We start from the raw sequence: 144,179 nt of genomic DNA on the forward strand, positions 1-144,179 counted from the left end.
TCCGTGTCGACAATAAAGGGTCCAGGCCAATTGGCAAAGGAGGTATTGTAGCCCTAGAATTAGCTGGTATATGGGCCTAGCTCGAGGCTAGCTCAAGACTAGCTGGTGCTTGCTTTGGGACAGAGGTGTTAGCTAACAGTAGCAGCTTGTTTGTAATTAGCTAGCTGTGATGATCTGATGTAATGATCCAGAGGGGCAGGAATCCAGTGATATGGTATAGAGAAGCAGTCCGATATGCTGTGGGTTGATATCGCGCTGCGCAGACTGTGTGTTGTCCGAGCTAAGGCTGGCTGGTGACTGAGAAAAAGGTGAAGACCGCTAGCCGTGGCTAACAAAGACTAGTAGCTAGTTAGCTGGCTAGCTAGCTAGCTCCTGATGGAAGTTCCAGTGATAAGGAATAAAATTGCAGATCCGTACCACATTGGGTAAGGCGTGTTGCAGGAAAGTATATTTAGTTCGTAAATAGAAAATGCAATTAAGATATATACGAAAAAGGCCGGCTATTTACACGGGATAAGACAAAGACAAAATATACATGTCCCACTACTACGCCATCTTGGAGGAACCATGATGCTTCCTCCACCGTACTTTACAGTTGGGTTGAGGTTTTGATGTTGGTGTGCTGTGCCTTTTTTTCTCCACACATAGTGTTGTGTGTTCCTTACTAACAACCCCACTGTAGGTTCATCTGTCCACAGAATATTTTGCCCGTAGCACTGTGGAACATCCAGGTGCTCTTTTGCAAACTTCAGATGTGCAGCAATGGTTTTTTTGGACAGCAGTGGCTTCTTCCGTTGTATCCTCCCGTGAACACCATTCTTGTTTAGTGTTTTACATTTTGTAGACTCGTCAACAGAGATGTTAGCATGTTCCAGAGATTTCTGTAAGTCTTTAGCTGACACTAGGATTCTTCTTAACCTCATTGAGCATTCTGCACTGAGCTCTATAATCACCTTTGCAGGACGGCAACTCCTATTGAGAGTAGCAACAGTGCTGAACTTTCTCCATTTATAGACAATTTGTCTTACTGTGGACTGATGAACATCAACGCTTTTATAGATACTTTTGTAACCCTTTCCAGCTTTACGCAAGTCAACAATTCTTAATCTTAGGTCTTCTGAGATATTTTTTGTCCGAGGCATGGATCACATCAGGCAGTGATTATTGTGAATAGCAAACATTTTTTTTATAGGGCAGGACAGCTCTAACCAACATCTCCAATATTGTCTCATTGATTGGACTCTAGGTTAGCTGACTCCTGACTCCAATTTGGAGAAGTGATTAGCCTAGGGGTTTCCATACTTTTTCCAACCTACACTGTGAATGTTTAAATGCGGAATTAAATATAAACAATAAAAATACAATAATTTGTGTGTTATTAGTTTAAGCACACTGTGCTTGTCTATTGTTGTGACTTTATGCAGAAATACAGGTAATTCACACAATTTTTCTTGCCACGGTATATACAGTGGGGAGAACAAGTATTTGATACACTGACGATTTTGCAGATTTTCCTACTTACAAAGCATGTAGAGGTCTGTAATTTGTATCATAGGTACACTTCAACTGTGGGAGACAGAATCTAAAACAAAAATCCAGAAAGTCACGTTGTATGATTTTTAAGTAATTAATTTGCATTTTATTGCATGACATAAGTATTTGATCACCTACCAACCAGTAAGAATTCCGGCTCTCACAGACCTGTTAGTTTTTTTTAAGAAGACCTCCTGTTCTCCACTCATTACATGTATTAACTGCACCTGTTTGAACTCGTTACCTGTATAAAAGACTAATGAATTTATCCTCTGCAACAGAGTCTTCCTTTCCTGTGGCGGTCCTCATGAGAGCCAGTTCCATCATAGCGCTTGATGGTTTTTGTGACTGCACTTGTAGAAACTTTCAAAGTTCTTGACATTTTCCGAATTGACAGACCTTCATATCTTAAAATAATGATGGACTGTCATTCCTCTTTACTTATTTGATCTGTTCTTGCCATAATATGGACTTGGTCTTTTACCAAATGGGGGCTATCTTCTGTATACCAACCCTAGCTTGTCACAACACAGATAGGCTCTAATGCATTAAGAATGAAAGAAATGAAAGAAATGACACAAATTCACTTTTAATAAGGCACACCTGTTAATTGAAATGCATTCCAGGTGACTACCTGAAGTTGGTTGAGAGAATGCCAAGCGTGTGCAAAGCTGTCATCAAGGCAAAGGGAGGCTACTTTAAAGAGTCTCAAGTATAAAATACATTTTCTTTGTTTAACACTTTTTTTGGTTACTGCATAACTCCATATTTGTTATTTCATAGTTTTTGTCTTCTCTATTATTCTACAATGTAGAAAATAGTAAAAATAAAGAAAAACCCTGGAATGAGTAGGCGTGTCCAAACTTTTGACTGGTACTGTATTTATACATATACATATATATATATATACACACACACACACACACACACACACACACACACACACACACACACACACACACACACACACACACACACACACACACACACACAAAGACACACACACACACATATATATAAATACTTACATACATACATACATACACACATATATATACATATACATGTATACATTAAAGCTTATTTGGGGGAAGTAGATAAGTAGATAATGGGCTTTGTTGCCAAAATCCCAAACTATCCTTTTAATGTAAACAACATGTCAATTCAAACTTTCCAATACAGAAATATGAAATACTGGGGTAACATATTTCACATGAAAGACAAATCTTTCTCTGTCCTCTTCAAATTCTTATTTTCAATGACAGTGGGTTAACTGCCTGTTCATGGGCAGAACGACCTTGTCAGCTCAGGGATTTGAACTTGCAACCTTCCGGTTACGAGTCCAACGCTCTAACCACTAGGCTACCCTGCCGCCCCTCTGCTAGTTGCCATTACACAACCTCGGTCAGATGTTTTACAGAATGAGTAATTGAGGAGGGCAGTGTTGTGTAAACGCTACCAAACAGATAGCTGTGTAGCGTGTGTATGTATGTGCGTGTGTTAAATGCTACCAACAGGACATTGCTATATCAGGAATAGCTCCTAAATGTCAAGTTCCAAGTATTCTAAAGAAGTTACGTAAACCACAGGGTTGATATTTTCTTGTTGAGCCCAACCGTAAATCAGCGTTTTAAAATAGGCCCAGCCTCCTTGTCTCTCTCTCCCTTAGTATAAGGGCGGAAGTCAGAGATGGGAGTGTTGGCGGGATGGTATAGCCCCAGTGAGGTACGTGTGATACAAGTGAGCTGGATTTGTGAGGTAACTTGCCCTCACTTCACTTTGGGACTACCTGAGTGAGTCCTTAATTCACTTCCTGATAAATCAGGAACCATCTGACCTCAGATACAGGGTTTTGATGGACTTGTTTATTTTATAGAATGTAGTAGTCCTATATCACTGTACCTAAAACGATTCATGTCTTTCCTAAAGGAGACATCTCCATGGGATTGTCTTTTAGTCAATCATCATTGTAATGATGTGTTTTTATACATTAGGGATTCTTCTATTCTTCCCCCATGAATTACATGTTTTCTACTACTAATTTGTAAATTCACTTTCTTCCTTATACTGCATACAGTATCTATGTATGGCTTATGTAATATACATTAAAGTCCATTCTGGGTTCAGTTCAGTGCTCAGTAGATTAGGGTCATGTTCATTAGGGCATGCAACAGAAAATGTTTTAAAACATTTTGCAATGGAAACTAAAATGTTGTGTTTCTTATTGGACAAATCCAATAAGAAGACCGACAGTCCCTGGCTGTTTCAGTAAATTTCCTCAAGGTGTCCAAGTTCATTTTTCTGCTTGTTGTTGGGAAGCTGTACATTTATTTGACCAACTCATTTGGGGTGGGGGGGGTTAGGTAGCGACAGAATTAGCCACCTGGAATATTCCGCCCCCGGGTGCTTTGTTGATAAAGGATATTTCAGTATAAATGCAAACCTCAAGGTCTCTATTTTGAGAAGGACAGGGTATATTCATAGACTTAATATTCCCATGTCACGCGAGAGGAGTGGTGCAGGGGGACAGAACCATCCATGATTACCATAAATTCACAGATAAACTCAGATGCCATGGCTCTGCATATTTCTAACTTATTATGAAAACAGCTATGTTTTCATACACGGTAAATCTATTTTTATGCAGTTTTGGTTGTGTATATGACCAAGATGAAAGCTGGCAGTGGTTAGTATATGCGTGGAGGATGGATGGATGGTGTGTGTGTCACAGATGAGAGCTCATATTGGTTAGTAAGTGTGGTTGAGGATAGATACAGTAGGGAGAATGTGTAACTACTAACCAGGGGGAGAAGGATTGATGTAGATTACTGTACTATTGGATGCATGTAAAAAAAAAATCAACTACATGCTCTAATTATAATAACGTTTAAACTAAGGGGCAAGAACTGGATCATGCCGACTACGGTAGAGTGTGTGTGTGTGTCTGTGACTGTGTGAATCCAGAACCAGCAATCTAGTTGTTTGTGTGCTAGCCAGGCAGGCTGGGACAGGGTGTGTGTGACTGGGTGCTAGAATGGCGGTGTAGGCACAGCCCTAATTTATGTGCGCTGTCACCTCCAGCCACATGGAAAATGGATGGCAAATGGATCAAGGACAATGCCCAAAGAGCAGTCGCACTTCCCCTCTGAGTGGCCAAAATGTATATTTCTCTTTCTACAGCAGGGCTGCCCAACCCTCTTCCTGGAGATCTACTGCCCTGTAGGTTTTTAGTCCAACCCTAATTTAGCGGTTCTGATACAGCTAGTTAAGGTCTTGTTGAGCAGCTAATTAGTAGAATCTGGTTATGTTAAATTAGGGTTGGACTGAAAAACCACAGGACAGTAGATCTCCAGGAAGAGGGTTGGGCAGCCCTGCTCTGGAGTATGTTATAAATGAAATGGTCTGTTGTTCTCTCTCGCTGATCCTGTATCCTGTCCATTGGATAACTGTTTCCTAGTAATTTCCTAGTAAGTCTAGCAAAAATAAAACATGTCATGTTCTGTAATGTACATTAACCTTTGAATCTAAATGCCTTGAACTATGCTTTGTTAATGGCAGTATTGCCTTGTAACATCAGATTCATGCCTTGTATGTGAGTCCACTCATTTTGCAAAGTTATTAAATAATACTTGCTTTGACATTCGCTTCTCTTTGATCTTAGTCAGCTAAAGACATAATACTTGATTGCACATGGTTTTACTATAGAATCACGTAAACTCAAATCACGCATATCAAATAAAATTTTATTTGTCAAATGCACCGAATACAACCGGATACAATCTTACAGTGAAATGCTTACTTACGAGCCCCTGACCGACAGTGCAGTTTTAAAAATCTGGATAAGAATAAGAGATAAAGTAACAAGTAATGAAAGAGGAGAGTTAAAAAATAACAATATATACAGGGGGGTGCCTGTACAGTCAATGTGCGTGGACACACTTGGAGGTAGTATGTACATGTACATACTTATTTTCCACCATAATTTGCAAATAAATTAATTAAAAACACTACAATGTGATTTTCTGGATTTTCTTTTCTCATTTTGTCTGTCATAGTTGAAGTGTACCTATGATGAAAATTACAGGCCTCTCACATATTTTTAAGTGGGGGAACTTGCACAATTGGTGGCTGACTAAGTACTTTTTTGCCCCATTGTAGGTAGGGTTAATTAAAGTGACTATGCATAGATAACAACCGAGAGTGGCAGTGGTGCGGATGGTGGGGGGGGGCAATGTGAATAGTCTGGGTAGCCATTTGACTAGATGTTCAGGAGTCTTATGGCTTGGGGGTAGAAGCTGTTTAGAAGCATCCTGGACCTAGACTTGGCGCTCCGGTACCGCTTGCCGTGTGGTAGCAGAGAGAACAGTCTATGACTAGGGTGGCTGGAGTCTCTGACAACTTTTATGGCCTTCCTCTAACACCGCCTGGTACTCCCTGCCTGGCTGGTAAACTAACAGAGGAAGAACAGGCCCCTATTAGAGAGGTTTATCAGAGAAAAAGCTGCTTCCTGTGCTTGGCCCTCCTATGTTGAATATAATAAACGGCTCCCTATCCACCGGATGTGAACCAAACTCACCAAAAGCGGCAATAATAAAGCCTCACTTGGAAAAGCCAAACGTTGAACCAGAAAATATTTAAAAAACTAGCAGACTATATTGAATCTCCCATTCCTCTCAAAAATGTTTGAAAAAGCTGTTGCGCAGCAACTCACTGCCTTCCTGAAGACAATGTATACTTAATGCTTCAGTCTGGTTTTAGTCCCCATCATAGCACTGAGACTGCACTCGTGAAGGTGGTAAATTACCTTTTAATGGCATCAGACCAAATCTCTTCATCTGTCCCCATGCTCCTAGACCTTAGTGCTGCTTTTGATACCATCGATCACCACAATGTTTTGGAGCGATTGGAAACCCAAATTCGTCTACACGGACAAGTTCTGGCCTCGTTTAGATCTTATCTGTCGGAAAGATAGTTTCTTTCTGTGGATGGTTTGTCTTCTGACAAATCAACTGTAAATTTCAGTGTTCCTCAAGGTTCCGTTTTAGAACCAGTATTGTTTTCACTATATATTCTACCTCTGGTGACATCATTCGGAAACATAACATGTTTACTTTCACTGCTATGAGGACGATACACAGCTGTACATTTCGATAAAACATGGCGAAGCCCCAAAATTGCCCTCTCTGGAAGCCTGTGTTTCAGACATAAAGAAGTGGATGGCTCCAAATGTTTTACTTTTAAACTCGGAAAAAAACAGAGATGCAAGTTCTAGGTACCAACACACAAAGAGATCTTCTGTTGAATCTGACAATTAATCTTAATGGTTGTACAGTCATCTTAAATAAAACTGTGAAGGACCTCGGTGTTACTCTGGACCCTGATCTCTCTTTTGATGAACATATCAAGAATATTTCAAGGACTTTCTGTCCAAAAATGATGCAGAAAAATGTATCCATGCTTTTGTCACTTCTACATTAGACTACTGAATGCTCTACTTTCCGGCTACCCAGATAAAGAACTAAATAAACTTTTGTAAGTACTAAGCACGGCTTCTAGAATCTTGACTAGAACCAAAAAATCATTTTACTCCTGTTAGCCTCTCTACACTGGCTTCCTGTTAAAGCTAGGGCTGATATCAAGGTTTTACTGCAAACCTACAAAGCATTACATGGCCTTGCTCCTACCTATCTCTCTGATTTGGTCCTGCCGTACATACCTACACGTATGTTTTATGGAATGGTCTGCCTACCTATGTGAGAGACGCAGACTCAGTTTCAACCTTTTAAGTCTTTATTGAAAACTAATTTCTTCAGTAGGTCCTATGATTGTGTGTAGTCTGGCCCAGGGTTGTGAAGGTGAACGGAAAGGCACTGGAGCGACGAACCACCCTTGATGTCTCTGCCTGTCTGGTTCCCTTCTCTCCACTGGGATTCTCTGCCTCTAACCCCATTACGGATGCTGAGTCACTGGTGCTCTTCCATGCCGTCCCTAGGAGGGGTGCATCACTTAAGTGGGTTGAGTCACTGACGTGATCTTCCTGTCCGGGTTGCCCCCCCCCTCGGGTTCGTGCCGTGTGGGAGGTCTTCTTGGGCTATACTCGGCTTTGTCTCAGGGTAGTAGGTGGGTGGTTGAAGATATCCACCTAGGGGTGTGGGGGCTGTACCTTGGCAAAGTGGTTGTGGTTTGGCCCCGTATGGGGGTATCATCGGACAGGGCCACAGTGTCTCCCATCCCCTCCTGTCTCAAGCCTTCAGTATCTATGCTGCAATAATTTGTGTCGGGGGTCTGTCAGTTGGTTATATCTGGAGTATTTCTCATGTCTTATCCGGTGTCCTGTGTGAATTTAAGTGTGTGTATTTTCTCTCACTCTGTGAGCCCTAGGACCATGCCTCGTTGTCCCCAGTCCACCTGGTCATGCGGCTGCTCCAGTTTCAACCGTTTCTGCCTGTGGCTATTGACCCTGACCGGTTCACTTTAAGTGCTACCTCGTCCCGGTCCTGCTGTTTTGGACTCTCTCTTCAGCACCTGCTGTCTAAATCTGAATGATTGGCTATGAAAAGCCAACTGACATTTACTCCTGAGGTGGTGACCTGTTGCACCCTCTAAAACCACTGTGATTATCTGACCCTGCTGGTCATCTTGGACATGTTCTGTTATAATCTCCATCCGGCACAGCCAGAAGAGGACTGGTCACCCCTTAGAGCCTGATTCCTTTTAAGGTTCTGGCCTTTAAGGAGTTTTTCCTAGCCACCGTGCTTCTCCATTGCTTGCTGTTTGGGGTGTTAGGCTGGGTTTCTGTACAGCACTTAGTGACAGCGGCTGATGTAAAAAGGGCTTTATAAATACATTTGATTGAGATCCTACTTGATGGATGACACAAAAGAGAGAGAGAAATGAGGTACGGGCAGGAATGCTGGTGTGTGAAGACAAAGAACTGACTGTTTGAGAATAGTGCGTGCATGCGTGTTCGCACATGCATGTATTTGCACCGAACATCTGACCTAACGATTCGCGAGGAAGCGGAGGACAGTGTGTGTGTAAGAATGAGAAAAAGAGACATACACACACTAACAGTATAGCTAGTTGCTGTGGCGGAGCACTCACTCTCTCCCCACTTCTCGAATGATACAGCCTGGCCCTGCTCTGCCCTCAGCCACACTCTGCAAAGGCAAATCAAATAAAATGTGTCACATTTCATAAACAAAATGTGTAGACTAACAGTGAAATTCTTACTTATGGGTCCTTTTCAAACAATGCAGAGTTTAAGATTTAGTTCTCTCACGTCACCCCGCTCCTCCGCTCTCTCCACTGGCTTCCAGTTGAAGCTCGCATCCGCTACAAGACCATGGTGCTTGCCTACGGAGCTGTGAGGGGAACGGCACCTCAGTACCTCCAGGCTCTGATCAGTCCCTACACCCAAACAAGGGCACTGCGTTCATCCACCTCTGGCCTGCTCGCCTCCCTACCACTGAGGAAGTACAGTTCCCGCTCAGCCCAGTCAAAACTGTTCGCTGCTCTGGCTCCCCAATGGTGGAACACACTCCCTCACGACGCCAGGACAGCGGAGTCAATCACCACCTTCCGGAGACACCTGAAACCCCACCTCTTTAAGGAATACCTAGGATAGGATAAAGTAATCCCCCCCCCCTTAAAAGATTTAGATGCACTATTGTAAAGTGGCTGTTCCACTGGATGTCATAAGGTGAATGCACCAATTTGTAAGTCGCTCTGGATAAGAGCGTCTGCTAAATGACTTAAATGTAAATGTAAATGTAAGATAAAAAAAATTAAAAAGTGACAAGATCAATAAATACTTGGGTGGCTGGAGGCTGGAGGCTGAATTTTTTGGGGGCCTTACTCTGACGACGCCTGGTATAGAGGTCCTGGATGGCAGGGAGCTCGACGTGGTGTCCTGGGCCCTACTCACCCCCCTCGGTAGGGACTTGGTCAGTCGGGTGCCTTGCAGTTGCCATAAAAAGTGGCGATGCAGCCAGTCAATGTGTTCTCAATGGTGCAGCTGTTGATCTGAGGGCCCATGCCAAATATTTTCAGCCTCCTGTTGCAGAGCATACATAGATGCTCTACACAGGCAGGGGATAAATACTGTCTATCCAAATGACACCACCTCCTAACTCACACCTCCTTCCCAGAGCGTTCGTAAGAGTTTTGTAACACACACTGTATGGAGGGTCAGACGGGTGCTTTAAACATCTTTAGAAATAGGGTATGCAGTTGAATTTTCCCACGCATCCAATAGTACAGTAGTCTACGTCTATCATTCTCCCATTGGTTAGAGTGGTTCTCCCTACTTCATCGATCATCCACCAAAACAAGATTTTATCTGTGACACACGCCATCCATCGATCCTCCATGCAAATACTAACCACAGTCAGCTTCCAACTCGCTCACATACAAGTAAGTGACTGACACACGTCAGCGTCATTGCGTGTGATGATCAAGCTCTGCAGTTACTGCTAGTTAAAGGAGCAAACTAAAATCTCAATACCTATTTGGAAAATAACATTTACAATCCAGCTACAAATGCCACTCTCCTTTCTATTTGGATTGAGTTTAGTTTTAATAGATGCCATTATGCCACCTGGTGTTAAGCAAGCTAAACTACACACCACTTAAATGTATTTATAAAGCCCTTTTTACATCACCAGATGTCAAAGTGCTATACAGAAACCCAGCCTAAAACACCAAACAGTAAGCAATGTAGATGAAGCACGATGGCCAGGTAAAACTCCCTAGAAAGGCAGGAACCTAGGAAGAAACCTAGAGGAACCAGGATCACTGTGCCCGTATACTTCTGACCCGCTATCAGTCATCTGTGTGTGTTTAACCATGAGCTGCAGTTGAAGATATCGTCGACAGCCTCCGTCTCGATTCAGCTTCAGAAGCTGTTCCAATTGTTACTCTGCATCACTGTACCTCTATATACACACACAGGTCTGCCTAACCATATTTTATAAAAATTGATAAATAACCACTAAAGTGCAGAATATGTAATAGAATAGGACAGTTGTTCCATGAAAACAGTGAATAGAATAGGGTGTGTGCGTGATGACACCACTGGTTTACATAAACCATAACGGCAGGACGAAAACAGAAAAATAAAGACAAGAGGCTGAAATTATTCAAATAAATGTATGACTTACAAAGGACTCTTTGGCAGTGCAGAATAGTTTAACACAATATTTGGTAGATTTAGCATAAACCGAGATTACAGTGCCTGAGTTAAACAGTTTGGTGCGTATACAGATTTTGTGGGGTAGATCATAAAAATAAAATTAAAATAGGGGCTTGAGAAATGGACTCCTTTACTAAAATCACACCAAATAAAGAAAGTGGGCACCACACAGAAATACTTAATTGTTCATTTCTATCAAAATTATTAAACATGCATCGGCCAAAATGAGCGAATACTGTGTACTTGGTCATGAAGCGAACAAAAAAAATACACTTCTGCGAGTCGTTTAAAAGGTAATATTCTCGTGGTTTCTCATGTGACTTTTTCCCCAATATGAAGTTCTGTTTGCTTTGACCAATCTAAGAGGCTGGAACCAAGGCAACCACAGAAAAGCAGAACCTCCCCTTCTGAATAATAATGTAAAGAAGGTATTGGTTTCCAAAAAAAATCTAAAAACTTGTTTTCACTTTGTCATTATGATGTATTGTGTGTAGATTGTTTCTTTTCCCTCAATCAATCAATTTTAGAAGAAGGCTGTAATGTAACAAAATATCAAAAAAGTCAAGGGGTCTGAATACCCTCCGAATACAGTGTAAATTCAGCGATTCTGTCCCTTCATAGGACAAAGAGGGTGCTTGTTCTAGAGAATAGATGGTAGATGGAAACCGCAAGAGAAATCAATTTGGTTCATTCAAGAAGCAAGAGGCTTATTTCCCAGATGTTTTAAAAACTAGCTTACTAAATAACTACAATTACTCAAACCTTGACAAACACAGAAAAGTAGGTGTCAATTCTCAGTGTCAAAAATCACCCAACAGATTCAGTGTGCATTTAAGTGGTTGGCCATCGGGTACAGTAGTAAAATGAAAAATAGAAACACATTAATACACTGAAGAACAAGTTACCTTTATGGAATTTGGTGGTACTGATCTCTTCCCCAACCTCTCTTTAGATGTTCATTATGGGGTTTGTGCACATTGCAATGGACCACATAGCTAAGGCCAATAGCACAGATCCATAGCCCAGTGTAGATCAAGCACTGGGTCATGTTCATTAGGGCATGCCAAGGAAAATGTTTGGAAATGGAACATTTATTTTTGGAGAAATCCAGGTAGTCCTTCCCTGTGTCTGTTTTCTCAAATTTGGTGCCTAATGAACATTATACCATTATAAGGTTACTAAGCACCAAGTCAGAGTGGAAGGGAGGCACCATCCGTTTAGGGAGGAACTGAAACATCAGGGTGAATCTGCTGCATGGCTTCTGGGTCTCCTTTGGTGTGGAGGGCCTATTCCATTCTGACGGTATTGGCAAGAGAGACGTGGTTGGGAAATGAGAGAAGGAGGACAAGGACAGCACAGGCCACAAAACCCAGACAGTAGTGGCTGTAGATTAGCATAGCATAGCCTGAAGGGACCGAGACTGCAGCTTGCCCTTACTAGAGAAACAGCACCCATTTTCACTTTCCCAGGATCAAGACTCAAATCAGAAAAATGATTAAATGAGTCTAGTTCAAGGCTTAGAGGAAGAAAGGTCATACATTGTCAAGATTCCTAGGAGGAGCTCTCCTTTCTCTGCTTTGGTGAAGGTAACCAACTGAACAATTTTCTTTGGAGAGGCCATGGCTGGTTAGGCTAACAAATGCTAGCTGTAAGGCTAACTGATGAAGGTTTTAAGGCTGAAAGCTTTTGAGGTTGGTTCCCATGAGCCTAAACACCGAGCTGTGGTCAAGGGGAACGGCTGTTAATTGGTCCATTATTAGTCAAAATACGCTCTTATTAATTATGGTGTCCACCATTTTATTAGTCTTAACATTGTCCTCCATAACAAGTTCTCCTGCTGTCCTTGGGGGGGAGAACATGGCCCAATTTAATAGTCCTTCGGCTCAGTCAGTGTTTGTAATGGGGTTCCAGTTTCTATAAAAGCCCAGAGGTGGGGAGGAAACTGCTCAGGGCTGCCAGGGCTTCCTGTCTTTGCCCCTCTGTTCAGAAATGTGTTTGTAGCGACACTTGTCCCCAAAATGGCAGCCAGTGGTCCTCCAGAAGTAACACTCATCTCCGTTCACTGGGCCACGACGTCTGGGACTGGAAAAGGGGCAAAAAGGTTGGAATGTTATGTAGAGGTGATTTTGGGATGAAATTATACCCATTTTCAAGTAGGCTCATCCACAACTGATTTCATTTTGGTTTATAGAGTTTAAAAATGATAACTATTCCACCTTTACAAAGTCTTTAGCTTATTCTTGATTTACCTACGGTGTTGAAATAGGCAAAAACTTGGAATTATGAATGATCCTTTAAGGTTGCAGTGAAACAGCCACATCTGTTTGCGGTATTACAACAATGAAAGGGAAAGGGAGATACCTAGTCAGTTGTACAACAATGCATTCAACTGAGAATCTGTCTCCCACATTTTATTTTTATTACGTTGCTGGATGCTCATCTCCTTTTCAAAAACAAAACAATAAATGCACCTGGGGGCAACCAGTGGCACCGTTTTACCTTTTACATATCTCAGCCTTAAGGGTGTGGTTCCTTACCAAGTAGCAGCAGCTGCCTGTTGCGATGCGGGGAGGCTACTCTTGAGGGGGATTGGCAGAACCCTCTGGGTGTTACGGTCTGGGTAGCGAACCACCAACCTTGTGTTCTCTATACTGTAGCCCTGTGAGGGAATACACATACACCCATAAAATACAAATACATTAAGATCAATAGAAAATACTTAATTGTGCATTTTTGTAAGAATCCGAAAGATAAAATGTCAAGAAAAAAATTAACAAGAACTACAATATACAAAACAGAAGAGAGGCCACAGCATCTTATGTCACAGAAGGCCACTCACGTTGAGTTTCTCCATGGCCCGCGATGCCATGTTGGCATTCTTAAAGTTGACAAATGCACAGAACCGCTCGTGGATAACTCGTATACTGTCTATCTCCCCATAGGTTTGAAAGAGGTCCAATAGGTGTTTCTCAGCAATCTCAGTGGTCACGTTCCCCACCCAGAGAGACGCACACAAGGACCTGAAGGAAAGAAAGTGAGACCGATTAGGGAAAAGAGACATCATTACGTCCACACAGTCGTCATGTTACACACACAGAAATCCAAAAGGTAGACACACACACACACACACACACACACACACATACCAATCCATCCATCCATATATAGCAGCAAGAAAAGTATGTGAACCCTTTGGAATTACTTGGATTTCTACATAAATTGGTCAAATTTGATCTGATCTTCATCTAAGTCACAACAACAGACAAACCGTGTGCTTAAACTAATGACACACAAATGGTATTTTTCTTGTATATATTGAATACATTATTTCAACATTCACAGTGTAGGTTGGAAAATGTATAAACCTCTAGGCTAATGACTACACCAAAAGCTAATTGGTCAGCTAAACTAGAGTCCAAACAATGAGATGAGATTGGAGATGTTGGTTAGAGCTGCCTTGCCCCATAAAAAAAAAAAACTCACAAAATTTGAGTTTGCTATTCACAGGAAGCATTGACTGATGTGAACCATGACTCAGACAAATATCTTAGAATTGTTGACTTGCAGAGCTGGAAAGGGTTACAAAAGTATCTCTAAAAGCCTCGATGTTAATCAGTCGGTAAGACAAATGGTCTATAAAAATTGAGAAAGTTCAGCACTGTTGCAACTCTCCCTAGGAGTGGTCGTCCTGCAAAGATGACTGCAAGAGCACTGCGCAGAATGCTCAATGAGGATAAGAAGAAACCTAGTGTCAGAAATCTCTGGAACATGCTAACATCTCTGTTGACGAGTCTACGATACCCAAAACACTTAAGAATGGTGTTTATGGGAGGACACAACGGAAGAAGCACCTGCTGTCCAAATAAAAAAAAACATTGCTGCACGTCTGAAGTTTGAAAAAGTGCACCTGGATGTTCCACAGTGCTACGGGCAAAATATTCTGTGGACAGATGAACCTACAGTGGAGTTGTTAGTAAGGAACACACAACACTGTGTGGAGAAAAAAAAGGCACAGAACACCAACATCAAAACCTCAACCCAACTGTAAAGTAAGGTGAAGGGAGCATCATGGGTTTGGGCTGCTTTGCTGCCTCAGGGTCTGGACAGCTTGCGATCATTGATGAAAAAATGAATTCAAGTTTATCAAGACATTTTGCAGGAGAATGTTAGTGTATCTGTCCACCAATTGAAGCCCAACAGAAGTTGGGTGATGCAACAGGACAACGACCCAAAACACAGAAGTAAATCAACAGAATGGCTTCAACAGAAGAAAATACGCCTTCTGAAGTGGCCCAGTCAGAGTCTTGACCTCAATGCGATTGAGATGCTGTGGTATGAACATACTTTTCCCACCCTGAACTGAGAATGTTTACAGTGTGCTCAATAAAGACATGAACATGTATAATTGTTTGTGTTTTATTAGTTTAAGCAGATTGTCCATTGTTGTGACCTAGATGAAGATCAGATGAAATTTCATGACAAAGTTATGCAGAACTCAAGGTATTTCCAAAGGGTTCACATACTTTCTTGCCACTGTAAGCACACACACACACACACACGTTTGGACACACTAACTCATTCAAGGGTTTTTATTTGTACTATTTTCAACATTGTAGAATAATAGTGAAAGCATCAAAAATATGAAATAACACATATGGACTCATGTAGTAACCAAAAAAGTTTAACGAATCAAAATAAATGTTATATTATTCAAAGTAGCCACCCTTTCCCTTGATGACAGCTTTGCACACTCCTGGCATTCTCTCAACCAGCTTCACGATGAATGCTTTTCCAACAGTCTTGAAGGAGCTCTCACATATGCTGAGCACTTATTGGCTGCTTTTTATTCACTCTGCGGTCCAACTCATCCCAAACCATCTCAATTGGGTTGAAGTTGGGTGATTGTGGAGGCCAGGTCATCTGATGCAGCACTCCATCACATTCCTTCTTGGTCAAGTATCCCTTACACAGCCTGGAGGTGTGTTGGGTCATTGTCCTGTTGAAAAACAAATGGATAGTCCTACTAAACGCAAACCAGATGGGATGGCATATTGCTGCAGAATGCTGTGGTAGCCATGCTTGTTATGTGTGCCTTGAATTCTAAATAAATCACTGACAGTGTCACCAGCAAAGCACCCCGCCCGACACCACTACCTTCATGCTTAACAGTGGGAACCACATATGCAGAGATCATCCGTTCACCCAATCTTTGCATCTTGCGATAGAAAAATTAAATTTACCTGAATTGTTTGATATTAATAGTTAGCAATTAATGCTTAATAAACAGAAGGATATTTATGTCCTGTTAGTGTCTCTGTTTTTATGATCTCCACTAGTTCCCTGCAGCTAATCTGGGCGTATGGTCACCAGAGATGGCTTGAGCTGACAAATGAGCTAAAGACTGAATTACAAAGACAAGATGTGGTGGGTTTATCCGAGGTAGCCAGGAGGAGTTTAGAACAATTCCTCATAGTCTCTAAATCATCCTTGCATCTGGGAAACTAAGCCAGGGTGGGGTTAAGACAACAACCCAAGTGTAGATAATGACAGGATGAAGCTACTATGTGGTAGTAAACTATGTGGTAGAGCAGGGTGACGAGGTATTATATGGTAAAGTGCAACCGCCCATACAAGAGAACATATTTGGGAGATTCAAGAACAATGCAACTCATTGTTTATGATTAGTATAGTGAAATACAGCAGTTTTATAAAAAGGTATCTGGAGGCAATAAGGCCTGACCATTTTTGTTTGTTTTTACCATAGTTTCAAGAACCCACACATTTGTTGGTGTTTTTTAAAATGCTATGTTTGATTTATTGTGAGTGTTCAATTTCATTTGGTTTTAGTAGGGTTTACACGTGTCAGTGCCGAGGAAGCTTAAAAGGGGCACAAGTTTTTAGTTTCATAGTTTTACTTGAACACGCAAATTATTTTGATAAAAGAATGTAGTGGAGAAACTTAGTGTAAACCTGGGATATGAAATGTTTTTAGATAAATTGGTATAATTAGAGAAAGTAACACTTATTTGAAGAGTTTGAATAAACTCCGACCTCTGTCCTTTCTAGTGTGGTTTAATCGCCCTCCCTAGAATGCCGAGAGATATTGGATAAAGATTTTTAAAGTGTAATTTATAATACTGATAATTACAGAGAAGTTATATAACTAATAGAACCACGAGAAGGATAGACCTGTCTCTAGTCAATTTTTACTATGAAGTTATGGGTAGAAATGTTTTTGGGGAGTTATTAAGGGTAGTAATTTGAATTTGTAGTATTGTTTTTAACACAGTCACTATGTGAATGGTGTCAAAGTGGGGGAATTACCAGTCTTTTGAGGGTTTTGGATTGAAGTTTACACACCAAGTGATATATAGAAATGTATTGAGTGATGTATGAAGGTGTTTCTCCTGTTTGGTTTTGATAAATCTCACCAGATTGTGATAATTTCCTGGTCGGGATAATCTGGGAAACTAAGCCAGGGTGGGGTTAAGACAACAACCGACATGCAGATAACGACAGGAGTGGCTTATGATGCTCCTTGGTCTGCATGAGGGGGGGTTGAACCAACCATGACTGAGCATTGTTAACATCAACTATATATAGTACTCTGCATGTGTAAAGGGTAGGTTACTTGGTCCAACACTCAAGAGTGGGGTGGGTCGACCAGCCTCATTATTGCAATAATTCATCGATATTAAATGATGATTGTTTGAAGAAATGACCAAATATCGCTCAGTACTACATTTTCACGATAGTCTAACAAAGACACGGCAGTTGGAACCAAAAATCTCAAATTTGGACTCCGACCAAAAGGACAGATTGCCACCAGTCTACTGTCCATTGCTTGTGTTTCTTGGCCCAAGCAAGTCTCTTCTTATTGGTGTCCTTTAATAGTAGTTTGCAGCAATTCAACCATGAAGGCCTGATTAAACACAGTCTCCTCTAAACAGTTGATGTTGAGATGGGTCTGTTACTTGAACTCTGAAGCATTTATTTAGGTTGCAATCTGAGGTGGAGTTAACGCTAATGAACTTTTCCTCTGCAGCAGAGGTAACTCTGTCTTCCTTTCTTGTGGCGGTCCTCATGAGAGCCAGTTTCATCATAGCGCTTGGTGGTTTTTGAGACTGCACTTGAAGAAACATTCAAAGCTCTTTACATTTTACGAATTTACTTAGCTTCACGTCTTAAAGTAATGCTGGACTGTCATTTCTCTTTGCTTATTTGAGCAGTTCTTGCCATATTATGGATTTGGTCTTTTACCAAAATAGGGCTATCTTCTGTATAATACCCTACCTTGTCACAACACAACTGATTGGCTCAAACGCATTAAGGGGAAAATAAATTCCACAAATTAAGTTAAGGCACACCTGTTAATTGAAATGCATTCCAGGTGACTACCTGCAGAACGTTCTCCACGGCATCTCCAGACTGTCACGTCTGTCACATTAAGTGTGAACCTGCTTTCATCCTGCTCAACCTGCTTCATCTGTGAAGAGCACAGGGCGCCAGTGGCGAATTTGCCAATCTTGGTGTTCTCTGGCAAATGCCAAACATCCTGCACGGTGTTGGAGTGTAAGCACAGCCCCCACCTGTGGACGTCAGGCCCTCATACCACCCTCATGGAGTCTGAGAGAGTCTGTTTCTGACCTTTTGAGCAGACACATTCACATTTGTGACCTGCTGGAGGTCATTTTGCAGGGCTCTGGCAGTGCTTCTCCTGCTCCTCCTTGCACAAAGGCGGAGGTAGCGGTCCCGCTGCTGGGTTGCCCACCTACGGCCTCCTCCACGTCTCCTGATGTACTGGCCTGTCTCCTGGTAGTGCCTCCATGCTCTGGACACTACGCTGACAGACACAGCAAACCTTGCCACATCTCGCATTGATGTGCCATCCTGGATGAGCTGCACTACCTGAGCCACTTGTGTGGGTTGTAGACTCAGTCTCATGCTACCACTAGAGTGAAAGCACCGCCAGCATTCAAAAGTGACCAAAATATCAGCCAGGAAGCATAGGAACTGAGAAGTGGTCTGTGGTACCCACCTGCAGAACCACTCCTTTATTGGGGGTGTCTTGCTAAATGCCTATAAATTTCCACTTGGACTTGGAGTTGTTTAAGTGTTCCCTTTATTTTTTTGAGCAGTGTATTTAGATTTGTTTAACAATTGTTTGGTTACAACATGATCCATGTGTTATTTCATTGTTTTGATGTCTTCACTAATATTCTACAATGCAGAATTTTTTTTTTTTTTTCTTTTAAACAACCCTGGATTGAGTAGGTGTCCAAACCTTTGACTGGTGCTAGCTAGCTAGCTAGATATATATATATATATAACCGTTCAAAAGTTTGGGGTTACTTAGAAATGTCCTTGTTTTTGAAAGAAAGCACTTTTTTGTCCATTAAAATAACATCAAATTGATCAGAAATACAGTGTAGACAGAAATACAGACATGACTATTATAGCTGGAAACGGCAGATTTTTTAAATGGAATATCTTCATAGGCGTAGAGGCCCATTATCAGCAACCATCACTCCTGTGTTCCAATGGCATGTTGTGTTAGCTAATCCAAGCATTTCATTTTAAAAAGGCTAACTGATTAGAAAACCCTTTTGCAATTATGTTAGCACAGCTAAAAACTGTTCTGATTAAAGAAGTAATAACTAGTCTAAAGAAGGCCAGTTTTGAGTATCAGCATTTGTGGGGTTGGTTACAGGCTCAAAATGGCCAGAAACAAAAAAAAAATATTCTGAAACTCAGTCTTCTTGTTCTTGTTCTGAGAAATTAAGGCTATTCCATGCAGGAAATTGCCAAGAAACTGAAGATCTTGTACAACGCTGTGTACTACTCCCTTCACAGAACAGCGCAAACTGGTTCTAACCAGAATAGAAAAAAGGAGTGGGAGGCCCTGGTGCACAACTGAGCAAAAGGACAAGTACATTAGTGTCAAGTTTGAGAAACAGATGTCTCACAAGTCCTCAACTTCATTAAATAGTACCCGCAAAACACCAGTCTCAACTTCAACAGTGAAGAGGCGACTCCGGGATGCTGGCCTTCTAGGCAGAGTTGCAAAGAAAAAGCCATATCTCAGACTGGCCTATAAAAAGAAAAGATTAAGATAGGCAAAATAACACAGACACACAGACACTGGACAGAGCAAGATTGGAAAAAAGTGTTATGGACAGACGAATCAAAGTTTGAGGTGTTCAGATCAAAGAACATTCGTGAGACGCAGAAAAAATTAAAAGATGCTAGAGGAGTGCTTGATGCCATCTGCCAAGCATAGTGGAGGCAACGTGATGGTCTGGGGGTACTTCGGTTGTGGTAAAGTGGGAGATTTGTACAGGTTAAAAAGGATCTTGAAGGAGGAAGGCTATCACTCCAATGTTCAACACTATGCCAAACCCGGTGTACAGCGCTTAAATTGGAGCCAATTTCCTCCTACAACAGGACAATGACCCAAAGCACAGCTCCAACCTACGCAATAACTATTTAGGGAAGTAGCAGTCAGCTGGTATTCTGTCTCTAATGGAGTGGCCAGCACAGTCACCGGATCTCAACCCTATTGAGGTAGTGGTGGAAGCAGCTTGACCGTATGGTACGTAAGAAATGCCCAACAAGCCAATCCAACTTCAGATTACCTCAACAAATTGACAACTAGAAAGCCAAAGGTCTGCAAGGCTGTGATTCATCAAAGAATCCTCCATTTGCAGCAAAGCAGAGTTAGGACAATTTTTATTTCAATTAAAAATAATTCTTTATAACTTTGTCAACATCTTGACTATATTTCCTATTAATTTTGCAACTTATATGTTATCATGGAAAACAAGGTATTTTCTAAGTGACCCCAAAATTTGAACGATAGTGTACATGTTTAAAATCAGGGGACATGACCCCTTTAGGGTAAACATGATTGGCTAATATCCACCTACCCTGGCAGGCTCAATGAGGAGTCCTGGCTCACCACTGAGGAGAGGGAAGACAAATGAATTATTACATTAAAAAAAAACATTTATGTGCACCCTTCTTTGAAATGTTTGAATCCTTCTCAAATGTAAAGTAATTTGTGGATTCAAATAAAGTATTTAAAATGTGTGTGTGAGAGCGTCGTAACTAGGGCTTTTGCAGTGACCGTATTACTGCCACACCGGCAGTCATGACCGCAGTAAAATTCCACATGACCGTTGAGTCATGGTAGTCTCCTCTTATGCACTCTGGACATGCGTTGGTCTGGGATTCAAACCAGCGACCTTTCGGTTACTGGCTCTTAACTGCTAGGCTACCTGCCGCCCCAGGCTACTGGCCTGGTACTCAGGGCTCTATTGTCCCTTTAACCGCTCTGACATCAATGCAAATTGAGTCGAAAATGACAAACTCATCAAAACAGTATGTGCTTTTAAAACTCACCTCACTGTGATTGATCAATTTGAAGACAGAAGTTCAACAACCGTTTGAAACAGTGTAAAATATGGTCATTGTGGATGTTGTTTCAAAGGCTAACAACAAAATGAACAGTGCTTTCTAAGGTGATGATTCATTCAAAACACTCATACGCATAGAGCTTATGCATACACACACACCTATTAGCCGAAGCCAACCACCAAAACATAAAAAATTAAAAAACGATTGTGTTATACAACACAGCCTACCGCATTTCACACAAGTCAGAAAAAAAAGACACGATTTAAGATGTCTTTGGTACATATATGGTCTTGCCTATACTTCAAAATTAAACAAATTCTAGTAATTGCCTTTGAGCGTGGACCGTATTATTATGCACACTGGATGGACCTTATGCTACGCTCCAAACTTTTTATCCATGAGTCTGGGCCTAGGCGATGCTTGTATTTTCAGAATTAATAGGCTGACACATTCCTTTTAGCTACAGAATCTCACCACTGTGTTTCCATCTCCATTCCTTTCTCTTTTGTTGTAAAAACATGTTACTATCGATGGTCCAGAACAGATTTCCCTTGGTTTCCCAAATGAACTGGGTAGCTGCAGGAAAAAGGTTGGAGAGCCCATGGCATACAGGGTTTGGATGGAGTATTACCTGTCGCGCAGCGAGAGGCTGCTTGCTCCTCCAACGGTGTTTAAGGCGTGGAGTGAAATAACCGACATGATTGAAAAACGAACCAGCTATTCGAGTGCATATGGATGACATCGTTATTCCCCTGACCATTTGATAATGGGCCATTCTAAATTTAAAAAAATAATTTTAAATATTAGTAAAGACAAGAATAAATTGAGAATAGCAAAAATAAGATCATTTTATGAGAGACCATCGTGTGCAGGCTGAGACAAGGAACAGAGGAAGCTTTTTTTTTATCTCAAACCATCAATAGCCTATAGTCGCATCATGCAGCCCATATAAGTTGATTTCTAAGACAGTCTAAAGTTTGTATCATTTACAACTATAGTTGACAAATCTAAAATATAGGACCTGTTTCAAATTATAGGCTATATTTTGCATTCAAATGCAAGTGCCTTTCTATTTTATTCAGCTAAGTTCAATTATATTATTTTAACTATAAAATCCTATATAATAATGCTTCTTTAGACCTACCTAAAATAAATATTTGTGATGTGTATATTAAAGTGATTGAAATGTAAATGTTCGAAAGGCACGCGGAGGCCAGGAAATGCTAACCGTGTTTATCCTAATTAACGACAATTACCGTGAGACCAGCAGTCTTTTGCATGACAATAACCAGCTGACAAAATGTCATGACCGCCACAGCCCCAGTCCTCACCCCTAGAAGCCTCAGGTGAAGCCAGTACCGCCTGTACACTGGTGAATCTCTCCAACAGCAACACACTCTGCATCTCCTCAAAACCCAGCTCCTAGAAAGAGCGAGAAAAGAAGGGACAGCGAGAGAGCGAGAGAGTTAAGAGGCAAGACTACAGATCCATCCCTTCAGTCTAGTGGCTTCCTCTCCTTGTCTGCTTTGAGAGTGATTGGAGAGTTAAATGCAAACTTATGAATGCAGCACAATGCTTTCCCCTGTCCTGTGTTTTTCAGATCAGTGCAGATGTAGGAGACCACTTTAGATTATTGAGATGCACCCTAAAACTCATAAGTGCATGAACAGTAACACCCCTAGATGTTACACAAATGTGTTGCAGCCCTGAACTAACTCACCTGATCACCTATTCAATGGCTTGATTATTAGTTAACAAGTTGAATCAAATGTGATGTAGTTAAAATACATGGAACGGCTGGGGGTCCCAGGGGAGAGTTGAAAACCTCCAGTCTTCCTGTCCTTAGCTGCTTGTCATGGAGGAAAGGAAATTATCCAATTTAGTAGATCTGGAACATAACCATACGCTGCCATTTCACATACGTACTGTGTGACCATGGACAGCACATCAGCACGTGTGTACGCAGGCTTGAATTGTGTGTGTATTAATATTTGATGTAGTACTCTGAAGTTGAAGAGGCTGTGTGTGTGTGTGCGCGTGCGAGCGGCTGAATCCAAAATCATTCCCTTCTCCTTCACCTCGCCCCTCCGCTTAAGCGTTCAAGTGCACCTCCGCCATATGCACAAGTGTCCAAAGCGGAGGGAGGGAAAATGATCAAGGGTGGAGGTGTGCCTAATTATATGTCCCATGCATTTGTTTGTTTGATTTCCAGAGTTGACACATAACAGATTAAATGCCTCTAAAATTACATGTTTAACGACCCTGTGCAGTAAAAAAATGTATGTTCCTGTGTTTCACATATTTCCACACGATGAGGTTGGGATAATATGTGAAATTGTGAAAATTACGATGTCCTTTGAGTGCAAGAGCTGTTTGAAAAGACCGCCTGAGATTTCAGTGTGTAGTGGTAGGATAGAGTTTTGCCCTGCCTGGTGCAATCATCAGGAGGTGAATCAGTTAGACCGTTCCAAACCTGTCTGCTAATAACAGCTAGTTTTCAGTTTCCTCCTCCCCACTCAGACCACTCCCAGATAGTTTTAGCAAAATTCTTGCTTGAGAAATTGCTCTTTGCTAAGAAGCTTCTTTTTAACCATTTTGATAGAAATTAATTATTAATTGATAAAAGTCCAATGCAGGCGTTTTTAACAGTTACTGAGGTTAACATCTTGTAAAACAACAGGGGTGATTTGTTCATTTGAATTTCATGCTTGTTTTATTATTTAAAAGTGGAACATGAATTGTATCATTCAAGCCACGAGTGAGTCCCGAAGTTGATGGGTTAACTGATCCCCTCACCACTCTCTGGAATACACCCTCTGAGTTTCGTCAGCAACACTCCAAGAGTGTTGGTAGGGGCAAGGTGGTGGCTTGGGATTCAACAAGAGTATGTGAGTGAGTGAGTGTGTACCATAAGCTGTAAGACTTTGCAGTTGAAGAGATCGATGACGGCCTCCTCACAGTCTTCATCCAGCATCAGGACCTGTTCCATGGCTTTCTCCGCCTCACTGTACCTCTACACACACACACCCACACACGTTCAGAGGTAAAGACACAAAAGGCCGGCATAAAAATGATAGAACTGATGAAAAACCAGTAAATGCAGTATATACGTCCTACAGAATAGATTACAATACATGACAATAGAATAGGACAGGTCAGAACATGAAAGTGATGTAGTCTGTGGCCCACCTTCATGCCAATGAGTGCGCTGCCCTTGCGGAAGTGTCCTTTAGGCCAGACAGCTGCCAGCTGGATGGACCTCTCAGCATCAGACAGGGCCTGGGGGTACTGCTCCAAACAGCTATAACAGTACGACCGGTTCCCAAAGAACCTGGAGATATAGACAAACAGACATGCATAGAGATAGAGGAGAAAGTTATTTATCAATGTCATATACACTTCTGCCAATGTATTGATGTTGGATATATAATAAGCGTATTGGCATTAGAGGTCAGGTTGCAAAGGGAGAATATATTACTTTCAAAGTTTACCAGTAAACTACCAGAATTTGGGTAAGTTTACATTTTATCAGTTGACATCTAGTGGCCTTTTTGGGTAGTTCAGATTCTCTGGCTGTCTGTGACCTTATCACGTAAAACATACAAAATAATAAAATAAGATGAGTGAACACCATTGGTGTTTAATATGAGGGTTTCAGCATGAAATACCCTTAATATTTGTATTTCAAACTTATTGGTTTTACTATGTCAAATAGGTCTTTGTTGTTAATGTTTTGGCGTATAAAGTTGTAGCAGTTGTGAAAAATTAAATAGTTTGAAGCGTTGCAGAGTGAATTGAAAACGCCACTGTTTAGACACTTTTTCCATGAATTAGACTATTATCACTTGAACCATATGGTCTATCCACTAAACTCACACCACACACACAGGGCAAAAAAGTATTTAGTCAGCCACCAATTGTGCAAGTTCTCCCACTTAAAAAGATGAGGCCTGTAATTTATCATCATAGGTACACTTCAACTATAACAGACAAAATGAGATTTTTTTTTCTCCAGAATATGACATTGTTGGATTTTTAATGAATTTATTTGCAAATTATTGTGGAAAAGAAGTATTTGGTCAATAACAAGTTTCTCAATACTTTGTTATATACCCTTTGTTGGCAATGACAGAGGTGAAACGTTTTCTGTAAGTCTTCAAGGTTTTCACACACGGTTGCTGGTATTTTGGCCCAATCCTCCATGCAGATCTCCACTAGAGCAGTGATGTTTTGGGGCTGTTGCTGGGCAACATGGACTCCAACTCCCTCCAAAGATTTTCTATGGGGTTGAGATCTGGAGACTCAAATCAAAATCTCACGATACATGGCCCCATTCATTCTTTCCTTTACACGGATCAGTCGTCCCGGTCCCTTTGCAGAAAAACAGCCCCAAAGCATGTTTTCACCCCCATGCTTCACAGTAGGTATGGTGTTCTTTGGATGCAACTCAGAATTCTTTGTCCTCCAAACACAACGAGTTGAGTTTTTACCAAAAAGTATATATATTATATTTTGGTTTCATCTGACCATATGACATTCTCCCAATCTTCTTCTGGATCATCCAAATGCTCTCTAGCAAACTCCAGACAGGCCTGGACATGTACTGGCTTAAGCAGGGGGACACGTCTGGCACTGCAGGATTTGAGTCTCTGGCGGCATAGTGTGTTACTGATGGTAGGCTTTGTTACTTTGGTCCCAGCTCTCTGCAGGTCATTCACTAAGTCTCCCCGTGTGGTTCTGGGATTTTTGCTCACCATTCTTGTGATCATTTTGACCCCACAGGGTGAGTGAGATCTTGTGTGGAGCCCCAGATCGAGGGAGATTATTAGTGCTCTTGTATGTCTTCCATTTCCTAATAATTGTTCCCACAGTCGATTTCTTCAAACCAAGCTGCTTACCTATTGCAGATTCAGTCTTCCCAGCCTGGTGCAGGTCTACAATTTTGTTTCTGGTGTCCTTTGACAGCTCTTTGGTCTTGGCCATAGTAGAGTTTGGAGTGTGACTGTTTGAGGTTGTGGACAGGTGTCTTTTATCCTGATAACAAGTTCAAACAGGTGCCATTAATACAGGTAACGAGTGGAGGACAGAGGAGCCTCTTAAAGAAGAAGTTATAAGTCTGTGAGAGCCAGAAATCTTGCTTGTTTGTAGGTGACCAAATACTTATTTTCCACCATAATTTGCAAATAAATTCATAAAAATCCTACAATGTGATTTTCTGGATTTTTTCCCCCCTCCTTTTGTCTATAGTTGAAGTGTACCTATGATGAAAATTACAGGCCTCATCTTTTTCAGTGGGAGAACTTGCACAATTGGTGGCTGACAATTTTTTTGCCCCACTGTATATTTTTTTAAAATGCACTATGCATTGTGGGTTGAATGCTGTAACAGTATAAAACAATTAATAAAAGTCCCATGATGGTAGTGACTGCTTATCATGGGCAGCCATGATTATTTCACATTACTTTAATAAAATATTTCAGTTGTGTTTTTCAAATGTTTTGACTACTATTATTTAATTTAAAGTCATCAACTTAACTGAGCTGCTGTCTATGCGGTCTGCCAAAATGACTATTTTAGTAGTTCTTAAAATAAGGCATACTTTTAAGACTGCTGAATACCAATAGCTTGAAGCAAGTACTCTCCAATCACGTCTCGTACACAGCAGCCGTAAAAGAAACTTGACAAGTAGACGCACAATGGATTATGGTCATTGAAGTTAATTATCACGTTTTCCGCAATAAACTATGTAGAACATTGGCCTGTTGGAAGCTACAACACCATACTATGTCGCAGAGCTTGGCCACGATCGGATTTCTCTCTAGAGAAACTACAGCGCAATGTACACATTGAGCTAACAGAAAAAGAAAATAAATTCAGTGATGGCAGTGATGAACGGCATTTCAGTTAATCGCTCAGCACTAACAGTGAGTGATATAATGTACAACATGTAATGGTGTGATATTACCTGTAATCCTTTGGGTTGTATCTGATGGCTTCTGTAAACATACTGACTGCCTGAGAATACTGGCCCTCCTGGACCAGCTTGATCCCTTTTTCTACAGGACAAACACAGTCAGAGACTCAAGTATGCAAACAAAATCTGAGCATGTTTGCATAGCAAGTTGTGTGTGCGAGTGTAACCTGGATGGACATATAGACACTCACCTGTCAACAAGGCACTTCTCTTAGTCACAGCATCCGTTTCATTCACCTAGACCAAAACCAGAGAAATAGCTTATAAATCGATCAAATTGTTGATCACTTCCGACTCAGCGACACAAGTGACCGTGCTCTAGCCTGCACACTTAGGCAGCCGTGTGTGTGTGCGTGAGAGAGACTATACGAGGTAAAACTCAAACATTCCAAAGAAGTGTTTATCATGCCTTCCATGTTCAGAATTCACCTCTCCTTAGGGAGAACATTGAACCTGCACAGCCAACAACTAGCCATCAACACTAGTGGAGGCCGATGATAAATGTAACACTTTTTGTCTTTTGCTTACTTAAGAAAATATTTTTGTATAAGAATATTAATAATCTTACATTACCTGCTGTAACAACATTTCTAGGACATACCAGTCGTTTAAAGTAAACAGAGTGGCTGAAGTGAAATTGTACAAGTCACCCATAGTCAGGGTGAAATCTAACAGGCTGCAGGGTAGTGTTCATTTCATCAACAATAACATAAAAATTAAGATTAGAAATGACTAAAACGTAACGAGAAGAGAATTCCACGTGAGACTAATGGACATTCAATTTGGCATGAGGCTCCTTTCAATGATTAGCATGCATGGCTTTGCAGACTAACGCAGTCCTCTTATTGGCGGATAATGTATTTCAGTTGCTCGGGCTGATTGAGCAGACCCGTCTCTCTCTCACACACACACACACAGCTCCAAGGCCGTCACTTAAATCACTCTTCTCTCTTTTGAACTGATGTGCAGCAATGACACTTAAAATTGTAACTTACCACAATTAGAAATAATAATTGTGTTTGATAATCTTTGCTTTCATATTGGCCATTTTTTCTCTGATCACATCATAAGCTCGATTTTGCTGTGTGCTTTTATTCCTATTTGTTGCCACTCACACAGTCCAAATGGGAGTTGTGGTTGCTTTTAATATTGGAAAGGCTAATGCTATTATTAGGCATACATTAATACTTCTGGCATTGTTGGAAAGCTCAGATTATCCTCTTCTCATGCCAATTTTTATGGGAATAAATTCAGAGCTGTACATTTTTTAACCTGTAGCCAAGGCTTATAGCCATATAGTTATGGCTGGCATTGGTTACAATCTGCAACAATAGCAATATTTCTGGGGGGGATAGTAGGCCGAGTTGGACAAGGTTATCTGAATGTACACGGTGGAAGCTAGAGGTAAATATTAATAATTTAATGGGGGGTGCACCGGCTATTGTGACTAAAACTAGTCAACAATTTTGCAGAGTTGAAGTCAACTGATAATGACTCAAATGTGACTAAGAGAAAAAGGTATGAGGATTACAACGAAGACTAAAATTATCTAAAATAGCTGCGGCAGGGTTAAATGTAAAAGCATAAAAACGTTTTATATTACGTCCCTTTTTCTACACTCCAAAAACAAACATTCATATAAACAACAACTTAAACATCTCATCTGCCCAGACCCGCATGCTCGCAACCCAATCCCTAGTGCCTGCATTATTGTTTGCCACTTGGCAATAAATTGTAACAATTTATTTCTTAGTCACCCATGCCTTTTCAAATCAAAAATGTATTAGTCACATGCGCTGAATAAAAACAGGTTTCACCTTAGTGAAATTCTTACTTACGAGCCCCTAACACTGCAATAAATAAAAAAATATGGATAAGAATAAGAGATAAAAGTAACAAGTAATAAAGAGCAGCAGTAAAAAATAAAAATATATACAGGGGGGTGCCGGTACAGAGTGAATGTAAGGGGGCACCGGGTAGTATGTACATGTAGACAGATTTAATTAAAGTGACTATGCATAGATGACAAGAGTGGCAGTGGTGTGGGTAGGGGCAATGCAAATAGTCTGGGTAGCCATTTGATTAGATGTTCAGGGGTCTTATGGTTTGGGGGTAGAAGCTGTTTAGAAGCCTCCTGGACCTAGACTTGGTGCTCAGGTACCGCTTGCCATGCGGTAGCAGAGAGAACAGTCTATGACTAGGGATTCTGACCATTGTTAGGGCCTTCCTCTGACACCGACTGGTATAGAGGTCCCGGATGGCAGGAAGCTTTGCCCCAGAGATGTACGGGGCTGTACGCACTACCCTCTGTAATGCCTTATGGTCACAGGCCGAGCAGATGCCATACCAGGCAGTGATGCAACCAGTCAGGATGCTCTCGATGGTGCAGCTGTAGAACCTTGTGAGGATCTGAGGACCCACACCAAATCTTTTCAGTCTCCTGAGGGGGAATAGGTTTTGTTGTGCCCTCTTCACAGTTGTCTTGATGTGCTCGGACCATGATAGTTTGTTGGTGATGTGGACACCAAGGAACTTGAATCTCTAAACCTGCTCCACTGCAGCCCCGTAGATGAGAATGCGGGAGTGCTCAATCCTCTTTTTCCTGTAGTCCACAATCATCTCCTTAGACTTGATCACGTTGAGGGAGATGTTGTCCTGGCACCACACAGACAGGTCTCTGACCTCTTGTTGTTGTCGGCGATCAGGCCTACCACTGTTGTGTCATCGGCAAACTTAATAATGGTGTTGAATGCCGAGCTGTAGTCAATGAATAGCATTCCCACATAGGTGTTCCTTTTGTCCAGGTGGGAAAGGGACGTGTGGAGTGCAATAGAGATTGCATCATCTGTGGATCTGTTACACAAATTGGAGTGGGTCTAGGGTTTCTGGGATAATGGTGATGTGAGCCATGACCAGCCCTTCAAAGCACTTCATGGCTACAGATGTGAGTGCTACTGATCGGTAGTCATTTAGGCAGGTTACCTTAGTGTTCTTGTGCACATGCACTATGGTGGTCTGCTTAAAACATGCTGGCATTACAGACTCGGACAGGGAGAGGTTGAAAATGTCAGTGAAGACAATTGCCAGTTGGTCAGCGCATGCTCGCAGTAAAAGTCCTGGTAATCTTTGTACTACGAGAATGTGGTTTTGTTTAAAGATCTGCGGAGAGCGTGATCACAGTCATCCGGAAGACCTGGTGCTCTCATGCATGTTTAAGTGTTATTTGCCTCGAAGCGAGCATAGAAGTAGTTTAGCTTGTCTTTTAGGCTTGCGTCACTGGGCAGCTCTCGGCTGTGCTTCTAATTGTAGTCTGGAATGGTTTGCAAGCCCTGCCACATCCGACGTGCGTCGGAGCCGGTGTAGTACAATTCGTTCTAAGTCCTGTATTGAAACGTCCTGTTTGATGGTTCAACAGGAAGACATAGCGGAATTCTTATACACTTCCGGGTTAGAGTCCCGCTCCTTTAAAGTGGCAGCTATAGCCTTTAGCTCAGTGCGGATGTTTGCCTGTAATCCATGGCTTCTGGTTGGGGTATGTATGTATGGTCACTATGGGGACGATCAATGCACTAATTGATGAAGCCAGTGACAAAAATACATAGTCCGCTGCCCCTTGTCTTACCAGACGCAGCTGTTCTAAACTGCCGGTACAGTGTATAACTAGCCAGCTGTATGTTCAGCCACAACTCCATGGAGCAAAAGATATAAAACTCTATGTCCAGTTAGTAGTTTAATCTTCCGCGTAGGTCATAGATTTTATTCTCCAGACTGCACATTTGCTAGCAGAATGGAAGGAAGTAGGGGTTTATTCGATCTCCTGTGAATTCGCTGAAGGCAGCCCGCTCTCTGGCCCCCTTTTCTCTGCCTCCTCTCCACGCAAATCACAGGGATCTGGGCCTGTTCCCGAGAAAGCAGTATATCATTCACGTCGGGCTCGTTAAAGGGAAAAAAAGGATTCTGCCTGTCCATGGTGAGTAATCGCAGTCCTGATGTCTAGAAGTTATTTTCGGTCAAAAGAGACGGTAGCGGCAACATTACGTACAAAATAAGTAAACTAAGTTACAAACAATGCAAATAAACACATAAAACGTCAGCCTTCTTCTCCGGCGCCATTGCACTATCAACACATCTACCACAGAACGTAACTAGCCAGTCATCCTTAGCCAACAACACTCCTACCATAGCAACTTAAAGCTACCAAAGTAGCTAGAGATCCTTGGCCCCAACACCTCAGACTGACAAACCATCCACCACAGCAAATCTCTAGTTAGCTAGCTATAGTGGCTATCACCACTCTTACGGTAGCAACTAGTCAGCAATGTAGATATCTCAGAACTCAGGGTCCACTTACCTCTCTGGTTCTGCCCTCATTCTCCTTATTCTCTTTGGACTTGGCGCCAGGTTTGGTCATAACTTTTGGCCGGATGTGGCTAGCAGCGTTAGCAAAGAACGCACTGCTCACATCCCACTCCAGTTCCTACAGCAGAGAGGGAGAAGGAGAGAGAATGGTTTACTAAGGAGCCCCATCAGCTTGTATATGAAAACTCCTCAAATACACACAGCTCCCCTAAAAACTAGCCTGGGGAAGACTGATCCTAATAATGGATGGAATGGAGTAATTGGAATGGTACCAAACACATGGAATCCATGTGTTCAATACCATTCCATTCAAGCCATTACTATGATCCCATCCACCCCAAATTAAGGTGCCACAACTCAAATAGATCTAGGACCAGGCACCTACGCCATTGCTTTGCCCAAATGAACGAGTCAATCTGTCCCTACCTCTTCAGATGTTCGTGCAGCGGTATTCTGGGGTCCTTTAGTTCCCGAGGGGGCTGGCGATGGGGAAGAGGGTTCATTAGAGCAGGCGATGGCTGTTTTATCTTCTTTCTCTACCTCTTCTACCTCCACCTCAGACTCACTCTCATCTTTATCTTCTTCCTCCTCAGATCTACCATCATCCTCCACATCCTGGAAAACAGAGATCATATCATAAATTAGCTGAAATGCAAACAATCCATTCCTTTTTATACAGACATTTTTTCTGATCATTGTAAATGAGGCTGTTAAGCATAGCATAATTTAGATTAATTCAGAATACATGTAATATTGGTTTGTCGTTAACCTGATCAGTGCCCTCAGGCTTCTTCACCTGCTCCAGCTTCTTGCGTTCCCGTCGACGCTGAGAGGAACATAGTAACAGCATCAGGATACACAGATTGGGTGCTAAATATGTGGTTCACTATGGACAGAGCAGGTCCCTCACGGTTTTTAACCAAACACTATGGCTCAGAAAGATTTGGTGTGTGTGTATATAGGAGTAAGTGTGTGCGTATGTACAGTATGTATGAATTAATGTGAGAGTGTGTTGCTCACCTTCCTCTTGGCTCTGCGTCGCGCCGCTCTGTGTTTGGCCTTCTCCTCCTCGCTCAGACAGTCCTCTCCACTGATGTCCTGTTCCTAACACACACATTCATTATTAAGTGCATTGATAATGTTGTACCCACAGTGATCGTCAGTACATTTCCCAAACAGAAGCAATGGATTAAAGGCAACATCCTAATGGTTATAAGAAATCCCGCTACGCCTTCCGACGAACCAACAAACAGGCCAAGCATCAATACAGGAAAAAAAATAGAATCCTAATACGCCAGCTCTGACACTCATCGGATGTGGCAAGGCTTGCAATCTTTTACGGATTACAGAGGGGAAACCAGCCGCAAGCTACCAGACGAACTAAATACCTCCCGTTTGCTTCCAAGCTAGAAGCACGGAGCCATGCAGTAGAGCACCAGCTATTCCCGATGACTGAACACGTACTCCGTAGCTGATGGGAGTAACATTTACAAGGACGCAAGGCCAGAATTACCAGGATGCATACTCTGAGCATGAGTTGACCAGCTGGAAAGAGTCTTCACTGACATTCAATATCTACTTGACTGAGTCTAATACCTGCATGTTTCAAGCAGACCACCATAGTCAATGTGCCCAAGAACAACAAAGTAACCCGTCTAAATGAATTTAAACCCGTAGCACTCACATCTGTAGCCATGAAATTACTCATATCAAAACAACCATACCAGACACCTTGAACCCACTACAACTCGCATACCGCCCCAACAGATCCAAAAATTACAATCTCTATTGCACTTTTCCATCTGGAAAAAAAAGGACTGATTCCCCCTCAGGAGACTGAAAAGATTTGGCATGGGTCCTCAGATCCTCAAAAGGTTCTACAGCTGCACCATCGAGAGCATGGTTGCATCACTGCTTGGTATGGCAACTGCTCAGCCTCCAACCGCAAGGCACTACAGAGGGTATTGCGTACGGCCCAGTACACCACTGGGGCAAAGCTTCCTGCCATCCAGGACCTCTATACCAGGCGGTGTCAGAGGAAGGAACAAAAGAAATTGTCAGACTCCAGCCACCCTAGTCATAGACTGTTCTCTACAAGTCTACAGCCCGAGCATCCTGGCGGGATGTATCACCGTCTGGTATGGCAACTGCACCACCATCATCAACCCCAAGGCTTTCCAGAGGGTAGTGCGGTCTGCACAACGCATCACCGGGGGCAAACTACCTGCCCTCCAAGACACCTACAGCACCCAATGTCACAAGAAGGCCATAAAGATCATTCAAGTACAACAACCACCCGAGCCACTGCCTGTTTACCCCGCTATCATCCAGAAGGTAAGGTCAGTACAGGTGCATCAAAGCTGGGACCGAGACACTGAAAAGTAGCTTCTATCTCAAGGCCATCAGACTGTTAAACAGCCATCACTAACAGAAGCAGCTGTCAACATACAGACTCAAATCTCTGGCTACTTTAATAAATGGACTTAAAAGGTATCACTAGTCACCTTAAATAACGCCACTTTAATCATGTTTACATATCCTACATTATTCATCTCATATGTATATACTGCTCTATACCATCTACTGCATCTTGCCTATACCGCACAGCCTCCGCTCATCCATATATTTATATGTACATATTCTTACCCAGCCCTTTACACTTGTGTGTATAAGGTGGTAGTTGTGAATTTGTTAGATATTACTGCATTGTTGGAACTAGAAGCACAAGTATTTCGCTACACTCACATTAACATCTGCTAACAATGTGTATGTGACCAATCAAATTTAATTTGAGGTCCAAAGGGCTTCTCACCCCCCAAGACTGCTGAACACCTAATCAAATGGCCGACCAGACTATTTGCATTGCCCCCCTCCCCCTTACGCTGCTGCTATCCTCTGTTAATTATCTATGCAGTCACTTTAACGCTACCGACATGTACATAGTACCTCGACTAACCGGTGCCCCCAACAAATACACTCTGTACCATGACCCCGGTATAGCCTCGCTTTGTTATTTTACTGCTGCGCTTTAATTATTTGTTACTTTTATTTCTTATTGTTTTACTTAAAACATATTTTTCTTAACTGTGTGTTGTTGGTAAGGGCTTGTAAGTAAGAATTTTACTGTAAGGTCTGTTGTATTCAGTGCATGTGACGAATACAATTTTATTTGAGTTGACTGGGGTAACACTAGCAGGGAAGAAATTTGACGAACAGACTTGTTGGAAAGGTGGCATCCTATGACGTTGCCACATTGAAAGGCACGGAGCTCTTCAGAAAGCCCATTCTACTGCCCTTGTCTACGGAGATTGCATAGTGGTGTGCTCGATTTTATACACCTGTCAGCAACAGTTGTAGCTGAAATAGCCGAATCCACTAATTTGAAGGGTTGTCCACATACTTTTAGCCAAATTTCAAGACCACAATGCACCGACCACTGTCAAACATACAGCCTCTTGTCCTTCAGTGTAACATGTCCTTACCTTGGACAGTGTGACATCATTACCTTACCTGTGTGATGTCGGTGGGCTCAGAGGTCACTGCTCCACATTCCATCTCCTCCTGGTGTTGAGCACTGGAGGTTTCTGGGTAAAAAGCACAACCTACATTAAGTAGTACATCAGGGTTCTATTTGTACATTACATGCTCAAAGATAACCCATTCTCTACACCAGACATCGATTAGGTTAGAAACCAGGCTAACTTCAACATCTGAACTGTGAAAGGTCAGTCAGCTAAAGGTTTGTACGAGGTCACGGCTTCACTGAGGTCTGATTCATGTCAGTCAGTCACACAGAGAGAGGTCTTATGACTGAACACTTCCTTATGCAGAAGAACCGTTTTTGTTTTTACTGTCGATGCGTGCCTTAAGCAAACCAGAGTCAATCTTTTCTATTTTTACATTTCAAACAAGCTCAATTCTGATGGAGAACAATAGACGACCAAAACAAGGGCATTCAAAAGAAGTGAAATGGCAGTCAAGAGGTATGTGTATGCTATATGACTGGTTTAGAAACATGTCCTTGATAAGATAACCTGACACAGGGATACACTTTGCAGGGCTTGCAGTTAGCTTTTCAGTGATAGCCTGGCTGTGACACCACGCCCCATGTTGATCTCAGTGGACTAATGAGCCGTGTGTGAAAACGACTGATATGGACTTTTTTAGGGCCGATGACGATTTTTTGGGGTCAAGGAGGCCGATGGTCGATATTTTAGGCAGATATTCAATATTAACTTAGAAAATGTTGATGACAAAATTTGCCAGAGACAGACAATTATTTTTTAAATCAAACAAATTTGACTTCGTTTTTAACCAACCTAATGGTAATAATTTAATTTGAACAATAAATCTCTTGATAAACTGGGTAAATTAAGATGGCATACGAACAACACAGGTGAATGGATATTCAGTAGGAGAGTGTGCACGCATTGCGTTATTGAGCTTCTTTTGGCTAATCTGGTGCTACAGATGACAATCGGTTTGCCTTTCATTTGGGACATATTAACATCATTTAGGGACTGCTGTTAGTTTGAAAATATTAAATCTATTCAATGCAAATGGTTCAACGTAACATCACAATGTGATCACGGATGCTTATGAAACAAGTAACAATGTTTTAAGCTGTCAGGACACCTCTAAAAAGAAAAAAAAAACAGCTGCCAGGACAATTTATTATTATTATTTTTTATACGACTCAATTGTCTAGTTCAGCTATTTGTCAAGAAATGGGCGGGTTGTAACTTTATCCTACTGCTATGATTGGATAGAGCGAGGCTGTAATACCGCTCCCTTTCACATATCTCTTCATCAATCATATCACTTGCTGGCTGCAGTTTACTGCTACTATGATAACTAGCTCAATGGCGATGACATTTGCTACCAAGCCATAAATGTGCACAATATCTAATATTTGTCTGAATGACTCAAATCTGCACATAGTTTGAGAAGTGAGAAGGAACAGGCACTGATCTTAAGCTTTCTTGGTCCATAAACATGCAGGCAGATTCTTAGGTAGCTAAACCTATTGCCAACCTTTATGTTAGGCATTTTAAACACACTTAATTCTTTCCTATTATGACAATCTAATCCGACTATAAACTGTCAATTTACAGATACGATTGTGCCGTGTTAGATGAGCACACCAGTAAATATGTTACACCAAAAATATTTAGAAACTCTGATTACACAAGTCAGATGGCTCGTTGCCAAAAATGGTGCATTTTCAAAATGATAATCAGTTAATGCTAGCTATATTTGCAATTATCTCCCATCTGATAACTTAGCACCATGTTATCCTAGCCAGCTAGATAGCATACGTTAGTAGCTAATAAAGCTAGCTAGTTAATACCACAGATGAAAAAGTTAATTATTGTAATCTTTGCTAACAGGGCACATAGCCATCTGCTTATTGCATGCATGTCGGGAACGTCGACACAAGCCTCATTATTAGTGACTTAAACTCAGACTTGCAACAGAAGTTTGATTTGGGTCACTGTCATTTCATCCGTTTCTCTACACTGCACCTTTCTGTTGGAGAATGAGCTAGCTTGCTGCTGCTAATTTTCCCAGCTAAACATTCCTCTGCATTGTGCAGTGCTCTTGGTTCAGGCGGTGAGTAGCAGCTGCCATAGCAGCAGTTTTGCTATGTAGAGTGACTATCGGCAAAGTCGACCGATAGCAGATAGACGAGAAAAAGGGCCAATGTCGGCCCACTATATCAGCTCGGCCGACCATTGGTCGTTCTCTAGTGAAAACAGCATATCTGAGGAGCTTTCAGAGACACTCCTCCGTTCCCACTGGTCAGCAAAGCAGAGAAGGGGAAAAAAAGGATATGTTCAGCAGGCAAATGTTGTGAAATGTTTTATATAGAATTGCAATGAATAGCGCTGACAATCCCTTATTCTAAAGGTCAAATAAGCATGTTTGTGGGCCTCACGAATGGCGCAGTGAAGAACACCCTCTGTTCTGTTAGACAGGTAACTCTTTTGTAACTGGTCAAAAAATGTTTTCCAAAAGTTTACTACTAAGGGTTGGTAACAGGCTGATCGGTTGGCTATTTGAACCAGTAAAGGGGGCTTTATTATTCTTAAGTAGCGGAATGAGATTTGCTTCCCTCCAGGCCTGAGGGTACACTTTCTAGTAGGCTTAAACTGAAAATGGCAAATATCATCTGCTATTATCCTCAGTAATTTTCCATTCAAGTTGCTAGACCCTGTGGCTTGTCATTGTTAAGACAATTTTTTCACCTCTTCCAGTCCTTTTACGGAATTCAAAATTACAATGCTCGTCTTTCATTATTTGGTCAAATATACCTGGATGTGTAGTGTCAGCATTTGTTACTGGCATGTCATGCCAAAATAAATCATTAAAATAGTTGGTAAAATCAGTCGGTTTTGTGATGAATGAGCCATCTGATTCAATGAAATCAGTTTAGTTACATGATTTCTCAATTTGCAATATGTTCGCCCATCGGTTGTACAACCAGTCTTGCCATTCCTTTTGCCTCATCCCTCAACCATACAATTTCTCAGTCCATGGAGATTTAACCCCTTTTAGAGTAATTTTCTTAAAGGGTACATGCTTATTAGTAACTGGAATAAGCAATTTCATAAATGTGTGAAGTGTCTGTTTGCTTCTTATTACACACCACAGACCAACAAATATTATTTACATCAACATAGGATTCACTCAAAAACGTATTGTATGACCTCTTATACACAATATTAGTACCAGCCTTTGGAACTGTGGTTTTCCTTGATACGGCTACTACAGTGTTATCACTACATCCGATCTGGATACTGCGGTGAAGCAAATTTCTGCAGCATTAGTAAAGATGTGATCAATACATGTGGATTTGGTTGGTTTCTCAAATGATTGCCTCGCCTGGTTCACCAACTACTTCTCTGATAAGAGTTCAGTGTGTCAAATCAGAGGGTCTGTTGTCCGCACCTCTTGCAGTCTCTATGGGGGTGCCACAGGGTTCAATTCTTGGACCAACTCTTCTCTGTACACATCAATGATGTCACTCTTGCTGCTGGTGAGTCTCTGATCCACCTCTACGCAGACGACACCATTCTGTATATTTCTGGCCCTTCTTTGGACACTTAACAAACCTCCAGACGAGCTTCAATGCCATACAACTCTCCTTCCGTGGCCTCCAATTGCTTTTAAATACAAGTAAAACTAAATGCATACTCTTCCAACGATCGCTGCCCGCCTGTTCAACATCACTACTCTGGACGGCTCTGACTTAGAATACGTGGACAACTACAAATACCTAGGTGTCTGGTTAGACTGTAAACTCTCCTTCCAGACCCAACATCAAACATCTCCAATCCAAAGTTAAATCTAGAATTGCCTTCCTATTTCACTCATGCTGCCAAACATACCCTTGTAAAAACTGACCATCATACCAATCCTCAACTTTGGTGATGTCATTTACAAAATATCCTCCAATACCCTACTCAACAAATTGGATGCAGTCTATCACAGTGCCATCCGTTTTGTCACCAAAGCCCCATATACCACCCACCATTGCGACCTGTACGCTCTCGTTGGCTGGCCCTTGCTTCATACTCGTCGCCAAACCCACTGGCTCCATGTAATCTACAAAACCCTGCTAGGTAAAGTCCCCCCTTATCTCAGCTCGCTGGTCACCATAGCATCACCCACCTGTAGCACGCGCTCCAGCAGGTATAGCTCTCTGGTCACCCCCAAAACCAATGATTTATTTGGCTGCCTCTCCTTCCAGTTCTCTGCTGCCAATGACTGGAACGAACTACAAAAATCTCTGAAACTGGAAACACTTATCTCCCTCACTAGCTTTAAGCACCAGCTGTCAGAGCAGCTCACATATTACTACACCTGTACATAGCCCTATAATTTAGCCCAAACAACTACCGCTTTCCCTACTGTATTTATTTTGCACATTCTTCCACTGCAAATCTGCCATTCGAGTGTTGTACTTGCTATATTGTATTTACTTTGTCACCATCGCCTTTTTTGCCTTTACCTCCCTTATCTCACCTCATTTGCTCACATCATATATAGACTTGTTTCTACTGTATGTTTGTTTTACTCCATGTGTAACTCTGTCGTTGTGTGTCGAACTGCTTTGCTTTATCTTGGCCAGGTCGCAATTGTAAACGACAACTTGTTCTCAACTTGCCTACCTGGTTAAATAAAGGTGAAATAAAAAAATTAAAAAACAATTTAATTCCTGTGCCGTTTGTAACTACCCGGGTAGGTTGACTGATAACCTGAACCAGGTTGCAGGAACTGGTTACAGTTTGAAGCTTTTTCTTGGGTGGAGAGCTTGATTAAAGCCAGTCAATATTTAAAATTACCCAGAGGATACACCTCTCTGTTGAGATCATACATTTTCAAGCAAGTAACACATTAAATCCTGACACTGACAGTTATCACTTGGTGGTCTATAGCAGCTTCCCACAAGAATGGGATGCAGGTGAACCTGTAGTCATTACTTCAACAGTATTTAACATGACATCCTCTCAAAGCTTTACAGGAGTGGTTCTGAATATAACAGCAACACCTCCATTGGCATTTCTGTAAATGTTATAAGCTTGTATTGCTACCACTGTATCAAAGGCAATATCTGAGTGAGTTTCAGACAGTCAGAATATGAATGCCATCTGTTACTAGCAAATTATTGATTTAATGAACCTTTTTACTTAATGTACATATGTTAACATGGGCTATTTTGAGCACTTTTCTTCTGGGATGCTTACTTGTTTCCATTGATTTACTGGGAAGCTTAGCAGAAGTGGATATGCTGATGTTATTTATTTGCTGAAGCATTATGACAACTCAGCGTCAATATGGTAGGGATTAACTCAGCTGGGCTTGGGTCATTGATAAGTCATTGTCTCAATTTTAACTTATAATGCTGTGAAAGGATGCAGGAAACCAAATTATTTGAGTGGATCACATCCTTATAAAATGTGTTTTGTTTCCAAAAGGCATAGACATTGTCAATATAAAGATACGCCCACTGCAATAATCAAGTAGCCAGTTGTGAAGAGAAAGAATCCTGCTAAAGCGTTCAATGCCACGATTCAGAGAGGGCACAGGGCCAGATAGGATGGATCTTTTAATTGACATCTTCCCTTTTTAACTAACTGGGCAACAACAGACAGTGAAGCTCTTGACACAGAACTGAAACGTTCACAGTAAGTTTAGCAGTGAAATGGTTTTTATTTTATTTAACACACAACCGTTTAAAAGTTTGGGGTCACTTAGAAACTCTTGTTTTTGAAAGAAAAGCTAAATGCTTTTGCCCATTAAAATGACATCAAATTGTTCAGAAACACAGTGTAGACATTGTTAATGTTGCAAATGACTATTGTAATTGGAAATTTTCCATAGAATATCAACATAGGCATAGAGGCCCATTATCAGCAAACATCACTCCTGTGTTCCAATGGCACGTTGTGTTAGCTAATCCAAGTTGATACTTTTAAAAAGGCTAATTGATCATTAGAAATGACTTTAACATAATTGCAAACCTCTTGAAGCTAGGGGGCACTATTTTTATGTTTGGAAAAATAACATTCCCAGAGCTCATAGTATGGCAACTTGGTATAAACTTTACTCTTATTCACTAAAGTGATACATCCTAGACGTCGAGTTGTCATCAGCATCAGCTGTAAATGTGGGCTAGGAAAGGACAGACAATCTCTTAAGACAGGGTACTACCACAAGACATATTCTTCAAAAGGACAAGGGCAACCCAGCCTTCCATCTAAAAACCAAACTATCGAAGCACAGCTCAGAGTAAATATTTCTTGCATTTTCCTTCTCCAAATGGCCGGTTATTTAGAATGCATAACAGTCTATGTACAAAAGCATTGCTTCATGAGGTCTGATAGAGACCCAATCCTTTTGTTCATCAGTCTTCACACGCTTTCATTCAAACCAATTTGTAAGTCGCTCTGGATAAGAGCGTCTGCTAAATGACTTAAATGTAAATGTAAATGTAAACCCAACCCCCTTTCTTTGTGTAACCAGCCGTCATATCTGTTTCGTTTTCTTGTATGACAATTAGTAATCAATGTATGATCCATCTTGTGTATATGTCATTCTGTGTGATTATTGAGGTATTTAGTAAAGAAATAATTAAACCAAACGTTGTATTGCTGATTCAACTTGTTAGCCAGTGTTCGTGAAGATAAGACAGACTGAATAAGGTGATGATTAATAATTGACTGCTATTGATATAAAAAAATTACCAGGTCTTTAAGAGTTTATTCGGAAGACAACAGCTCCATAAACATTCTTCCGTGTTGCCCTGACTTCCTAGTTAATTACATTTACAAAATGTGTTTAATCAGGTAATATTAGAAAATGTATTTTATGAAATAGCATATCATGTAATTTAATCCATAGTAAAGACTTTTCTCTGTCCTGTTAAATTGTTGACAGAGCGTGCACCTGAGCACGCATAGAAGTACCTGGTCTGCTTCATGCAAAATGTAGAAAAATGCCCACACTGCGATTTTAAAAAATCTTACCTGGATACCACTTACCATTAGAATGCATTGACGTCTTACCAAGACAAATTATTTTAGTGCACTGGCAGAACATTTTGCTTACTTTAACATAAAACAGGCTTGAAACAAGTCAGAAGTATCTTAAAACAATAGAAATGATCTTGATTTAGCTTACCCAGAAAATGCATCAACTCAAAACAAGTCAACTTAATTAGGTCAATACAAAAAAAGGTCTGCAGTGCATTTGGGGGTGTCTGTGGATAGACTTAAGATGAGAACAGAGGGGGGTCAACTCACCACCACTAATAAGCTAGACTTGCCATTAACTTCTCTTCACCTCACACAATAAGTCAATGAAGTCTGTTTTTCTTAACATCCATTCAAATAATAGTTCACTGATTCTCTCTATAGGCCTATTCGTCCATTCAGAAAGTTTCCTAAAGTAGCCTGTCTGGAATCCATTTCTTAATAAGAATCACAGGACCCTGTCTTTCAAAGATAATTAGTAAAAATCAAAATAATTTCAGATCTTCATTGTAAAGGGTTTAAACACTGTTTCCCATGCTTGTTCAATGAACCATAAACAATTCATGAACATGCACCTGTGGAACGGTCGTTAAGACATTAACAGCTAACAGACGGTAGGCAATTAAGGTCACATTTATGAAAACTTAGGACGGCAAAATTCGTGGCATAATACGGCTAATATAGTACAGTCCGTTTTGGCCCCTTGCAGACATTTAAAGGGATAGTTCTATGAAAAATGTACAACTCGTCTTCTTACCTTGAAAGAAGCCGTCCGACAACCCGCCCGCTCAAACCCGTCCCCTCCTCCCATTCCTCACTTCCCTCAACTAACCACTGTCTGCATCCCCACTGACTTAAACGTCCAGAGTTACTCCCCTCCTCAAAAAAACATTTGACCACTCCGACATCCAAATTTAAGCCAGTATACTTTCACAACACACTTGAGCGTCCTGTCTGACCAACTCTCTCGCCATCACTCTCAGAACAATTGTCTTGACACTAACCAGTCAAGCATCAAGAGGGGTCACTCAATCAAGACTGCTCTCCTCTGTGTCACAGAGGCTCTCCTCACTACCAAAGCAGACACTCATCATCCTAAATCTATCCACTGCCTTCAACACAGTGAAACATCAGAGCCTCCTCTCCACCCGCTCAGGGACTGGGCGTCTCAGGCTCTGCACAGTCTTGGATTGCATCCTAACCTGCAGTGCGCTCCTACCAGGTGACGTGGAAAAAAAATCTGTCACTGCACCACACTCACTACTGTTGTCCCCCAGGGCTCGGTTCTAGGCCCTCACCAAATCACTCAGCTCCATCATACCCTCAAAATGGTCTCTCCTATCATTGCTATGCAAATGACACTCAAATACTTCTCTTTCCCACCCTTCTGACACCTACACTACCGTTTAAAAGTTTGGGGTCACTTAGAAAAGTACTTGTTTTCCATGAAAGGCTCTGCACGAGTTGCAAAATGAATAGGAAAGTCAAGACATTGACAAGGTTATATATAATGATTTTTAATTGAAAGTGTCCTTCAAACTTTGCTTTAGTCAAAGAATCCTCCATTTACAACAATCACAGCCTTGCAGACCTTTGGCACTCTAGTTGTCAATTTGTTGAGGTAATCTGAAGCGATTTCACCCCATGCTTCCTGAACCACCTCCCACAAGTTGGATTGGCTTGATGGGCACTTCTTACGGTACATACGGTCAAGCTGCTCCCACAACAGCTCAATAGAGTTGAGATCTGGTGACTGTGCTGACCACTCCATTATAGACAGAATACCAGCTGACTGCTACTTCCCTAAATAGTTATTGCATAGTTTGGAGCTGTACTTTGGGTCATTGTCCTGTTGGAGGAAATTGGCTCCTATTAATGGCATTGCAAAATTGAGTGATGGATCTTGAAGGAGGAAGGCCCTTTAACCTTGTACAAATCTCCACCTTTACCACCACCTAAGCACCCCCAGACCATCACATTGCCTCTACCATGCTTGACAGATGGCATCAAACACTCCAACATATTTTCTGCATCTCAATGTTCTTCTTTGTGATCCGAACACCGCAAACTTAGATTAGTCTGTCCATAACACTTTTTTTCCCAATCTTTCTCTGCCCAGTGTGTGCTCTTTTGCCAATTTTTTTTTTTTTTTTTTAAACATTTGATTGGCCAGTCTTAGGTTTTTCTTTGCAACTCTGCCTAGAAGGCCAGCATCTTGGAGTCGCCACTTCACTGGTGAGGTTGAGACTGGTGTTTTGCAGGTACTATTTAATGAAGCTGCCAGTTGAGAACTTGTGAGGCATCAGTTTCTCAAACTAGACACGAATGTACTTGTCCTCTTGTTCAGTTGAACACCAGGGCCTTCCACTCTTTCTATTCTGGTTAGAGACAGTTTGCGATGTTCTGTGACGGGATTAGTACACAGCGTTGTACCAGCTCTTCAGTTTATTGGTAATTTCTCGCATAGAATAGCCTTAATTTCTCAGAACAAGAACAGACTGATGAGTTTCAGAAGAAAGTTTTGTTTCTGGCCATTTTGAGCCTGTAATCGAATCCACAAATGCTGATGCTCCAGATACTCAACTCGTCTAAAGAAGGACAGTTTTATTGCGTCTTAAATCAAAACAGTTTTCAACTGTGCTAATATAATTGCATAAAGGGTTTTCTAATGATCAATTAGCCTTTTCAAATGATAAACTTGGATTAGCTAACAATGTGCCATTGGAACACAGGAGTGATGGTTTCTGATAATGGGCCTCTGTACACCTATGTAGATATTCCATTTTTTTTTATTTTTATGATTTGTTTTAAAAACAGCTCCCAGCTCAATAGTAATTTACAACATTAACAATGTCTACACTGTATCTGATCAATTTGATGTTAATTTAATTGACTTTTTTTTTCTTTTCAAAAACAACAATTCATAAGAAGTGACCCAAACATTTGAACAGTAGTGTAGGTGGTGACACACATCTCTGCGTGCCTGGTAGATATTTTAGCTTGGATGTCGGTCCACCACTTCAAGTCCAACAAGACGGAACTGCTCTTCCTCCCGGGTAAGACCCTGCCAAGACCTCTCCACAGTGTCAAGTTCCCAAATAACCTTGTTGTGACCCTGGACAACACACTGTCGTTCTCTGAAAACATCAAAGCAGTGACCCGCTCCTGCAGGTTCATGCTCTACAACATCCATAGAGTATGACCGTGCCTCACACAGGAAGCGATGCAGGTCCAAATCCAGGCACTTGTCATCTCCCGTCTGGACTACCGCAACTCGATGTGGACCGGGCTCCCCGCTTGTACCATCAACCCCATGCAACTGATACAGAACACTGCTGCCTGCCTGGTATTCAACCTCCCCAAGTTCTCCAATGTCACTCTGCTCCTTCTGCACACTGCACTGGCTTCCAGTCAAAGCTTGCATTAACTTCCAAGACCATGGTACATGGAGCAGCAAGAGGAACAGACCCTTCCAACATTTAGGCTATACTCAAACCCTACACCCCAACCCAAGTACTAAATTCTGCCACCTCTGGTGTCTTGGTCCTCCCAGCACTACGGGAGGCAGGTCTCAGTCATCCCAAGTCAAAGCTCTTCTCTGTCCTGGCACCCCTATGGGGAACCAGTTTCCCCTGAAGCTAGGACAGCAGAGTTCCTACCCATCTTCCGAAAACATTAAAACCCTACCTCTTTAAAAAAAAGCATTTTAGATAATCCCACAGCACCCCTTTCGTAAACGAACACGTGCATTTGCTTTCACCACCACCACTGACTTTGTTGATAGCTACTATATTTAGGAAAATGTTCCTTACTATGATTGAGATGTGGTTGTCCCACCTAGCCATCTTAAGATGAATGCACTAACTAAGTCGCTTTGGATAAGAGTGACAGCTAAATGGCAACACTTTAAAATAAACAAATGTTAAACTGGAAACCTGACTCAATCATCTCCCCCTCTGTCCTAACTTATACCTCAAGTCTGTAGCTGCCAGCATTAGTACCCATTTCTTTCATCCTTCAATATGTGTTTGGATAAATCAGGATGTTCATTATCATCAAATAAAAGTGATTTGAATCACTAGAAAGAAGAAAGATGCATCTATTCCCAACGGTGGAATCATAGGACACATTTATCAACACAACATTAAACTTCAGGAGTGTATGGAGTCAGAGTAATAGAAGAGATTAACCACAATGCCTTTCATTATCAAACTACGGAAGGACTTGAAAGAGCAATAAATCACTAAAAATTGGATTTAAATATTCAATTCAACAAAACATTTGACAAACTGACAAATTACATAATTCCTGCAACATCCTTAACGGCAAATGAGAGTGAATTATATTGTCTACTTCTGTTTGTCCCTATAGGTGAACCACATTTGGTGCTAGGTAAAAACTGTGCTCTACCAAGAAAGAGAAATGTACAACAACATCAATCAATGTGTGTAAGGAGAAACAGATGGGCATGCTCACTTCGATTGTCATCTAAGATTACACAGTACACAAGAGGAACAGACTGACCCTAGCCCACCGGCACACAGGCTATTGCATAATAGATACTGGGGATTGGGCAACACTATGGCGCCGTTAAAAATGACTTCCGAAAAAGGGCCAATCAGGCAGGTTAAACACCACACCACTTTGCCAAAGCACAGCCCCCATACCACTCAAGGGAAATCAGCAGATCACTAACTTACTACCATGAGACAAGATCGAGTATAGCCCAGGAAATTCTCCCCCACGCACTAGCCTTAAGGTGCGCAAAACCAGATAGGAAGATTATGTTAGTGACTCAACCCACATAAGGAAGTGTAGTATAGTGAACAAAGCCTGGTATGCAGTGATGCGCCCTTATAGGGGCGACATGGGAGTGTGTGAGCAGGCCAGTGACTCGGTCACCGTAATAGGGGCAGGGGCAGAGAATCCCAGGAGAGAGTGGAGAGCTGGCCAGGCAGACCGCAAGGGTGGTTCCTCTTGCCAGTGCCTTGACGTTCACCTTAGCACCCCTGAGCAACTCGATCATAGGACCTACTTAAGAGATGAGTCTTCAGTAAATACTCAAAGGTTGAGGTTCGAGTTTGCGTCTCTCACATGGATCAGCAGACCATTCCATAAAAGAGGCAGCCTACAGGAGAAAGTCCAGCCTCCAGCTGTTTCCTTTGAAATTTGGGACAATAAGAAGGCCTGCTTTTTGTGAGCGTAGTGTACATGTAGGTACATTATGTAGGGCAAGACTAAAATCAGAGATAAGTAGGAATAAGTTCATTTAACAGTAAAACCTTGAAAATCATCTCTAGCAGGAAGCCACTGTACAGAGACTAGCAGAGGAGAAATATATATATGTTGGGGTCTTGCAAGGAATGGGAGACTGGGTGGAGGGTAACATACAGTGCCTTCGGAAAGTATTCAGACCCCTTGACTTTTACCAAATTACAGCCTTGTTCCAAAATGGATTACCTTTTTATCCTCAGCAATCTACACACAATACCCAATAATGTCAGTGAAAACAGCTTTAAAGCATTTTTAAAAAATGTATTAAAACAGAAATAACTTATGTACATAAGTATTCAGACCCTTTGCTTTGAGACTTGAAATTGAGCTCAGGTACATCCTGTTTCCATGGATCATACTTGAGATGTTTCTACAACTTTATTTGAGTCCACCTTTGATAAATTCAATTGCTTGGAAATGCACACACCTGTCTATATAAGGTCCCACTGTTGACAGTGCATTAAAAGACCAAAAACCAAGCCATGATGTCGAAGGAATTCTCCGTAGAGCTCCGAGACAGGATTGTGTGAGGAAGGGGACCCCAAAAGAATTCTGCAGCATTGAAGGTCCCCAAGAACACAGTGGCCTCCATCATTCTTATATGGAAGAAGTTTGAAACTACCAAGACTCTTCCTAGAGCTGGCCGCCTGGCCAAACTGAGCCAGGGAGGTGACCAAGAACCCAATGGTCACTCTGACAGAATTCCTCCAGAGTTCCTATGTGGCGATGGGAGAACCTTATATTTACATTTACATTTAAGTAATTTAGCAGACGCTCTTATCCAGAGCGACCTTCCAGAAAGACAACCATCTCTGCAGCGCTCCACCAATCAGGCCTGTATGGTAGAGCGGTAAAGACGGAAGCCGCCACTCATTAAAAGGCACATGAGAGCCCACATGGAGTTTGCCAAAAGGCACCTAAAACTCCCAGAACATGAAAAAAAACAAGATTCTCTGGTCTGATGAAACCAAGATTAAACTCTTTGGCCTGAATGCCAGGTGTCACTTCTGGAAGAACCCTGGCACCCTCCCTACGGTGAAGCATGGGTGGCAGCATCATGCTGTGGGGATGTTCTTCAGCAGCAGGGACTGGGAGACTAGTCAGGATTGAGGCAAAGAAACAGAGCAACGTATAGAGAGCTCGTTGATGAAAACCTGCTTCTCAGACTGGGGCGAAGGTTCACCTTCCAACAGGTCAACGACCCTAAGCACACAGCAAAGACAACACAGAAGTGTCTGCAGGACAAGTCTCTGAATGTCCTTGAGTGTGGCCCAACCAGAGCCCAGACGTCAACCCGATCTAACATCTCTGGAAATACCTGAAAATAGCTGTGCTACGACACTCCCCATACAACCTGACAGAGCTTAAGAGGATCTGCAGAGAAGAATATGAGAAACTCCCCAAATACAAGTGTACAACCCAAGACTCAAGGCTGTAATCGCAGCCAAAGGTATTTCAATGAGGTACTCAATAAATGGTCTGAATACTTATGTAAATGTGATATTTCAGTTTGTCATTATGGGGTACTGTGAGTAGATTGATTAAATTGAGGTAAAAATATATATTTTAGAATAAGTCTGTAACCTAACAAACTGTGGAAAAAGTAAAGAGGTCTGAATACTTTCCAAAGGCACTGTTTTGTGAGTCTGGATTTAAATATGCAAATAGAGTGATGAATGGTCCAGGAGTTTCAGAGGAGTGAAGCAGAACTCAAGGCACCATTGGCCAGGAGTCTGGTGTTGGGGGTGATAAGCCAGAGTCAGATGAGTAGACTGAGTGACAGGGGATTTAGGTGTGAAGCAGGTCAGAGGTAAGAAAGAGCCAGGAAATTGAGAGATTTGTAGGTGAGCATAGGAGTTGGAGTGGATGTGATATTTTCCCAGGTTTTGATGTGGTTGTAGGGAAGTTTCCATTGGTGTAAAATTAAGGATTCAAGGATAGAGAAACCAACAATGAGTGTGAATGCTATTAAACCTTTGAGACAATGTTCACAATAGTGAAAGGTAGCATAAAGTCCAATGGTCAACAGTCTTACTTTATACCATAACATTAGATAAGGACCCAGAGGAGAGAGAACACCATATTTTGCCCTTCCCCTGCCAACCCATCAGAATGCCTGCAAAAAGATTGAGCCTTAACGGCAACACCAAAATGATGTACCTTTCAGGGTGAGCACTGAACACATTGAAGAGGGTTGACAGAGAGGCTATAGAGAGGAGTGTTGCAGTAGTCCAGGTAAGAGGTGACAATCTGACAAACTGTTCAACACAACACTTTGAGAATGCACAAAACATGGCGGTTCAACTTTGCAGAGCACAAAGTCTTATTGGTGTGTGGAACTGATGGAGTCAGAGTTGGGAGCTTTATGGGAAATCCATGGCTGTGCGATGTGTGCCCTTATCCTGTAAACAATACAAAGTTGTTTTAAGGTGCCTATGTCATGTAATCAAGTAGCTATTGCATTTTAAGTGCTGTATTTATAATATTTTTTTTTTTATGTAGGAATCATTTTATGAGGAAACTAAAGGGTGTGCAACATGCCTTTCTATATAACAAATAATGGACAGTTGACATTAGGATGCTAAGTCACATGCTTGAAGAGCTATTGAAATGTTGCATTTTCAAATATTGACATAAGCACTTAAATGGGAAAACCAAAGGGAATGCAATGTGTCCCTACCCTGTGAACATTCCAAAGTTGGTTTGTGTCGTCTAGGTCACATGGTCAAAGAGCTATTGAATTTTAAGTGATTTTGTATAAATATAAATTTAGGAATATTTGAGAACTAAAAAGTTGTGCAACTTGCCTCTATGTAAGGCTATGTAAGGAATAAGGGAATAAGGGAATGTTTAAAATTAGGTTGCAAAGTCACATGGTGAAACAGCTATTGAAAATGTAATATTGTGATAATGCACTTTATTGACGGTCCCTAACTAGTTGCATTGACAGTGCTCGGGGCTGCCTACAACGTTGCTGTGTGAGATTATTTAACTCGGGTCAAAATCGGGAAAATAAGTCCTGTGCAATTTTGTACACCTGTATTCCTTCATAAAGAGCCAGCCCGGAGGTATGTAGCTCAGACCGTTCGCCAGCTATTGACGTTTGAAGGTCCGAATATCGAATCAAACCAACATTTACCACTGTGAGAGTTGCCCCTTCGCTCGGTCGACCACCACATTAGACCAATGTAGCAAAAAAGGCTAGGTGGACAGGCATGCATGTGTAAGACCTACTTTTTTAATGCATTTCAACTTCTAATCATCAACAAGCAGCAAAAGAGCCGAACTTTGTTACAAAGTAGCTATTCTACCCGTGTAACTTGGCACGTTACAAACACTCCCTGACATTTTTTATATCCTAGTTCCAAGGCGAAATATTATTTTTAATTGAACCTTTATTGAACTACGCAAGTCGGTTAAGAACAAATTCTTACTTTACAATAACGTCCTACCCCGGCCAAACCCTTCCCTAACCCAAACGACGCGGGCCAATTGTACGCCGCCCTGTGACTCCCGATCACGGCCGGTTGTGATACAGGCCGGGTTCGAACCAGGGAGTGAAGTGTTTGCCGACTATGGAGGAAAGTTCGAAGAGTTGGGAAAAAGTGGATATTTCTTACCGCTCCCAAGCCCCAGCAGCCTGCAAATGTCCCGTGTGAACCGCATGACTGCGACCACCATCCAGCATTATCGTCTCAAATACCCGTTAATAAAACCAAACACATTGTTACAAAGTAAACACGATTAGAACATGGGAACAATCGCTGTCTGCGGGAATGTGGGAGGTTTTGTCAGGGCTTCCTTCTTCTACAAATATGAATTGGCGGATCGCAACCAAATGTACGGTGCCGCCACCTACTGTACTGGAGTGTGAGGCCAGTATTTATCTTATCTTGCCCTGTGTTTCTGCCTACTGTTCTGGAATTCCTTACACTTTGTGACAAAAAGAGGACAGAATTGTTTTTAAATAAAAGCCCTAACAACTAAATGCGTCAGCCTGCTGGCACCTAGCTGAACTCGGGCTAACATTAACTGAACCGAAGGAGTATGCTCCCATACTCCCTTAAAAGACCTTTGCTTAAAAAAAGAGATGCTATAGCCAGTATACACTTCCTCAAAATTGACAGAATTAATCTAACACAAGAAATCGGTCATTCATTTTGATGTTTTTGCTTAAAAGAGCTTAGTCACACAATTTTACATCTAACTAAGACGTTTGGTGCAGTATTTTTCAATCAAAAAAATGAGCATGAAAACTTTCTCGTTGAATGACAACAAAGACTTTATTGAAGAATCCCTAGTGTTGACTAAATTGCCTCAAGAAAAAATGTTGTCTAGCTGAACAGCCGAAAAAAAACATCACCGAAGTCCAAAACTTAAAAAAAGTCAGAAAATGTCATAATATAAGCACAAACTCTACCGAACTGTTTCAGCTGGGAAACATGCAGACGCCTTAACTCTACACCCATTAAAACCTCACCACTATTGCACTACTTGGCCCTATCTGATCCTACACCAGGCCGGCAGCCTGGGAAGACGGGACGCTATCATTCAACACACCTTGTAACTCCTCTGCAATAAAATCTTGTACACCGAAGTACTTCTCTGCAGCTGTCACCGCAACATCTATTTTCTGTTATTTATGTTCAATTTCTGAGATACAGTTGATAACCATGTCTTTGAACGCTAAGAAGCCAACCTTACTGCAACATGTTATTTCTATCACTCTCTATTGGCCTCTGCCTACTCACATGGAGCCTCTTAGGATCCCTTGCCCTGTACCTCTTTTCCGCTACTATTCTTCATTGCTCAACCTGCCTTTCTCTCACCGGACACTTCTGATTTCAAGCACCATGGGTACCCCTACAGTTAACACACATCGCTTTTTCCACCAACAATATACATTCCTTTGTCTCATGCCCTCCTGCACACTTCTCACATCTAGGAATCTCCCTTCTACACACTGATACGACATGACCAAATGCTTGGCACCTAAAACACCTTAATTGGTTCTGAACGAAAGCTCTCATGAGATAACTGACCCATCCTAACTTGACTTTGCCGGGTAAAGACTGCATCAAAACTCAGCAGGGCTCTCCACCCGGTCTGCGTCATACCAAATGGCAGGCGTCACAGACACCAGGAATCCTTCATTTCTGTTGGTCCTCCTCAGAACTTCACGCCACTCCAGTTATTACTACTTCCAATGATGTTGTGCTCCAGATAACAAGCAGGTCTTGTCCCGAAGCGCGTGGTGCTTTGAGCACGAGTCCACTTTGAGGTACTTTCACCAATTCAACAGTCTCTAACCTCTTCTCCACCCATCCGGACTAGAGTTCGACCGATTAATCGGAAACGCCGATTAATTAGGGCCGATTTCAAGTTTTCATAACAATCAGAAATCTGTATTTTTGGGAGCAGATTTGCAGATTTTTTAAACTTAGTTTTTTAACCTTTATTTAACTAGGCAAGTCAGTTAAGAACGCATTCTTATTTTCAATGACGGCCTAGGAACGGTGGGTTAACTGCCTCGTTCAGGGGCAGAGCGACAGATTTTCACCTTGTCAGCTCGGGGGATCCAATCTTGCAACCTTACAGTTAACTAGTCCAACGCAATAATGACCTGCCTCTCTCTCGTTGCACTCCACAAGGAGACTGCCTGTTATGCGAATGCAGTAAGCCAACGTAAGTTGCTAGCTAGCATTAAACTTATCATATAAAAAACAATCAATCATAATCACTAGTTAACTACACATGGTTGATGATATTACTAGATATTATCTAGCGTGTCCTGCGTTGCATATAATCTGACTGAGCGGTGGTAGGCAGAAGCAGGCACGTAAACATTCATTCAAACAGCACTTTTTTTGCGTTTTGCTAGCAGCTCTTCGTTGTGCGTCAAGCATTGCGCTGTTTATGACTTCAAGCCTATCAACTCCCGAGATGAGGCTGATGTAACCGATGTGAAATGGCTAGCTAGTTAGCGCGCGCTACTAGCGTTTCAAACGCTGTTAGCGCGCGCTAATAGCGTTTCAAACGTTACTCGCTCTGAGCCTTCTAGTAGTTGTTCACCTTGCTTTGCATGGGTAATGCTGCTTCGATGGTGGCTGTTGTCGTTGTGTTGCTGGTTCAAGCCCAGGGAGGAGCGAGGAGAGGGACGGAAGCTATACTGTTACACTGGCAATACTAAAGTGCCTATAAGAACATCCAATAGTCAAAGGTTAATGAAATACAAATGGTATAGAGGAAAATAGTCCTATAATTCCTATAATAACTACAACCTAAAACTTCTTACCTGGGAATATTGAAGACTCATGTTAAAAGGAACCACCAGCTTTCATATGTTCTCATGTTCTGAGCAAGGAACTGAAACGTTAGCTTTCTTACATAGCACATATTGCACTTTTACTTTCTTCTCCAACACTTTATTTTTGCATTATTTAAACCAAATTGAACATGTTTCATTATTTACTTGAGGCTGAATTGATTTTATTGATGTATTATATTAAGTTAAAATAAGTGTTCATTCAGTATTGTTGTAATTGTCATTATTACAAATACATTAAAAAAAAAAATCGGCCTATTAATCGGTATCTGCTTTTTTTGGTCCTCCAATAATCGGTATCCGTATCGGCATTGAAAAATCATAATCGGCCGACCTCTAATCCGGACACCACTTATGGATCAACCTGAAGGCAACGATCCATTCTCTCCAAAAATCTCACTCCAACTGGGCCAAAATCATCTTTGTCTTCATCGGGACTAGGCCCGAACTCGGCATTCTACACCGCACCTGCCACTGCAGGTAATTCATCCTCACTCTTGTCAGGTTAAATTTCTGAGATACTGGAGTATCGGGGCTTCCTGGGCATCGACATATTGTTGTTGGTGGTACCACACAATGCCAACTTGTGATGGGTAGTTCGCAAATTAACAGCTCTTTTTGAATTGATCTTTTTGGTGAACATCGGGAACAGAATCGCATTGGAGAAAAGAGACGTTCATTTCGCTCACTGATTTGTATACTGGTACTACTGCGTTTGAGGTGCGGATAAGTTACAAAATAATTCTCTAAAGAGGGTGAATCCTCACAAAAAATAAATAGTGGGGAGAGTGAGTCAATCTGGTCCATGTGATTTTTTTCTGTGTGTTTTTACAGGCCATGTGTTTACAGACAGGTAGAAATGTATTTGAATGTGCATTTCACAATCTGACATAATGGTAGCCTACCTTTTGGGCTTTGAGATTTGCAATATTCTTCATGATTCTAGGTCGATTTTTAAGCATGTTTAATGTTTACAGAAGTTTTTCACATATAAATAGAATCTAGAAGCAGGAAGAGTACCTTCAAAAAGTGATTTTTCTTTAGTCTAACTCAACTGAGATTAGGCTAGCCTGGGTACCAGTAGCCTGGATACCAAACACCAGTCTCAACGTCAACAGTGAAGAGGCAACTCCGGGATGCTGGCCTTCTAGGCAGAGTTGCAAAGAAAAAGCCACATCTCAGACTGGCCAATACAAAGAAATGATTAAGATTGGAAACAGGGGGATCACATGACCCTTGAACGAGATGGCCGCATGAACTAAGAGCTCCGCACACGTAGTTTCCAATTCTTAATCTTACCTCCACTTTAAGTTAAAATAATAATAATAATAATAATATATGACATTTAGCAGACGCTTTTATCCAAAGCGACTTTAGTCAAAAAGTCATGGCGCTACAAAAGGCAACATTTTTACCTGGACTCGAGCATTAGGGGTGGAAAAAGCCTCCAAGAAGCAGCTAGCTTCATAAAAAGCTAGCGCTATTAGCCAGGAGCAAGAGGCCCAACAAATGCCAACCTCGCACTCAATACATCCTTTCTGAGCTGAGATCCCAACGTATAGAACACAACATCAAATTAGATGGCATTAATTCTCAGCTCAGTGCGATAGGGGGCAAGGTGACAACACTGGAAAATACTTTGCCTGACATCAACAACAAGATAACCATCAACGCGGGGCACCTGGATGAGGCAGAGGGGCGAATCCTATCCATGGAAAACTCACTGACAGACGTAATGGAAACAATAGCATATGCTAAAAAGAAAATAGAGCATCTGGAAGAGACAGAGGACCTGGAAAACAGGGGATGAAGGAATAATTGTGTTCTATTAAATCTGGGCGAAAAAGAAAAAAGGGAAACATGCCACTGATCCGCTACCTACAAGACAAACTTCCCGAGTGGCTCCACATGTCCACCAACAGGCCCATAGAACTCGAGAAAGCTCACCGAGCACTGAGGCCCCCACCAGCAGCCAGACAACCGCCTCGCACAATCACCATACGTTTCCTGAGATTCACCGTCAAGGAACGAGTCCTACAGGCAGCGAAAATCAACACCATTATAGTGGGAAACGCCCACTATTTTTAATAAAAATAAACAACTTATCCTATAGATCCCTCTTAAGGATTTGCTTCAACATTTCTGTTTTATTTGGTCCAAACGATTAGCCTTATGTCCTTGGGGGGAGGTATATGTAGGCTGGGATATTGATTAGATTTTCTCCCTATTTTTAATGTGGTCTGGACAGGGGGCTATGTTATCACTTACTCAATGCGGGGCGGAGAGGATGAGGCATTTCTTTGGTGGGGGGGAGACGTTGTGCATTGCTAACTGTTCACGTTTTTTTTTTTCGGAACACAGAATTGAGACTAAGCGGGGGAGTAATAGATCCAACGGGATATGTCAAGTTGTTTGGGAACTCGGCTGGGGTGTTCAGAGATTGTTATTTTATGTACACCGTTTATTAACTATTATCCACCTGTACCCAGAGATGACTTGCACTAGAGTTCGATTACTGTTCGATGACGTTGACCAGTACCTTAAATCTATTGACATGGAACTGCTATGGTCTAGGCATGCAATAAAATGAAAAAAAGATACTATGCGCTCTAAAAAAGGAAAGGAAAACAATCCCCACATTGTGCAATTACAAGAGACACCTCTGTGAGCCCAACATGCCAAACTCCACAGAGCTTCGGTGGGACAGGTGTATTTCTCATCTTTCAAATCAAACAGTAGAGGTACAGCCATACTTATCCATAAGAATGTTCCATTCATAAATGACAAAAACATATCTGATCCAGAGGGGAGATTATTTTGATAACTGGGTCACTGTATGGGCAACCAATTACTATCTTAAACATATATACGCCCCTAACACTGATACTTCTGCTTTCATGTCAAAAATGTTAACCCTGTTCAATGAGGATTGTGTTTCATTTGGAGTGCTGGCTGGAGATTTTAATTGTACCCTCAACACAACCCTAGACAAATCATCTCAAGTCCCCTCCACAAATCCTAGATATGCAAAGATGTTGAACTCTCTTACTAATGAGAAGGGACTGATATATATCTGGAGAGAGACTAATAGTGTCACGCCTTGGTCATAGTATTTTTGTGTTTTCGTTATATATTTGTTCAGGCCAGGGTGTGACATGGGTTTATTGTGTTGTCGTATTGGGATTTTTGTAGGCATTGGGATTGTGGTTGATTAGGCGTGTGTCTAGTTTAGGCTTGGCTGCCTGAGGCGGTTCTCAATCAGAGTCAGGTGATTCTCGTTGTCTCTGATAGGGAACCGTATTTAGGTAGCCGGGGTTTCACTGTGTATTTCGTGGGTGATTGTTCCTGTCTCTGTGTGTGTTCACCAGATAGGCTGTAATTAGATTTCTCGTTCCGTTTGTTGTTTTTGTATTTATTAAGTTATTTCATGTATCGTCATTTGTTTCATTAAAGACATGAGTAACCACCACGCTGCATTTCGGTCCGACTCTCTTTCGACAAACGAAGAACGCCGTTACAAATAGCTCATCTATGGACTTTACATACTACTCTAATGTCCATAACACCTACTCCCATATAGATTACATTTTTATCCCAAAGATTTTCAGAAATTCAGCCACGTGTACAATCGGACCCATAGCTCTTTCAGATCACGCCTTTGTCCACCTCCGCTTTGACCTCTGTGAAAACATTCCGAGGTCAAAGAGCTGGAAATTCAACACCTCCATGTTATCAAACGAAGCGTTCCAGACATTGGTAACTACATGGATAGACAAATACACACAAGACAACAAAGACTCTGTCACGTTCTGACCTTTATTTCCTTTGTTTTGTATTTATTTAGTATGGTCAGGGCGTGAGTTGGGTGGGCAGTCTATGTTTGTTTTTCTAGGTTTTGGGTATTTCTATGTTTCGGCCTAGTATGGTTCTCAATCAGAGGCAGGTGTCATTAGTTGTTTCTGATTGAGAATCATACTTAGGTAGCCTGGGTTTCACTGTGTGTTTGTGGGTGATTGTTCCTGTCTCTGTGTTTGCACCAGATAGGACTGTTTAGGTTTTCGTACATTTATTGTTTTGTTAGTTATTTCATGTCTAGTTCCTTTATTAAAGAACATGAATAACCACCATGCTGCATTTTGGTCCGCTTCACAGGAAAACCCTTACAGACTCTCCTGTTTCTCTGGCCACAATGTGGGACGCTGCTAAAGCCACACTAAGAGGTCATCTAATTGCATATGCTTCCTCTAAGAAAAAAGCAATGGAAGCACACAGGCTAGATCTTGAGAAGGAGCAGGAACGCTGTGAAAAAGTACATAAACAATCCCCAGACAGCACCTCCTGGAGTCAACTTAAAGCAGCCAAAGCCAAACTGAACTTGGACTATACCCGGGAGATTAAAAAAAAGTTTTCTTTACTAAACAGAAATACCATGAGTATAGAAATAAGCCTAGTAGATTGCTTGCTTACCAATTTAAAAAGGAGCAGTCAGAGCGTACAATCATGGCTATCCGAACAGCAGAGGACGAGGTCACATATGACCCAAAAAATATACATTTAACTTTTCATGATTTTTACTGCAAACTATATACCTCTGAGAGAAAACACACAGAGGCAGAACTCCATTCCTTCCTAGAGGGAATCTCGCTACCTATACTATCAGAGACCGACCAAGAAGATCTCAACTCCCCCTTCACTCCTGAGGAGGTCCTGGAGGCAATTACCTCTATGCCACCTAATAAGTCCCCAGGCCCAGATGGATTCCCCAGAGAGTTCTACAAAGCTTTTTGGCTCCAGCTTAGCCCTATTTTCATGCCAATGCTGGATGAGTTTTGCAAAAACAAGAGTTCTCCCAGACTCTATACACACAGCTTGCATTACAGTGTTGCTCAAAAAAGACAAGAACCCTCTATCCTGCTCGTCCTTCCAGCCCATAAGCTTGATTTCGACTACAAAATAATGACCAAATTGCTCGCCAAAAGACTAGACACTCTTCTTCCCAAAATAATAAAAGCGGACCAAACTGGATTTATTAGAGACAAGTACTCTTCTGATAACATTTGCCGTCCTTTTGATATTATTGATCAAGTAAACGCACAGAAGACCCCTGTCCTGCTGGCTTCACTGGATGCTGAGAAGGCATTCGACAGGATGAAGTGGAGCTTACTGTTCTCAGTCTTAGACAAGTTCTATATGGGCCCGAACTTTATTAAGTTAATTAAGTCCCAATACTCTCATCCAAATGCCATGGTGACTACTAACGGACTGAACTCTGACAGATTCCCTTTGGGACGGGGCACAAGACCAGGGTGCTCGCTGTCCCCCCTGCTCTACTTGTTGGGGGCGGAGCCTCTGGCAGAGTTGATAAGGAGCAATCAAAGTATTATGGGTGTTTCTGCAGGCGGCCTGCAGCACAAGAGTTCACTCTATCAGAGTTCAGAGTTCACTCTATCTTCGTAACACCAGATCTGAATAGACTTTTCAAGGAAAATTATCTTCCACTCATGGATCGAATCAAGAACGATCTCCAAACCTGGATCTCCCTCCCAATTAGCTTAGTCGGAAGAATTTATGTCATCCGTATGAACATCCTCCCTAGATTGAACTATTTATTTCAGATGCTCCCATGCTATCTCCCAGTTTCCTTTTTCAAAACAACTAACCAAAGCATCACCAAATTTATATGGGGCAATACAAAACCTAGGATCAAGTTCTCCACTCTATCGAAACCTGAATCTAAGGGTGGTCTTGCCCTTCCCTCCCTTCAAATGTATTACTGGTCTGCCCAAATCCGCAACATGCTAACATGGATCACAAACAGACAAGACTCAACGTGAATTCAGATAGAAGCCCAATCCTGTGGTTCATTGCCCCTAAGCTCAATTATATTCATGAATAACTTTAGTGAAGTGGGCAACATAGCCAAAACCTTTGTGATTTACAGCACCCTACTAGCGTGGAAGGGCTGTAAGAAATAGCTGGGCATTTTCTCCCAAATATGTTCTCACTCGCCTATAGTATGCAACCCAGACTTGCCAAAAGCCCTGAGTGATGCCAACTTTAATCTTTGGCATACTCTAGGGATCAGGACCTTTTCATAACTATTTCATCAGAAAACCACTACACTGAAATCCTTTCAAGAGCTCTGCAGTGAATTCAATGTGCCAAGATCCATTAAAAAAAAAATCTTCATATTAGACATGTCATTTCCTCATTCATTTCTAAGAGGAGGCGGAGGTTTGCCACAGGGTATACTGCTCCTCTACTAATGTAAAAAAAAACTATTTGTACACATTTTATTATACTCCAATGAGACTCCATAGAGTGAAAACAGATATTTCTCCTAACTGTAAAATATGTACCTCTGTAAGTGGAACCTATATGCATGTATTTTGGAGCTGTAGAGATTGGCAGATTTTGGCAATCTATACATACTGCGGCACAGAAAATACTAGATGTACAGTTTGATATGACCCCGTGTATCTATCTTCTTAATGCCCATCAGTACTTTGTTCTTGATCCTGACAGAGAAAATTTGTTTATGACTAACACATACTTTTCTAAGAAATGTATTCTTCTATTGTGGGCTTCTAATACTTCTCCTACATTTAAAATGTGGATTGACTGGATTGTTGACTTTCTCCCTATTGAAAAGCTCACATATGACCTCCGCAAGAGACAGCCCAAGTTTGATAGACTCTGGTCTCCACTAATCAACTATATTTCAAATAGGCCAGAGTGAATGGGGTGATTAGGGAAATGAGCAGATACATGTTGTGTAAGGTGATGTAAAAACAAATTATTTGCTTGTCGTCTCAGCTGAGGCTGGAAATAGCTAATAAGAAACTTGATAGTGCTGCTGCAAGTTTTTTTTAAAGTTTCTGTGAATGTGGAATGTGTTTTGTTGGTTGATTGAAAAACAAGAAAACCTACTAAAACTATAAAGAGAAAAAAAAGATGGGGAACAGAACACAGACACTGGACAGAGGATCTCTGCCTAGAAGTCAGAGAGTCGCCTCTTCACTGTTGACGTTGAGACTGGTGTTTTGCGGGGACTATTTAATGAAGCTGCCAGTTGAGGACTTGTGAGGCGTCTGTTTCTCAAACTCGACACTAATGTAGTTGTCCTCTTGCTCAGTTGTGCACCGGGACCTCCCACTCTTTCTATTCTGGTTAGGGCCAGTTTGCGCTGTTCTGTGAAGGGAGTAGTACACAGCATTGTACAAGATCTTCAGTTTCTTGGCAATTTCTTGCATGGAATAGCCTTCATTTCTCAGAACAAGAATAGATTGACAAGTTTCAGAAGAAAGGTCTTTGTTTCTGGCCATTTTGAGCCTGTAATCGAACCCACAAATGCTGATGCTCCAGATACTCAACTAGTCTAAAGAAGGAAAACAGTTTTCAGCTGTTTGCAAATGGGTTTTCTAATGATCAATTAGCCTTTTAAAATGATAAACTTGGATTAGCTAACACAACATGCCATTGGAACACAGAAGTGATGGTTGCTGATAATGGGCCTCTGTACGCCTATGTACTGTAGATATTCCATTTAAAAAATCAGCCATTTCCAGGTACAAGAGTCATTTACAACATTAACAATGTCTACACTGTATTTCTGATCAATTTGATGTTATTTTAATGGACAAAAAAAATGTGCTTTTCTTTCAAAAACAATTATATTTCTAAGTGACCCCAACTTTTGAATGGTGGTGAATGTACATTTTTTTTCCTACTTTCCTTCTAAGTTTTCTTGAAATAACAATCAGAGATTATAGATTGTAGTTTCCCAGTAGTCATTACCAGTTGGAGGGGTGTTCAAGGGGATTTTTCCCAGTCCTGTGCAGGTATTTACAAATTTACTAAATGTTATGAACGCAGCATAATTCTTCATTTACTATTTAGCCTATGCTATTCCCAACCCCTTACAGTTGCACCCTAATTTACATGGACTGTTGGGGGATTCCCAAACCTAGTTTAATGCCTGGAAAGCAGCCTTAAAATCAAGATGTTGAAGAATTGCTCTTGTAGACTCAACATAAAGCAACTATAGCCATATGTTAATGTCAGTGCATTCAATTACCATAATTATTAAGTGCTTGGTGATCCATAACACACATAGGCCTGCTGTAATAACCTATAGATGGGTGTTTAGAAACACAACATTGAGTGACAGAGATTCCTCACAGATGTCCTATGAAATGACTATGTAATTCTATGGATTCCTACTTGTGATATATCATCATTAAATAGATAGGATGGAAACAATTCTGTCAATCTGAAAACATGGTTTTAATTTGGACCAGAATATTAAATTAAGACAGAATGACACTGGCAAAGAGACAAACACATGTGCATGTCATTTCAGCTAGATTAATTTTGTGCAATGTTCATAAAATGTTTAAGCAATAGAAATAGATTTTAAAGATTCCTCTGGTAAGTTTTATTCACAAAACCCACATGCATTTCAATGTTTAACACAATCAAAACAGTAATTGATGTCATACTATTACTTCTGTTTTGTTTACCTCTTTGATATGTTTTTGTTTTTTTTGTTTTTTTGCAGAATATTAATTGTGTGTGTGTCACGTAGAGCAGTGTATACCAATTCCAGTACCCCCAAATGTAGCCCTGGATAAAGCCCCCTTATCAATTTGTCAACTTATCAACAAGCCCTCTATGAGTTGATCAGGTGTGTTTCTTCAAGGCTACAACAAAAATGTGTGCTGTTGGGGGTACAGTTGGGAAACACTGATGTGGAGTGCACATTCTTTTCTTCAATTAGGCTGAGAGCTTTTGAGTTTGAGCTTTTGTTAAGTCATTCATGTTCTATTCCAGAATTCAACTCCTTATAGTGTTCTATTCTACAATTCTAGTATGCTTAAGGATTGAATTAGCTTCACTTTGGGATGTCATTAGTCAGAATCAGTTGAATGTTTAATAAAATATGTGTGTGTCATGGTGTCACAGTACCATACAAGTGGATGGAAATGGATTGAGATCTGTGCTTCTTCATTGAGAGTTCAGGTTTGTGGATCTGAGATCGTTCCTCTAGAAACAGAGTGTTAATTTTAGCTAACCAAGGGCACCGGGTGGGAAGAGTTTTCACATTGGAAATCATTTCAGTATTCCTAAATTTAAAAACTGCCCAAACGGTGCACCGGGCTATGAAGCCCCTTCAACTGGGAGGGCCGTGTTAAGGTATTGGCATGGACGTCCAAATCTCCCGCCCTGCAATCCCGTCAGAGCGGGTTAAGGTTTCAGCCACGTTTCAGGTCAGCCATGGCAGCCAGAGCAGCATTCCACCCTGGAGACCCCATCACTCCACCACCTAAGGAGAAACACACACACTAATACATTGGCATTTTAGTCATTTAGCAGACGCTCTTATCCAGAGCGACTTACAGTAGAGTGCATTTTCTTATTTTTTGTACTGGTCCACATGCAAGAGTGAATACACACACACACACACACACACACACACACACACACACACACACACACACACACACACACACACACACACACACACACACACACACACACACACACACACACACACACACACACACACAGAGAGAGAGAGATATAGGATCCCCATTTGATCACTCTTTGTTTGCTGAGAATTTATTTGCAAACTTTTACTGTATTTGAGTTTAAAAAGGCTTCCAAAGTTTGTAATTTCCATTTTGACATTTGAGCCTGGATTTGCCCAATGAAAAATGTATCAACCCCTACAAAAATATCCATTCATTATGATCCAAATAATAATTCACAGTTCCTGTTGCTGCAATATTATTTTCCCACTGTAGCAAACTATCTTAAATGAAGATCCTACATCGGTACACACACACACACCCACACACTAGAATGACTAAGAGCTGGCATCGGATAGAATTCCAATAAACCAATTACGACCAATCACAAACCTGGATGGGAGCCACTGCCACAAAGATAAAGCCCTTTGATTGGTGAACGGTAGTCTGAAAGGGAGGGCAGAGGTCGAGCGAGGTAGAGCTGATCCAATGACATTGCTCCGTGGAAGATATTCTGTGGAGGATAAAATATCATACTACATAAATAAGGCCAATTTGCCCTCTTCTCCCTGAAGTGCACTCTCGTTCAATTCCCTGCAATGATCTAAAAGCATTGGATTGGTGATCATGAGCTAGGGGGAGTTTCCACCCTCTTAGCCATTAAAGTAGAATAGGGGGGGTCAGTAAGGGTAAGGTTTAGGGCATAACTTTGCTAACCCCACTTCTCATTTAGGCATGACTAAGAAGACAGGGGCTTTGACTCACTCCTCCATGTCTCTATGGTTGTTCCCTGATGGGGAACTGAGAGAATGGAAAGAACAGGACTGAATGAAATAAGGAGAAATGGAATTGAGTCCGTGAATGAGTAGATGAGAACATAGTCAAGCTGGTAATACTCTTGGGACTTACTAACTGCACTAGTCTTAGACTTAAGTCTTTAAACTGCACTTTCAGAGTCCATTCATCGGCTTTGTGAAAGCAGCAGTGTAAAAGTGCACAGTAGTTTAAGCATGCAAAATGAGCCATGAACCAGAAACACTTACACAAATACCGCAGACCCAAGTGGTTGAACTACTTTGAATACCAGATATGAGCTTTGATTCTGACGGACAGTATCATGGTAACTGTTGGCGTAACCATAAACCGTTCAATGCCGTTAGTTAGCACACATACACACACTCTCTGACAAAAGGAAAGCAGGAAGAAGAGAGACACTCCTATATAAATCACTTCCTGGTTCAGAGCCTGTGGTTTGGTGTTTGGTGGTGTGCAAATCTGAACTTTGTATAAATACATGCTACTTCCCAGTGGAATACTATCTACTCTACTACTAGCTATTAGAAAATCGACCTGAAATATTGATATGCACGTACATTGTGGATGTGAACCGTCACACACACTGCATACACAGACATTTTCACACACACATACCCCTCCAGTTAGGCCAAATATCCTCTCCAGGTCAGGGGGAGTCAGGATGTCTTTGCCAACAATGGAGGATTTGAACCCAGGGGCATACTGCTCAATCCAGCTAAATACTACACAGATACACAGGCACACGGAGACATAGTCAGTTTGATATACGTTCAATAATGCCTGTGATGAGCAGTAAAATGTTATACAAAATCTTCTGAGGATGATGACTTTCTGTTACTAGCATCAGTGACAACTGCTCTAAGAGTGTTTCCACGTGTGTGTGTGCGTTCTAACCGGAGTCTGCAAAGGCCTCTCTGTCCTGGTCTGTCCACGCTCTCCCTCCCACCAGACTATATGGTGTAAACTGGGTGAACAGTAACACCACATGACTACCAGGTGGCGCCAGAGTTGGGTCCAACACCGATGGAATGGTCATCTCGATCATGGGCCTGTAGGGGAGAGAAAAGGAAGAATGTGAGTGAGCAAGTGAGTGAGTGTGTGTGTGGTATGTGAACCTGAATGCACTTGTGTGGGTCCCTGGATGTGTGTGAGTCCATACATGCGTGTCTGTGTTTACCTGAACGAAGGCCGTCCCTCCTTGCAGTCTTCGTAGGCTGTCTGTAACACCTCCACACTCTCACAGTTGAGGTGGATAGAACACTGGTGGTGTGGGCCAGGCTTGCCGTCTGGTGTGGGGGCCGCTAAAAAATTAGGAAGCTTATCCACTGCCACTGTTAGGAAGAATGGGTCCAAGTTATTTGTAATTATGTTGCTGCCCCCCAACCATCCACTGCAGAAAAAAAACGGCCCACGGCTGAATCTAGTTGATGATCCCTGGCTTAGGGATCATCAATACCAGTGAATTATCTAGAGGAAGTTTTAAGGCGGATTGCATGAATTCTCTGATCGCACCATCTGGATTATTGGATGCGTCCTAAGGAATCCCAGAAAACATTAGATTTTCACGCATGCTACGACTTTGTATGACTAGCAGTTAATCCATCACCACGTTTTCCTTGAGTAGACAATCCATGTTGGAATCGTGGATTTTTACCTTGGCTGAGTGCCCTGTTCTCTCCTTGGAGAGTGAGAATTTCACTCTGGCTAAACCCCATATTCCCCCTTAACCCTGCTACCTCCTCACACAACTTTTCCAGTGTTGCATGGATTCCAGCCGAAACACTAGCCTCTACTTCAACGGTAAGTAAATCGTCCGTGTCTGTGGATTAATCTGTTTTTCTTTCTTTTGTCGGGGTAGAGTTCTTTTGCGAGGTAGTCAGATCTTTCCATGATGGATTATGTTGTTCCTCCATCGTGTAAAGCTGTTGGTATTCGGCGATTTCCCTCAGGATCTCCTTAGTATCCAGGTTGGTTTCTTTCTCACGACGACAACCAGTGTCTGTAGTACAGCCACCTAGCACTGTTGTTTGGTTAGCAGTGGTTCCTAGTTGTTTAAAGCTAAACTCGCCACGGAATCCATGCAAAAACAGGTTTCAAAATCTTATTTAATTAATAGCGGTTTTGTTTTAATCAAAAATAACAACCGGGTGCTTTCCAGCATACAGTGATCAGATACGCACTCTGATGACCTGTGACGACAATGAGACGCATGTTGATTTTGTTCATCCACACCAGATGCGATCAGGACACGCAGGTTAAAAAATCTAAACAAACTCTGAACCAACTATTTTAATTTATGAACAGGTCGAAACACATGAAACATTCATGGCAATTTAGCTAGCTACCTTGCTGTTGCTAGATCATTTGTCCTGGGATATAAACATTGGTTTATTATTTTACCTGAAATCTACTCTGACAATTAATCCAGAAGGAGAGACTTGCTTGGATCAAGAAACACGAGCAATGGCCATTAGACAGGTGGAAATCTGTCCTTTGGTCTGATGAGTCCGAATTTGAGATTTCTGGTTCCAACCTCCGTGTCTTTGTGAGACACAGAGTAGGTGAACGGATGATCTTCACATGTGTGGTTCCCACTGTGAAGCGATTTAGTTTTATTATGTTAATTCGATTTCCTCGTGGCTACAGAAATTGTACGCTAAGGGTTTCTTAAAGTAAGTACTTTAAGTACTTAAGGGGCGGCAGCGTAGCCTAGTGGTTAGAGCGTTGGACTAGTAACCGGAAGGTTGCGAGTTCAAACCCCCGAGCTGACAAGGTACAAATCTGTCGTTCTGCCCCTGAACAGGCAGTTAACCCACTGTTCCCAGGCCGTCATTGAAAATAAGAATCTGTTCTTAACTGACTTGCCTGGCTAAATAAAGGTAAAATTAAAATTTTAAAAAAGTACTTAAGTTCAGTAAGTACTTGAGAAAAAAGGTAGTTCAAAAGAAAAGTATGAGGTAGATATGATAAGGGTTGTACCATTAATTTTAGTGACAGGGGAGGTGTAGTCTATCTGATCTACAGCTTTGATGAACGCTGGAGAAAGAGCACTCTGTGGGAAGCAAAACACAAGGGTTAGGGTTAAGGTAAGAGACACAAACAAGATATTACACTTCTGAGTACAATATTTTTTGAACAATTTTTGTTGTCTTCCTGAAAGTAATGTATATAGGCTATTGTCTTTTCAATAGCCTACTTGACTTTTTCCACATTTTGTTAAGTTACAGCCTTATTCTAAAATGGATTAATAAAAAAGAATCCTCAGCAATCTACACACAATACCCCTTAATGACAAAGTGAAAACCGTTTCTTTTAATTATTCGCAAATGTATGAAAAAAAGAAGATATTATATATATTATTTACATAAGTATTCATACCCTTTGTGGCTCCAAATTGAGCTCAGGTGCACCCTGTCTCCATTGATTAACCTTGAGATGTTTCTACAACTTGATTGGAGTCCACCTGTGGTGAATTCAATTGCTTGGACATGATTTGGAAAGGCACACACCTGTCTATATAAGGGCCCACAGTTGACAGTGCATGTCTGAGCAAAAACCAAGACATGAGGTCAAAGGAATTGTCCGTAGAGCTCCGACATGAGGCCCAGATCTGGGGAAGGGTACCAAAACATGTCTGCAGCAATAAAGGTCCCCAATAAAACAGTGGCCTCCATCATTAATAAATGGAAGACGTTTGGATCCACCAAGACTCTTCCTAGAGCTGGCCGCCTGGCCAAACTGAGCAATCGGGGGAGAAGGGCCTTGGTCAGGGAGGTGACCATGAACCGGATGGTTCCTCTGTGGAGATGGGAGAACCTTCCAGAAGGACAACCATCTCTGCAGCACTCCACCAATCAGGCCGTGGCCAGACGGAAGCCACTCCTCAGTAAAAGGCACATGACAGCCCGCTTGGAGTTTGCCAAATGGCAATTAAAGAGACTCTCAGAACATGAGAAACAAGATTCTCTGGTCTGATGAAACCAAGATTGAACTCTTTGGCCTGAATACCAAGAGTCATGTCTAGAATAAACATGGCACCCTCCCTACATTGAAACATGGTTGTGACAACATCAAGTCATGACATTGCCCTCTTTGGGTAAAGCAAGCCCCATCCCCCTCTCCCTGCCTCCCCCTTGCCTCCTTCAACTAGGCTGCTGTGGTCAGAGAGAGGTCGTAAATTCCTGAGAAGACCCTGCCACATAGTATAAGAGGCAGAGTCAATTTTCATAGAGCACAAAGGAATTTCTTCCACCTCACAGAACTTGAGGTATGAACAAATGTCATGTTCTGGAGAAAGTATAAAAGATCGGTGAAGAATCTAGCTACGAACTGGTCCATTTGTAACAACTTGGGGAAGCTCATGGGAGAAGGTGTGGCCACATTACCATAACGCTGTTTATATAATAGCCTCAGATATGAGGTTTACATCTAATTGTTGTATAAGATGAATGAGTGAGTATGATACTGTTTGTACAATTGTGTAATATGATTTCTGACTGTTTAATGAAGGAAAATACAATTCCCTTTTGATTTAAACTAAATCAGAGGACCGTCCCTGAGCCCAGTTAGGGTCAGGCATCCTGGAACAGCCCCCTTTCTGCAATTCCGAATAAAACCCAACTTTGGGAAATTATCACCAGACCATGTTTTTCTCCATTAGGAGAGGACAAAGGTTGTAGACCATTGCTGAATCTTTTAACCATGCCACGTGGTTAAACTCTTAGACTATCGATACCGACAGAATAAGAACAAGTCTTTGATATTAATTACTAGTCTGCAGCTAGGAATTCGGTATCATTGAACACAAAGAACGACAACCGCCAAAACATTCATTCTATAACAAATTAATGAATGTCACTCTGACCTATCCCCTCTAACCAAGACCGAGAGAGAGAGAGAGAGAGAGAGAGAGAGAGAGAGAGAGAGAGAGTGGACGAAATTCTCCAACAGAAACTAACTTTTCAACAAAGATCCAGACGACACACTGAGTGTAAATATATATATTGATTGCAATTGTTCCCAAATGAGTGAGCGTTCATGTGCAAAGGATTAGCATTTCAATTGTTATAATTATCAACTTTGTAGTGTCTCATCTCAGTTGACCCCCACTTCCCCTTTTGTCTAACAAGCCGCAATGCCGGTTTAGCCCACTAGGGCACATTCCCCTATCATTTCTTGTAACCACGTTTACCTTGTTTGTTTGTTTATGCATTTCTGTGAATTACTTTGTTTGTAATAAATACATGATTTAAGACAATTGGGTCGGCAGGGTAGCCTAGTGGTTAGAGCAAATTACAGAGTCATCCTTGATGAAAACCTACTCCAGAGCGCTAAGAACCTCAGACTGGGGTGAAGGTTCAACTTCCTACAGGACAACAGCCCTACCCGGCACAGCCAGAAGAGGACTGGCCACCCCACATAGCCTGGTTCCTCTCTAGGTTTCTTCCTAGGTGTTGGCCTTGCTAGGGAGTTTTTCTTTTCCTAGCCACCGTGCTTCTCCACCTGCATTGCTTGCTGTTTGGGGTTTTAGGCTGGGTTTCTGTACAGCACTTTGAGATATCAGCTGATGTACGAAGGGCTAAATAAATACATTTGATTTGAAGTACACATCCAAGACAACGCAGGGAGTCTCTGAATATCCTTGAGTGGCCCAGCCAGACTTGAAACCAATCATTAATCTCTGTAGAGACCTGAAAATAGCTGTACAGCAACGCTCCCCATCCAACCTGACAGAACTTGAGGGGGTCTGCAGAGAAGAACGGGAGAAGCTCCCCAAATACAGGTGTACCAAGCTTGTAGCGTTATACCCAAGAAGACTCAAGGCTGCCAAAGGTGCTTCACCAAAGTACTGAGTAAAGGGTCTGAATACTTATGTAAATGTGATATTTCAGTTTTTTTTTTTATCCATTTGCAAACATTTCTTAAAACCTGCTTTGATTTGTCATTGTGGGCATTTGTGTATAGATTGATTAGGATTTATTTTGTTGAATAAGGCTGTAACCTAATCAATTTGGAAAAAATCATGGGGTCTGAATACTTTCTGAAGGCACTGTGAATGAGCTATGGAATTTTGAGCTTGTTCTTCAACGGGATAGTCTCACATTGTCAGTCTCATATTCAATCTGACTGGAGATTAAAGTTAATCACCAGTCTTGAGGTGTGTTAAGATGTGAAAGTGTGTTACCTGTAAGATGCTTTACCTGAGGGGTGAGTGTTTTAAAGGTGACGTAGGGTGTAGCGTTGGACAGTACCACTCTGCTGTAGATTTCTGTGCCATCCTTCAGGACCACCCCCTTGGCACTGCCATCTGACCCAACCAAGACCTGATGCACATCCTGTAACCCATATGCATGCACACCCACTCACATATCACACAAGAACACATTATATTTCCAATTAGCCGTTAAATTCAAAAGGTTGAGTTACCAACTATGGAACCACTAGATAACCACTCCTGGGGAAATTAAATCTGCCCTATATGGCTGTGTGTATGTTTATTCACTGGATTATAATCAGCTGGACCATTACAGTTTAACATTAACTGAAAAACACTCTGGAATAGAACAAATGTGAAAGCCGTGCCTATCCAGCCAGCTGACCTGTTCAGTAAAGATGTCCGCTCCGTGGGAGCGGGCAGAGCTAGCAATGGCCTTGGACACCCCTCCCATGCCCCCCTCCACATAACCCCACGCTCCCTTCTCCTTCTCCAGCTCCCCCATCACATGATGAAGGAGGACATACCTGCGGATGGGAGATACAAAGGGGAAAACATTATTGTCCAAAACATATATACAATATAACGTTCTATTTAATTCTGAGAGGGGTGTGTGTGGTGTGTGTGTCTCACCCACTGCCAGGGCTGTTAGGGCTGGTCATAGCTCCTATCACAGCATCTGTAGCCAGTGTGGCTTTAAGAGGCTCAGATTCAAACCAACGGTTCAGGATCTGAAAATGAAAAATAAATGGTATAGATATTCAGCAAGGCACAGAAGACGCTGTAAAGATTTACAACATGGACGCAAGCAGAATCAGATGAGGAAGGGTTAGACAGCAACGCCAATATTCTTATTCAATATTGTAGCAAAAATATATATATATATATATATATATATATATATATATTTTGCTACAATATTGAATATATATATATATATACACACACATACATACAGTTGAAGTCTGAAGTTTACATACACCTTAGCCAAATACATTTAAACTCAGTTTTTCACAATTCCTGACATTTAATCTGAGTAAAAATTACCTGTCTTATTTTATTTTACATTTATTTAACAAGGCAAGTCAGTTAAGAAAAAAATCTTATTTTCAATGACGGCCTAGGAACAGGGGCAAAATGACAGATTTGTACCTTGTCAGCTCAAGGATTTGAACTTGCAACCTTTCAGTTACTAGTCCAACACTCTAACCACTAGGCTACACTGCCATCTTAGGTCAGGATAAGGTTAAGATTATGAATGTGAAATGTCAGAGTAATAGTAGAGAGAATGATTTATTTCAGCTTTTATTTATTTCAAATGTTTCAGGTAGCCTTCCACAAGCTTCTCACAATAAGTTGGGTGAATTTTGGCCCATTCCTGCTGACAGAGCTGGTGTAACAGAGTCAGGTTTGCAGGCCTCCTTGCTCGCTCACGCTTTTTCAGTTCTGCCCACAGATTTTCTATAGGATTCCAATACCTTGACTCCAATACAAACTCCAATGCCTTGACTTTGTTGTCCTTAAGCCATTTCCACAACTTTGGATGTATGCTTGGGGTCATTGTCCATAAAAAATAAAAATAAATGATTTCACCTTTATTTAACCAGGTAGGCTAGTTGAGAACAAGTTCTCATTTGCAACTGCGACCTGGCCAAGATAAAGCATAGCAGTGTGAACAGACAAATACACATGGAGTAAACAATTAGCAAGTCAATAACACAGTAGAAAAAATGGGCAGTCTATATACAATGTGTGCAAAAGGCATGAGGAGGTAGGCGAATAATACAATTTTGCAGATTAACACTGGAGTGATAAATGATCAGATGGTCATGTACAGGTAGAGATATTGGTGTGCAAAAGAGCAGAAAAGTAAATAAATAAAAACAGTATAAAAACAGTATGGGAATGAGGTAGGTGAAAATGGGTGGGCTATTTACCTATAGACTATGTACAGCTGCAGCGATCGGTTAGCTGCTCGGATAGCTGATGTTTGAAGTTGGTGAGGGAGATAAAAGTCTCCAACTTCAGCGATTTTTACAATTCGTTCCAGTCACAGGCAGCAGAGTACTGGAACGAAAGGCGGCCAAATGAGGTGTTGGCTTTAGGGATGATCAGTGAGATACACCTGCTGGAGCGCGTGCTACGGATGGGTGTTGCCATCGTGACCAGTGAACTGAGATAAGGCGGAGCTTTACCTAGCATGGACTTGTAGATGACCTGGAGCCAGTGGGTCTGGCGACGAATATGTAGTGAGGGCCAGCCGACTAGAGCATACAAGTCGCAGTGGTGGGTGGTATAAGGTGCTTTAGTGACAAAACGGATGGCACTGTGATAGACTGCATCCAGTTTGCTGAGTAGAGTGTTGGAAGCCATTTTGTAGATGACATCGCCGAAGTCGAGGATCGGTAGGATAGTCAGTTTTACTAGGGTAAGCTTGGTAGCGTGAGTGAAGGAGGCTTTGTTGCGGAATAGAAAGCCGACTCTTGATTTGATTTTCGATTGGAGATGTTTGATGTGAGTCTGGAAGGAGAGTTTGCAGTCTAGCCAGACACCTAGGTACTTATAGATGTCCACATATTCAAGGTCGGAACCATCCAGGGTGGTGATGCTAGTCGGGCATGCGGGTGCAGGCAGCGATCGGTTGAAAAGTATGCATTTGGTTTTACTCGCGTTTAAGAGCAGTTGGAGGCCACGGAAGGAGTGCTGTATGGCATTGAAGCTCGTTTGGAGGTTTGATAGCACAGTGTCCAATGACGGGCCGAAAGTATATAGAATGGTGTCGTCTGCGTAGAGGTGGATCAGGGAATCGCCCGCAGCAAGAGCAACATCATTGATACATACAGAGAAAAGAGTCGGCCCGAGAATTGAACCCTGTGGCACCCCCATAGAGACTGCCAGAGGACCGGATAGCATGCCCTCCGATTTGACACACTGAACTCTGTCTGCAAAGTAATTGGTGAACCAGGCAAGGCAGTCATCCGAAAAACCGAGGCTGTTGAGTCTGCCGATAAGAATATGGTGATTGACAGAGTCGAAAGCCAGTACGGCTGCACAGTACTGTCTTTTATGGTCCTTCTGTAGCTCAGTTGGTAGAGCATGGCGCTTGTAACGCCAGGGTAGTGGGTTCGATTCCCGGGACCACCCATACGTAGAATGTATGCACACATGACTGTAAGTCGCTTTGGATAAAAGCGTCTGCTAAATGGCATATATTATTATTATTATTATTATATATTTTATCGATGGCGGTTATGATATCGTTTAGTACCTTGAGTGTGGCTGAGGTGCACCCGTGACCGGCTCGGAAACCAGATTGCACAGCGGAGAAGGTACGGTGGGATTCGAGATGGTCAGTGACCTGTTTGTTGACTTGGCTTTCGAAGACCTTAGATAGGCAGGGCAGGATGGATATAGGTCTATAACAGTTTGGGTCCAGGGTGTCTCCCCCTTTGAAGCGGGGGATGACTGCGGCAGCTTTCCAATCCTTGGGGATCTCAGAATATATGAAAGAGAGGTTGAACAGGCTGGTAATAGGGGTTGCGACAATGGCGGCAGATAGTTTCAGAAATAGCGGGTCCAGATTGTCAAGCCCAGCTGATTTGTACGGGTCCAGGTTTTGCAGCTCTTTCAGAACATCTGCTATCTGGATTTGGGTAAAGGAGAACCTGGAGAGGCTTGGGTGAGGAACTACGGGGGGGGCGGAGCTGTTGGCCGAGGTTGGAGTAGCCAGGCGGAAGGCATGGCCAGCCTTTGAGAAGTGCTTATTGAAGTTTTCGATAATCATGGATTTATCGGTGGAGACCGTGTTTCCTAGCCTCAGTGCAGTGGGCAGCTGGGAGGAGGTGCTCTTGTTCTCCATGGACTTCACAGTGTCCCAGAACTTTTTGGAGTTGGAGCTACAGGATGCAAACTTCTGCCTGAAGAAGCTGGCCTTAGCTTTCCTGACTGACTGCGTGTATTGGTTCCTGACTTCCCTGAACAGTTGCATTTGGAAGACCCATTTGCGACCAAGCTTTAACTTTCTGACTGATGTCTTGAGATGTTGCTTCAATATATCCACATAATTTTCCTACCTCATGATGCCATCTATTTTGTGAAGTGCACTAGTCCCTCCTGCAGCAAAGAACCCCCACAACATGATTCTGCCACCCCCGTTCTTCACGGTTGGGATGGTGTTCTTCGGCTTGCAAGATTCCCTCTTTTTCCTCCAAACATAACGATGGTCATTACGGCCAAACAGTTCTATTTTTGTTTCATCAGATCAGAGGACATTCCTCCAAAAAGTATGATCTTTGTCCCATTGAGCATTTGCAAACCCTAGTCTGGATTTTTTAAGGCGGTTTTGGGGCAGTGGCTTTTTCCTTGCTGAGCGGCGTTTCATGTTATGTCGATATAGGACTCAGTTTACTGTGGATATAGATAGTTTTGTACCTGTATCCCCCAGCATCTTCACAAGGTACTTTGCTGTTGTTCTGGGATTGATTTGCACGTTTCGCACCAAAGTACATTCAGCTCTAGGAGACAGAATGCGAATCTTGGCTGATTTCTTTTGATTTTCCCATGATGTCAAGCAAAGAGGCACTGAATTTGAAGGTAGGCCTTAAAAATACATCCACATGTACACCTCCAATTGACTCAAATGTTGTCAATTAGCCTATCAGAAGCTTCTAAAGCCATGACATAATTGTATGGAATTTTCCAAGCTGTTTAAAGGCACAGTCAACTTAGTGTATGTAAACTTCTGACCCACTGAAATAATCTGTCTGTAAACAATTGTTGGAAAAATGACTTGTGTCATGCACAAAGTAGATGTCCAAACTGACTTGCCAAAACTAAGAAATTTGTGGAGTGGTTGAAAAAATGAGTTTTAATGACTCCAACCTAAGTGTATGTAAACTTCAGACTTAAACTGTGTGTGTATATACATATACACACACACACACACACACACACACACACACACACACACACACACACACACACACACACACACACACACACACACACACACACACACACACACACACACACACACACACACACACACACACACACACACACATATACAGTATTCGGCACCCTTGAACTTTGCGACCTTTTGCCACATTTCAGGCTTCAAACATAAAGATATAAAACTGTATTTTTTTGTGAAGAATCAACAACAAGTGGGACACAATCATGAAGTGGAACGACATTTATTGGATATTTCAAACTTTTTTAACAAATCAAAAACTGAAAAATTGGGCGTGCAAAATTATTGAGCCCCCTTAAGTTAATACTTTGTAGCGCCACCTTTTGCTGCGATTACAGCTGTAAGTCGCTTGGGGTATGTCTCTATCAGTTTTGCACATCGAGAGACTGAAGTTTTTTCCCATTCCTCCTTGCAAAACAGCTCGAGCTCAGTGAGGTTGGATGGAGAGCATTTGTGAACAGCAGTTTTCAGTTCTTTCCACAGATTCTCGATTGGATTCAGGTCTGGACTTTGACTTGGCCATTCTAACACCTGGATATGTTTATTTTTGAACCATTCCATTGTAGATTTTGCTTTATGTTTTGGATCATTGTCTTGTTGGAAGACAAATCTCTGTCCCAGTCTCAGGTCTTTTGCAGACTCCATCAGGTTCTTCCAGAATGGTCCTGTATTTGGCTACATCCATCTTCCCATCAATTTTAACCATCTTCCCTGTCCCTGCTGAAGAAAAGTAGGCCCAAACCATGATGCTGCCTCCACCATGTTTGACAGTGGGGATGGTGAGTTCAGGGTGATGAGCTGTGTTGCTTTTACGCCAAACATAACGTTTTGCATTGTTGCCAAAAAGTTCAATTTTGGTTTCATCTGACCAGAGCACCTTCTTCCACATGTTTGGTGTGTCTCCCAGGTGGCTGGTGGCAAACTTTAAACAACACTTTTTATGGATATCTTTAACATTTACATTTACATTTAAGTCATTTAGCAGACGCTCTTATCCAGAGCGACTTACAAATTGGTGCATTCACCTTATGACATCCAGTGGAACAGCCACTTTACAATAGTGCATCTAAATCTTTTAAGGGGGGGGGGGGTGAGAAGGATTACTTTATCCTATCCTAGGTATTCCTTAAAGAGGTGGGGTTTCAGGTGTCTCCGGAAGGTGGTGATTGACTCCGCTGTCCTGGCGTCGTGAGGGAGTTTGTTCCACCATTGGGGGGCCAGAGCAGCGAACAGTTTTGACTGGGCTAAGCGGGAACTGTACTTCCTCAGTGGTAGGGAGGCGAGCAGGCCAGAGGTGGATGAACGCAGTGCCCTTGTTTGGGTGTAGGGCCTGATCAGAGCCTGGAGGTACTGAGGTGCCGTTCCCCTCACAGCTCCGTAGGCAAGCACCATGGTCTTGTAGCGGATGCGAGCTTCAACTGGAAGCCAGTGGAGAGAGCGGAGGAGCGGGGTGACGTGAGAGAACTTGGGAAGGTTGAACAGCAGACGGGCTGCGGCGTTCTGGATGAGTTGTAGGGGTTTAATCTTTAAGACATGGCTTTCTTCTTGCCACTCTTTCATAAAGGCCAGATTTGTGCAATATACGACTGATTGTTGTCCACCTCAGCTGTAGATCTCTGCAGTTCATCCAGAGTGATCATGGGCCTCTTGGCTGCATCTCTGATCAGTCTTCTCCTTGTATGAGCTGAAAGTTTAGAGGGACGGCCAGGTCTTGGTAGATTTGCAGTGGTCTGATACTCCTTCCATTTCAATATTATCGCTTGCACGGTGCTCCTTGGGATGTTTAAAGCTTGGGAAATCTTTTTGTATCCAAATCCGGCTTTAAACTTCTTCACAACAATATCTCGGACCTGCCTGGTGTGTTCCTTGTTCTTCATGATGCTCTCTGCGCTTTTAACGGACCTCTGAGACTATCACACTGCAGGTGCATTTATACGGAGACTTGATTACACACAGGTGGATTGTATTTATCATCATTAGTCATTTAGGTCAACATTGGATCATTCAGAGATCCTCACTGAACTTCTGGAGAGAGTTTGCTGCACTGAAAGTAAAGGGGCTGAATAATTTTGCACGCCCAATTTTTCAGTTTTTGATTTGTTAAAAAAGTTTGAAATATCCAATAAATGTCGTTCCACTTCATCAAATCAAATTTATTTATATAGCCCTTCGTACATCAGCTGATATCTCAAAGTGCTGTACAGAAACCCAGCCTAAAACCCCAAACAGCAAACAATGCAGGTGTAAAAGCACGGTGGCTAGGAAAAACTCCCTAGAAAAGCCAAAACCTAGGAAGAAACCTAGAGAGGAACCGGGCTATGTGGGGTGGCCAGTCCTCTTCTGGCTGTGCCGGGTAGAGATTATAACAGAACATGACCAAGATGTTCAAATGTTCATAAATGACCAGCATGGTCGAATAATAATAAGGCAGAACAGTTGAAACTGGAGCAGCAGCACAGTCAGGTGGACTGGGGACAGCAAGGAGCCATCATGTCAGGTAGTCCTGGGGCACGGTCCTAGGGCTCAGGTCCTCCGAGAGAGAGAAAGAAAGAGAGAATTAGAGAGAGCATATGTGGGGTGGCCAGTCCTCTTCTGGCTGTGCCGGGTGGAGATTATAACAGAACGTGGCCAAGATGTTCAAATGTTCATAAATGACCAGCATGGTCGAATAATAGTAAGGCAGAACAGTTGAAACTGGAGCAGCAGCATGGCCAGGTGGACTGGGGACAGCAAGGAGTCATCATGTCAGGTAGTCCTGGGACATGGTCCTAGGGCCCAGGCCAGTTGAAACTGGAGCAGCAGCATGGCCAGGTGGACTGGGGACAGCAAGGAGTCATCATGTCAGGTAGTCCTGGGGCATGGTCCTAGGGCTCAGGTCCTCCGAGAGAGAGAAAGAAAGAGAGAAGGAGAGAATTAGAGAACGCACACTTAGATTCACACAGGACACCGAATAGGACAGGGGAAGTACTCCAGATATAACAAACTGACCCTAGCCCCCCGACACATAAACTACTGCAGCATAAATACTGGAGGCTGAGACAGGAGGGGTCAGGAGACACTGTGGCCCCTTCCGAGGACACCCCCGGACAGGGCCAAACAGGAAGGATATAACCCCACCCACTTTGCCAAAGCACAGCCCCCACACCACTAGAGGGATATCATGATTGTGTCCCACTTGTTGTTGATTCTTCACAAAAAAATACAGTTTTATATCTTTAAGTTTGAAGCCTGAAATGTGGCAAAAGGTCGCAAAGTTCAAGGGGGCCGAATACTTTCGCAAGGCACTGTATATATAGACAGCTCTGACTCAAACCATTGGTTTAGGGTCTGAGAAATAGAGTAGAATGTACAGTTATTAATATAACTACTGATCCCTGAAGGAGGGAACTAGGTATAACATACTATGGGTGAGTCAACGACCAATCATATTCACAGGAAGAAAACTGAAATCACACCCAACGGTCCAATGGGTACCGAGCGTGCCCTAGGAAGCCCGCCTTCCTAGCAATGATACCGGGGCTCGCATTCATTTTCTCAATTCAGTACTGCTCTTCAGCGAGCTCAAATCATCTGAAGGTGCGGCCCAAAATAAGTTATACCTTGTTCCCTCCTTCAGGGAACAGTAGTTATACTCATAAATGTATACTCCCTTTCAGTCAGTCACTCGGTATACAGTGGGGCAAAAAGTATTTAGTCAGCCACCAATTGTGAAAGTACTCCCACTTAAAAAGATGAGAGGCCTGTCATTTTTCAAATGATCACAAGGACGGTGAGCAAAAATCCCAGAACCACACGGTTCTGTTCTTTGGATGCAACTCAGCATTCCTTGTCCTCCAAACACGACGAGTTGAGTTTTTACCAAAAAGTTATATTTTGGTTTCATCTGACCATATGACATTCTCCCAATCTTCTTCTGGATCATCCAAATGCTCTCTAGCAAACTTCAGACGGGCCTGGACATGTACTGGCTTAAGCAGGGAGACACGTCTGGCACTGCAGGATTTGAGTCCCTGGCGGCGTAGTGTGTTACTGATGTTAGGCTTTGTTACTTTGGTCCCAGCTCTCTGCAGGTCATTCACTAGGTCCCCCGTGTGGTTCTAGGATTTTTGCTCACTGTTCTTGTGATCATTTTGACCCCACGGGGTGAGATCTTGCGTGGAGCCCCAGATCGAGGGAGATTATCAGTGGTCTTGTATGTCTTCCATTTCCTAATAATTGCTCCCACAGTTGATTTCTTCAAACCAAGCTGCTTACCTATTGCAGATTCAGTCTTCCCAGCCTGGTGCAGGTCTACAATTTTGTTTCTGGTGTCCTTTGACAGCTCTTTGGTCTTGGCCATAGTGGAGTTTGGAGTGTGACTGTTTGAGGTTGTGGACAGGTGTCTTTTATACTGATAACAAGTTCAAACAGGTGCCATTAATACAGGTAACGAGTGGAGGACAGAGGAGCCTCTTAAAGGAGAAGTTACAGGTCTATGAGAGCCAGAAATCTTGCTTGTTTGTAGGTCACCAAATACTTATTTTCCACCATAATTTGCAAATAAATTCATACAAAATCCTACAATGTGATCTTCTGCATTTTTTTTCTCATTTTGTCTGTCATAGTTGAAGTGTACCTATGATGAAAATTACAGGCCTCTCTCATCTTTTTAAGTGGGAGAACTTGCACAATTGGTGGCTGACTAAATACTGTTTTGCCCCACTGTATATAGGTCTATGGGCTAGGCTACATGATGTGTGACTATGCTTTGAAATAAAAATCGCCCCAAAAAAAGTCATGCGCTGTTTCTTGCCTTACTGCACAAGCTGGGCATCACTCACAAGTGATAATACATCATTCCCAAGTGATAATTGTTATGACTGTACAGTAGAACAGTCATGCGAGATGTTATTGTTACAGTGGTTGACCCTAGGGTTATGTTACACCCCACGTTCTGTATTGTTCAGTTGACGTTATGATTAAACAAGTACAGTTAGCTCTAACACCTGTGGTCGTTTCTAACCTTCAAACCTTTGGCTACTAAGATGGCTGAAGGTTTCCCTACCACCACTCTCTCCCTTCCTCGCTCTGCCTGGTGAGCCCCGGGTTCCATGGACTCAATGGATTCCATCTTTTGAAACATACATTACTGCACTGGGCTTACAAGACGTGAGTGACGCTTGGCTAAAAAAAAGCACTTGTGCTACACTGCCAAGGCGCATAGGGACAGCATGTGTTCGGGACACTTGGTTATGCTGATGCTGTGGCTCTCTAGGAGACACACTTCTCTACACCCCAAAGTGCCCGTCTCCATCGGTTTCAGTTCCGACGGCACCATCATCTGCCTGGTGAGTCTGTACACCAGTGTGTGGCAAATCTACGGGGCTTAGCTCGCTAGTGTAAATTTGGGGGACTGCAGGAGGAAATGGTACATGACCAACTAATCGAGCATACAAACAACAAGAAAGTACGTGAAAGACTGTTACTTGAACCTGATGATTTGTCACTGGCAAAGGCACTCCAGTTATCTTTCCAAGCGGAGTCCACTGCAGGATCTGCTGCAAAGCTAGCCTCCCCTCTCCAGCCTCTTGCTCTCACTGACACAGACCACTCTGCTCAGATCCTATACACGCCGTCGCCCCACCCTCAAGTGGAGAGACCCCCATCATACAACCTCTACGCTGTGTCCCACTGGCCCTGCATGCAGATATCAATGCCGAGCTCCGGTGCCAGCTAGAGGAAGACATCATCGAGGCTATTGATGCATCCCCCTGGATCGCAAACTTGGTGGTGGTAAAAAAGAGATCATTACACCTGTGTGGACCTTAGAGCAGCAAATAGGACCATCCTCCCAGACAAATACACCCTGCAGAAGAGTTCACTACCCTGTTCTACAGCTCCAGGGATACCTACAGGTGCTGCTACACCAAAGCAGCCACAACCTCATAGCGTTCATCACCCACTTCGAGGTCTTCCGCTACAAGCGCACGGCATTTGGATTCAGCTCGGTCCCCAGCTGCATCCAAAAGATCTTGATGTCTTTCTTCGCAGGGATCCCGGGGTGGCCATCTACCTCGATGATATCTCTGTTCACAGGCCTACCATCAGGGTCCATGATGAGCACCTACACAGTGTGTTCACTGCACTGGCAGAAACACAACCTCACTCTCAATGGAGAAAAGGGTTTCTACTCCACCCCTGCCATTGACTTTGTGTGATTTCACCTCTCTGCCGAGGGGATTTCCCCACTCCACTCCAACACTGCAGGAGCTCCAGAAGGCATCAGCAGACGACCCCACTCTCTCCAAGCTGGTGACCTTCATCACACAGGGCTGGCACAACAAAGCACCAGAGGAGCTGTTGTAATACTTCAGGGTCTGAGAGGAGCTGTCCTGCTGGATCGACACCTGAAAAGTTTGCCAATTGCGTTGCACATTCTTCCTTCAGGCGAGCTAAAGAGCTGAGAATCTAGGAAATTAATGCGACCCCTGGTATTATAGCCAGGATGGCTGAGCTTCCGAGGGCAAACTCTGCATCCATTGGCCCATTTGGAGTGATTTTAGTTTACTTCAGGTGAATATGATTGGTTGTTTACTCCCCATAGTATATACTGAAAGGGAACACAGGAGTTACAGAGCAGAAATTCAGTCTGAATGGACACCATGCCTGTTAAGCAAGAGGGTGGTACTGGAGAGTGTGAGTAGGCCAACTCACATCATTCTACTAATCACAGTCTAAATGGAAGCGATGATAAGTGAAGGAAACAAAGTGATATAGGTGGTCTATCAACCTTCATTATTGGTGCAGTTATGATCTCATAGAAGTCTGGAATGTTCTTGCCCAGTTTCAAGCCTGTAAACACACAACAGAAAAGGTGAGTATTATTATGCAATATATTGAAAAATAAAAACAGATGTATTGTATTATAAATAATACAGTCATTATTTAACATTTCAGCTGTGTTTATTCACCCTACAAACATGTAGGAAAACAACTTAGTACCACATTGGACAAGGGGCAAGGCACTCCTCAGTGCTGCCATCCTCCTCCTCAGGGCCCCCCCGGTTAACCCCGCGATGTCTACTGGGGGCGAGTCGAGGAGGGGGTGGATGGCCACCGCTAACTTATCCAGGTGGGTTATAAACTCTGGGTACGCCTGGGGGGGGCAGGGGGAAAGGGAGAGGCACAGAAATAGTTACTGTTAATTACATAACAAGGAGAGGGGGAAACAATCACTACTCCCATCCATTTCCTCCTTTTACTGTAGCCTACTGAGTACTAGCTAATAGAGCTAAGTGAGCTAACATCTACAATAAACAGCATCTGTACAGTAAGCTGTCTAACTTCTATTGCTACCCACCTTGGCGTCTGTCTCAGAGAACTTGCCGATCTCCCTCTGGTTCATGGCCAGGTCTGAGCCCAGCAGTAGAGACCGAGGGGGGAGACCCCCTACCCCCCCCTCCAACATTGGGGTGAAGGCATGGGGGTCCCGCATGTACAACTTCAGTCCATGTTTCTGAACACATACACACATACAGTGGGTATCATAAGTATTCACCCCCCTTGGATTTACTTAACATTTTGTTGACCTACAGATTGAAATACATAGATTTAATTGTAATTTTTGTTGTTATTGATCAACACAAAATACTCCATAATGTCAAAGTGAAAAGAAAATTCTACACATTTTTACAAATTATATAACTAAAATATAGTTGTTGCATAAGTATTTTTTTAGTCAAGCCTAAATTAGTTCAGGAGTAAAATCTGGTTTAACAAAATTGCATAATAAGTTACATAATAAGTCCCCCATACATACAGTTGAAGTCGGTAATTTACATACACCTTAGCCAAATACAATTAAACTCAGTTTTTCACAATTCCTGACATTTAATCAGAGTAAAATTTCCCTGTCTTAGGTCAGAAGTCCACCAGTCCCTCCTGCAGCAAAGCACCCCCACAACATGATGCTGCCACCCCTGTGCTTCATGGTTGGGATGGTGTTCTTTGGCTTGCAAGCCACCCCCTTTGCCTCCAAACATAATGATGGTCATTATGACCAAACAGTTCTATTTTTGTTTCATCAGACCACAGGACATTTTCCAAAAAAGTACAATCTTTTTCCCCATGTGCAGTTGCAAACCATGGTCTGGCTTTTTTATGGCAGTTTTGGAGCAGTGGCTTCTTCCTTGCTGCGCGGCCGATATAGGACTCATTTTACTTTAGATACTTTTGTACCTGTTTCCTCCAGCTGGGATTGATTTGCACGTTTCCCACCAAAGTACGTTCATCTCTAGGAGACAGAACGCGCCTCGTTCCTGAGAGGTGAGACGGCTGCGTGGTCCCTGTCTGTAAACAATTGTTGGAAAAATGACTTGCGTCAAAGTAGATGTCCTAACCGACTTGCCAAAACTATAGTTTTGTGTGGAAGAAATGTGTGGAATGGTTGAAAAATGAGTTTTAATGACTCCAACCTAAGTGTATGTACAGTTCCGACTTCAACTGTACTAAATCTGTAAGGTCCCTCAGTCAAGTATTGAATTTCAAGCACAGATTCAACTACAAAGCCAGGGAGCTTTTCGAAAGCCTGATAAAGAAGGGCAGTGATTGGTAGATGGGGTAACAATAAAAATAAGCAGACTTTGAATATCTCTTTAAGCAAGGTCAAGTTAATAAGTATGCTGTGGATGATGTATTAAACCACCCAGTCACATCAAAGATACAGTTGGCCTTCTGGACTGCAGGACAGGAAGGAAACTGCTCAGGGATGGTGGTGATTTAAAAACAGCTACAGAGTTCAATGGCTGTGTTGGGAGAAAACTGGGGATGGATCAACAACATTGTAGTGACTCCACAAGAATCACCTAAATGACAGAGAAAAAAATAATAAAATACACAGAATAGCATGGTGGTGGCTGCATCATTGTATGGGTATGCTTGACATCGGCAAAGACTGGGGAGTTTTTTAGGATAAAGAGAAATGGGATGGAGCTAAGCACAGGCAAAATCCTTGAGGAAAATGTGCTTCGGTCTGCTTTACATCAGACCTTTCAGCAGGACAATAACCTAAAAAACAAGGCCAAATCTATACTGGAGTTGTTTACCAAGGAGACAGGGAATGTTCCCGAGTGACCTAGTTACAGTTTTGACTTAAATCAGCTTGAACATCTATGACAAGACTTTCTGTATAGCCATGATCCCAAACACCTTGACACAACTTTGAGAATATTTTAAATAATAATGGGCAAATATTGCAGAATCCATGTGTGCAAAGCGCTTAGAGACTAACTTAATAAGACTCACAGATGTAATCCCTGCCAAACGTGTTTCTAACATGTACTGACTCAGGGGGGTACTTATCTAATAAAGATATATTACTGTTTTATTTTTCATTCATTTTCCACTTTGACATTACAGAGTATTTTGTGTAGATCGTTGACACAAAATGACAATTAAATTAATTTAATCCCACTTTGTAACACAATACAACGTGATGAAAGGGGAGTGAATACTTGTGACAGCCACTGTAACACACCTGATTGATTTAAATATTCAAAGACATAATGATCAGTTCATTCTTTCAAAAGCCTGCAGAAGATCACTGACATATCAAGTATGATGGCTGGTTGTTCACCTTGAGCTCCAGGTCTCTGAAGATGTGTGGTCTGAGCAGGCTGAGGAGATAGGAACACCGGGAGAAATGGAAACCTGCAGACAGACATACAGAAATGAAAAGGAAACACATTAACTACATAGTAAACAACTTGAGATTCTACAATAAGAACACAATTTTTTTTATGTGAGAGCAGGTTTTCTACTCTTCTAGTGTCTGTGTTGACTCTACTGAACACCCTGCTGCACCACCATGACCTCCAGAGGGACCCTCTGTAGCAGGAGTCTGTCACCAGACAGAGTGAACCTCACCTGGGATGATTTCCTCCGACACTGCCGCCCCTCCCAGAACATGTCTGCGTTCCAGAACTGCTGTCTTCAGCCCACCTTTCTGCAGATAGGCTGCCTGTGAATACACACACACACACACACTCACAGCTATTAACATAATGCATGTAGACACACACACGTAAATTAAGTTAGATATGTCACACATTCATGGAGATGGATATATTTGGATAAGCAAATATCCACTTACCGCTACCAGTCCATTGTGTCCTACAATGAAAAATGATATGAGTGTCAAACATCCGTTTATAAAGATACTAGTGCCCTAATTGCTATAGTAAATCCAGCAACAATATATTGACAAAATCTACATTTGCAGAAACTATTAATCAAATTCGGCTCCGGTCCATTGTTTCTCATCCACTAGTGCTGAGCGATTAGTGTTTATTTGGTGTTTATTTGGTCAGTTTCGGTTCAATTATTTAAAAAATAATCACGGTTTTTCAATTTTAGTTTTGATTCTTTAAACATTAAATGCACTTTGCATTATGAGGGTTGAAGGCTGTAACAACACAGAATAAAACAATACAAGTCCCATGATAGTAGTGATGCCCATTACTGCTTATCATCATTTATTAACATTACTTCAATAAAATATTTCAGTTGTTGTGCATATTACATTTGTTTTATTTAATTACTTTATTATTTAATTCCAAGTAATCTCACCTCTACAGAGCTGCTGCTTTTGCTGTCTGACAAAATGTTGTAGTTCTTCAAAATAAGGCATACTTTTATGACTACTGAATACCAACTATCAATCACTTAGATACTGTATTTTCAGGTAGAGATACCTTTTGAAGCAACAGCTGCTCTCTATATCACCTCACGATCGCGCATTCTTCTCTCTTCCGTAGCAGGTTTAAAAGAAATAGAGACCGGACAGTAGATTCACAATGGATCGTGGTAATTGTACTTAATGTTTAAATTCCTCCACCTTGCGCGACGGAAGTCCCGTCCTTTGATTTCAGCATTCAGCACACTGGTGGTGAATAATCGCAAGTACATCTCTTAAAAGAAGTGTTGGAACTTTTGGATCACGTTAAAATAATCCAGCAATCTCAATTGCATGGGTCTCATTCAATGTATTTATTTAAATGGTTGGACATACCTTTCTAGGTTCTTCCAATTAAATGAGACACCTTAAAATTTGCAATAGTAACCTAGATGAACCAACTTCCCAGGTGAATTTAAAGTTTCATTCCCATATAGCCTATTCAGGTTTGATTATTCATAAAATTTGATCAATCAGAAAAATATGCTTCTGCAAAGCACAATCAATCAGTCCTGCCTCCAGCGGGAATCCCATATGGCTTTGGCCTGAGGGGAAAGTGTACCACAGTGGTAAATGTACCTAACATTTGCACCTAATTGCTTGGGTATTATCATCTCATTCAATTTAAATTTTCGAACATACCTTTCTAAATTGAACCAACTTCCCAGGTTAATTTAAAGTTTAATTCCCAGATAGCCTATCCAGGTATGATTTAATCCTTATCATTGATTAATTCAATTTGCTTTTGCAAATTCATTCACGTCCAACTTCCACAGTACTGTCCAGTACTGATGGTTCATTAACGTCTATAAATAGATTAAAATAGTCTTTGCAGCTATTCCAAAACCAAACTTTGGAAAATTAGGGAAAACATTTTTTCCTTTCAAAATGTTCTAATAATGTGCAAGCTATCAGAGGGTGTAGTCCCCACTTGCCCGATAATTAGTGAACTTCCACCCACATTTAGATTGATCTCTGACCTCATCAGCGATACCAACCCTAATTATGCCATTAGTGGAAAAGCAGACAACAACGCCTTCCAAAATCAACCATTGGTCGCAGGCCTCGTAAAGGTTCTCTCCATTCTAGCCCTGATGTCTTGCCACCCGAGATTGGCATCTGTCCAATACCGCAGTGCACAGCTGAAGCACGAGCAGGTAATGGTAGACATAAAGGGACAGGTGGAGAGAACCGGGAAACCAATGACAAATGCAGAAAATTGATAAATTATGCTAGCTATGGAACTGCGCTTGAAAACTGAACAATTAAATGTAATTGTAAAAACGTATGACGATGAACAAGCACAAGCTCTTCAACAAAATCGTCTTCTACAGGAACAAAATCAAATGCTACAGGAACAACTTGATTTAGCCAAAACTAAATACGATGATGTTCACGCCAAACTAGATAAATCTGAAGAGTTATCTACAAACAGGAGCGCTCAACTTGATAACACGCATGCAATTTTGTTGAACATTACTCAAAGTAACACGGTTCTACTCAAAACGCTGCAGACCAAAGACGATCAGTTAATGAACACAATGACAAAGTTGGATGACAAATCAGCAAAACTCATTGAAGTCGCTGACCAAATGAATGATGAGAGAACTCAGGTGATGAAGGTGGAAATATTGATTTCTAAGCAAGCGGAGGAAATCTTATCACTTAATCTCTCGCTCCCTACTCAAGACCTCTATCTGCAAACCATGACAGATAAGTTTGAGACCGAAAGGAGCAAGTGTGACACTCACGTGTCCAAAATCAGTACTCTAAGAGCTCAAGTGGACTCTGCAATGCAGCAGAATACCACCCTTAGGTACCATCTGGAGGAAGTCCAGAATGGTCACGCTCTACAGTGTGACTACCAATCCAAATAACTGGAGCCCTGTACACACAAGAGTAAAGACGATAGGTTTCAGACCTTGCCTCCCTCATGTGTCCCTCAGTCTTCTCCTCTTGGCCATTCGGCACTGAGTAATATTGCGCCTCTTGGCCAACAACAACAAGGCTTCTCCTTTTGGCCCCAATCTCTCCACAGGATGAAGCCAACCCTCTCCTCCCGCTTGGCGTGGAATACATTCCCCTCCTTTGACCCCATTCCGGGTCAGCCAAACGATACTGAGATGTTCCTAGCTGACATAGAGGACACGTTGGATGGCTACCCGAATGCTACGTGTTCTGACAGGGTTTACCTGTTGAAGCGAACGTCGAATAGACACTTGACAAGGTTCATTCGTTTACAACAGCAACACATGCTAAATGACTACGCTAAACTTGCCACAGCTTTGAAATTAGAATTCAGTGGTTCTGCGATTCGCAAACACGATAGCTCACTGGCTAACACCGTCAAACAAGCTCAGAAAGAACACCCACAAGCTTACTATCATAGGCTTTGTTCCGCTTACTTTGGCCAACTCACTGAAACAGGCATGGAAGACCTGTTACCATTTAAACAAATGTTCCTGACGAACATGTATCCTACCTTCATTACCTACTTGGGCCCTGCCGCCCACGTTGGCTTGCCTATCTTATAACTCAGAGAGCTTGCAAGCACAGCTTTTGAGGCATCAAAAGTTCACAACGCTAAGAGCCCTGACCACTCGGTGTTGAAGTTTGACCAGGAGCACTCACCCCAGTTAGAGGGTGCCTTATCAGGTATTGGAGCGTTGAGAGATGACGCACAACAACAGTTTCTACCACGAAACCATGATTCCAATAACCTCTGAGGTCGAAATAACTGTAAAGTACATCGCCATCAACATGACTACCGCTACAATCGACCTGTTCACTACGTTCCTGCACCCAACCCACAAAAAGTGTCAGAGCACAAGGGTAACAAAGGGTTGAAGGACGATCAAAACGTAGATCAATGTTCTCCAGAAGTTCCACTACGGGAAGAACTAAAGCGAGAACAATTTGAGAAAAGGGTAGAAGATAAGTCACAAGTAGGACGAGGAATTACCGGACACCAGGTCCGCAGGAATTAACACCCAAATTCAAGGACGTTAAAGTTCAAATTTCTCCCGCTCTCATTCAAGACCCTATCCAGGGCCCGCTTGATCAAGAAACAAGCCCCCGGGCTTTGTCTATAGACTCTGATACAAAAGTTGCGAAGAAAAAGGTCAAACGCTTCGTTAAAGCCAAGCCCACTCAAAATAGGAAATGTCAATCTGCTTCCACCATGAACAGCAATAGGCACATCACGTCGTTGCGAACGACCACTCCACTTTGTGGGGAATATGTCCACTAACCACAAATCTAAACGTCCATATCTGGAAACAGTCCTGGAGGGCTGCTTAACTTTTCATGTGCTAATTGATTCGGGTGCGACAATATCACTCATCTCTCAAACATTGTTTGACGATCTCAAAAGGGCTTTGAAGCCAACTAAACGTTGGTTAAAAATGGAACGATGCGACCCTACACTTCGAGGGTTCACTCAGACTACCTCGTCTCTCACATTGAGAGTCATGCTGAAACTACACTTCAAGGACGTATCGCTCGTTCACCCTGTGTATGTTACCAGCCTCGAAACTGTAACCCTGCTACTTGGAGCAGACTTGATGGATCGGTTACTGCCATTGATGGATTGGAAAACCAACCAGGTATGGTCACAGGCCACAGTGCCTTCTCCACCGACCACACTGTCTACCCCTAACGCTAGCTGCAACGCAGTCATTCATGAGGGGTATCTGTCGAAAGCACCCCTTGGGAAAAAGACTTTTAGAAACCTCTTGGGGCAGAATCCGATCCAAGGAAATATTATTATCTCGACACATTCCATCAGCCAACCTGATTGACCATTCTTTTCATGATTTCGAGCCAGCTGTCTCTGTGTATACACAACTTCCCTCCTCCTTGCAGTCGTGCAATACGGTAGTTGAGATGAACTCCTCTTGCCCTTCGGACACTTCCGCAAGCATTGAGGCCGTCTCAGCAAGAAAAACATTGATGCGCAGAGAAAACTCTGCTTCCGATTATACACCTTCCGCTTTGTTGGGGACTGTCACCCCTTACAATGATACTAATGGCGTCAGTCCAGCAACAGACCCGATGACTCCCACTGGTGAAACACTTTGCGATATCACAGACCGATATCCTCGTGTAAGTTCGCAGGTACTGAAGAGGTTGCCACAGCGGACACGGTGGTGATTGACATGCTTCGACAGCCACTGCGTGTTTTGAAACACAAACACCAGGAGATTTGGTTGAAAGGTTACAGCCATTCTCATAACGCGGCCACTGACAACTCGTACATAGGGTCCGAACTTTTCGTTTGCGCCTCGGACACCAACACCACCTGCTGGTGGGGGGGTCCCGAGACACAAAGGGGGGGAATAGTAGCCCAGACCCATGATGAGCCTCACCGAGGCCGTGGGGGGGTCGAGCATACAGACAACACCGTATGAGGCCGCCAGAGCATAAATCAAATCCAGTTGTAAACTCCCCTATGAGAACAGTGAGGAGCAGACAGGCTCCTAGACAGGGATTATCTTAGAACACATCTAAGATAGTACTGAGGTATACCACACTGGTCGTAAAGGAAGTCCAGTGGACTTGTCCACCTCCAAACCGAATGGCAACAATAATCATTCCTTGCCATGTGTAGGTTCAACTACAATACAACAATACAATTTTACTAATGCTCCAATCATGTGCTCCGGTAGTATTATATTTTAGAATAAATCGCTAGGATAACTGGTTCCTTTGAGAACCAGTACCAATACCAGCGACAGTCAGTCTAGCTACAATCAGTAAGAAGGTTAGAGACCTAACCAATCAAATTACCCTTGACAATAACGACATAGGAGTCACTCAGAGTGCAACACGTGGAAGGGAATCTCCAGTGCACTCTTCCAATGGTTAACACACATGTCACTAATAAATAGTATCCTCCATTCAGGAGGAAAATTATTAGAATCATTAACCACGATCACACCACGTACGACTGGTCCAATACTTAAAGAGTACTTCCGTCATGAGGTTAGCTCCTCTGTGGATAACATAGCTATGACTTGTAGTAAAAACTACTACAGACTCCCTTGACACCAATTCTGACTAACCTCCAGGTATTGACCTGAAAATGACCTGACTACGTCAGACTCATTCTGAACCAGTTGTAATCTGCCAGGATACTTGGTTTTCTTCCCTTGAAAGGCGCGCTTGTGTAAGCATAAACGCACATGCACAACGGAACATCATATTAGGATTTATGCAAGGATCACTTAAGGGTCCAAGCAAAATACCAGCCTTAGTAAAGTTGAACATTTACTTCTAGGCCTTTGACTCTACAGCACTCACCAGTTTTCTTCCCAGAAGTCCATAGGTCATCCCGGTAGACTGCCCAAAACTAGTGCCCTACAGCCGTAAACTGATCAACTTAGGATAGTGCTTAAGCAACACACCAAGTAGGAAAACCCTAGATATGGCATCAGAGACAATGCCATGATAGTCATTTTACCAGAACAGTCCAATTAGATGATTTTTGTGTGAGAACTATATTTTGTATATTTTTTGTTTATGCTTTCATTCCTTTTCAGTTCAGTTCCTTTGACACTTAGGAAGTGATAGAGCCATAAACAAAGTTCCCATACAACCATTACTTAGTGCCACAACGCCACTCATTGGGGAATGAATGTAATTATATACATTTCATGAGTGTGTGTGCGTCCGTTGTTAACATCTGCCTAAGTTACCTCCCAGATCTTCCAGTCTGGACGACGACCAGATGACGGGTCCGGAACGGCGACAACAAATCCAGACATCCACGGCCCATCCTTGTGGCGGCATGCCCCGCTGTCAGGGAGCCTACCAAGGTAAACCACCAGAGGGGGGACCACAACGGCAATCACCAACCAGGACATCCCCTGGCCCTCCCTGGGGTACTTTGCAGCTCCCAGGGAACCTACCAAGGTGCATCACTAGAAGGGACCGCAACGGCGATCACCAACCGGGCATCAACTGCCATCCTTGTGGTGGACTGCTCCGCTTTCAGAGAAGCCTACCAAGTTCAACCACCAGAGGGGACTGCAACAATGATCTACAAACAGGACATCATGTGTTCATCATTTTATGTTGATTTGTAACTTGCAGGACAAACAAGATTCAAACCACCATCCCCCTCTCCCTGCCTCCTTCAACTAGGCTGCTGTGGTCAGAGAGAGGTCGTAAATTCCTGAGAAGACCCTGCCACATGACCACATAGTCCACTGCTCAAATAAAGGGAACACTTAAACAACACAATGTAACTCCAAGTCAATCACACTTCTGTGAAATCAAACTGTCCACTTAGGAAGCAACACTGATTGACAATAAATTTCACATGCTGTTGTGCAAATGGAATAGACAACAGGTGGAAATTATAGGCAATTAGCAAGACACCCCCAATAAAGGAGTGGTTCTGCAGGTGATAACCACAGACCACTTCTCAGTTCCTATGCTTTCTGGCTGATGTTTTGGTCACTTTTGAATGCTGGCGGTGCTTTCACTCTAGTGGTAGCATGAGACGGAGTCTACAACCCACACAAGTGGCTCAGGTAGTGCAGCTCATCCAGGATGGAACATCAATGCGAGCTGTGGCAAGAAGGTTTGCTGTGTCTGTCAGCGTAGTGTCCAGAGCATGGAGGCGTTACCAGGAGACAGGCCAGTACATCAGGAGACGTGGAGGAGGCCGTAGGAGGGCAACAACCCAGCAGCAGGACCGCTACCTCCGCCTTTGTGCAAGGAGGAGCAGGAGGAGCACTGCCAGAGCCCTGCAAAATGACCTCCAGCAGCCCACAAATGTGCATGTGTCTGCTCAAAAGGTCAGAAACAGACTCCATGAGGGTGGTATGAGGGCCCGACGTCCACAGGTGGGTGTTGTGCTTACAGCCCAACACCGTGCAGGATGTTTGGCATTTGCCAGAGAACACCAAGATTGTCAAATTCGCCACTGGCGCCCTGTGCTCTTCACAAATGAAAGCAGGTTCACACTGAGCACATGTGACAGAGTCTGGAGATGCCGTGGAGAACGTTCTGCTGCCTGCAACATCCTCCAGCATGACCGGTTTGGAGGTGGGTCAGTCATGGTGTGGGGTGGCATTTCTTTGGGGGGCCGCACAGCCCTCCATGTGCTCGCCAGAGGTAGCCTGACTGCCATTAAGTACCATGATGAGATCCTCAGACCCCTTGTGAAACCATATGCTGGTGCGGTTGGCCCTGGGTTCCTCCTAATGCAAGACAATGCTTGACCTCATGTGGCTGGAGTGTGTCAGCAGTTCCTGCAAGAGGAAGGCATTGATGCTATGGACTGGCCCGCCCGTTCCCCAGACCTGAATCCAATTGAGCACATCTGGGACATCATGTCTCGCTCCATCCACCAACGCCACGTTGCACCACAGACTGTCCAGGAGTTGGCGGATGCTTTAGTCCAGGTCTGGGAGGAGATCCCTCAGGAGACCATCCGCCACCTCATCAGGAGCATGCCCAGGCGTTGTATGGAGGTCATACAGGCACGTGGAGGCCACACACACTACTGAGCCTCATTTGGACTTGTTTTAAGGACATTACATCAAAGTTGGATCAGCCTGCAATTCCAAATAAAACCCAACTTTGGGAAATTATCACCAGACCATGTTTTTCTCCATTAGGAGAGGACGAAGGTTGTAGACCATTGCTGAATCTTTTAACCATACCATGTGGTTAAACTCTTAGACTATCGATACCGACAGAATAAGAACAAGTCTTTGATATTAATTACTAGTCTGCAGCTAGGAATTCAGTATCATTGAACGCGAAGGACAACCGCCGAAACATCCATTCTATAACCACTGAATGAATGTCACTCTGAACTATCCCATCTAACCAAGAGAGAGAGAGAGAGATGTACAAAATTCTCCAACAGAAACAAACTTTTCAACAAAGATCCCGACGACACACTGAGCGTAAATATATATATTGATTGCAATTGTTCCCTAATGAGTGAGCGTTCATGTGCAAAGGATTTCAATTCAATTTCAATTGTTATAATTATCAACTCTGTAGTGACTTCTTAGTCGACCCCCACTTCCCCTTTTGTCAAACAAGCCGCCATGCCGGTTTAGCCCACTAGGACACATTCTCCTATCATTTCTTGTAACCATATTTACTGTTTGTTTATGCATTTCTGTGAATTACTTAGTTAGTAATACATAAATTATTTAAGACAATTGATGTATGGATGACTCATAGTGAAGACTGGGTTCGTGCAGATAACCAACAATTTACGACGTTTGGAATGAGACTAACGTGAGGTAAAGTAAATAATTCATTAATTCGAAGACGAATTGATCAGATAAAATATCTGAAAAGTTATTTTAGGAAATGATAACTTTGTAATCTGAATATTTTTCCTTGGTGCCCCGATTTTTCCTTGGTGCCCCGACTTCCTAGTTAATTACAGTTACATGATTAATCAGTTGATCGCGTAATACTAATTACAGAGGGTCTTTGATAAAAACTAAGTCTTCAATTTAATGATAGTAAAGACACGACACTAGTTAATGTATGTAGATTGATAACTGCTGAACACTGTAGATTTCTATATGTGTATCTCATGAATGTATCAATCTGACATCAATTTATGTTGTAAGGCAAAACCAAATCATATATGGATGTGGCTGTAAATACTACATCATAATTCTCTATCAGCCAGTGTGTTTCAATAGGCCAAAGTGGAAAGACTGGTTGCTGATTGGTTGGTTAAAACCGCATTCCAGCCAGTGTCTATTCCACAAGTAGTCTCTGCCGATGCCCCAACAACCGGATGTTACAATTTTCAGGGGAAATGGAAAGAGAGCCTGTGACTTCCACTTTTGGACGTTAACAAGGCGACACGCCATATATACTGGATTGGTTGAACAGTCAGAAGAGAACCTCTGTCTCCGCCTCCAGTATATATGCTGCAGTAGTTTATGTGTCGGGAGGCTAGGGTTAGTCTGTTATATCTGGAGTATTTCTCCTGTCTTATCTGGTGTCCTGTGTGAATTTAAGTATGCTCTCTCTAATTCTCTCTTTCTCTCTCTCAGAGGACCTGAGCCCTAGGACCATGCCTCAGGACTGCCTGGCATGATGACTCCTTGCTATCCCCAGTCCACCTGGCCGTGCTGACCTGTTGCACCCCCGACAACCACTGTGATTACTATTATTTGACCATGCTGGTCATTTATGAACATTTGAACATCTTGGCCGTGTTCTGTTATAATCTCCACCCGGCACAGCCAGAAGAGAACTGGCCACCCCTCATAGCCTGGTTCCTCTCTAGGTTTCGGCCTTTTTAGGGAGTTTTTCCTAGCCACCGTGCTTCTACACCTGCATTGCTTGCTGTTTGGGGTTTTAGACTGGGTTTCTGTACAGCACTTTGAGATATCAGCTGATGTAAGAGGGGCTATATAAATAAATCTGATTTGAACAGATTTTTTTCTCGTCAAGGACAGTTATGTAGGGGGATCTAGTTTCAGGCGTTTATTTTAAACCTGCTACGTTAGGTTATTCCACAAGTTACCACCACCTGGGCTATGACGTTGAAATGCATATTCACTGTTCCCTCTCACTGTGTAATCCACTGTCTCATCAGCAAAGCAATTTATAAACTTGAGCTCCACTCTAAAAAGCATATAGACATTATCTCCCATTTCTTTTAGACTGGCGTTTGGTTTTCAACAGAGGAGATTTATAGAAACATTTCTGTCTCTCTGACATCTGCAACATTGTTTCAATATTGAAATTCGATCTCTAGCTGTCTCATAGTAATGAACTTGTCGGGAGTTTGGACGAGAGACAGGCAGGCAGCTTTTCTCAGCCAGTCAAAATCATGAATCAGCATCATTGTTATGGATGTGTACAAAGAAATGTCAATAGAAAAACAGGTCAAATTAAATTAAATTCAGCTAGTTTGCTGTCTTTACATATTCAGTTTTAAGTGATTGTGTTAGCTGTGTAGTTGGCTAGCTCCTTTCAACAGTTGTGAGAGAGCAAATGTTCCATGGCAGGCAAAATTGCACATAATTAGCTCATTGTTATGGCTGTATCATTGTGAAGAAAAAACAAACAACACAAATGCAGCTACTTTGGTGGTATTTTGGCTGCACTGTTTGCATGACTCTGTTAGCCTAGCTGCACTGTTTGCATGACTCTGTTAGCCTAGCTTGAAAGCAAGGGATAAGAACATTGTCAGCATGGTAACGGAACATTTAGAATGAACCAATGGCAACAGCCCTAATTGTGGAAGGATGGAATAGTGTGTTTGGAGAAGCCGGTGTTTGGAGAAGCTGGTGTATCAATGGAATTCAGATAATGAGTGGACTTCGTCTCAGCCCTAACACCACCATGCCAATATATCCTCCAAACACTGGTTTCTCGGGTATTATTGCCTGTCTCTTATCACATAGAGACAGGCGATACTGTATCAGTTGACAAGTCAAGTAGAAAAGGGGATGTTGTACAATGTTGCATCGGGCAGAAATGGCATACAACACTGTGCTGTTTTTACTGTAGCCAACTGCTTTACAATACCCTTATCTACTATTAAATGTCCTACGTATGTACTGTATAAGGATAATGAAACTAACACTGAAATACTTCTCAACATGCTCACAACCTGCCATTGGATTTTTTTTTAATGTTGAATGTCAAGTGATATTCAATATCTACTATTAGTTTTTATCGCTTTGGTGCAATTTTCACAAGTATATGGTACATTTACACAACTCAAAACAAAAAGGCAGTTGTTTCAAAACTCTTAACCACATTTTCAATTGACTGAGTGCAACACACAAAATCATAGTCACTTTGTCACCAAACTTAATCATTGTTTCATCTAGAAATACATGTTTCACATTGTAATACATTTCTGTATAAAGTAATTGCCTTTCACAATGTAATGCTCACATTACTTTTGATAGTGGACTGCAAGAATGTGTACTCCCTAACTCAAGGCCTCTCCAGACTGATATGAAAATCTGTGAAAGGTGTGGAGGAGTAAGAACACCTGCCCAGCAATAAAGACTGATTGCTCATTGTAGACATCGAAGGGGGTTCTAGCTGGGAAGGGGGGGGCATAATAATCATCATCATAGTAATACATTTGACTATACAGTATATCATACTTTTTGTTTCTACTTTACAGTGCTTTTAGAAAGTATTCATACCCCTGGACTTATTCCACACTTTGTGTTACAGCCTGAATTCAAAGTTGATTAAAGAGATTTTTTCTCTCACTTATCTACACACAATACTGTATAAAGACAAAGTGAAAACGTGTTTTTAGACATTTTTGCTAATTTATTGAAACTTAAATACAGAAATATCACACCCCTGAGTCAATACATGTTAATGATATAATCCCCTTTGTCATCTATGCATAGTCACTTTAATAAACTCTACCGACATGTACATAGTACTTCAGCTAACCGGTACGCCCGCACATTGACTCTGTATCAGTACCCCACTTTATATAGTCTCGCTATTGTTATTTTACTGCTGCTCTTTAATTACTTGTTACTTTTCTCTTATTCTTATCCATGTTTTTTTTAAACTGCATTGTTGGTTAGGGGCTCGTAAGTAAGCATTTCACTGTAAGGTCTACCTACACCTGTTGTATTCGGCAGCATGTGACTAATAAAATGTGATTTTATTTAATTACAGCTGTGAGTCTTTCTGGGTAAATCACTAAGAGCTTTATTACACCCCTGGATTGTACAATATTTGAACTTTTTTATTTATTATTCATGCTCCGCAGTGGCGATTTTAGCATGTAAATCTTGGTGGGGCAAACTCAACCATTTGTTTAAGATGCATGCCAGCAACGCTAAAAAAACAACAACACTAAACAATACATTAATTGCCCTATACAAACTGTTAGGGCCTACATAAAGCTGTCTGACAGCGGAGCTTTCCTTCAGCATCATGGAGTGACTCATTACCACAGCTACACCTGTGGCTATCATCTAGCAACAAAACAGTTTATTCAACCTCATTTATTGACTTTTTAAACCATAGCTGACTTGCTTAAACAAATGTGGTTTCTACTGACACCTTGTGGATTTGTGTAAGTCAATAAGAACCGATTTGTCCTTCAATAATAACGAACGGCAACATGAGTTAATATTTGAACCGTACACAGACGTTACATTAATGTTCAGTAAATTCTTAATGTTTGTTTTATATCATTAACACTTACTGTAGCTCTAAGTGTAAGCAAGTGCAAGCAAACAAGCTGCAACGAATAAGGCCTATTCCGTCAGCTCTTCCAAAATGGACACCGACAGAAATTCACATAGACGTTATTTCATATAAGGCCTCAACATCTTGATGAATTTAACTTTACTCTTCTTTAAGTCACTACAGTCACTACCTTTACTGGCCCATGGTGTTGTGAGTGAATGTTTGTCCTTTTAAGCTTGAAAAAGAGACCATTTCAGACAGATGTTTTAAATCCTTCAACCCAGACTTGGACCACACACTAGAGGTCGACCGATTATGATTTTTCAAAACTGATACCGATACCGATTATTGGAGGATCAAAAAAGCCGATACCGATTAATCGGCCTATTTTTTTTTTTTTGTAATAATGACAATTAAAACAATACTGAATTAACACTTATTTTAACTTAATATAATACATCAATGAAATCAATTTAGCCTCAAGTAGATAATGAAACATGTTCAATTTGGTTTAAATAATGAAAAAAACAAAGTGTTGGAGAAGAAAGTAAAAGTGCAATATGTGCTATGTAAGAAAGCTAACATTTCAGTTCCTTGCTCAGAACATGAGAACATATGAAAGCTGGTGGTTCCTTTTAAAATGAGTCTTCAATATTCCCAGGTAAAAAGATTTAGGTTGTAGTTATTATAGGAATTATAGGACTATTTCCCTCTATACCATTTGTATTTCATTAACCTTTGACTATTGGATGTTCTTATAGGCACTTTAGTATTGCCAGTGTAACAGTATAGCTTCCGTCCCTCTCCTCGTTCCTCCCTGGGCTCGAACCAGCAACACAACGACAACAGCCACCATCGAAGCAGCGTTACCCATGCAGAGCAAGGGAAACAACTACTAGAAGGCTCAGAGCAAGTGACGTTTGAAACGCTATTAGCGCGCGCTAACTAGCTAGCCATTTCACTTCGGTTACACCAGCCTCATCTCGGGAGTTGATAGGCTTGAAGTCATAAACAGCGCAATGCTTGACGCACAACGAAGAGCTGCTGGAAAAACGCAAAGAAAGTGCTGTTTGAATGAATGTTTACGCGCCTGCTTCTGCCTACCACCGCTCAGTCAGATACTTAGATACTTGTATGCTCAGTCAGATTATATGCAACGCAGGACACGCTAGATAATATCTAGTAATATCATCAACCATGTGTAGTTTACTAGTGATTATGATTGATTGTTTTTTATAAGATAAGTTTAATGCTAGCTAGCAACTTACGTTAGCTTACTGCATTCGCATAACAGGCAGTCAGTCTCCTTGTGGAGTGCAACGAGAGAGAGGCAGGTCGTTATTGCATTGAACTAGTTAACTAGTTAACAAGATTGGATCCCCCGAGCTGACAAGGTGAAAATCTGTCGTTCTACCCCTGAACGAGGCAGTTAACCCACCATTCCTAGGCCGTCATTCGAAAATAAGAATGTGCTCGGCCCTAATTTAAAAAATCGGCCCTAATTAAGCGGCCATTCCGATTAATCGGTCGACCTCTACCACACACCCTCTCCATCGACTAGCAGACAGGGGAAGACAAATAGTGATTGCTTTGCAACGCTTGCAGTTAGCCACTGATTCCCTCCAAACCACTCATTGTTGAATTTGCGATTTTTCCGACTTATTGTGTAATGTTTATGTCCAATGGCCAATGAGCACCGATACCTTTTATATATAATTTATCTTCATATGACAAGGCTTGAAAGGGATTTGCCAGTAGATTGTCGACATGATTCATGATGATGACTGCTTGTTTAGCTTCCGAGCTATGATTTTGAAAGTAACATGATCAGTCCAATCAAAGCTATGGTAGATTGATGGCAAATCACGTTCTATCTATGGCAGCACCAAAGGGGGCTTGAACTGCCTAGCTCTCCTAATAGATTATGCGGTGACAGTGTCCCCATGAGCAACAGAACACTGGGCCAATCTCAGCGCAACTAGAGATGATTGCCAAAGCAAACGCTCTGTATATTCCGCTGGCTACCCCTCCACACAGAAATCACTGAGCTAGGCTGAAACACCTGCATTTTGGAGCTGCCTTAAGAAAGAGACCATGTTTGTATGTGGCTTTATTCACTCAATAAAATACTTGTCTGCCCCACCGGCCCTGAATGACAGGTCGCCACTGATGCTCTGTCAAGTTGGTTGTTGACAATTTTCAGAAAACGATATAAGTCAAAACTATGACTAGTCCACTAAGGAACATTCAATGCCGCCTTGGTAAGCAACTCCAGTGTATATTTGACCATATATTTTAGGTTATTGTCCTGCTGAAAGGTGTCATACCCTGATCTGTTTCATCATGTGTCGCCCATCTTCCCCATTATCCCCTGTGTATTTATACCTGTGTTTTCGGTCTGTTTGTGCCAGTTTGTCTTGTTTGTTCAAGCCTACCAGCGTTTTGTCTCAGCTCCTGCCTTTCCCCAGTCTCTCTTTTTCTCGCCCATCCTGTCTCTGAGCCCGCCAGACTGACCACTCTGCCTGCACCTGACCCTGACGTCCTGTACCTTTGCCCTACCTCTGGATTACCAACCTCTGCCTGACCTGACCCTGCCTGCCGTCCTGTACCATTACCATTTTTTATGACTACCTCATCTCTGTACCCCACACATACAATTATCTGTACGGTCTCTCAGCAGTGAATTTCAAACACAGATTCAACCACAAAGAACAGGGAGCAATGCCTCTCAAATGACACCTATTGCTAGATGGATACCAATGTAAAAAAGCAGACATTGAATATCCCTTTGAGCATTGTGAAGTTATTATATACACTTTGGATGGTGTATCAATACATCCAGTCACTACAATGATACAGGTGTCTTTCCTAACTCAGTTGCTGGAAAGGAAGGAAACCACTCAGGGGTTTCACCATGATAACACGGGTGACTTTAAAATAGTTACAGAGTTGAATGGCTCTGATAGGAGAAAACTGAGGATGGATCAACAACATTGTTGTTACTCCACAATACTAACCTAACTGAGAGTGAAAAGAAAGCCTGTAAAGTATAAAATATTCCAAAACATGCATCCAGTTAGCAGCAAGGCACTAAACGAAAATTGCAACAAACAAAAAACTAATATTGGCAAAGCAATTCACTTTTTGCCCCGAATACAAAGTGCTATGTTTGGGGCAAATCCAATAAAAAACATTACTGACTACCACTATCTATATTTTAAAGCATAGTGGTGGCTGCATCATGTTATGGGTATGCTTGTAATCATTAAGGACTGGGGAGTTTTTCAGGATAAAAAAATGGAGCTAACCACAGGCAAAGTCCTTGAGGAAAACCTTGTATTGTCTGCTGTCCACCAGACACTGGGAGATTAATTTACCTTTCAGCAGGACTATAACTTAAAACACAAAGCTAAATCTACATTGGAGTTGCTTACCAAGAAGACAGTGAATGTTCCTGAGTAACCAAGTTAGTTTTGACTTAAATCTACTTGAAAATCTATGGCAAGACCTGAAAATGGTTGTTTAGAAATTATCAACAACCAATTTGACAGATCTTGAAGAATTTTGAAAAAGATCATGGGGAAATGTTGCACAATCCAGGTGTGGAAAACTCTTAGAGACTTACCCAGAAAGACTTACAGCTGTAATCGCTGCAAAATGTGTTTCTACAAAGTATTGACTCAGTGTGAACACTTATGTAAATACGATATTTCTGTATTTAATTTTAAACAAGTTTGCAAAAATATGTTTTCACTTTGTCATTACAGGATGTGTAGATTGGTGTCAGAAAAAATATATATATTTTCAATCCATTTTGAATTCAGGCTGCAACACAACTAAATGTGGAATATGTCAAGGGGTATGAATACTTTATGAAGGTACCTGTGTGTGTGTGTGTGTGTGTGTGTGTGTGTGTGTGTGTGTGTGTGTGTGTGTGTGTGTGTGTGTGTGTGTGTGTGTGTGTGTGTGTGTGTGTGTGTGTGTGTAATTACTTTCAGACTTTTTTAGGTAAGATGCCCAAATAATACTTTTCTAGTTGACATATGAGAAAGTTTGAAAAAAAAAAAAGGTTGACTGAATTTTGGCAGTGAGACAAAAACAACAACACGGAGTTACACATGAAATAAACAAACATATAGTCAATAACAACAGAAAACGTATATATGCAGCCTGTGCTAATGAGGTAAGATAAAGGAGGTAAGGCAATAAATAGGCCATAGTGGTGAAATAATTACAATTTAGCAATTAAACACGGGCCTGATAGATATGCAGAAGATGAATGTGCAAGTAGAGATACTGGGGTGCAAAGGAGCAAAACAAATAAATAAATAACAGTATGGGGATGAGTTAGTTGGATGGGATATTTACAGATGGGCTATGTACAGGTGCAGTGATCTGTGAGCTGCTCTGACAGCTGGTGCTTAAAGTTAGTGAGGGAGATATGTGAATATTTTGGGTTATTGACGCAACTCAACAAGCTGGGTAAAAATAATCCAGTGTGTGTTCTGTCCAATATTTACCCAACGCTGGGTAACAAAATAACCAAAATTGGGTTGGTTTTAACAAAGCATTAAAATAACAATTTATAGATGGAGGCCAACGACTCCAAATTAGCCTATAACAGTGTTGTGTCACTGTAGCCTGCCTATCTTACATTTTCATAAAATAAAGTTTTGGGTACCGTTAAGAAAGCCGTTAAACAAGACGTACAAATGATCAGAAACATTGAACAAGTATAGCGCTCCTGCAACTTTGTGTCAATAAAATTGCACAAGCGGCGTGAAAAAAAGTAACTGTCGCAATAGAATCGGAAAGCCCGCGTCATGCACTATGCAGCCCGGTGCAGCTTTTGCCAGTCTCCCTTGTCCCCCTACCTCCTCCGATGATCACCGCGTCGTAGTGGGACTTGACAGCTGAGTGACTGGCTCTTGTCACCATCCCTAGGGTTGTCACTGCCTGCCGAGTACGGCCTGTCCACACCGTCGCAGCCATGACAAACTTGGGTGTACTTTTCCTGGATTCCTCGTTTTTCTTCCTTGCTTCACGCAACTCTGTAGCCCGAACTGAACTCGTACAAGCTCCACCTCCTTGAGCATAGTTTCCCGTAGGTACAGATCCAGGATCAGTTTATTATTGCCCAATCCAGATCCCAACCGTTTATATAAAAGCTCATAAACTGAACAGCATGTAGGGGAAACTTCAATTAATTGAACTGACTGAACTGATTTTCGTATAGTTCTACTAATGTTGATGTTCTATTACTATACTGTATTTAAACTGGATTGTATTTATACATTCCCCTACAATAGTGTGACCAATCCTTTATCCACAGTTACATCAATAAAATCGTATTGAGGGTGATCAGTGCCAGTTCGAAAATGCAATGCTTAAACGCTAATAGGAATGTAAAAATGATAAATGCATTTTTATTTTCATATCAGCATGAATGATTCATGCCACAATTACATTACAAAGTTAAAAGGAAAATACAAAAGGGTTAATTGGTGCTACAGAACACCAGGTTCGAACCCAGGAGTAGATTGGTGTGTTTGTGTAATAAAGACCAAACATTTTCTACTGTATATAGGCTATCATATTGATTTTATTATAAAGACAGTATGCCTACACTTTTACCTAGCAAATTAAAATACGTGTTGTGTCGAGTACAACCACAGATAGAACAAGGAGCATAAAAACTTTTGGTACAACTTCAACTGTCCCAGAACTAGCTTGGTATTTCTATGGTCTATTTTAAGGATTTGGCTGTCTAACCACACACTGACATGCACAGTTCTCTGAGTGAGGTTATTTTCAGGTCTCCATTGAGTGATGAAGTCCCTTTCATCTACAGTTGATGTCGGAAGTTTACATGCACTTATGTTGGAATCATTAAAACAAGGTTTTCAACCACTCCACAAATTTCTTATTAACAAAATATAGTTTTGGCAAGTCGGTTAGGACATCTCCTTTGTGTATGACACAAGTCATTTTCACAACAATTGTTTACAGACAGATTATTCCACGTATAACTCACTGTATCACAATTCCAGTGGGTCAGAAGTTTACATACACTCAGTTGACTGTGCCTGTAATAATAATAATATAATATGCCATTTAGCAGACGCTTTTTATCCAAAGCGACTTACAGTCATGTGTGCATACATTCTACGTATGGATGGTCCCGGGAATCGAACCCACTACCCTGGCGTTACAAGCGCCATGCTCTACCAAATGAGCTACAGAAGGACCACTGTAAACAGCTTGGAAAACTCCAGAAAATGATGTCATGGCTTTAGAAGCTACTGATAGGCTAATTGACATAATCTGAGTCAATTGGAGGTGTACCTGTGGATGTATTTTAAGGCCTACCTTCAAACTCAGTGCCTCTTTGCTTGACATCATGGGAAAATCCAAAGAAATCAGCCAAGACCTCAGAAAAAAACATTGTAGACCTCCACATGTCTGGTTCGTCCTTGGGAGCAATTTCCAAATGCCTGAAGGTACCACTTTCATCTGTACAAACAATAGTACACAAGTAGAAACACCATGGGACCACGCTGCCGTCATACCGCTCAGGAAGGAGACGCGTTCTGTCTCCTAGAGATGAACATACTTTGGTGCGAAAAGTGCAAATCAAATCCAGAACAGCAGCAAATGACCTTGTGAAGATGCTGGAGGAAACAGGTACAAAAGTATCTATATCCACAGTAAAACGTTTCCTATATCGACATAACCTGAAAGGCCGCTCAGCAAGGAAGACGCCACAGCTCCAAAACCGCCATACAAAAGCCAGACTACGGTTTGCAACTGCACATGGGGACAAAGATCATACTTTTTGGAGAAATGTCCTCTGGTCTGATGAAACAAAAATTTGGCCATCGTTATGTTTGAGTTGTTTTTATGTTATGAGGAAAAGGGGGAGGCTTTCAAGCCGAAGAATACCATCCCAACCGTGAAGCATGGGGTGGCAGCATCATGTTGTGGGTGTGCTTTGCTGCAGGAGGGACTGGTGCACTTCACAAAATAGATGGCATCATAAGAGTGGAAAATTATGTGGATATAATGAAGCAACATCTCAAGACATCAGTCAGGAAGTTAAAGCTTGGTCACAAATGCGTCTACAAAATGGACAATGACACCAGGCATACTTCGAAAGTTGTAGCAAAATGGCTTAAGAACAAGAAAGTCAAGGTATTGGAGTGGCCATCACAAAGCCCTGACCTCAATCCCATAGAAACTTTGTGGGCAGAACTGAAAAAGCGTGAGCGAGCAAGGAGGCCTACAAACCTGACTCAGTTACCCCAGCTCTGTCAGAAGTAATGGGCCAAATTCCACCCAACTTATTGTGGGAAGCTTGTGGAAGGCTACCCGAAACGTTTGGCCCAAGTTAAACAATTAAAGGCAATGCTACCAAATACTAATTGTGTGCATGTACATTTCTGACCCACTGGGAATGTGATGAAAGAAATAAAAGCTGAAATTAATCAGTCTCTACTATTATTCTGACATTTCACATTCTTAAAATAAAGTGGTGATCCTAGCTGATGTTAGACAGGAAATCTTTTATGTCAGAAATTGTGAAAAACTGAGTTTAAATGTATTTGGCTAAGGTGAATGTAAACTTCCGACTTCAAATGTATATGTTAGTATTAACCTGTTATCTACTTTCTCAAAACATAAGAGTAATCTGTAAAACAAATAATGAAGCATTATTTGGATAAAACACTGAAGAAGATGTTGGTGAAGAAATTAAATTAAAAGTTGACAGGCAAGTATTTTTTTTTTACTCAAAGACTAGCCAATTAGTCAACTATCTAGTAAATACTTTGGATACGAGGTTGGTGTCTCTTTTTTAAACATAATTAAATGGATATATCTTGTAATTGAACAAAAGAGTAAGGTGGCCAATAACTGGTATGCTGATAATAATGTACATATTGTTTTGCTAAATCGCTTATCAAAAAGTAGTAGTAGTATCTCCACTTAAATGTCAAACATGCTAATTGCTAACCCATTAACTAACATTTTTAAATACACCTGTATTTGGGGAGTTTCTCCCATTCTTTTCTGCAGATCCTCACATTCTCTGTCAGGTTGGATGGGGAGCGTTGCTACACAGCTATTTTCAGGTCTCTCCAGAGATGTTTGATTGGGTTCAACTCCTCGGTCTGGCTGCGCCACAAAAGGACATTCAGAGACTTGTCCTGTAGCCACTCATGCGTTGTCTTGGCTATGTGATTAGGGTCGTTGTCCTGTAGGAAGGTGAACCTTCGTCCCAGTCTGAGGAGCAGGATTTCGTCAAGGATCTCTCTGTACCTTGCTCCGTTCATCTTTGTCTCGATCCTGACTGGTCTCCCAGTCCCACCCACTGAAAAAGATCGCCACAACATGATGCCAACACCACCATGCTTCACCGTAGGGATGGTTCCAGGTTTCCTCCAGACGTGACACTTCATTCAGGCCAAAGAGTTCAATCTTGGTTTCATCAGACCAGAGAATCTTGTTTCTCATGGTCTAAGAGTCTTTAGGTGCCTTTTGGCAAACTCCAAGTGGGCTGTCATGTGCCTTTTACTGAGGAGTGGCTTCCGTCTGGCCACTCTAGCATAAAGTCCTGATTGGTGGAGTGCTGCAGAGATGGTTGTCCTTCTGGAAGGTTCTCCCATCTCCACAGAGGAACTGTAGAGCTCTGTTAGAGCAACAATAGGGTTCTTGGTCACCTCCCGCCCTTCTCCCCCGATTGCTCAGTTTGGCCGGGTGGCCAGTACTAGGAAGGTTCTTGGTGGTTCTTCCATTGAAGCATGATGGAGGCCACTTTGTTATTGGGGGCCTTCACTGCTGCAGAAATGTTTTGGTACCCTTCAGACAACAAAAGTACGGTGCGGTTTCCCAGACACTGATTAAGCCTAGTCCTGGACTAAGAAACAAGCTCAATAGAGCTCGCCAGTTTTTAGTCCTAAACGGAAATGCGTTAGTATTTTCTACCACTGGTTCATTGGGCTTTGCTATGGGGGAAGTTACTTGAGAAAAGCATAGAATTTTGGGATGTATGGCAGAAAATGTACAAAAAGTGACCTTAGCATATGAAGATTCTCATAGAACAAAATGTATAAGATCTTGTAAACCTGTGTTTACCACAGACCTTATTTTCGTCTTTCATCCAAAACACCTCCAACATTAATTTCACCATAGGCTTTGCCCAACGAGCCAAGGCGGAGTTAGCCTCTGTTAGTGCCTACAAAAAGACACCATTACTATTTGTTCTCTATGGGGAATGTCTATTGAAAATGCTTTTTAGTCCAGGATCGGGATTATTCTGTGTCGGGAAACATCCTCCAAGTGTTTGTTTATAATGTATTGGTTGAAAACAGAGTGATATTCCCATTTATGTTTTTCTCAATGCCTATCTTACGCTCTGCCCCTGCGCAGCCTCATCTACAGACATACAGTCATGAGATGTATGTTTCTTTTAACCTCGACACACCCAACAGATGGGCTGTTTGTCCTCCAGACAGAAGAGCTTAAATTTCTCACTGCAGAGCACCTTGGACTGTGCTGAAGCTCTTGGACTCCTCTCCTGTAAGAAGGCCTCACACAGGTTATTCAGAGCCGTGTTGGGGAGAGGTAATTCCTATAATAAGCTAATTTTCCTGCGAACTGGAAATTCCAGAGATTCCTTATATTTCCAGCATTCCTGCAGACAGACTGTACAGATGCTGTGGCTACACGTCAGGAGAACAGGATCCTTAAATATGTCGCCGCAGACAGGACATGATATATGAATATTCCTCAAGGAGAGAAGAACTGGAGCTCATTTCCTTACACAGCATCACTCCCTGCACTGCAATTTATTTGCCAACCTAACTGAAGTTACTAACCTAATTGAATTTGCTAATCTATCTGCTTTCCATCACCCCGTGTACCAGATAACATGTGGACGCATTAATGAAGTCTAGCAGAAGTCTCAAGACCATTACAATTCAACCTTGAACTGTCTCAAACTGCCGACACCCCAACTCTATGTACCCAACACCATAGTGCAGAGGTTAGGCCCTCTATGTACCAAACTCTGCTCCAAGGGGGTATCTGGACAGCTTCTGACATGGCTGCAGTTACCTCTACAACAGATCTAGCAGAGTTGTATTGTCTGGCCAAGCCTCAGAACTTTCTCCCATTAATGCCTCTGTACCACTAGGATAAATTCTCGGTCCACTTGTTTTCTCCATCTTCATTGATGACCTGGTCGATGTCTACGAGAACCCGTTGTACCTTTATGTGTGTGTGGTTTTGCTGAGCATGCAAAATAATATCTCATTTACAGTTCACATGATACAGCATACAGACCAGACTCCAGACATATTTCACATTGTTGTCCCTGTTGAATATGATCATAGCCCATTGTTTTTTCCAATTCAGTATAAATAGTATGAAATGTGCAAACATCATATAATCAACTCATAAAACACTTGGTATTTTAAGAATATAGATTTTTATTGACATACTATAGCAGCAGCTTCAACATAGTAAAATATACATTTACACAGACTGAACAAAACAATGTGTTCTATTTGCACAACACTATCTTTTTAGTTTGTTTCTTTTTCATGCACAGTCAGAGCTAATAAATGGTTCATAAAGGGGTTAACACACATAACAAAATGGCTTATTACATAAGAACTACTGCAAGCTCAGATGTATAGGCTAAAGCTTGAATAAGACTGGGATTAACTATCCTAGCAGATAACTGGACAATACACAGCTTTCTGAAACGACTGCCTCGGGTCTGTTAGGGCGTATGACTCCATACATGGTCATTTCCCAGACAAATCCATTCCTGATCAATATTTTCCCTTGATCACAATATACAGTACTTCTATGAAAATCAACTTCAATAAATGTGCAAGATACTACATTTTTTGTTATGATCCTTTATATGGTTCCTGTGCTGTGACATGTTAACATACACGTCACTTCTTTTCATGTGTGTTTATGCATGCATGTTAAGACATAATAATTTTGTGGGCAGTTATGAAATGTTCCATTATTATTTGGAATTATTGTTTGAGATTAATTGAGGATATGATCAAGCGTCCATTCAATTGAGGATTATTGCCACCTGTGGCAGGGCAGTTCATGACTACTGCAGTGTTAGTAAAGCTATAGCAGGAACTTGTACTTCTCACTGTGCTCCATCGTTCAAGTAAATAGACTACTGTGCTCCTACATTCAAGTACATTAAGTACAATGACAGGACTATGAGTGCAGGAAAGCTATAGGTCCATATCCATAAAGTATCTCAGCGTAGGAGTGTTGGTCTAGGATCAGGTCTTCCCTGTCCTAATCTTATTAAGATTACGCTTTATGAACATGGGCCCTGGGATTATAAAGACTACACATCAAATGGGTACACTATGCTTTTCCTCTCAGAAATCACAGCAGGAAAGATGTACTCACTTCCATTTTTGCAAAGATAGAATAGTAAACGTTCAGGTTTGTAGAGGTTATAAAATTAGTATTTTTTACCACAGATTAAGTTGTGTTTTCTATATTGTATTATATAGAAATATTAGTAGCACAAAGAGAGGCAAAGAGAGATGTGGTTCTGTGCGTGTTAGTATTTACTCTCAAAGAGCATTCAAAAGGCACAGGCTACACAAAGTACCATAGACCTACCTAGATAGAGAGATCCAAATCTTTGAATCTAACAGTTACAGTACTGTGGGTTTAGGACAGGGATGGACAACTCTGGTACTCAGGGGTGCAGCAGCGTCCGCTGGTTTTCTTATCTTCCTGTGGCACTTAATTTATCAATTAATATCGCTCATTGCTGAGAGAACACACGCCCGGGCCCATGTCAAAAAAAGTGTCTCAGAGTAGGAGAGCAGATTTAAGATCAGGTCCCCCCTGTCCATGGAATCCTATCCATTATGATCTAAAAGGAAAAACCTAGCCTTTAATCAACTCCTACTCTGAGACTCTTTGTGAACATGGGCCCAGGTTTCCCAGGTAGAAGTCAGTCACTGATTTGCAGGAAAAAACTAAAACCAGTAAACACATTGCCTTCCTGAAGACCGGAGTTGTGCATTCCTGGTTTAAGGTTATTATTATCATCCTTTCGACACAGGTTCATCTGTAGAGCAGTACAGTACATTATGATAGCAGTTTTAAAGAGGATCTGTAGAGATAGACAAAAATAGCATTTACCTTAAAGGATAGCAGAGACATAAAACGACCATGCAAGCAGCATCTTTGAGAACCATTGTGCAACATTCACATGATGCCAAAGTCGTCCCTCGTCTGTCTGTTTATCCATGCCCTTTTGGTTTACAGTACAATTCTAAATGGACGTCAAGCTAAACAGCTTACTCATCGTGTCCACTGTTATAAGCACCATATTCACTGTCACTCCTCTCCCTGTTCTCCGAGAATACATAGTGTATAACTACAACTAGCTAGCAGCACACAGTGTCTTCCTTTAGGCACAATGGGGTATACTACAGTACATAATGCAATAAATACACTGGAATCATGCACACTCCCTTATACACAAACACACACGCCATATGTTACCGTTCTGAGACACTCATCAACTATACTGTAGCAGCTAGAGACCAAGACACAGTGCAAGCCTAACAAGACAGTTCACCCAGATCCTATCTACCTAAGAGTTTGTGTGTGTGTGTCCGTCTATCTGTCCTACCTTCTCTCCATGTCAGAAAGTGCGAAGTGAAGGGAGAAGCGGACAGGATAGTGACTCTGGTGGGGAGAAGAGGTTAAAGGCTAGGGTCCGATGACCCTCCTTCTCCCTGAGTACCTCTGGTGCCCTGTCCCCCGGCATGGTTCTTCAAGATCCTCTCCACAAACACTTTGCCTCGACCTGCTACACGTGGCCCTGCACACACACACACAGACATGGAAGCACATAAACATCCACACAATTAACATACACTAACAGGGTCCCATGAAAGTGCAAACAATCTACATACTCACCAGCTGATTCCTTCAGAATGTCCTCCAGTCGATCTCTCAGAGCGCCTCGCTCGGTCTCTTCCTCTCTGCTCTCCACTCTCTGGCGGATCAGCTCCTTTATCTGCAGCACCGCCCCCAGCAGGCAATCTGAAGGAATTACACCATCAGAGACATGAAGGATTGACTGAAGGAGCTAAAATGGCAGCCTGGTCTTTAGGACCAGATGTAACACAGTAAACGTAAATATGGGACACTCAAATTAGTATGATATGTTACATTTGGTATGGTTACATAAGACAGATGGTTACTTAACGCGAATATCTAGCAATCCAATGGTTAATTACGAACTTTTCAACTACTTGAAACATGGTCCTGGCTAGAAACACATTTTTACACCGTGGTTCACCACTAGACCCCATAACAACAGCTTTAGGTGGGTCACCGATTATGATAGGCATAAATGACTCACCATACTCCTGGTTCAGCCCCCACAGTTTGATTTTGTTGGCCTCATGCTGGGCTTTCTTTTTCAGCCGACACGCTCTTCAGAGAGAGAGAGAGAGAGAGAGGACAGTTTACCAACCTATCGCCAGGACTTATGCTCCACTACACTCACTAGCCCTTACTGTAGCTATACACACCCTGCTGTGCAAATCAAATGGACGTCTGAAAGTGCTGTGTGGAAAAGCCACCAGAACAGGAAAGTCAGTGTGCGTGTGTGCGTGTGCGTGTGTCCCGGGGTGTATGTGTACCTGGAGGCCAGTTTGTTCCTCTCCTTTCGTGTTGGTGCCCTGGCAGTAACAGGCAGGTCACTGACAGGAGTCATGCCCTCCAGAGCAGAGCTGAGTGCGTGGAGCTGCTCCCCCAGGCTCTGTAGCTTCACAGGGCTAGGGGTCAGGTCACTGGCGTCTGTACGACGGGCTTTCCTCTGGCCTTGCTTACCTAGGGAACACACAGGGTTTTTGTCTGTAAGTCACTCTGGATAAGAGCATCTGCTAAATTACTAAATGTAATTGTATGCTTCACCAACCACTCAATACGCAACTGACAGTACATTTTACATCTGAATTTCCTCGTGTGTATATGTGACCCACCGAATGAGTGTTGATAAATTAACACTGCCAGAGTGTTGGGTCTCCAACACCGTGGTTGTTGAAATGGACATATATGTTCTCAATTTAATGTAAAATGTTTTACATCTTTCATTCCATTGTACATTTGTGGGCCTTGGGGTCTCACCATTGGTGGAGGTCCCCCCTATCAGACACATGGTGCTGGGTAGGGTGCTAGGGCCCCAGATAATGTCCCCTCCATCTTTCTCTTCATCCTTTCCCTCATCTCTCCCTTTGGCTCTCCTGCTATCTCTTTCTCCATCTCTCCCCAGGTCTGCCTCACTGTAGAGGCTACATTCCCAGTAACACCAGCGTTTTTTTGGTCTCACATGGGACTGAAGCTCCTCCTTTTCCTTCACTTCCTCCATGGCTTCTCTCCCCTCCTCTTTCTCATCTTCTTCCTCTTTCTCCTCTTCTCCAATATCACAGTCCGTTCCTTGACTAGACTCAGTGTCTAGCTCACTCTGTAGAGAGTAGTTATGTTCTTCACTGTGGACCTCCAGATCCACAGGAAGTGATACCCTCTCCTCCTGAACCACCTGATGCAGCCCTTTCCTATCTTCACTCTCCTGCCCTCTAGCCTCTTGGTTCCAGGGCCCTGGATCTCTCCCAGTCAGGGGGTGGTGTCCAGCCTTCCTCAGCTGCCTGCCCCCTAGTCTCTGGGATAACCATGGTTCTTCTCTGCTTCCCTGTGGAGAGCAAAACAGAGTAGGTAGAGGTTAAGGGCTCAGACACAACAATAGCGTTTGCTGGCCGAGAGTACTTAGTATCTCTGAACGTAATTTTCGAAACCGAGAGCGCACCGATTTTACATGTAGAATCACGTGAAAAATGTTGGCACTCAGACATTTACACCAGGTGGTCCCTAAAACACAGCACGCTTAACATTCGGCAGACAAACACTAGAGCCACAATCGGTGCGATGTGTGCGAGCGTTAAACCAGTGTGACTTAGATTTACATTCCCCAAATGCAGAGTTCCTAAGGAGTGACTTCCAGCAATCTAATGGATAAGGTCAGTGATGATGTTAATCTGGGTAATCTACGGTTATAAGTAACCCCTACCTCAGGTGAGACGGAAGAGCGTTCGCAGCTTGGTGGAGTCCTCTCTGGGCTGCCTTTGGTATAGCGTGTAATGTCATCCAGGGCCGAGACGTCCCAGCGACGCTCGGAGGTGTGTGTGTCATCAGTGGTAGAGTCTTCTAAGAGATCACTGAGTAACTCACATCCACGCTGCTGGCCTCGACACAGGGCTGGGGGCCCCAACATCACCACCACACACTACAGCACAGAGACAAAACATACACTACATGACCAAAAGTATGCGGACACCTGCTTGTCGAACATCTCATTCCAAAATCACGGGTGTTAACATGGAGTTGGTCCCCCTTTTCCTGCTATAACAACCTCCACCCTTCTGGGAAGGATTTCCACTAGATGTTAGAACATTGCTGTGGGGAATTGCTTCCATTCAGCCACAAGAGCATTAGTGAAGTCAGGCACTGATGTTGGGCGATTAGCCCTGGCTCCAGGTCGGCGTTCCAATTCATCCCATAGGTGTTCGATGGGGTTGAGTTCAGGGCTCTGTGCAGGCCAGTCAAGTTCTTCCACACCAATCTCGACAAACCATTTCTGTATGGACCTCGCTTTGTGCACAGGCATTGTCATGCTGAAACAGGAGAGGGCCTTCCCCAAAATGTTGCCATAAAGTTGGAAGCACAAAATCGTCTATAATGTCATTGTATGCTGTAACATTAAGATTTCCCTTTACTGGAACTAAGGGGCCTAGTCCGAACTAGAGGTCGACCGATTATGATTTCTCAACGCCGATACCGATTATTGGAGGACCAAAAATGCCGATACCGATTAATCGGCCGATTTAAAATAATAAAAAAACTTGTATTTGTAATAATGACAATTTCAACAATACTGAATTAACACTTATTTTAACTTAATATAATACATCAATAAAATCAATTAGCCTCAAGTAGATAATGAAACATGTTCAATTTGGTTTAAATCATGCAAAAACAAAGTGTTGGAGAAGAAAGCAACACAACGACAACAGCCACCACATCGAAGCAGCGTTACCCATGCAGAGCAAGGGAAACAACCACCCCAAGGCTCAGAGCGAGTGAAGTTTGAAACGCTATTAGCGCATGCTAACTAGCCAGCCATTTCACTTCGGTTACACCAGCCTCATTTCGGGAGTTGATAGGTTTGAAGTCATAAACAGCGCAATGCTTGACGCACAACGAAGAGCTTCTGGCAAAACGCACGAAAGTGCTGTTTGAATGAATGTTTACGCGCCTGCTTCTGCCTACCACCGCTCAGCCAGATACTTAGATACTTGTATGCTCAGTCAGATTATATGCAACACAGGACACGCTAGATAATATCTAGTAATATCATCAACCATGTGTAGTTAACTAGAGATTATGATTGATTGTTTTTATAAGATAAGTTTAATGCTAGCTAGCAACTTACGTTTGCTTACTGCATTTGTGTAACAGGCAGTCTCCTTGTGGAGTGCAATGAGAGAGAGGCAGGTCGTTATTGCGTTGGACTAGTTAACTGTAAGGTTGCAAGATTGGTTCCCCGAGCTGGCAAGGTGAAAATCTGTCTTTCTGCCCCTGAACGGGGCAGTTAACCCACCATTCCTAGGCCATCATTGAAAATAAGAATGTGTTCTTAACTGACTTGCCTAGTTAAATAAATATTTTTAAAAATATTTTTATTTTTAAATCGGCGTCCAAAAATACAGATTTCCGATTGTTATGAAAACTTGAAATCGGCCCTAATTAATCAGCCATTCTGATTAATCGGTCGACATCTAGTCCGAACCATGAAAAACAGCCCCAGACCATTATTTAATCAGTCCAGAAAACATGTTTCCACTGCTCCAGAATCCAATGTCGGTGAGCTTTACGCCACTACAGTCGACACTTGGCATTGCACATGGTGATCTAAGGCTTGTGTGCGGCTGCTCGGCCAAATACAAATCAATTTCATAAAGCTTCTGACAAACAGTTACTGTGCTGGTGTTGCTGCCAAAGGCAGTTTGGAACTCGTAGTGAGTGTTCCAACCGAGGACAGATGCTTTTTACACGCTAGGCGCCTTTATTCGTCACGTGCCAGTCAAGATGCTCTCAATGGTGCAGCTGTAGAACTTTGAGGATCTGAGGGCCCATGACAAATCTCTCCAACCTTCTGAGGGGGAAGAGGTGTTGGCATACCCTCTTCAAAACTGTGTTGGTGTGTTTGGACCATGATAGGTCCTCAGTGATGTGGACACAGAGGAACTTGAAGCTCTTGACCGTCTCCACTACAGCGATGTGAATGGGGGAGTTCTCAGCCCTCCTTTTCCTGTAGTCCACAATCAGCTTCTTTGTCTTGCTGACCTTGAGAAAGAGGATGTTATCCTGGCACCACGCTAACAGGTCTCTGACCGACTCCCTAAAGGCTGTTTCATCGTCACCAGTGATCAGGCTGTCGTATCAGGCTGTCGTACCACTGTCGTATCGTCAGCAAACTTGATGATGGTGTTGGAGTCGTGTGTGGTCACGCAGTCGTGGGTGAACAGGGAGTACAGGATGGGGCTAAGCATGCACCCCTGAGAGGCCCCCTTGTTGAGGGTAAGCTTGGCGGATGTGTTGTTGCCTACCCTCACCACCTGGAGGCGGCCCTTCAGAAAGTGAAATATCCAACTGCAGAGGCAGTTGTTTAATCCCATGGTTCTTAGTTTAGTGATGAGCTTGGAGGGCACTATGTTGTTGAACACTGAACTGTAGTCAATGAACAGTATTCTCACATAGCTATTCCTTTCATCTAGGTGGGAAAGGGCAGTGTGGGGTGCAATAGACATTGCATCATCTGTGGATTTGTTGGGGCGTTATGTGAATTGGAGTGGGTCCAGGGTGTCTGGGTCTATGGTGTTGATGTGAGCCATGACCAGCCTTTCAAAGCATTTCATGGCTACAGACGTGAGTTCTACGGGCGACAGTCATTTAGACAGGTTACCTTGGCGTTCTTGGGCACGGGGACTATGGTGGTCTGCTTGAAACGTGGGTATTACAGACTTGGTCAGGAAGATGTTAAAAATGTAATTGAAGACACTTGCAATTGTTTATAATTATCTGGTATTCACTTCCAAAGGTTGCTGTAATTTTGGGACTGATTCAGATGTGGGTCACACTACAAGAGGACTCGTGGCCAGAATAAAATGTTTTCCCCTGCACCTACCTGATCTGACTCTATGCTGCCCCCTGTAGGAGAGACAGTGAATGGCTCTGAAGTCGCAGATAACCCATGGGTCCCATACGCCTCACCAAAGAAAGGCTCCATCCCACTGCTACCTGGCTGGAGAGCAAGTGGGGGAAAGACAAAGAGAGAAGGGCAGGAGGCCAGAGAGAGAAAGATAAAGAGAGAGGGAAAGACAGATGACTATCAGTTCTCATATTGTACAATAGCCCCCATTACATCAGTAACCTAGCAACTCGACATGGAGTATCCATAGAAATACATTCTATTTCTATGGGAGTATCTTTATATTATGAAGTATAATGTATAATACAACAAAGTATAACAAGGCTGTGTACCTGAGGCATGGTGGTGCTTGGACCTGGTCAGAAGCAGAAGGAAGGGTTAGCAGTTTAGAACGGTTAGCTTCCTCATCATCAGTACACAAACTGCAAGAGGTCAGAGTTCACATCATCTCATAATAGACTGACAGAGAGTTAGCCTTAACATTAACAAATGTTATAGAGGAGCTGAATTATCACTGCAGTAAGACATATGCCTGAGCAAGACCATATAGCGTCCATAAAATGTATTTATAGCTGGTAGAGAAAAGAAGGGATGATCTGCTACATACAGTTTGGGAGTCATTCAATCAAGAACCACTACTTATTATAATGTATGTGTACTATGATTGTTCACATACTTTCTGAACAACTAGCAGGACTGTTAAAACAACTATTAGGAAAAAAATAGGGTTGCTGTTTCCATTGTATGAGCACAGAGCAAGCGAGCGAGCAGATGAAAGACTATCTAATATCCACAGCCAACCTCCTGTGCCCCAGATCCCTAAAATAGTAATAATCAGTCATTTCACTGTGTCTCTCTCTCACACACACACACACACACACACACACACACACACACACACACACACACACACACACACACACACACACACACACACACACACACACACACACACACACACACACACACACACACACACACACGATAAATAAATATATCTAAGGAATTGTTCAGTGCATTCTAGAATGTTCCGTTGAACTCTAAAGTGGTGAAAAAAAGATGAAGAAAGAGAGGGGTGCCTAGTTATTTCCAAGAAATAAGACAATAGCAACCTCTGTACTTGACAGCTGTCGGATGAATATTTTCACAATAAACTGACTGTTATTCTCATACATAGACCCAAATCTAGCTGTATGTCCTTCAAGTCCTTTAAAACCAAATTTGGCCAAAAAATATCACCCTGACACTTTCCCTGAAACTCAAGATACGAAAATGCATTATTTTAAACGAACAGCTGTCTTACCTCCTGCATGGACGGTGTGTCACATTTTCCTATGTTGAAGCGCGCACCCGTCATCTGTCAACGCGCAGTCCCGCGATTCTGACAGAAAATAGGTTAAACGTTTGACCACTAAATATGATGCAACATATTAACGCTATTCCATTTTTATGAGTCCTACACATCTATAACATGGGATGCCACTGTTTAGAACACAGGAAGAGTGCATCAGTCGCATTGAGTGGCATAAGAGCCGCAACAAATTAAAACCACCCTAACTAGGCTACAGGGACATTGCTCGATCCATGTCTACCTTTGCTGTAGTAGGCTAGGCTACTTACAGTCAACTGTTCCATCAGTCAAAAGTACAAAGTTACATATATCTCTGTAGACCGATTTACTTCTCCACAAGTCCGCAGAAATTAATCGAATTGAAATAAATGAAATGTGGTCCTCTAGACGGCTATCGTCGCTAAATATTATTTGGTCATTGTTATGAACAGCTGGCTTTGGAATGGTCTAGCCATAGGGAAACAAGGATACATTTTTCGTTATTTCTAATGAATACACACGTATGTTGTTAACATGTATTGCATTACTGTTATCAAAATAACATAGTCATGTTCAAGATTTCATTATGCTAGTCTATATTTCCTCTAAACGCGGTAATGTGTAACTTTTTGATAAATAATTCCCCTCACATCCCAAATGGTTCCATCCAGGATCAGCTGTGAAGGTAGAGTGTAGGATTTGTTCTCAGGAACGAAGAGTAAGTAAGGAAGGAAATGAAACGAGAACACCAGTCATATAATTTGTGGAAGCAGATATGTCTGAAATGTAAGGGGAAATTCGAAATATATTGTGTGTGTGTGTGTGTGTGTGTGTGTGTGTGTGTGTGTGTGTGTGTGTGTGTGTGTGTGTGTGTGTGTGTGTGTGTGCGTGCGTGCGTGTGTGTGTGTGTGTGTGTGTGTGTGTGTGTGTGTGTGACAATAGTGGTAGGTGGATCAGTGGTAGGTGGATCGTTTGTCCAGATCTGCAATAGGCTAACTAATAATCATACCTCACATACAATTATTCAAACTGCATCAATTGTCTATATGAAGCCACAAGAACAATATATGAAACCACAAGAACAAATAGGAATAGCTGATAGGCCAGGTGCATCATTGCGCATGAAAGAACAGTGAAGACATGCAGCTTAAAAAGCTCCCTATTGATCTTGTTTAGGAACAATACAATTATTCTACCTAGACTAGTTTACAACACCACAATGCAATGAATAATTGCATTATTGTTTTCAAGTGAGTACAAAATTGACGAGTACAAATAGAGTACAAAATGGCGCAAAAGCCATGTGATTTGAATGTTTAATTCAAAATGTATTGCCTTTTATATGTGGCATAAACACAACCAGTGACAGACAATGCTTTAGTTTGATTAGGCTACTTCAAAAGTCTCCTGTAAGCATGCACACGATCGTCCAAAATATAATTTCAATTACCATCCAACCTTTTTATGTGAGTGAAGTACATGTTGGATAAAAAATGTAACGACATCATGAAAAGCATGCAGTTTATTACACGTGAAATAAGTTATGGTTAACTTCACAGGGTGGTGAAAGTACACAGTGATAAGATTGATGCTCCTTTCAATAAATATTGAGTCTTATTCTGGTGACATGATGATCGATGCTTGGCTGCCGTTTGACAAATAAAAATAATGTCACACTGTTGTACATGATAATCTCATCATCTCGGCTATACTCAAGGGCGTAACTTTCTCATATTGGGTGGGTCTGGGTCAGTGGGTTTCAGGGTCAGCACCTGTCTAGGGGGGTCCAGGGGCATTACTTTTTTTTAAAGAAATAACTGTGAAAATGTTGTTTCTGGTGAATTTTTAAGGGAAATTACATCCCAAACTTTCCTGATAATTGGTCAGTATATCCCAACCGCAACTGAAATATCAATAATTTCTGTATTACTGTAAACTGTTGGTCTAACTATATCAGTTCAGAAAGTAACTGTTACGGTTTTCCTCCGGTGAAGGAGAGGCAGACCAAAATTCAGCGTGGTTATTTCGATACATGTTTAATAAAAGATAAACACGAACAATACAAAACAATAAACGTAACATGAAAACCTAAACAGCCTTATCTGGTGCAAACAAACACTGAGACAGGAACAATCACCCACGAAACACTCAAAGAATATGGCTGCCTCTGCCACCTGCCTCTGATTGAGAACCACTCCAGGCAACCATAGACTTTTCTAGACAACCCCACTATACCACAATCCCAATACCTACAAAAAAAACAAGACAAAACACACCATATAATAAACCCATGTCACACCCTGGCCTAACCAAAATAATAAAGAAAACACAAAATACTAAGACCAGGGCGTGACAGAACCTAACCAAGGGCCCCACTGGACTGAGGGGCAGCTCCGGACTGAGGGACAGCTCGGGACTGAGGGATAGCTCGGGACTGAGGGGTAGCTCGGGACTGAGGGGTAGCTCGGGACTGGGGGGTAGCTCGGGACTGAGAGGAAGCTCGGGACTGAGAGGAAGCTCAGGCAGGTTGATGGCTCTGGCAGATCCTGGCTGGCTGGTGGTTCTGGCAGATCCTGGCTGACTGGCGGCTCTGGCAGATCCTGGCTGACTGGCGGCTCTGGCTGATCCATGCTGACTGGCGGCTCTGGCTGCTCCATGCTGACTGGCGACTCTGGCTGCTCCATGCTGACTGGAGGCTCTGGCTGCTCCATGCTGACTGGCGGCTCTGGCTGCTCCATGCTGACTGGCGGCTCCATGCTGACTGGCGGCTCTGGCGGCTCCATGCTGACTGGCGGCTCTGGTGGCTCCAGGCTGACTGGCGGCTCTGGCTGCTCCATGCAGACTGACGGCTCTGGCTGCTCCATGCAGACTGACAGCTCTGGCGGCTCCATGCAGACTGACAGCTCTGGCAGCGCTGAATAGGCGGGAGACTCCGGCAGCGCTGTAGAGGAGTAAGGCTCTGACAGTGCTGGACAGGCGGGAGACTCCGGCAGCGCTGGAGAGGAGGAAGGCTCCGACAGCGCTGGACAGGCGGGAGACTCCGTCAGCGCTGGAGAGGAGGAAGGCTCTGACAGCGCTGGACAGGCGAGGTGCACTGTAGGCCTGATGCGTGCTGCTGGCACTGGTGGTACTGGGCCGAGGACACGCACAGAAAGCCTGGTGCGGGGAGCTGCCACCGGAGGGCAGGTGTGTGGAGGTGGCACTGGATGGACCGGACCGTGAAGGCGTACTAGAGATCTTGAGAGCAGGGCTGGCACCAACTGCCCTGGCTGGATCTTCACCCTAGCCCGGCAGATGTGCGGAGCTGAGATGTAGCGTACCGGGCTAAGCACGCGTACTGGGGACACCGTGCATTCCACCGCATAACACGGTGCCTGACCAGTACCATGCCCGCCACGGTTAGCACTGCAGCGCTGAGCTGGCACAGGACATGCAAGGCTAGGGAGGTGCACAGGAGGCCTGGTGCGTGAGGCTGGCACCATCTTCACCAGCCGACTAGCACGCACCTCAAGACGAGTATGGAGAGCTGACCCAGGTGTCATCAAATCCCCGACACGCTCTGTCGGGCGAATTCCGTGCCTCATGCACCAACACAGCAACTCCCTCATAACTCTCTCCTCCAATTTCCCCATGAACTCCTTCACAGTCTCTGCTTCACTCACCTCCAACACCGGCTCTGGTTCTGGTTACCTCATTGGCTCCTTACGATAAACAGGGGGAGTTGGCTCAGGTCTGAGTCTCCCTGTGCTCCCTCCCAAAACATTTTGGGGCTGACTCTCAGGCTTCCATCTGCTCCGCCGTGTTCGTCTCTCCAACTCCATTCTCCTATAACCCTCTTCGCACTGCGCCAGCGAATCCCAGGCGGGCTCCGGCACTCTACCTGGGTCAACCGCCCACCTGTCTATTTTCTCCCAAGTCGTATAATCCAGACTTCGTTGCTCCTGCTGCCACTGCCTGTCACCACGCCGCTTGGTCCTTTTGTGGTGGGTGATTCTGTTACGGTTTTCTTTCGTCGAAGGAGAGGTGGACCAAAATGCAGCGTGGTTATTTCGATACATGTTTAATAAAAGATAAACACGAACAATACAAAACAATAAACGTAACGTGAAAACCTAAACAGCCTTTTCATTTTTTTTAAATAAAAAAGAATTTATTACCTTCAATACCATTCATTCTTTACAACTCATAATTTTCATACATACTCCAATAATGGTATTTTAATTGAACTAAACAAAAACCCCAAACAAAACCTCAGGGGAGCATCTTCCCTCCCCGTCACCTTACAAACTACCTTTCCCTATCTCCCCGTCCCTAATCTATCCCCTTACAAATCTAAATGACACCCAGCCCTAAACCCCCCTTCCACCTCTCCCGAGCAGCATGCTGCCCCCACTTCCTTTCCTCCCTCTTCATCCTCCCCCTCAAATCTCCTTCCACCCTCCTCACTATCCCTTCCACCCCCCCCAATCTCTCCCTGTCTTCACCATGTTCTGTCTGGCTTCCCACAGCCCCCGTTTAAAGAGACTCATGTGAAGCCAGAGCAGAAATCTGTCCCTATCCGTCCCTCTCGCTCTCCCTACACCTCTCTCTAACCTGGCCCACGTCAATACAAAATCCCCCCTTACCAAACCTAACAACACCCATGCCCTAGCCCATACTACTCCGGCAAAGGCACAGTCCCAAAAGACATGGCACACAGTCTCCTCCCTGCCACAAGAGGATCTTGGACAGGTGGGGGATTGCACCAAACTATACCGGTACATGATGGAATGTACCGGCAAGCACTTATGGAGGCTCAACCAATTCAGGTCCTTGAGCCTGTTGTCCAGACCCCGCACCTGCACTCCCTTCCAGACCACTTCCGAGATGCCCACTACAGGCGCCGGACTCCCTGCCTTTCTGACCTCCTCGTACAGGTGCCTGTGATCTAAACCTACTGGGCAACTTCAACCTCAGGGTGCTCATGCAGCCACTTGGCTGCATGACCAAAGTGCCACGGCAGCTGTTCTGCCCGAGGACCCGTGTTAGACCACACCATTACGCTTCTCGCCTGATACGAGAAGAACACCCGCAGGAGGTAACCGGACGGGTGTATCACTGGATGAGCAAGCTCTGTTAACAAGAAAGAAACAAAAATTGCGTCCAGCTTGAGGGGGAAATGTGGTACCCCCCTACCTCCCTCCCCGATGGGACAGAGCATGCGTGCCCTGGCGACTCACTCGCACCTGCCACTCCACATGAACTGAAACACAAGCCTCACTAGAGGCCTCCTCAAACAAGCCGGCAATGGGTAGATGTACGCCAAATACAAAAGAGACGGCAACACATCCACCTTTAGGACCAGGACTTAAAAGACAAATACCTAGCCTTCCACATTGCTAGCTTCCTCTGTACCACTGCGATACGCATGTTCCAGTTTAGCGTCGCTGAGCCGGAGGTCTCAAAATGGACCCCGAGAATCCTCAGGGCCCCCTCACAGAGAGATAACCCCCCGGGCACACCCGTTCTACCGCGTCATCTTCCGAAAAACTTGACGGAAGACTTTGCATGGTTCAGAACCGCTCCCGACACTCGGGTGAAATCCCCAAAGATGGCAAGGGACCTTGTCAGGCACGAGTCCTTGCACAGCAGCAAGGAAGTGTCATCGACGTACTGCGTCATCTTAACACGCAGCCCACCACTTCCAGGGATCAACAAGCCTTCCACCCCTGTGTCTGCCCTAATGGCAGCCCCCAGAGGCTCCATGTACAGAATGAAGAGGAGAGCCGAGAGTGGGCACCCCTGCCTGACCCCAGACGAGAGGTCAAAAACGTCACCCAAGTGACTATTTACACTAACTCGGCACCCCGCTCCGACATATAATTTACGAATCCATCCTATGAACTTCTCCCCAAATCCTAATCGACCTAACACTCTGAATAAAAAGGATCTATTCACGCGATCAAAGGCTTTCGCCTGATCTAGCGCTGCTACCCTTAAAGGCAGTCCTCTATCTTCAACCCAAGCGATGGAGTCCCTGATTAACTGTAGGTTCCATCTAATAGAGCGGCCCTCTACCCCGCACGTCTAATCCTCATGGACGACGTAGGGAAGGGCTGTGAGCAACCGGTCTGCTAAAACCTTTGCAAGTAGCTTGTAATCTACACACAGCATGGTCAACGGCCACCAGTTGCCAAGGTCTGTTACTTTCCCCTTCTTATATAAAAGTGACAGCACACCAACAGCCATTGATCCCCCTGGGACCCCCGTCTCAAGGATGGCCTTCAAGACTTCGAGGACCACTGGTCCATGTATACCCCAAAACTTGAGATAAAACTCAGCCGGCAGCCCATCCATCCCAGGAACCTTCCCTTTTCCCATCCTCCTAAGAGCGCTCTCAACCTCTTCTAGTGAGATCTGGGCCTCCATCACTTCTCTAATGTTCTCCGGCATCCGCCTGGACAAGTGTTCTAAAAACACATTTCCCTGCTCTACATCTATTTCCCTTTCCTTAAATAAACCTTGGAAATGATCAGTTGTCACCCTGACCATATCCTCTGGTTCTCTAACTATACTACCATTTTCTTCCCTAACGCCATGCATTACCTTCCTACTCTGTCTGGCCCTAACCGACTTATATAACATAGCAGAACAAGTGTCATTGTTTTCTAGAAAGCCACTATGCGCAAAAGGTCGCAAAGTTCAAGGGGGCCGAATACTTTCGCAAGGCACTGTAGGTTAGGCTGTACAGTGCAATATGAATATTTAATACGCACATAATACAGTACTGCAATAAGAGCCGTTTTTTTTGGTTTATTGTCAAACTAATTCATTATTGTATTCCATTCTGTCGTAACCGGCTGCGACCGGGAGGTCCGTGGGGCGATGCACAATTGGCCTAGCGTCGTCCGGGTTAGGGAGGGCTTGGTCGGTAGGGAAGTCCTTGTCTCATCGCGCACCAGCGACTCCTGTGGCAGGCCGGGTGCAGTGCGCGCTAACCAAGGTTGCCAGGTGCACAGTGTTTCCTCTGACACATTGGTGCGGCTGGCTTCCGGGTTGGATAGTGCTGTGTTAAGAAGCAGTGCGGCTTGGTTGGGTTGTGTATCGGAGGACGCATGACTTTCAACCTTCGTCTCTCCCGAGCCCGTACGGGAGTTGTAGCGATGAGACAAGATAGTAGCTACTACAACAATTGAATACCGCGAAATTGGGGAGATAAAAAGGGGTAAAATTCAACAAAAAAAAAAACATTATCTAGTCCAAATATGGCATGATTCCACTATTTGTATCCATTTACATCACAATGAGGGACTTTTATTTTGAAGGCGAACCGCAAATTCCTGGAAAGCCCCACGATTGAAAACTTTTTTTCGTCAGGGTCAGCATGCGCCGACCCCTCCCACCGCTGACCCCGCCCTGTTTCTCCAGACATTTCTGCTCTTGGGTTCTATTTTAAATTGGTTGCACTCACTGTGTGATTCGTGGGTTACCTCATGTTGATAATTCACACATCTTTAAATAATGTGCATGTTTCGGTAGGCTGAGATGGTATAGAATGTATTGAATTCCTTCAAAATCTCTGTTACAAGGTAGCCTAGCATAGCCTAGTAGCCTAAATACAGTACCAGTCAAAAGTTTGGACACACCTACTAATTCCCGGGTTTTTCTTCATTTTTACTATTTTCTACATTGTAGAATAATAGTGAAGACATCAAAACTATAAAATAACACATATGGAATCATGTAATAACCAAAAAAGTGTTGAACAAATCAAAATATGTTTATATTTTAGATTCTTGATTTTAGAGGCTTTATTACTGCCACGTTCAGTGAGTTTGGTACACATCCGGTGGATAGAGAGCCGCTTATTATGTTCAACAAAGGAGGGCCAAGCACAGGAAGCAGCTCTTTCAGTAGTTTAGTTGGAATAGGGTCCAGTATACAGCTTGAAGGTTTAGAGGCCATGATTATTTTCTTCATTGTGTCAAGAGATATAGTACTAAAATACTTGAGTGTCTCTCTTGATCCTAGGTCCTGGCAGAGTTGTGCAGACTCAGGACAACTGAGCTTTGAAGGAATACGCAGATTTAAAGAGGAGTCCGTAATTTGCTTTCTAATAATCATGATCTTTTCCTCAAAAAAGATCATGAATTTATCACTGCTGAAGTGAAAGCCATCCTCTCTTGGGGAATGCTGCTTTTTAGTTAGCTTTGCGACAGTATCAAAAATACATTTAGGATTGTTCTTATTTTCCTCAATTAAGTTGGAAAAATAGGATGATCGAGCAGCAGTGAGGGCTCTTCGATACTGCACGGTACCGTCTTTCTAAGCTAGTTGGAAGACTTCCTGTTTGGCGTGGCCCCATTTCCGCTCCAATTTTTTTGAAGCTTGCTTCAGAGCTCAGGTATTTTCTGTGTACCAGGGAACTATTATTATTATTATTATTATTATTAACTAGTTTCTTATGACAAATGTTTTTTGTTTTTATGGGTGCTACTGCATCTAGGGTATTGTGCAATGTTAAATTGAGTTCTTCAGTTAGGTGGTTACCTGATTTTTGTACTCTGACGTCCTTGGGTAGGTGGAGGGAGTCTGGAAGGGCATCTAGGAATCTTTGTGTTGTTCGAGAATTTATAGCACAGCTTTTGATGATCCTTGGTTGGGATCTGAGCAGATTATTTGTTGCGATTGCAAACGTAATGAAATGGTGGTCCGATAGTCCAGGATTATAAGGAAAAACATTAAGATCCACAATATTTATTCCATGGGGCAAAACTAGGTCCAGAGTATGACTGTGGCAGTGAGTTGGTCCGGAGACATGTTGGACAAAACCCACTGAGTCGATGATGGCTCTGAAAGCCTTTTGGAGTGGGTCTGTGGACTTTTCCATGTGAATATTGTCACCAAAAATTTGAATATTATCTGCCATGACTGCAAGGTCCAATAGGAATTCAGGGAACTCAGTGAGGAATGCTGTATATGGCCAAGGAGGCCCGTAAACAGTAGCTATAAAAAGTGATTGAGTAGGCTGCATCGATTTCATGACTAGAAGCTCAAAAGACAAAAATGTTTTTGTTTTTTTGGTAAATTGAAATATACTATCATAAATGTTAGCAACACCTCCGCCTTTGTGGGATGCGCAAGGGATATGGTCACTAGTTTAACCAGGAGGTGAGGCCTCATTTAACACGGTAAATTCATCAGGCTTAAGCCATGTTTCAAACAGGCCAATCACATCAAGATTATGATCAGTGATTAGTTAATTGACTATAACTGCCTTGGAAGTGAGGGATCTAACATTACGTGTCCCTATTTTGAGATGTGAGGTATCACAATCTCTTTCAATAATGGCAGGTGGTCTTTACTCCAGTGAGATTGCTAAGGCAAACACCGCCATGTTTAGTTTTGCCCAACCTAGGTTGAGGCACAGTCTCAATGGGGATAGCTGAGTTGACTACACTGACTGTGCTAGTGGCAGACTCCACTAAGCTGGCAGGCTGGCTAACAGCCTGCTGCCTGGCCTGCACCCTATCTCGTTGTGGAGCTAGGGGAGTTAAAGCCCTGTCTATGTTCGTGGATAAGATGAGAGCACCCCTCCAGCTAGGATGGAGTCCGTCACTCCTCAGCAGGCCAGGCATGGTCCTGTTTGTGGGTGAGTCCCAGAAAGAGGGCTAATCATCTACAAATTCTATCTTTTGGGAGGGGCAGAAAACAGTTTTCAACCAGCGATTGAGTTGTGAGACTGCTGTAGAGCTCATCACTACCCCTAACTGGGAAGGGGCCAGAGACAATTACTTGTTGCCTACACATCTCATCTTTCTAGCTGATTTACACGCTGAAGCTATTTTGCGCTTGGTGACCTCTGACTGTTTCATCCTAACATCGTTGATGCCGACATGGATAACAATATCCCTATACTCTCTACACTCGCCAGTTTTAGCTTTAGCCAGCACCATCTTCAGATTAGTCTTAACGTCGGTACCCCTGCCCCCCTGGTAAACAGTGTATGATCGCTGGATGATTCATTTTAAGTCTAATACTGCGGGTAATGGAGTTGCCAATGACTAGGGTTTTCAATTTGTCAAAGCTAATGGTGGGAGGCTTCGGCGTCTCAGACCCCATAACAGGAGGAGTAGAGACCAGAGAAGGCCTGGCTTCTGACTCCAACTCGCTGCTTAATGGGGAGAACCGGTTGAAAGTTTCTGTCGGCTGAATGAGCAACACCGGTTGAGCATTCCTACAGCATTTCCCTCCAGAAGCCAAGAGAAAGTTGTCCGGCTGCATGGACTGTGCGTGGGGATTTATACTACCATCTGTACTTACTGGTGGCACAGACGCTGTTTCATCCTTTCCTACACTGAAATTACCCTTGCCTAACGATTGTGTCTGAAGCTGGGCTTGCAGCACAGCTATCCTCACCGTAAGGCGATTGTTCTCCTGTATATTATGAGTACAGCGACTGCAATTAGAAGGCATCATGTTAATGTTACTACTTAGCTTCGGCGAACCACGTCCAGATAAAGTGTCCGGAGTGAAAAAGTTGAATGAAAAAAAGTTCAGTAAGGGAAAAACTAAAAATATAAACGGCAATGAAAAAGTAAAAACCGTAAAGTTGTCATGTAGCAAATTAAGGTTATTTGTCAAATGATAGTCAAGCATCGATCATCATGTCACCAAGATCAGACCCTCAATATTTATTTCAAAAGAGCATCAAGATCACTGTGCGCTTTCACCACCCTGTGAAGTTCATCATAAGTTATTTCCACTGTAGTTAAAAAATATATGTTTTTAACCTTTATTTAACTAGGCAAGTCAGTTAAGAACAAACTCTTATTTTCAATGACGGCCTAGGAACAGTGGGTTAACTGCCTGTTCAGAATGACAGATTTGTACATTGTCACCTCAGGGATTTGAACTTGCAAACTTTCAGTTACCAGTCCAACACTCTAACCACTAGGCTACCCTGCCGCCCCAATGAAGACATATATATATTTAAGGGTGACAACACAACACTACATAAAGAGAGACCTAAGACAGCAACATAGCAAGGCAGCAACACATGACAACACAGCATGGCAGAAATGCAACATGACAACTACATGGTAGCAACACAACATGGTAGCAGCACAAAACGTGGTACAAACATTATTCGGCACAGATAACAGCACAAAGGGCAAGAAGGTAGAGACAACAATACATCATGCAAAGTTACCACAACTGTCAGTAAGAGTGTCCATGATTGAGTCTTTGAATGAGATTAAACCGAGAATAAACTAGATTGAGATTAAACCGTCCAGTTTGAATGTTTGTTGCAGCTCGTTCCAGTCACTAGCTGCAGTGAACTGAAAAGACAAGCGACCCAGGGATGTGTGTGCTTTGGGGACCTTTAAAAGAAAGTGACTGGCAGAACGGGTGTTGTATGTGGAGGATGAGGGCTGCAGTAGATATCTGCAGTAGATTTGAATGGTCAAAACCATTCATCTTAAGGTAACGGGGGAGTGGGGTTCCCAAATGCAATAATATGGCACGCAATTTGACCATTTATAAAATGGTAATATCTTTTTTTTCATACAGACTAGCTCAAAAAGAAGTTAAACTTGACCTATTGGCCTATTGTAGGTCACAACTATTGAAGAGGAAGACATTTGCAGGTGTGTCTGATTAATAAACAATGCAATACTGGTGGGTGGTAACATTTAAATAAAACTTAGCCCTGAAATGAAATTTAGACTTAAAAGTATTTGCACATCATCTTGTAGTTGGGTAATATTTGATATCCACTTAGTGTACAAAACATTAGGAACGACCCACTAATATTGAGTTGCACCCTCTTTTGCCCTCAGAACAGCCTCAATTCATCAGGGCATGGACTACAGGGTGTTGAAAGCGTACCACAGGGATGCTGACTGATGTTGACTCCAATGACTCCCACAGTTGTGTCAAGTTGGCTGGATGTGTTTGGGTGGTGGACCATTCTTGATACACATGGGAAACTGTCGAGCATGAAAAACCCAGCAGTCTTGCACTTCTTACTTCCTACCATACCCCGTTCAAAGGCACTTAAATATTTTGTCTTGCCCATTCACTCTCTGAATGGCACACATACACAATCCATGTCTCAATCGTCTTAAGGCTTAATAATCTTTCTTTAACCTGTCTCCTCCCCTTCATCTACACACAGATTGAAGTGGATGTAACAGGTGACATCAATATGGGATCATAGCTTTCACCTGGATTCACCTGGTCAGTCAAAATGTGTAGAATTGCAGGACATTTGCTTAAAAACAGCTCAATTCTCTCTCAGTCTCATTCTCCCTGACCCAACCTGTTTTCTTAAAGGGGTGTGGGGTGGAGCCCCCTGGAGGTTGGTGCCCTGGGTCCCCAAATGCGGTAGTCCAGCCCTGCAGCAAATACATTCATATGTTCTGACTGCCATCTTATTCTGATTAGGCCTATCTTCACCAAAGCTTTATACAGAAGATCATTATTTTAAAGTTAGCCAAGGGCATCCATTGAACTCCTCTACACACCCCTTTCAGCTCTGGCCCTCTGTCCCTGTTTCTGTAATGGTCTGCAGCCTTAGTATATAACTGTACCAATCGGCTTTGTTTGGCCGACTGAATGCCAATAATGTCTGTCTTCACCCAGCAGGTGTCAGTAAAGTTCCAGTTGTGTTTTGAATTGATGCACAAACAGTGCCTTCAGAAAGTATTCACACCCCTTGACTTTTTCCACATTTTGTTGTCTTACAGCCTGAATTTAACATTTATTAAATACATATTTTGTGTCACTGGTCTACATACAATACACCATAATGTCAAAGTAGAATTATGTTTTTAGAATTTTTTTACTAATGAATTAAAAATGAAAAGCTAAAATGTCTTGAGTCATTAAGTATTCAATCCTTTGTTATTGCAAGCCTAAATAAGTTCAGGAGTAAACATTTGTTAAACAGGTTATATAAGTTGCATGGACTCTGTTATATATGTTGCATGGACCCACTCTGTGTGGAATAATAGTGTTTAACATGATTTTTGAATGACTACCTCATCTCTGTACCCCAAACATACAATTATCTTTAAGGTCCCTCATTCGGACAGTGAATTTCAAACACAGATTCAACCACAAAGACTAATGAGGTTTTCAAATACCTCACAAAGAAGGGCACCTTTTGGTAGATGGAGACATTAAATATCCCTTTGAGCTTACTAAAGTTAATAATTACACTTTGGATGGTATTTCAATACACTCAATCACAACAAAGATACAGTCGTCCTTCCTAACTCAGTTGCTGGAGAGGAAGGAAACTGCTCATGGATTTCACCACGAGGCCAATGGTGGCTTTAAAACGGCTAAAACAGAGTTTAATGGCTGTGATAGGAGAAAACTGAGGATGGATCAAGAACATTGTAGTTACTCCACAATACTAACCTAAATGACAGAGTGAAAAGAAGGAAGCCTGTACAGAATACAAATATTAAAAAACATGCATACTAAAGTTAAACTGCAGAAAATGTGGCAAAGAAATTAACTTCATGTCCTGAAAACAAAATGTTATGTTTGGGGCAAATCCAACACAATAGTACCACTCTGAGTACCACTCTTCATATTTTCAAGTATAGTGGTGGCTGCATCATGTTATGGGTATGCTTGTCATCTGCAAGGACTAGGATGTTTTTCAGGATAAAAATAAACGGAATAGAGTTAAGCACAGGAAAAATCCTAGAGGAAAACTGCTTTACAACAGACAGTGGGATACAACTGTATCTTTCGGCAGGACAATAACCTGAAGACAAGGCCAAATATCAAGATGATATTGAATGTTCCTGAGTGGTGTATTTACAGTTTTGATTTAGAATCTATGTCAAGACTTGAAAAGGGCTGATCAACAAGCTTGAAGAATTAATAAATAAATGATGTGCCAATATTGTAAAATCAAGGTGTGCAAAGCTCTTAGAGACTTACCTGTCACACCCTGATCTGTTTCACCTGTCCTGTGCTTGTCTCCACCCCCCAGCAGGTGTCTCCCATTTTCCCCTATGTACTTATACCTGTGTTTTCTTGTTTTTTCCCCCTTTTTCTTCCCAATTTCGTGGTATCCAATTGTTTTTTAGAAGCTACTATCTTGTCTCATCGCTACAACTCCCGTATGGGCTCGGGAGAGACGAAGGTTGAAAGTCATGCGTCCTCCGATACACAGCCCAACCAAGCCGCACTGCTTCTTAACACAGCACGCATCCAACCCGGAAGCCAGCCGCACCAATGTGTCAGAGGAAACACAGTGCACATGGCAACCTTGGTTAGCGCGCACTGCGCCCGGCCCACCACAGGAGTCACTGGTGCGCGATGAGACAAGGACATCCCTACCGGCCAAGCCCTCCCTAAGCCGGACGATGCTAGGGAAATTGTGCATCGCCCCACGGACCTCCTGGTCACGGCCGGTTACGACAGAGCCTGGGCGCGAACCCAGAGTCTCTGATGGCACAGCTGGCGCTGCAGTACAGCACCCTTAACCACTGCGCCACCCGGGAGGCTTACCTGCATTTTCTGTTGGTCTGTTGCCAGACTTGTCAAGTCTTACCAGGTGTTCTGCAGTTTTCCAGTTTCTCTTGTTTTTGTTTTCTAGTCCTCCCGGTTCTGACCATTCTGCCTGCCCTGACCCTGAGCCTGCCTGCTGTTCTGTCTTTGTTTGATGTTGTCGTGGATTACCGACCTCTGCCTGTGCTGAGCCTGGCTGCCGTTCAGTCCCTTATTGACGCTGTCTTGGATTACCAACCTCTGCCTGCCCTGGACCTGCTGTTTGCCTGTACCCTGTTTTGTAATAAACATCTGAGATTCGAACTGTCTGCATCTGGCTCTTATCCTGAGTCGTGTTAGTACGAACTGGGACTGACTGACCCAGCAGACTCAGACCAGTTTCACAATGCCATCTCCTCTCAAGGAGCCACCATTGGAAGCTTGGAGGGTACTATGGTGTTGAATGCTGAGCTACAGGCAATGAACAGCATTCTTACATAGGTATTCCTCTAGTCCAGATTGGATAGGGCAGTGTGCAGTGCGATGGAGATTGCATCGTCTGTGGATCTATTGGGGCAGTAAACAAATTGAAGTGGGTCTAGGGTGTCAGGTAAGGTCGAGGTGATATGATCCTTAACTAGCCTCTCAAAGCACTTCATGATGACAGAAGTGAATGCTACGGGGCGATAGTCATTTAGTTCAGTTACCTTAGCTTTCTTGGGTACAGGAACAATGATGGACATCTTGATGTGTGTGGGGACAGCAGACTGGGATAGGGAGAGATTGAATATGTCCGTAAATACTCCAGCCAGCTGGTCTGGGCATTCTCCCCGGACTCGGCTATACACTTCCTGATAAACTTAGTCACCGTATCAGTATACTCATCAATGTTATTCTCGGATACAACCCGGAACATATCACAGCCCGTGTGATCAAAGTGCATCGATGACGCCGTCATCTCCTCAGTGACTGTACGTACACCCCAACCAGAAGCAATGGATTAGAGGCAACATCTGCACTGAGCTTAAGGCTAGAGCCGCCGCTTTCAAGGAGCGGGACTCTGACCCGGAACCTTATAAGAAATCCTGCTATGCCCTCCAACGAATCATCAAACAGGCAAAGCATCAATACAGGACTAAGATTGAATAGTACTACACCGGTTCTAACGCTCGTCGGATGTGGCAGGGCTTGCAGACCATTACAGACTACAAAGGGAAGCACAGCTGAGAGCTGCTCAGTGACACAAGCCTACCAGACGAGCTAAACTATTTCTATGCTCGCTACGAGGCAAATAACACTGAAACATGCATGAGAGCACCAGCTGTTCCAGAAGACTATGTGATCAAGCTCTCTGGAGCCAATGTGAGTAAGACCATTAAACAGGTCAACATTCACAAGGCCGCAGGGCCAGATGGATTACTAGGAGGTGTACTGCGAGCATGCACTGACCAACTGGCAAGTGTCTTCACTGACATTTATAACCTCTCCCTGTCTGAGTCTGTAATACCAACATGTTTCAAGCAGACCACCATAGTGCCTGTGCCCAAGAACTTTAAGGTAACCTGCCTAAATGACTACCGACCAGTAGCACTCTGGTCTGTAGCCATGAAGTGCTTTTCAAAGGCTGGTCATGGCTCACATCAACACCATTATCCCAGAAACCAAAGACCCACTCCAATTTGCATACCGCCCCAACAGATCCATAGGTGATGCCATCTCTATTGCACTCCACACTGCAGTTTCCCACCTGGTCAAAAAAAACACCTATGTTAGAATGCTATTCATTGACTACAGCTCAGCGTTCAATGCCATAGTGCCATCAAAGCTCGTCAATAAGCTAAGGACCCTGGGACTAAACATTTCCCTCTGCAACTCGATCCTGGACTTCCTGATGGGCCGCCCCCAGGTGGTAAGGGTAGGATACAACATATCCACCACACTGATCCTCAACACAGGGGCCCCTCAGGGGTGCGTGCTCAGTCCGCTCCTGTATTCCCTGTTCACCCATGACTGCACGGCCAGGCACGACTCCAAGACCATCATTAAGTTTGCTGATGACCTGAACACCAACAACGACGAGACAGCCTATAGGGAGGAGGTAAGAGACCTGGTAGTGTGGTGCCCAGACAACAACCTCTCTCTCAACGTTACCAAGACAAAGAGATGATTGTGGACTGCAGGAAAAAGAGGACAGAGCACGGCCCCATTTTCATCGACAGGGTTGCAGTGGAGCAGGCTGAGAGCTTCAAGTTCCTTGGTGTCCACTTCCCCAACCAACTAACATGGTCCAAGCACACCAAGACAGTCGTGAAGAGGGCACGACAAAACCTATTCCTCCTCAGGAGACTGAAAAGATTTTGCATGGGTCCTCAGAACCTCAAAAGGTTCTACAGCTGCATCATCGAGAGAATTCTGACTGGTTGCATCACTGCCTGGTATGTCGACTGCTCGGCCTCCGACCGCAAGGCACTACAAAGGGTAGTGCGAACCGCCCAGTACATCACTGGGGCCAAGCTTCTTACCATCCAGGACCTCTGTACCAGGCAGTGTCAGAGGAAGGTCCTAAAAATTGTCAAAGACACCAGCCACCCTAGTCATAGACTGTTCTCTCTGCTACCACACGGTAAGCGATACCGGAGCTCTAAGTCTTGGTCCAAGAGGCTTCTAAACAGCTTCTACCCCCAAGCCATAAGACTCCTGAACACCTAATCAAATGGCTACCCAGACTATTTGCATTGTCCCCCGCCCCCCCTTTTACACCGCTGCTACTCTCTGTTATTATTGTCTATAGTAATTTTAATAACTCTACCTACATGTACATATTACCTCAACTAACCGGTGCCCCCACACATTGATTCTGTACTGGTACCCCCCTTTATATAGTCTCGCTATTGTTATGTTACTGCTGCTCTTTAATTACTTGTTACATTTATTTATTGTTCTTATCTGTATTTTTTAAAACTGCATTGTTGGTTAGGTGCTCATAATTAAGCATTTCACTGCAAGGTCTAAAATTTGATTTAAGTAGTTAATCATGAAACACACCCACACCCTTCTTCTTCCCGGATTGATATTTATTCCTGTCTGCGCGATGAATTGAGAAGCACAGGCACAGGAGGGCCCCGGCTAACCAGATGTTTGTCCCGAACTGGGCTCATTCCTCCAGACTTGCCTGCCATCCTGGCTCCCGCGGACCCTGGCCTTTGTACTACAACATTTTTGGTGGCCCACCATGGTTTCTGACGTCTCTGCGTATGTCGCCGCCTGTGCTGCAGCAAGCCCCGGCTGGCCTCCTTTAACCACTCCCTGTTCATCACCCCCCTTGGTCCCATATATCCCTGGACGTTGTCACTGGTCTCACTCCATGAGATGGCAACACCCCTACGGTGGTGGATAGGTTTTCCAAAGCCTCCCATTATATTCCCCTTCCAAAGTTACCCTCCGCCAAGGAAATGGCCCAGCTCATGGTGTAGCATGTTTTCTGGATCCATGGAATGCCGGTAGACATGGTCTCCGACCGCGGTCCTCAGTTCTCGTCCCGGTTCTGGTGGCATTCTGCACCCTCATTGAGTTGTAGGCCAGCCTGTCCTCCAATTCTCACCCCCAGTCCAACGGCCAGTCGGAGCGAGCCAATCAGGACCTGGACACAGCTCTTCATTGTCTTGTCTCCGCCAACCCCACCACCTGGAGCCAGCAACTCGTGTGGGTGGAATGCGCCCGCAACACCCTTCCCTGCTCGGCCACTGGTCTCTCGCCTTTCGAGTGTTCCATGGGATATCAGCCCCTGCTCTTCCCTGAGGCAGAGATCAGCATACCCTGGGCCCAGATATTCATCCGCCACTTTCGCCGTACCTAGAAGAGAGACCAGTACGCTCCTCTCAAGACCACTTCCACAAATCGGCAACAGGCAGACCGCCACCAGACCCCTGCTCCCCGTTATCGTCTCGGGCTGAGTCCCGTACACTTTCCCCCCGTTTTATCGGCCCTTTCCCCATCTCTAAGATTCTTAGGCCCTCTGCTGTTTGTCTTCTGTTGCCCTGCACCCTCCGTATACATCTTCACTTTTCATGTGTCTAGGATCAGACCCCTGTCCCTGTTTGTTCCCTGTCTTGTATTACTGACCTCTGCTTGCCCTGATCCTGAGTGTGCCTGCCGTTCTGTCCCTTATTGAAGCTGTCTTGTATTACCGACCTCTGCCTGTCCTAGACCTGCCGTTTGCTTGCCCCCTCTTTTGTAATAAACATCTGAGATTCTAACTTTGCCTCCTGTGTCTGCATCTGGGTCTTATCCTGAGTCGTGTTATTACCCAGAAAGACTCACAGCTGTAATCGCTGCCAAAGGTTATTCCAACATGCATTGACTCAGGGTGTGCATACCTATGTAAATCAGATATTGACATTTATTTAATTTCAGTAAATGTGCCAAAATGTATAAAAACATGTTTTCACTTTCTCATTATGGGGTATTGTGTGTAGATGGATGATAAAAAAAACATGTTTAATCCATTTTGATTTCAGGCTGTAGCACAACAAAATGTGGAATAAATCAAAGGGTATGAATACTTTCTGAAGGCACTGTAAGTACATAGTAGGTGTACAGCTAAGCTAAGGAAGGACACACTGCTGTTTTTTAAATTAATTTACACAGACACCGTTCTGAATGATTATTGATCAAATGTACCCATTGATATCTTCTTATTGCAGTTGTCAACTTCCATGAAACTCATGGAGAGAAAATGTAATGGAAGAATGGAAAAAGCCAGAAAAAAAACAAGAACTCCATGCTAACATTTAGAGAAAGGTATACAATTAATTTGCTGATATTTTCTAGCATTCTGTCAAACTTAAATGTTGTCATACTGATAGAGTTTTAGTTTATTCCTGAACATTCACGAAGAGGCGTGGTCACTTGTGACGAAGGTTCCACACCTTTTGTTTGTCAGGCTGCCACAGTTTGCTGTGGGTGAAAGTCCACTGTAGATTACAAACACACCGCATTGGGATTTTTTTTTTTACACCGAACACCGTATCTTCAAGGAATCCCCCCATAATTTCAGGTAAAACAGAATGACTTTATCTCCGTGTACTGCGGCTCTTTGTGACTGTATGATTAATTTATCTGCGTTTTGGATAGGCTACCTGCTGCTTTACAGTAGCCTACAGCATGAGTGTACGGCAGATGCGGAAAAAGATCGAGACAATGGACAAATGACGATACTGGTGTTCAATAAAAAGTAGTAGGCTAAATAGGCTATACCTAACTGCATAGAGGCTGACAGAAAATCAGTTGTTTATCATTGATAGGCTATGCCTATGTAGAAATATAGCCTACTTGCAGCAAACGAACTCAAATCGATGACATGCTAGTTGATTTAGTATAGGCTAATCGCTTTTTATAGGAGCTCTGTTAGATGAATTTCCTACCCTGTCACAGAAAAGCGCGTTTGGGGACTTCTGTCTAAATAACCAGTGAAAGGCTATCCACTCAAGACAGTTGATCATAATCAATTTAGTGTCTACCTGTTATTCTATTACCAAGACATGTATAGTGGAGTTTAAATGACCATTCTGAGAGGCAAATAGACAAGCCGCCTATGTCAACCTGGTGTCAGAGTATTTCGTATTATTCTGTACTTAAATCCTAGATACTCCATTTAGTATATGTTACGTTTCATATCATATGTATTAATTTGTGAATATCCAACAACCATTTTGTAAGATATGTTACGAATTACAATTCATGTTATATGTTATGAATTTTCAAAATGTACAATATATTACGAATTTGAAAAACGTATGGTAGGTTACGAATTCTAGCTAGGTGGCTAACGTAATCTAGCTGGTTATCGTTAGCTAGGCTATGAGTTAGGGTTAAATTTAGTAGTTAGGTTAAAGGGTTAGGGGAAGGGTTAGCTAACATGCTAAGTAGTTGCAAAGTAGGTAAAAGTAGTAAGTAGTTGAAAAGTTGCTAAAATGCTGAAGTTGGCCGTGATGAGATTCGAACACTAACAGATTAGTGTTTTGTTCATTGTTGTTTATGGATTACAATGATTTGTGAGTCATAATCAGCCAGCATTGTTAGCATGGGATACCAGGTAACCTCGCATGAGAATCACATCAGAGCACCAGGGACCACAGGTAGATCACATTGATTCAGATTAAATGGACAGGGAGGACCTGATCCCAGCTCAGGACTCCTATTCTGAGACACTTGATACATAGGCCCCAGATCTAACATTACTGGATAGGTGACAACAAGGTACCACTTCAAATGCATTCTCACCATTACAGTAATAGAAGATCAAGGATTAGGTCTACCTCAAGGAAGGGAGGAGGAAATTTTGCATTTTAGAAATGGAACAAGGGCCATTGTATCATCTAAAAACACAGTGATGAGATTGGTAATGATCAGATCATTACTACTCTCTTCCATACTGAAGGTATCAATGACATCAAGTGCAATCAATGCTACAATTCCCAATTTGATTGACGAATGTGAAGATAATAATGTTGGGTACTGACTCCATAAATGTTTAACAAATCATTTATTCATTATAAGCAGTGCGTAACTGGTCTTAAAGTTATTCTTTATTCTAGAGGAGGAATAAATCATATCAAATCTAATACTCCGAATACAAGAGGTGTAGACTTTACAGTGAAATGCTTACTTACACGAACGAGCCCGTTCCCAACAATGCAGAGTTAAAAAGTAAGAAATATTTAGAAATATTTTCTAAATAAAAAGGAGATATTAACACAATAAAAACAAAAACAATGCCATATACAGGGAGTACCAGTACCGAGTCAGTGTCTTGTTGTCTTTTTTCTGTCTCTTCTCTGTTAGCTGCATTCAATAACTTTAATTCATACTTCCTCTTTTGTGTTATCCTCTTCTTTATTTTATACTGTAGAGACCATCAGTGTCATACACAGATGTGTTCCTACTCTTTATTCCATTGAATAAAGGGAAACTATTATTAGTGAATGGTGTTAGAGATTTGCATGTTCCAGCTGGGGGAGTGTATTGTGTGAGAGAAAAACAGTTCACATTCATTAAATTGTTCCCATATATTTTTATTTGACCAAAAACACTGTCTCTCTGCCTCTATGTAAATTCAATGGCATCGACTGTCATCTTTTTCACTAAGTGTTACTACACATTTTCACTACACATGTGACACGGGCGCACACACAACGATTTGATTTGAACTTTTAGAGAAGGAAGGATCATAAATGAAAAAGGATTATAGATAAGAGATGTAGAACTAATCAGGAAGGCTGGCAGCCTCACACACACACACACACACACACACACACACACACACACACACACACACACACACACACAAAGACTGTCTGTGTAATATGGCTTTATACCAAGATGTGAAAGGGGGCTGGATATATTTGTCATTATAAGTTATTTAGCCATCGTTGGTCCTTCATAAAGAGTTCATACATTCATAATAAAAGGCTTTATATTGAGATGTGAACGAGGGCATCTCGGATGGAGCTGCCTTAGTTATCCAATCTGCCATATCCTCATTAGACAGAGCTCATTGACACACGGTAATTGCCTAATACTCTAAACTCGGTTTAGTGGATGAGTTCTAAGGAAACTCACAGTGGGTCATAGTCAGAACCTACTGTAAATGATGAGTCCCGTAAGCTAATCGCTAATACCCTATGGATAAGGACTGGGGACCCACTCTGACAACCACTGGATTAGCGCGAGGGTAAGAAGCAGCATGGGGTATGTTTTGGGCTGGCAGACTGGAAAACAGGGCAAAGGGTTGATGGGATTATCTTCTGTAGAGAAGTGTAGATTTCTCACCCCTCCCCGATTTTGCCTGTGGTTGCATCATTGAGATTTATCAATTGATGTATTTTTCTCATGAAGCAGTTTACAGGTCAGTAGCCCAATATTATCCACACATCTTGCTGTGTGTGTGCAGCATGCAAGTTTGTGTCTGCGCACACGTGTACTCAATAAAGATTCTTCATACACTTGACTGTCAGTAAACCTATAGTCCATGAGGAATCAGAACTAAGACATTGTGTGCTTTATGGACACTTCTTTACACTACCCTGTTTGTCCGTCTGTCTGATGATCCTGGATCCCTCCAGACAGTGAGGAACTGATAAAGACGTTTTCTCCTCCTCTGTCACATCTTTAAGAGTTTTTTTTGACAGGCCATCTGAATGCTGGATGGCATTTCCATGTAAAAAGCCCTATGAGCACTAAAGTGAAGTTCATAGGAGCACATAAAATTTGGTGTTAAATGAAAGCTGAGTCTATATTTTTGAGAAATGAAGACATATACATTTTTAACACATTTCCATCCTAAAAATGAGGAATAATTAAAGGCTTTGATTTATGGTCAAACAGATGGAGAAGGGGTCTTAGAAGTTTGGACAGTACAAATCAAATTGTATTGGTCACATATACATATTTGGCAGATGTTATTGCTGGTGTCGCAAAATGCTTGTGTCCCTATCTCCAACAGTGCAGGAGTATCTAACAATACACACATCTAAAATTAAAATAATGGAATTAAGAAATATTTTAATATTAGGTTGGGCAATGTCGGAGTGGCATTGACTAAAATACAGTATAATATAAATTAAATGAGTAAATGTTATTAAAGTGACTAGTGTTCATCATTAAAGTGACCATTGATTCTATGTACATAGGGCAGCAGCCTCTAAGGTGCAGGGTGGAATAACCGGGTGGTTGCCGACTAGTGATGGCTATCTAACAGTCTGATGGCCTTGAGATGGAAGCTGTTTTTCAGTCTCTCGGTCCCAGCTTTGATGCACCTTTACTGACCTCACCTTCTGGATGGTGGCGGGGTGAACAGGCAGTGGCTCAGATGGTTGTTGTCCTTGATCTTTTTGGCCTTGTGACATTGGGTGCTGTAGGTGTCCTGGAGGGCAGGCAGTTTGCCCCCAGTGATGCGTTGGGCAGACTGCACAACACTCTGGAGAGCCTTGCGGTTGTGGGCGGTACAGTTGCCGTACCAGGCGGTGATACAGCCCAACAGGATGCTCTCAATTCTGCATCTGTAAAAGTTTGTGAGGGTCTAAGGGGCCAATACAAATTTCTTCAGCCTCCTGAGTTTGAAGAGGCACTGTTGGTCCTTCTTCGCCTCCAGTCTGTGTGGGTGGATCATTTCAGATTGTCAATGTGTACGCCGAGGAACTTGAAGCTTTCACCTTCTCTCCCTCTGCTGTATCCGGAAGTCCACGATAAGCTCCTTCAATTTATTGACATTGAGGGAGAGGTTATTAACCTGACACCACCCCGCCCAGTCCCTCACCTCCTCACTGTAGGCTGTCTTGTCATTGTTGGTAATCTGGCCTACTGCTGTTGTGCCGTCTGCAAACTTGATGATTGAGTCTGAGGCGTGCGTGGCCACACAGTCATGGCTCAACATGGAGTACAGAAGGGGGCTGAGCATAAACCATTGTGGGGACCCTGTGTTGAAGATCAGTATAGTGGAGGTGTTTTTTCTTACCTTCATCAGTGGCCCGTCAGGAAGTCCAGTTGCACAGGGTTCAGTTCATACCCAAGGCCCCAAGCTTAATGATGAGCTTGGAGGGTACTATGGTGTTGAAGGCTGATCTATAGTTAATGAACATCATTCTTCCGTCTGGGCTGGCAGCCTTGCGAGTGTTGACACATTTAAATGTCTTACTCACATCTGCCACGGAGAACGAGAGCCCACAGTCCTTGTGAGCATGCCGCGTCACTGGCACTGTGTTATCCTCAAAGTGGGCAAAGAAGGTGTTTAGCTTGTCCAGGAGCAAGATGTTGGTGTCAGCAACGTGGCTGGTTTTCCCTTTGTAATACGTGATTGTCTGTAGATCCTGCCACAAGCGTCTCGTGTCTGAGCCGAATTGAATTGTCTCTGTGCTTTGTCTCTGTGCTGACGTTTCGTCTGTTTGATTGCCTTATGGAGCGAATAACTACACTGTTGGTATTAGACCATATTCCCAGTCACCTTGCCATGATTAAATGCGGGGATTTGCGCTTTGAGTTCTGCACGAATGCTTCCATCTATCCACGGTTTTTGATTTGGGTAGGTTTTAATAGTCACAGTGGGAACAACATCACCTATATGCTTCCTGATCAACTCAGTCACCGTGTCTGTGTATATGTCAATGTTATTCTCAGAGGCAAGCTGGAACCACAGTACAGTAAAAAACTAGAGTACAGGTCAGTACAATACACTACTTTAAAGTTTAGTACTTTACTGAACTGTATGACACTATACTGTACTGAACTGTGCTGTACTGTGATGTCCAACCTTGTGAAACATAGACCTCCATGATTGGCACAAATGTGATGCAGTCCGGACTAGAGGTCGACCGATTAATTAAGGACGATTTTCAAGTTTTCATAACAATCGGTAATCTGCATTTTTTGATGCCGATTACATTGCAATCCACGTGGAGACTGCGTGGCAGGCTGACCACCTGTTACAGGAGGAGCCAAGGTAAGTTGCTAGCTAGCATTAAACTTATCTTATAAACAACAATCAATCTTAACATAATATTTAGACTTAAGGTTGCCACCCGTTCGATAAAATACGGAATGGTTCCGTATTTCACTGAAAGAATAAACGTTTTGTTTTCGAAATTATAGTTTCCGGATTTGACCATATTAATGACCTAAGGCTCGTATTTCTGTGTGTTTATTATATTATAATTAAGTCTATGATTTGATATTTGATAGAGCAGTCTGACTGAGCGGTGGTAGGCAGCAGCAGGCTCGTAAGCATTCGTTCAAACAGCACTTTCCTGCGTTTGCCAGCAGCTCTTCACAATGCCTGAAGCACAGCGCTGTTTATGACTTCAAGCCTATCAACTCCCGAGATTAGGCTGGCAATACTATAGTGCATATAAGAACATCCAATAGTCAAAGGTATATGAAATACAAATGGTATTCAGAGAGAGAGTCCTAAAATTCCTATAGTAACTACAACCTAAAACTTCTTAACTGGGAATATTGAAGACTCATGTGTAAAGGAATTGCCAGCTTTCATATGTTCTCATGTTCTGAGCAAGGAACTTAAACTTTAACTTTATGATATGGCACATATTGCATTTTCACTTTCTTCTCCAACACTTTGTCTTTGCATTATTGATACCAAATTGAACATGTTTCATTATTTATTTGAGACTAAATTGATTTTATTTATTTATTATATTAAGTTTTTTTTTTTTAAGTTAATTCAGTATTGTTGTAATTGTCATTAGTAGAAATATATATATATCAAAATTGGCCAATTTTAATTGGTATCGTCTTTTTTTGGGTCTTCCAATGATCGGTATCGGTGTTGGAAAAATCATAGTCGGTCGACCTCTAGTCCAAACCAACCAAATGTGGTCCTGTTTGAGTGCGGAGCTCATTAGAATAATACCCAAACATGTTATGGAGGATATTACATTTTTCTACCTTTGTGTACCTATTCAGGATACATCACCATGAAGAGAATGACATTCATAATTATGCATTTCTGTATAGTACAGATCAGGGACCCATGATGTCATTCTGTTACCATAATTCTGTTACAGGGTGTTAATCCACCTTACTTACTGTAGTTCAATAACCAAAATTGATTTTTTCAAACTCAAGGTGTCATGTCATAGTTGACACCCCGTTCTTTCTGCAGATATCTTTGGATCTTAGTTCGAATTAGATATTTAAAGGTCCAATACAGCCGTTTTTGTTGAAATATCAAATTATTTCTGGGTAACAATGAAGTACCTTACTGTGATTTATTTTTAATAAAAATAAATTAAAAAAGCACCTTAGCAAAAAGCAATTTCTCAAGCAAGGACTGTCTGGGAGTGGTCTGAGTGGGGAGGGGGAAACTGAAAACTAGCTGTTATTGAAAGAGGTGAGCTCTCTTTCTAGTTGGTCTATTAACTCATTTACAGCCAGGTGTTGTCACAAGGCAGGCCAAAACTCCA

General features: G+C 42.6%; 4 protein-coding genes across 14 annotated transcripts in view; 1 reads left to right on the forward strand and 3 right to left on the reverse strand.

Moving 5' to 3' along the window:
* Positions 1 to 10,669: 10,669 nt before the first annotated feature.
* LOC118398754 (uncharacterized) lies at positions 10,670 to 55,579 on the reverse strand. Of its 7 annotated transcripts, none has more exons than XM_035794454.2 (16): positions 50,908 to 51,118; positions 34,986 to 35,059; positions 32,496 to 32,579; positions 32,272 to 32,301; positions 32,042 to 32,090; positions 31,902 to 31,954; positions 31,468 to 31,593; positions 27,308 to 27,353; positions 27,108 to 27,198; positions 24,332 to 24,473; positions 24,051 to 24,155; positions 22,399 to 22,564; positions 20,653 to 20,686; positions 13,566 to 13,746; positions 13,264 to 13,385; positions 10,670 to 12,808 (listed from the first exon to the last, which is right to left on the reverse strand). In XM_035794454.2, the coding sequence occupies exons 1-16, from the start codon at positions 50,966 to 50,968 to the stop codon at positions 12,673 to 12,675; spliced, it is 1,500 nt and encodes a 499-aa protein (XP_035650347.1). In that variant the 5' UTR covers positions 50,969 to 51,118; the 3' UTR covers positions 10,670 to 12,672. The 7 variants fall into 7 exon arrangements, with proteins under 7 accessions (XP_035650347.1, XP_035650340.1, XP_052330603.1 ...); XM_035794447.2 differs by having other exon boundaries at positions 32,245 to 32,301; positions 50,908 to 51,117; XM_052474643.1 differs by lacking the exon at positions 50,908 to 51,118 and adding an exon at positions 55,560 to 55,579 and having other exon boundaries at positions 31,902 to 32,090; positions 32,245 to 32,301.
* Positions 55,580 to 61,874: 6,295 nt separating this feature from the next.
* pyroxd2 (pyridine nucleotide-disulphide oxidoreductase domain 2) lies at positions 61,875 to 103,114 on the reverse strand. The gene is made up of 16 exons (XM_035794467.2): positions 102,910 to 103,114; positions 85,274 to 85,293; positions 85,048 to 85,141; positions 84,758 to 84,831; positions 82,484 to 82,639; positions 82,126 to 82,279; positions 81,914 to 81,975; positions 70,806 to 70,903; positions 70,558 to 70,699; positions 70,159 to 70,293; positions 66,938 to 67,010; positions 65,136 to 65,289; positions 64,853 to 65,007; positions 64,574 to 64,680; positions 63,536 to 63,656; positions 61,875 to 62,937 (listed from the first exon to the last, which is right to left on the reverse strand). Exons 1-16 carry the CDS (start codon positions 103,025 to 103,027, stop codon positions 62,867 to 62,869), a joined length of 1,734 nt encoding a protein of 577 aa, XP_035650360.1. The 5' UTR covers positions 103,028 to 103,114; the 3' UTR covers positions 61,875 to 62,866.
* A 5,388-nt stretch (positions 103,115 to 108,502) lies between these two features.
* Positions 108,503 to 118,152, reverse strand: LOC118398781 (CREB3 regulatory factor-like). Of its 4 annotated transcripts, none has more exons than XM_035794497.2 (10): positions 117,999 to 118,152; positions 117,682 to 117,759; positions 116,711 to 116,733; positions 116,355 to 116,467; positions 113,178 to 113,393; positions 112,241 to 112,802; positions 111,754 to 111,943; positions 111,471 to 111,544; positions 111,023 to 111,148; positions 108,503 to 110,924 (listed from the first exon to the last, which is right to left on the reverse strand). In XM_035794497.2, exons 4-10 carry the CDS (start codon positions 116,454 to 116,456, stop codon positions 110,806 to 110,808), a joined length of 1,389 nt encoding a protein of 462 aa, XP_035650390.1. In that variant the 5' UTR covers positions 116,457 to 116,467; positions 116,711 to 116,733; positions 117,682 to 117,759; positions 117,999 to 118,152; the 3' UTR covers positions 108,503 to 110,805. The 4 variants fall into 4 exon arrangements, with proteins under 4 accessions (XP_035650390.1, XP_035650374.1, XP_035650399.1 ...); XM_035794481.2 differs by having other exon boundaries at positions 116,355 to 116,471; XM_035794506.2 differs by having other exon boundaries at positions 116,711 to 116,800.
* Positions 118,153 to 137,107: 18,955 nt separating this feature from the next.
* Positions 137,108 to 144,179, forward strand: part of LOC118398799 (semaphorin-4G-like) — a 44,160-nt gene continuing 37,088 nt past the window's right edge. For both annotated transcript variants that reach the window (XM_052474664.1, XM_035794519.2), the window contains exon 1: positions 137,108 to 137,260. The gene's annotated coding sequence lies outside the window, so the exon portion shown is untranslated. The remainder of the gene's footprint in view (positions 137,261 to 144,179) is intronic.

This window comes from Oncorhynchus keta, chromosome 2 (assembly GCF_023373465.1).
Source record: "Oncorhynchus keta strain PuntledgeMale-10-30-2019 chromosome 2, Oket_V2, whole genome shotgun sequence".
In the NCBI taxonomy this organism is placed as follows: domain Eukaryota; kingdom Metazoa; phylum Chordata; class Actinopteri; order Salmoniformes; family Salmonidae; genus Oncorhynchus; species Oncorhynchus keta.

Bases quoted from the DNA above. Each gene is read 5' to 3' on its own strand.
- LOC118398754 (XM_035794419.2), bottom strand. From the start codon at position 50,968: ATGGTGGTCGCAGTCATGCGGTTCACACGGGACATTTGCAGGCTGCTG. The intron at 24,156-24,331 runs GTGGGCCACAGA...GTGTGTGTGTAG, and splicing joins GCGCACTCATTGGCATGAAG to AGGTACAGTGAGGCGGAGAA. The intron at 12,809-13,263 runs GTAAGGAACCAC...CCCCTTTTCCAG, and splicing joins CAGGCAGCTGCTGCTACTTG to TCCCAGACGTCGTGGCCCAG.
- pyroxd2 (XM_035794467.2), bottom strand. From the start codon at position 103,027: ATGGCTGCGACGGTGTGGACAGGCCGTACTCGGCAGGCAGTGACAACC. The intron at 81,976-82,125 runs GTACTAAGTTGT...GTGTGTTTACAG, and splicing joins CTTGCCCCTTGTCCAATGTG to GCTTGAAACTGGGCAAGAAC. The intron at 65,290-66,937 runs GTACAACCCTTA...TCTTCCTAACAG, and splicing joins CCCTGTCACTAAAATTAATG to TGGCAGTGGATAAGCTTCCT.
- LOC118398781 (XM_035794481.2), bottom strand. The intron at 111,545-111,753 runs GTACACATACAC...CTCTCTCTGAAG, and splicing joins AGGAACAAACTGGCCTCCAG to AGCGTGTCGGCTGAAAAAGA. The intron at 110,925-111,022 runs GTGAGTATGTAG...GTGTGTGTGCAG, and splicing joins CATTCTGAAGGAATCAGCTG to GGCCACGTGTAGCAGGTCGA.